At 35.1% G+C, this 144,179-nt stretch overlaps 7 protein-coding genes and 1 long non-coding RNA gene across 10 annotated transcripts in view; 5 read left to right on the top strand and 3 right to left on the bottom strand.

Annotated features, from left to right (window-relative positions):
- LOC138325363 (uncharacterized) overlaps positions 1-6,901 on the top strand; it is a 40,494-nt gene extending 33,593 nt beyond the window's left edge. Inside the window, exons 5-15 of one of the 2 annotated variants that reach the window (XM_069270958.1) lie at positions 893-1,009; positions 1,380-1,521; positions 1,648-1,898; positions 2,108-2,343; positions 2,505-2,644; positions 3,725-3,854; positions 4,190-4,333; positions 4,632-4,761; positions 5,141-5,248; positions 5,871-5,956; positions 6,359-6,901. In XM_069270958.1, the coding sequence (XP_069127059.1) occupies positions 893-1,009; positions 1,380-1,521; positions 1,648-1,898; positions 2,108-2,343; positions 2,505-2,644; positions 3,725-3,854; positions 4,190-4,333; positions 4,632-4,761; positions 5,141-5,248; positions 5,871-5,921 (1,449 nt within the window). In that variant the 3' untranslated portion in view covers positions 5,922-5,956; positions 6,359-6,901. Of the gene's footprint in view, positions 1-892; positions 1,010-1,379; positions 1,522-1,647; positions 1,899-2,107; positions 2,344-2,504; positions 2,645-3,724; positions 3,855-4,189; positions 4,334-4,631; positions 4,762-5,140; positions 5,249-5,870; positions 5,957-6,355 lie in introns of both variants that reach the window. The other variant, XM_069270957.1, reaches the window with a different exon arrangement.
- Positions 6,902-14,439: 7,538 nt separating this feature from the next.
- LOC138325362 (thiol S-methyltransferase TMT1A-like) lies at positions 14,440-18,489 on the top strand. The gene is made up of 2 exons (XM_069270955.1): positions 14,440-15,055; positions 15,848-18,489. The coding sequence occupies exons 1-2, from the start codon at positions 14,489-14,491 to the stop codon at positions 16,085-16,087; spliced, it is 807 nt and encodes a 268-aa protein (XP_069127056.1). The 5' UTR covers positions 14,440-14,488; the 3' UTR covers positions 16,088-18,489.
- Positions 18,490-29,918: 11,429 nt separating this feature from the next.
- Positions 29,919-31,765, bottom strand: LOC138325360 (transcription factor Jun-like). The gene has a single exon (XM_069270954.1). It carries the CDS (start codon positions 31,531-31,533, stop codon positions 30,667-30,669), a length of 867 nt encoding a protein of 288 aa, XP_069127055.1. The 5' UTR covers positions 31,534-31,765; the 3' UTR covers positions 29,919-30,666.
- A 240-nt stretch (positions 31,766-32,005) lies between these two features.
- LOC138325357 (mutS protein homolog 5-like) lies at positions 32,006-86,475 on the top strand. 2 transcript variants are annotated; one of them, XM_069270950.1, is made up of 28 exons: positions 32,006-32,135; positions 35,563-35,769; positions 39,313-39,436; positions 40,417-40,497; positions 41,096-41,170; positions 46,194-46,315; positions 47,290-47,399; positions 48,698-48,733; positions 50,424-50,509; positions 58,566-58,611; positions 59,274-59,412; positions 60,808-60,870; positions 62,423-62,494; positions 63,346-63,402; positions 65,071-65,143; positions 67,805-67,914; positions 68,764-68,844; positions 70,089-70,134; positions 72,124-72,165; positions 72,645-72,741; positions 75,518-75,607; positions 76,659-76,785; positions 78,228-78,377; positions 79,705-79,779; positions 80,405-80,548; positions 82,671-82,808; positions 83,294-83,367; positions 83,609-86,475. In XM_069270950.1, the coding sequence occupies exons 2-28, from the start codon at positions 35,602-35,604 to the stop codon at positions 83,712-83,714; spliced, it is 2,532 nt and encodes an 843-aa protein (XP_069127051.1). In that variant the 5' UTR covers positions 32,006-32,135; positions 35,563-35,601; the 3' UTR covers positions 83,715-86,475. The 2 variants fall into 2 exon arrangements, with proteins under 2 accessions (XP_069127051.1, XP_069127052.1); XM_069270951.1 differs by having other exon boundaries at positions 32,033-32,135; positions 35,592-35,769.
- On the top strand, positions 52,384-57,343 carry LOC138325358 (uncharacterized). Its single transcript, XM_069270952.1, has 7 exons — positions 52,384-53,648; positions 53,804-53,950; positions 54,035-54,143; positions 54,281-54,653; positions 56,063-56,309; positions 56,467-56,748; positions 57,238-57,343. Exons 1-7 carry the CDS (start codon positions 53,051-53,053, stop codon positions 57,285-57,287), a joined length of 1,806 nt encoding a protein of 601 aa, XP_069127053.1. The 5' UTR covers positions 52,384-53,050; the 3' UTR covers positions 57,288-57,343.
- Positions 55,123-56,958, bottom strand: LOC138325361 (uncharacterized). Its single transcript, XR_011208771.1, has 3 exons — positions 56,787-56,958; positions 55,932-56,030; positions 55,123-55,664 (listed from the first exon to the last, which is right to left on the bottom strand). It is a non-coding gene; the product is annotated as an uncharacterized lncRNA (long non-coding RNA).
- On the bottom strand, positions 84,746-116,791 carry LOC138325359 (cytosolic carboxypeptidase 6-like). Its single transcript, XM_069270953.1, has 12 exons — positions 116,759-116,791; positions 114,089-114,214; positions 113,760-113,884; positions 112,214-112,308; positions 111,828-112,044; positions 110,680-110,809; positions 102,081-102,195; positions 101,181-101,292; positions 100,212-100,414; positions 95,087-95,199; positions 93,986-94,154; positions 84,746-90,690 (listed from the first exon to the last, which is right to left on the bottom strand). The coding sequence occupies exons 1-12, from the start codon at positions 116,781-116,783 to the stop codon at positions 90,564-90,566; spliced, it is 1,557 nt and encodes a 518-aa protein (XP_069127054.1). The 5' UTR covers positions 116,784-116,791; the 3' UTR covers positions 84,746-90,563.
- Positions 116,792-117,235: 444 nt separating this feature from the next.
- On the top strand, positions 117,236-143,066 carry LOC138325356 (ELAV-like protein 1). Its single transcript, XM_069270949.1, has 7 exons — positions 117,236-117,552; positions 118,942-119,051; positions 120,199-120,433; positions 126,274-126,377; positions 136,167-136,320; positions 137,601-137,841; positions 138,542-143,066. Exons 2-7 carry the CDS (start codon positions 119,004-119,006, stop codon positions 138,882-138,884), a joined length of 1,125 nt encoding a protein of 374 aa, XP_069127050.1. The 5' UTR covers positions 117,236-117,552; positions 118,942-119,003; the 3' UTR covers positions 138,885-143,066.
- The last annotated feature ends 1,113 nt before the right edge of the window (positions 143,067-144,179 follow it).

Below are 144,179 nucleotides of genomic sequence, written 5' to 3'. Positions count from 1 at the left end.
GAAATACCCACCCGTCTTACTTTTTAACAATCTACACACTGCTATATTCAGGAAATATTTTTCTCCCATACTTCACAGGGATATCCCGCGGTTGCTAGGGAAAAGATATCTCTATCTTACACAGGGGAAGGGGGGGGGGGTATAAGACACTCACACGCGCTAGACAATAACGTGATGTCATCAATACATGCGGCGTAACTGCGGCGCTCATTGTAGATGACGTCATCAATTTTGACGCATAACGACGTTCCTGCGATCATGGCGCGATGAAAATGCTGGAAACCAAGTGGAATTTCATATTTTTTTTCTACTAAGTATGGTCATATACAACTCCCCCGCATACTAACGGCTAACAACTTCCGGATAGACTTATGCTTTATCCATCATTACGATGAGGTGAATTTGTTCCATAAATGACGGATTTTTCTACCTTGACCCCGACCTTTAATGTTACCTAAGAAATTTTAGCAGGTCGGAGTCATTAAAGTTTATTTACACATTGAAATAGATGTGATGTTTGAGGAGTGGTGTCATTTTCCTCAATCTATCTGAGGACTCCTATTCCAATTGATACCCTTTTTGTATCTTTTTGAATCATTACTTCATATCCCAGTAACTGTATTAACTAAGAACTTAACTTTTTATATAACTGGTGTGTTTTATTCACCGAAATTCATATAAATAAGACTTTTCCTACTACTGATAGATAGTATACAGTTTATTGTATCTGTGATTCGCGCAGATGTGATGTATGAATTCCTTTCATGCAGATGTGACGAATGAAGTCCTTTCATGCAGATGTGATTAAAGAATTCCTTTCATGAAGATATGATGAATGAATTCCTCGTCTAATATGTTTAATGACTTCATATGAAAGTTGGTCTTGTTACAGGTCGATCTACAGAAGAAGGCGAGGGGTCTAAACTATTATCAGGACCTACGGTCTGGTACCTTCCTCAGTATCTACGCACACCGCAAGGACTCTGGACAGAAACCAGAATCTTTCATTGTAAGTTAATACTAGTACTATATTTTTATGTTTTTCAAATCAAAACATAAGTTTGACTCAAAAGCGCTCCATTGCACTGAAAATGGCAAAGAGTTTCATTCAGATAAATAAAAATGTAACTGTTGCATACCAAATTGCCATTTTTGTCTGAAGAATGATATGTATATCAACACGTTTGACCTGTAGTGTCGCTAGTAAGTCATAGAAGGATCAAATAGCTGTATAATGTGTACCGAAATGGAAGCGGACAGTGAAAATTTTGTGTCTAATGCATAATTATATCAATCGTACATTGACGGGATAGATTTATGTGATGCTATCGATGAGATATATTATTCATTATTCACCTTACATCCTGTAACTTTATCAGGAAGGAGTACTGTTTGACGAGCTGATTGTAGCTGCACCAAATTCAAACAAGAGGCACAAGAGATCTGTGTTCTCGGACTCTCACACAGTGTACAGGGAAGAGGGTGGATACCATGGAGTGTTTCACGCCGACACCATGAATGGTAGGTTGATTTTGAAAAAACGCAAAATTATAAAATCCTGTGTTATCAATAAATATGCCTGTCCAATTTTGGTGTATTAACCATCGCAAATTCAATTTAATGTGATATATTGTCTGCCTCTTACAGTACCAGAAATACCAGGATTTGAACATATGCTAAAGGTGGAGTACAACTTTACAAAAGGAGAGAGTAAACCAATGAAACAGAAAACACATAGTCGAAAGAAACGACAGTACCGTCCGCCTCCATCAGAATCACGTAGTAGCTCACCCCGCATTGAACCCGAGCTGTTACTCTTCGTCGACTTTGCCCTCTACCGGGAGTTTGAGGGAGACTCGAATGAATTGTTGGAATATCTCATGCACTTCTGGCATGCGGTAAGAACTTGCATATAGGCTATATTTTTTTGTTTAACGCTTGTAGAAAGAAAGACTTCAAGTAAACAACGCCTCACAAAGAAAACATTTGGTCTACATTACAACTGCTACTTTAAGAAAGAACAGAAAAGTAAGACTTCATGTGAACAATGCCTCCTAAAGATAATATTTGGTCTATATTACAACTGTTACTTTTTTTGTTATTCAAGGTTAACTGGAAGTACCTAACAATAGCACTGTCTGGTTCCTGGCCTATAATAGACATCCGAATTCGAGAGATCGGGGTGTTCAAGGAGCCGAATGCTCAGCCTTTTATCGAGTCAAGCAGAATTCGGAGGGGAAGCAAAATGTTCTCACTATACGACGCAATGGATAGCTTACAGAAGTGGCTCATTCGTTACGAGAACGCCTTACCGGTACATGACATTGCCTTCCTACAAACTGGGTAAGTTGAAATCAAAGTATATGGTTGATTACTGTTTTATTACAAACCAACTCGATATATCATGCAGAATACTTGGATATTATGTTCATAAGCATTATATAAGATCACTCAAGCCTTTGATTATGTGTCTGTGGTATTATTCTATTCCCGTATGGTTACAGTGAGAACGCATGTCGCCGCCTGAAACACGGTCAGGAGGGCAAACTACCCTTCAATCCAGATATACTGAAGTCAATCCGTAAAGGAATCGCCTCGCAACTCGACCCCAAGGATGAGAAAGAATGTGTGACAGGCACAGCCGGTAAATATGGATACAAACATCAAATTACATACCGTATAGCCGGTTACTTCCGTGGACCTAAATTTTCGCGATTTGATCTAAAAACGAGAAAATCATATGTTCGCGATTTTTAAATTTTCGCGATAAGGATTTAAGGGTATATATCGTTCTACTATTTTTCATCATTTCGCGGATCAAATTTTTGCGATCATAGCAATGTGCCGCGAATCGCGAAAATATCATCCCCGTGAAAATACCCCCGCGAAAATATCCGGCTATACGGTATCAAATATTGCTATCATACCAATAATGTTAATACTAATTTTGAAATACAAAATTGATAACCCAAATTCAACCTAAATTGGCTGTTACCTCCAGTGTATGCACAACTATATGTTTTGTATAAGGACGATGACCCGCATTTGTTTTTAAATCTTATAATTGATGCTTTGCTTATTACATACTTCGACGATAATCGAGAAAAACGAGATGAAGATTTTGCGATAAGCGGCGTCAACATTTGCATTGAAGTCCTCTTTTGACAAAGATGATCAAGCTCGATTGAACTGAAACTAGATCAAAATACTCTTTACATCAGTCGAAACAGATTCACAAAACTTATTGAAAAATATCCAAACTGGTTCTAGTATATTTGGGTTAAATCCCCAGAATTTTGAGAAGTTTACGTTTGACCAGGTTTATCACATCCGACTGAAATAATGTGATCAAGTTGACTAAGAAGCTGAATTGAACCGGTTCTTGTATTTTTGGGGCTAAAACCGTTTTGGAGAATAATTCAAATTTGGTCAGAATATCGTTCACATCCATTAAAACACTTTAGACAATAATTGAGAAAACTGTTTTGACTGGATTCAGTACTTTTGGACTAAAATACCCAGAATTTTGGTGACTTTTGAGAATATGTGTTAATGTCTACTTTTCAACAATTTTTTTTTATCTTAGTCCGACATTATTGATACTTGGTCAAGTTCTTATTACTGTCATAGGGAGTACATGGAGTCAATCTTATGGAAAATGTCCTCGCAACATTATGTGCGGAATAGGCAAGACAAATGATAACGTGCAATTTTTGTTCTTCAGGTGTCGCGTACGTACGAGGGGCGTGCTTGTCTGCTCCTATGTTGCGGGGCAACGCATTTAACTTCGGAATAGGAGAAGCATCTAACAGTTTCAATGGCGTCATCATTGCTGCGCACGAGGTTGGCCATCTGTAAGTATGATTTACTGATATACACGAAAATATTTTGTTTTCCGTCCCATTTAGGCCTACTACTTTTTACGTTACGTTCAAGATTCCTCTGGGAAAGCTGTTGCCCAGGTCCTCTGGTCAAGAAATAGTGTATAAAATGGTATCTTTATTCTCTATCCCGAGTTACACTGGCTGGCCCTAAGACCAGACTTTAACATTTTGACAGATACCAGGCATCTATCTGGTCAAGATACTTTTCCTACCATTGATATGACATTTTAAATATCTCTAAAATCAAATCTATGAGTCAACCTTCTGGGTACCGATCCTTGAAGTATATGGCGTCTCTGTTCCAGACTAGGAGCATACCATGATGGCGAGGCTGATGCCGGCTCCTGCTCCAGTAAGTCTGGTTTCATCATGAGCTACACACGTGATGACTCGTACAAGTTCAGCAGATTCTCCGAGTGTTCCATCAGGAGCTTCCAAAACTTCCTGAGGTAGGTCCAAACACCGTCTTAACTTACCTGACATGTTTTTGTTCATGATTGAGCCAATGTCTTTAATTGTTGCAATTGCTTTTTTTAATGTGTAAAAGTTCACAATCATACTTTGTATCCAAGGTGACAAATTAAACAAATAACAGCAACGATTGACTTAAGTACTCGCAGTACATTAAAATGAAAATAATAAACAACACATTCTGATGACAAACCTACAGAAAATTAAAAATGAAATAAAATGCCATTTTAATTGTAATCGACTATCTTTCAAAATAAGATGATTATGTCTTTTTAGGATGGACCGAGCTAAATGTTTGCTCCAGCGATCGAGCAGAGACACTTTAAAATTTCCGACAACGTTTCCAGGAAAGTTCATGACCCTACGTCAACAGTGTTTACGATTTACGGGAGGACCGCCATGTGAGGTACATATAATGCTTCATGTTTAGGTATTCGACTTTTGATACATGTATTTGTCTTTTATTTTTGTCTCTTTTGGTCCATCAACTTTAAAAATCTAAATTATAGCCTTGAAAGTTTAATTTTGTCTGAACATTCGTTGGGAAATTATGTTCTGAGTGGCTTAGATGTCGCGACCAAAAGCTATCTCTCTCTGAGTGCGACTTCGAATTCCATATGGGTCAATTGCGAGGTACTGACCACAAAACAGTTAATTTTTTTCCTCGTGTTATTCATGGTTTTCCCCCACCTACTAAACCTGGAACACGTCCTTACATGACCCTAACTAAACCGTTAATGATATACGTGTAATATAATTTGTTTATTTCTATTTGCGTTGGACAGGAAGGCCCCACTCAATGTGAACACCTGTGTTGTGATGACAGGAAGGGGGAGTGGCGATACACTAGGTCAGAACCAGCTGTGGACGGAACAGAGTGTAGCAAACATAAGGTACACATAAATGAAAAATGAAAATCCAAAATTTAATAAAGTGGGCTAATTACCAACAAAGAAAGTGGAAATAAGGTATCTCGAAACATAAAGTGTCTTTTTTCGACAACATGACTTGAAAAGTCCTTAGAAAAAACAGCATAAACAGTCACACTGGAACTAGCTTCCAAAATTATATTAAAATATCTACTTTTCACAATGTTAATGCGAATTGGTAGTGTGCTCTTATTCTTTTTTAGACAATAAAGAATTCTAATAAGTTTTATTTTTAAATGAAATTTGTTTTTGAATGTAAAATGTTTAAAGATAGATAATAGCGTATCGACACCCTTCTAAACGTTTAACGTCCGCTATCCCACAATTCATTAGTGAGACATGGGGGATAACTCGCTTAAACTTATTGATGTGGTTGCGCTAAAATATTTATATGACTAGTTACTACACTCTTTCAGTTGATCGTAATAACCTCTAGGAGAAATAAAATATATGACGTAATCTCAATGCTGTTGCGCAAGCGCTAGGACAAACATATAAGTTTACAAGTTGTTTTATTATTTTAGTATGGTATAAAGTATATTTATAGAGAGAGGATGTTTCATATCTACAGTAAATTTGTCCACAGGTTTGTCTGAATGGGCAGTGCGTGCCCCTGTCCTCTATAGGGAAGAAGTAATCCCATTGGCCCCATCTCATCATCCTTATCTTATGGTAAGTGTTAGTTCATTGTTCGTCTTTTTGGATTAAATCTGGATTTTGTACGAAAATATTCATTTATTAAAAAATTGAAACAATTTGGTTGGTGATTATCAATTATAACATCAAGAATGCTTCCTGTACAATCTCGTTAACAAATTTGTTTATGGTTTCGTTACTACACCATATCTTGCTACGCTAACGCTCAAGCCAGGAACAGATAGCTTTCTGTACAAACATTATAAAAAATGTGTTGTTAAGTTTACAGTAATTTTCAACGAGATTGTCATCCGTCAACGGAATTCAATGTTGAGGAGAATAAATACCGTGCAACTATTTCTGCTATTTTTGATGAAGAAACCACGAGTAATCGTAGTAATTACGCAATATTTATCATTGCGATGCTTGTTTCAGTAGGATATGTGTCTCACGGGTGGACTTCTGGTGGACTTACCAGGACGTGGCCTAGAGGACAAACATACAGTGGAGGATACGAACGGACATCGGTCGATGCCATCCGTACAGTAATCTGGTCCTGCGTAATGCAAATAGCTGGGTTTGAGCGGAAATGCATCCAAAACGAACAAATCGCTGCAAATGATACCATAACTTATCTTCGGTATACCGACAGTGTATCACTTTTGAATATACTTTTTTTTATTCTAAAGGTTTTTTTTTGTATGTTTGCTTACTGGTGAAAGTTTGTAAATTTGCTTCGCCACCTAAACTTACAGGTGAAATGTCAAAATTGATTTTCGATATCAAAATAGAATTTCTCAAGTGGAAACGCCTCCATTGTCACGATTTGTTGTTTAAATTGGTTTTCTTTTACAAATGAATTGAAAGGAACGGTTCCTAAACTGTTTATTGCGTATACAAATTTGTTGTGAAAACATGTATTTTATGTATATAATTTGGAAACCTTACTGCAAATATAAAATAAATGTGATATTTTTATAATTATTGATTCCTTTTTTATTATTGATATTATGTCAGCTACTTCATTTAGGACAATTAAGCCTACATATTTTAATAGAGCATATTACCGGTAAACCTCCCTTTCTTTCAATTTACGCTTCGCAGAAATATGTTTTAATACGTATTACTACAGCGTTGTAACTGTTTCCTTCAAACTCCATTTGCATTTCATTTGAAGACCTAGTCAAGATATATTTCACGCTCTGCTAGAGGACAGAACTCACACCCTCCTGTCATTATGGCAGCAGCAATATTTATGCAACTCGAGTTGAGTGAATGCGTCCTTCCGAGGTCAAGGCTGTTTATGGATAGGTAAAATCCATTAGAGACTTTAAGTAAAGATGGAGTGTTCAGGCGGTTTCGATTTAGGCCAACGACTATAATTTTTATAGTGAGTTTAATAGACAATGCCATAATTTATGGCAATGGAGTCGTCAATAATGAGATTAATTCTGGATGTTACAATCCTAACATTGCAACGTCAAATACTGAAAGTCATGTACAACCATCGCACCTGTGATAGTACAATTTCGCTAGCCGGGGGCATTCAATATGATGCTATCACTGAAACCCTTTGTTAAAACTTTAGACCATATGGATACGTTACTCTCAAAATAGAGAGGAAATGTAAATAATAGATTCAAAAAGATCAACAAATTATACCAAGATGAACGTCAATTTCGAGACAAAAGGTATTATGAATAAGTCGCATACAACATGATTTTTTTTTTCAAAAGGCGCAGCCATTTTCTCCCTCCATAGATCAATGCTACGAGTTTTTTTCATTAGTAACTTATGAGATAGTGGCGCAACTGCGGGGATCAAGCAGGTGGCGAAGTGCGAGGACTTCAAATTTTACGTGAGATCCGCCAAAGGTTTCAGGGATGGTATGGTACTGTCAAATATTCTTTGCTTGCGAAGTTGGTGATAGTTATACCGCCAATGTCGACATACTACGCATTCATCCATAAATATTTTGGGTTACTCGAATGAAAATTAGGAAAACTTCTATGAATTTGTCAGCTGTGTTACATTCAATGATGTATATCTGGGTCCGACCCCTGTCAGAAAAATAGCAACATTTCCTATGAATTTAGCGGGTCCGGCAAATCCTATGTGAAACGAAAATAACCTATACTCGGAGAAGGTTTTCATAGAGAATTGTTGACCTAAAAAGATATATAAGACTCTGTCATGATGCTCGAGTCATCACCTTTCAACAAATTAAAACGTTACCTTGGCCAAACCATTAAAGACTAGCTCATTGTCCAACTGGGAAAAGATACGACACTTCGGAAATCAGTACGTGATATGGTGACACAGTTCATTGATGGATTATCTTCCTCTCTTGCATATTTCGTTACTTTCTAACTAAGATATTTTGATTTGTTGTAAAACTTTTGATCAGCACTTGAAAGATTTAAAAGAAGCTGTCACTCGTCATCGCACTGCAGACCTGAAGCCTTGAGAGAGTATCTTGTGACATAAGATTTCTAATCATCACCAAGAGGAACAGACCCCATTAGGAGAACTCATCGTTCATTATCCACTAAATTGCACAATTCCTTTGAAATGCAACCCTGCCATGATATAGATATTTCTTCAATGTTATAGTTTTGTCTTATAGACTTGAAATTGAACACAAACTGCTTACAATGTTATTTCGAGATTTATTGTTTCGCACTCAAAACATAGCAAATAAGCCGAATTTTAGTTGTAAAATTATTGAACTCATTTGGAAAAATCATATCACATATACAAAAACCGGACGGACATTCTTTTTCATAGCAGCTTCGCTTCGGCTAGGCGATTGGGTGCCGAGTAGGGCACGAGTCAATAAATTGTCATGCTTTGCTGAATTGTGTTTCTTTTTATGTACAAAAGATATATATACTTGTCAATTTTGTTTGACTTCTGTTGCCCCCAATCCCCCTTGCATATAATGAATATAGTTAATGTTCAGCATTATTTTATAAAGGTATATGTGCCGTATTTCTCATACTCATGACTCAAGAGCAGGTTTTAATATGTTATTCACCACCAAACGTTATCAACAATATAAGAGTTACAATACGTGTACCTACAATGCATATCTTTTAATTTTATAAGTACAAATAAGAGCGGAAAAAATTTGGCAGTACTGCCAAAAATCTTTACATAAACCGCGCAGTGAAATAAATACATACAGTCAGACAATGAAGCCATTTTGAGGTCTACAATTTAATGTTAATTTTGACAGTATTATTAACAAATCTGAAGGTGTACGTATGTGCTTCCATCTAAACATATAGAAGACATAAAAATTTACAATGCATGATGTCTGTTATGTTACTTAATTTTATTATGTTTGTCACTTTATTTTAATGATTTTCACAGCTTAATTCATTAAACCTGATATTTTTCAATAGATTACAGAAGAAAAAATAACATGTCAATTTTTTCGCCATATATCTTTAAAAGTAAATTTAGCGAAAATTTTGACATATTATTTTTCTTCATGATTCTATTGAAAAACCATAATATTTGATGGATTAAGCTGTAGAATTCATTCCTATGGACTGACTAACACGTATGATGCCTTGTAAACATTAGTTGCAACACAGAATTTATGCAGTCTCAAAATGTTGGTAATTTTTGTTAGTGAATAAAATATCAAAAATTCTTCTTGATTCTTAAGTATGAAAATTACGGCAAATATAACTTTAATAATAGAAAAATGGATATCAGGCGAGACAACTCTTATGTGAAAGAAACAGAAGAAACCTATTTTAACATTCTGAACTTAAGATGTCTTACTAGTCCATAAATGATTATTTTATAACAGAAACAATAAAACAACATAAAATCTTTTACCGAAATGTTCTATTTGCTTCTATTTCTTATGGATAAGTTAGTAAGTTTTGGTGTATTGTTTTGGATTTACACTGGATGCCATAATAAGAAAAATGCATGTATGTCACTAAATACATGTATATTTCTTTTTTTCTAAGAAGAGGAGAATGTATTTCAGTATAATGTCGACCAAAAAACCCATAGAATACAGAAAAAGTATGTTGCTAAAGAACAATGACTCCTAGTGACCTCCACATTGGTTTTCAAAATGGCCTCTAGAAAAGACCTTTTTCACATATCTTAAATTCTGTATCAGATAGGCCTATAATTTAGATGTCTAAACCCATATTCATGCTAATGATGACGTCACACTCTCCCGAATTTGACACAGAATGGACACACATGACTACCAAGGAACTTTTATAGACTTCGGCAGTAAATTCGTGAGTGATGCCAAAAATCTTTGGCATGCCATAAAAATGCCTGAACACCACACGAATGTTCATTTCGTGTTAAATTCGTGTGTCCAACTTGTCCTTCGTGTGGCATTCGTGAGGACATCTTGACAGTTTTTTTTTTTTTTTTTTTTTCTTTTAGTCTTTCCTTCGTGTAATCATCAGCGACAATGGACACATTTATAATCACAAACGCAATACAACGTCACATAAGTACATGTATAAAAATTCATACTCATCAAACCGTTTGTATTACGTCTGTTTTGCATTTGATTTGCGAACAATTTACGAATGCATATCAAATATGTATAAATATGACAAAAATCAGCAACATACCAATCAACTTGTCAAAGTCATTAATTGTTTAACAGAGGAGAAAAGGCTTTCTCTTATCCCCGGGCAGGAATATCAACGTTTTTACCGGTGTGAGATTTTTCTATCTCATTAGGGTAGAGACAAGCTACACGAGACCCTTGCATGTGCTCACATAGGGTAAGAGGAAATGAATAATTCACCCTGTTCGGGGTGAGACAGGATATTTTATCCTTCTTGATAAGATTTTTAAGCTATGAAATACTCGGGAAAGCCTCCTGTTTGACAACTCAAGAATCTTACCCCTCGGGATGAGACTCTCCTGTCTTTCCCAAAAGGGGTGAAAGATTCTATTAGTCTGTTAGAGACCAACGTGGAAGAGAACTTTGATGAGTTCGGTTCTTTGCATCCTGCCCAGACCTTATGCAGCAACATATACCAGGTATTAAGAACCTCCATCTGACTTGCAAATGTTAAAGAAAGGAAGGGTAGCTCTCACCTTTCCTCTTTCCATAAATAGACTTTCTTCCTGTTGATGTCCTTGAACAGGCCATGGCACTATATCTCGATCGCACGTCGTTTTCTTTCAGCCACTCAAACGCAGCGTTCTCTGGTTCTGGTGGGAAATTAAAATTAAAGTTTCTTCATCAGACTTCTCTCTGTTACTGCACCATTCTTTTTTCTTGCACCCCCTCCCTCCATTTCCCAATGGTAGAAAGTGGTGGCGGGCTATTAGTGGCATGACATCAATAGGACCAGAAACGACATCCGTTTCCCTACTCATCGGCAGCTGCTGTAAGGGGTTTTCAGGGGTGGAATGGACGATCTGACAACAACCCTGAACGGCTTTGATTCGAGTCGGCAGGAGACTGGTCATTGTCTGTATCTGGATGATAAAGGGTGGGAGATGCAGCACGTTATTCTGCATCAACACATCTACACCCCCTTCTTCGTTAACGATACCGAAAGGTCCGAGACGGTTTCTATGACCGCAATGTGCAACACAACCGTTCTTTCCACACGTTCGTTATGCCATGTATTATTAATACATTCGTTATGTTCTCATTACAATCGGAATATTTCCAATATGATTCCTTAAAGATGATCCACCGCCGACAGAGCATAAATGATATTCATCAATTGAACAATAATTTGTTTTTAATCGTGCATATATATGTCTAATTAACACATAAAATAATATAATATGATTTATTTTGCCTTTGATGTATATGCGCAATCAGTACTTCATTCCATAAAACATACATAGTGCCACAGCTTTCGGGATGCAATTAATTATTAATCCTATTTTTAACTTGAAGTAAAATTAGAAGCTCAAACTTTTTAATGGTGGTAACGGTGTAAAGTAAGAAACCTTTGTAACTGAAGAAACATACTGAATCGTCTGCTGCTGTTTTTAAAAGTGAAAAAATAGCATTTGTCAGCGGTGGAGCATCTTTGATACATACGTTATATATTCGTAATTGCCTCTTACATATCCGCAATCTTGGTCAATTTTATCAATTGTACTCCTAATGGGAGAGCATCTGTTATCATATTCGCTTTTATTCGTGACACATCCGCCTTTGTTCATCATAAATTGGCTCTACGTTATTAATATATCTGTAATGTACACTGGGAAATCTGTACGGCCGATTTTGTTGCGGATGACAACGAACGGTTGAAATTTGTAAACTAAATTTATCCGTAATTAATCCGCTCTTCACTGAATTTATGCTGATAAAAAAATAAAGGAAAAAACAGGCAACTGCATTACTTCTATTATTTCAACTTTAGGAGCAAAATGAACAACTCTTGGAGGCACAGAGCTTGTTGCAAATCCATCTCTTATTTATTATTTCGAGTTTTTGAAGATACAGATTTAATCTAAAGATCCGTAACTGACTCCAGATTACACCTACATTGAACTTATTACACTTAACATGTACTTAACATGTCAAAATATTTCTTCCGCAAAATCTTTTAATTACAATTTTATAAAAAAAAATCTATTCGGTTGATCTTTAACGATATTTTTTATATGCTATTGTTTTGTTTGCTTTTACTTTTCATGACAAAGGGCATTGTGTTGTCTTCGTAAGCGCGTCGCATAGCAATCGTAATTTTGCCTTCGCTCATCATCTGTGTGCCCTTCGTTCAGCCTTCGTATCTACATCCTCATAAAAACATATATACATAATGTATTTCATCCTCGATATTCCAGGGGTTCCGATCACTTACGATCTCTAAACCCCTGGACTATCTCATAGTAAAACTGGAGGCAACATAATAGAACAGGTAATTTAGTCATTTGATGTGCATCAAAAGAGTCGTATAACGGTACACTGTGGTTGACTGTGTGGCTTTGATGTTAGGCGTCGCTCTCTCTGTAGTCTTCAAAGGAAATCTTTGCTAGCCTGTGATTGGTCAAATGTTTTCCGCTTAGCTGCCTTCAATTTCACTATGAGATAGTCCAGGGGTGTAGAGATCGAAAGTGATCGGAACCCCTGGAGTATCGAGGATGAATGCATTTGCGTTGACTCGTGTTTGGTTCGGGTACAATCATATGGCCTTCTTTAGGCATCGTGTTTCTATCGGCTATCCCTTCGGCGAAGACGTCGGGTAAGACCACGTTCGGGGCGATTTTCGCCCGAAATTGAAAATCCCATATTCATACAGCCATCGGATATCAAAATCGGGACAGTATGACGCGGGTTTAAGGAGTACCATAGAAGTGTCAAAAGTAAAACATTATGTTAATAGATCGCCATTTTTTTTTCAAAGAAAAAAGACAGCTGCAGAGACAGCAAATTTCGATTTGTTTTTTTCAGAAGTTTTATACATAATTTAGTCTATTCTTATTTGAATTTTAAAATGGCCGCCAATCTGACATTTGCCTACAGTTATATAGAGCCCAAATGGTTATTCCTGGGACAATTCAGTCAAAGAGTACATTAAAATTTGCTCATAAATCGAAAACTAACCGGTATATAGTAATGAAAATATTGATTAGTTTTTCGGTGAAAAGCTCACTGTGGTAAAATGTGAGTGAAATGTTCAAACTCGCTCGCTGTACGCCATTACACAAATGGTCAGACGTCTTGCTTGCTAGTGGAGTAAAGCACTTTTTGCCTAGAACTACCCAAATCGCTTTTGCAGTCATGTGTTTTTACCGCAGTATTTGCATGCTCCTACAGTGGCTGGGAAAGGACGTGAAAAATAAAAAGCTATTGCGTCCACACAATAATATCTCACTGAGTAATTGACAGTTAATTTAATCAGTCAGGTTTTCTATTGCGTTCACACGCAATTATCATTACGTTCACACGCAATAATCATTACGTTCACACGCAATATCTTATTATTTTTCATGTCCTTTCTCAGCCACCGTAAAAAGAATCATAAAATTAACTTATAAAATAAAGACGGGATGACCAAATGAAAAAAAAACACCCGAAAATAGTAGGATACAGTGAAATAATTAAAGGCAGTGACGAATATATATGATTATCTTGTATGATTAATATTGCATAAGAAATTATATGAATGAATTTACCGATTAAATTGGAATTCTATTATTACAAACATTATAGTTTATCAACCCGCGTTGACTGTATATAAAATGCACATGTGCATATAAAATGGCATAAAATGTACATGTACAGATGTACATTAGATGGCCAGTTTTCGGTGTATGCTTTTTCTGCATTATATGTTGTGTCTTTTGTAGTATTGTTCTCAATTTTAGTTTTAGGGGCTAGGATATTGTATTTCTCTTTTTAATAAGACAGAGAAAATGCATAAATATTATGTAGTAAAACATTTGTATATTGTAAATTGATTTCCGGATATTTCAGTCCATATTTATTCTAAAATTACAATGAATCCGGATGAACATTAAATGATTGCATCACTTTTCCGGACTAGCCATGCATGGCCACCATCCCGGGCTGAGCTTGATCAACAAAATCACATGACATCACATTTTATAAATAGAAAAAAAGCTAGCGATCACATGACTAACAAGATGGCGGAACAGGATGTTGCTGCACAGGGTTATCTGAAAAGTACATTATATATCGGCTTAGCGATATTTGTTGGGTATTTTTGTCTTAAAAAACATATTAATCGGTTTAGATTGCGTTTATTTGCGTGGGTACTAGCTAAATTCGGATGCAAGAGTAACAAGTTATTTGGAGAGCATAAAAAGAAATTGTTCCATTCGATGAAGGAACTCAGGGCAACGATTGGGCCATTGAACGTTCTGGAGATCGGAGTTGGAGGAGGAGCTAACTTTAAATTTTATCCTCCACAAACAAAAGTCACTTGTCTTGATCCTAACCCATACTTTGAATCATACACAGAGAGCAATGCGGCCGACACGAGAGGTGTAGAGATGACAGGGTTTATACAAGCATACGCTGAAAAGATGGATGGTGTGAGGGACTGTAGTTTTGATGTAGTGGTTAGCACGCTGGTGTTGTGTTCAGTTAAAGATCAGAATCGTGTCCTGGAGGAAGTGAAACGCGTTCTCAAGCATGTAAGTAACATGTATTGCGTAAAACTACAGTTGTGTGGTGACATAGTGTATGCAGGAAGTGTGCCTGGTGTGCGAACAGTGTCTGCATGATATGCGAAAAATGTCTGTGCGATGGGGATTGTACTAACAGGATGTGTAATTGGAACGATTTTCACTGTGATAGTGATCGATCATTCATAGTCGATACATTATCAACTGTTATAAAACATACACAACTATTTTGATATCGGGGTATTTTTATGGTTTGCTTGAATGTCTTGAATGTTGAATGGGGGTTGGGGTAGCTTTAGGGGCAGTATAACTATGTCAAATATGATACATGATTTAATTCTGATTAAAATTGCTAGTAAGCATAATTGTATATATAGGAACCCTGGACCTCTGAACACTAGCCAGATGCTCTACGATTGAGCTGCTTGCAATTGGTCACTGATGATTGACCCACTTCAAGTCCACTATATTCCTCTCTCGATCCTTTCTACATGTTTATATCTTCACCCAAAAAGACAACAACTCACAAGTTCACATATCCCATGCTAAGAGCACTTCAATTTTGAAATATGGGATGGCAAGCTCACTAATTTTGTAACAGGTGTTGAAAATATGTAGCAGCCAGACCAGGACTCGAACCCTGGACCTTCAAACACAAGCCAGATGCTCTATTGATTGAGTTGCATGGTCACTGACGATCAACCCAGTTCAATACTGCTACACATAATTCTGTTACAAATAATGAAAAGTCTTGTGATATATTCTATTTCTAATTTATTTTTGCTTCATATTTTTGCACAGAATGGCAAATTCTACTTTTTGGACCACGTGTGTGCACCTAAACAAAGCATCATCTATTTCTTTCAATGCCTCATGTCGCCTTTGTGGCGTGTGATTGGAGATGGTTGTGAGCTGACAAGGGATACAGGCAGTACAGTAAAAGCAGCAGGATTTAAACTACTAGATATGCGAACATTCACAGCTCAAACAAAAATGTTCCTCATCAGACCCTGTTGTATGGGCATTGCAACAAAGGAATAATGGAAAGATTACACTGTCGGATGATTTAATTTTTCTCTCATATTTTCTTGTGTTAGAAAAACCTGTCTGTGGCTATAAATCTAGTCTTATCCTGATCTCACAATAGTCATAAGACGTTTCATGCATTGTGACCCTATTAAGATGGTGTGCTTAAAGGTTGAACCATCAAGCAGAAAATTTGATATTTTCATCAAATTATAGCTCTCATAAATGATGTGAATGATGTGATATGAGAAAATAAACCTCTTTCATATGTTGGGTATGAAGGATAGGAATATAACGCCCTCATCGTCACAAAATTAGGTATTGAGGGCTTTGATTTTACCTAATTAGTAACGTGTGGAAGTCCAAAAGTTTGTTAGTAGGATTTAAATATTATGCATTTAAGATTTTTAAATATTACTGAGTGTCTACGTGTATTTGCTTATGACAATATCACTACACCTTATTTGCGTATGTCAGCAGATGATGTCATCTTATTTTGGCCTTCTTGTGAAGGTATAATTGTGTAAGAAACAGGTCTTACAGCTCAGGGTTATTGTATAGGGAATTCATTTCAAACTCATAAGTTGTTTTTTTTAAATTACATTAAGACACTTGCTAAAACTTAAAAAGAAACGACTCGATTGTGTAAAATAACTTGTTATGTAACCTCTATATCCGTCACACCCCTATATGAAAGAGTTGGAGTATCATATGCCTTCAGAAAGAGAGACAAAGGTATCAATCTGTACATAACTAATTTTGTCTGTGATATATTTATGAATTAGCTCCCTTTACCTATATCGATGTATAGGAGAAAGTCTCTCAAAGAACTACTACAGAATTACTGTTCCCTGTGATATTTTTGAATTACCTCCCTTTATATATCTCTATCTTTAGAGTTGCAAGTTATCTCTTTCTCAAACAACTACTACTAAATTTATATTTCTGTGTGATATTTCAAAAACAATTTAATCTGCAGGTGTTTCTTTTTACTGATAGCAGTTTTATTTCAGATTTAGGCCAAATATATATTACCAGTTGTAATTAAGTATTGCAAAAAGCGAAACTATTGCTTAAGCAAGTACATCTAACTAAATAAAAAAAATGCTTATTGCTCATTTAAAGTTTACTTTTACTGTATATGTATTTGTACATTCATATGAAGAAAGAGAGAATTGCGTAGTTATATGTACATCGTCATGTACCATTTACTAGTAACATTTTATTTTTTGTATCGTCAATCATAATTTTTAATGTATTAGATGATTTTATGTATACATATTATTTTAGCAATAAAAAGTTTTAAAAACAAGTAATACATAAACCGGTATATATTGTGGTTATTGTATTATTATCATGTTTATCAAATGTACTGATCATGAGATATCCATGCATACATTACATAACAATCATGATTAATGATTTGAATCCCATTATTCAGTCTTAATAACTTTATACTTGTTTTATGTTGATACATGTGGACTTTGGATCAACTATTTATATGATTTTTGTGTGTTTTAAAGCTTTATAATACTTATAATTGTAGCTTTATTAGTATTTTAATTCATAAAAAATGTAAGTTACAAACTTAAACATATATACAAAAAGTGTATATTTATTGTGTATGTTTATAATCACTTTATATACGTTATGTTTTCTACGATCTTATATTCCGTCTTTGTATATTACAGAGTTACCTCCCTTATGATTAGGTATCCACAGTGACGTCATTATTTTCTGAGCACAACTGACGTCCTTTTCTCTGAAAAGTAGGACGTACCCTCTGAAACACCTGACATCACAATTAATACCTTCCCGCAAGGGTAGATAACCCTGTCATGCGCAAATACACAATAATAAGTTGCAAACCTAGCACATGATCTATCAAATACTGTATGCAGTTATCAATAAATGTTATCCTTTAGTTTCCAATTAAGTAAAATCAACTACATATGTGAAGTTACAAACCTGGTACATGTGTATGATTTAGCAACATAAATAACTGTTATATATGATCAAAATATACTGTATGTTGAGTATGGAATTGTAACTATGTAAAGGGTTTAAAAAAAAACCTGTTTAGGGTAACCCGACCGATCCTAATTTTTTACCCTGACCCTATTTTTTTTCTTCCACTTTTCTATGAAAAAGTAAAGATTTCAATTTCAGACTCCGGTTCCGGCCATTAGAGTGAAAGACACACAACAAAAAAAAAACGACCAAGTGACCCTATTTTTTTTGCCACTGTAACCCTAAACAGACTTTTTTTTTTGCCTGGCAGCTATTCAAATATTAATCAGTGCTGAAAGAATTTTTTTTCAGCACTGAAAGAAATTATTTTCAATACTTTTATTCAAAATGTTAGATTCATGTACAGATGTATACCATGTTTTGTGAAAATCATATGATAGCAAAAATGTAAATGATGTTGATCTGCATATATACCTAAATTTTCCTTGCTGATCTACCAAATACATATAATTTATATCTTGACTCTCTATCCTCCTATACTACCTTTACTTCCCTAACCCTTTCTAAGTGTCATATCAGAAGGAATGATTGTATACGAAGTGGGTTGTGTGTGTGTGTGTGTGTGTGGTGTATATGATGGTTTGTACATGTATGAATGTAAATGTCATTTTATTTGGTATGAATGTAACGTTTTTGTTGTTATTATATTAAACTGTTCCAGTCTGTATCATTGAACATCAAAAATGATTCAAAAATAAATTTAAAAAAAAGAAAGAACATCATAGAAATATTTATTTTTGGTCAAATACTGGTATTTATATAATGAATATAGTGTGGTTAAAATGTTATACATTGTACTGATAATTTTAGCTACCATCATCAGTCCATGATTCGTCATCTTTACTGTCCCGTAGGACCTTCTAGCTTAGTATATCAAATGTGACATAATACTGGATTTTTCAGAAAACGTTGATGGAATTTTCTCAAAATTCATATATAGGTTCCCTAGGGACCTAGTTGTGCATATTGCATTTTGGGATCAATCTGTAAACAAGATGGCCGCCTGGCAGCCATCTTGGATTTTGATAGTTCCTATTGATAACTCGAAATAATTCTATTTTAAAATCTTACTCTTTCAACGCTTGACATCCTATCCCCAGGGGCGAAAAGGTCTTTAGGGTCAAAAATGACTAAAAATTCCAATTTTTTTTCTTCTGAATTTACAGAAATGATGGAATCAAATACTCTTCATACATCGTAATGTTTTAAGGCCCTCTAGAAAAATTGTGAATTTTCCCCTGGTGATTGATCAACATAACTATAGATTATAAAGGCAAAACATACTTAGCCAAACATATCTTTTGGGGAAGGGGAACAGAGTTTGTATAAATTTTGGATATGATCCACCGGGGGCAGGAAGGGCAAGGCCCAGTAGGGGAAATGGAAGTGAATCCTTTATATCTCTACTTTTCATAGAGTTCTGCATAAATTGTAACCAAACTCGACCAAAAAATCCTTGGGGGAAGGGGAGCAGAGTTTGTATAAATTTTGACTCTGATCCCCAGGGAGCAGGAGGGGCGGGCTCAATAGGGAATAATTTACAATATATAGTAGTAAGTTTCTACTTTTGTTTTAAACAGTATTTATTGTTTTTAGGTCATCTAACCAGAAGGAACAGAATGACCTATTCATCATGCTTTGTCAGTCATGGTGCGCAGTTCATTGTGTACCATGCAGTGACCAAAAGCCCTAGGTACTCATATTAGGTCTGCAGTATGCTAGCATGAAGGACTACCAAGTATGATCAATGAATGGCCTTGACCTTCATTTAAGATCACAAGAGGGTAAAAAAGCTAAAATCTTTAAATAACATCTTGTCAATAACTAAGCCCTAGAGACCTGATATTGGGCCTGTAGCATGCTAGGATGAAGGACCTCCAAGTTTCTTCAAACTAATAACCTTGACATTCATTCAATGTCATTGGGGTCAAAATAGCTTAAAAATTTTAACAACTTCTTGTGAATAACTAGGCCTAGGGACATGATATTGAGTCTGTGACACGCTGAAATATGGGTTAAGGGATACAGGGTAGGAAGTGCAGGGTAGGGGTACAGGGTAGGGGTACATGGTAGGGGTAAGGGTAGGAGGTACAGCATAAGGGTACAGGGTAGTGGGTACAGGGTAGGGGTAGGGTAGTGGTACAGGGTAGGGATACATGGTAGGGGTACATGGTAGGGGTAAGGGTAGGTGGTACAAGGTAGGGGTACAGGGTAGTGGGTACAGGGTAGGGGTACAGGGTAGGAGGTACAGGTTAGTGGGTACAGGTTAGTGGGTACAGGTTAGTGGGTACAGGTCATGGGGGACAGGTTAGGAGGTACAGGGTAGGTGTACAGGGTAGGGGTACATGGTAGGAGGTACAGGGCAGGGGTTCAGGGTTGGGGTTCAGGGTAGTGGGTACAGGTCATGGGGTACAGGTTAGGAGGTACAGGTTAGTGGATACAGGTCATGGGTTACAGGTTAGGAGGTACAGGGTAGGGGTACATGGTAGGAGGTACATGGTAGGGGTACAGGGTAGGGGTACATGGTAGGGGTACAGGGTAGGGATACAGGGTAGGGGTACAGGGCAGGGATACAGGTTAGTGGGTACATGATCCATGGTAGGGGATACAGGATATGAAGTACAGATTAGGGGTAATGATATACAGAATATGGGTAAGGGGTACAGAGTAGGGGTACGGTGTTGGTTAGGGGTCCAGGGTATTAATGAGAGCCTACTTGCTAATGAAGATATTACAACACCTTATTTGCAAATTCTGGCCTTTTCTTGTAGAGTATTTAGTGTGGTATAAAACTGATCACACAAATTTAGGTTATTGGATATGCAAGCCAATTTATTTCACATGAGTGAGTTATTTTTTTTTAAAGTTACAAAAAGACACGAGCTTTAGCGTGTATCTTTTGTAACTTAAATAAGTTTAATATCCAATAGCCCATAGTTGTGTAACAGCTATGTATATTGTATATTCGTATATTACAAACTGGCAATAAATAGCAATTGGAGCCGTGGTTATAATATTCATTGTATAATTAGTATCCCCTTCTTAATTTTCAATCATATTATGTCACAGTATACATGTAGTTTTAAGACATTAAAACAACGCTTGGATGATGGGTCAATACTGACTGCACTAACTAATAGAAAAGTGACTTTTTGCACAACCCGATTAAAACCAGTTCTCCAATACCCTTACAGTGGCTATGATAGTACTGTAATTTGCATTGCTGACCATTTTGTGTTTAGAGGGAAAAGGGTCCATTTATATATTATACATTTGTGTACATGTATGTTATACAGTATATAACACGTGCCCATTCCACTGGGTATTTATTTTGTTTGAGACTAAATAATCTTTAAAATGAGTCGTGGGTTGAAATTCACGCAAAAGGCTAAAGGCGCTAGCACTATGGGAAAATAAAGTTAAGTTATAAAAACATGAGGAGAAAATACAATCACGTGAAAACCTCAGATGGTTTTCATTGATACGTACAGCATAATCCCCGCAGGCCTGACCAGATATCGCTGAGAGCATCTACAGAAACATATAATACCCCAAACCCGGGAAATATTCAATAAACCGATAGAAAATGTGTCAAACAAAAATGTAGATAACCTGTCACTAGATCTGTCTTAATGGATAAATCTGTCACTGGTCAGCGATTAGTGACGTAATACGGTGTCGCCGAGGGGAAAAATCACCGGCTTCCTGTAAAGTGGGCCGGAAATATAATATTAAAATCATTGTCCTTTGATCTCTACTATTTACTCATAAAACGCCTATGGTTTTATTGAAATGGTTTGTTGCAGCAGACGATGATATTTCATATCAATTTATATCCAACAAGGAGAAAATGGCTAAAATTGAAGAATTTCTCTGGTGTAATGTTTCTGTTCGCTGTACATGTATATGTACGTAAACATGGACACCGATATGATTGATCGATCAAATGCTTACAAGTGATTGACATATAATTTGACTAAATGATTTCATATATTATTATGTGTCATGATGGCGATAATATATATATGTGTCAGTACTTGTCAAGTGGCAAACGAATACTAAAGCATTTTACATATTTCAATATGCTCGAATCATCGATTTCCATACCTTTTTTTATAATTATGAACATTTTTATGTAAATCTTAACACACCTTATATATCGTTTTTAACACTATTATACATACAAAGCGTTAGTTATTAACAATTGCAGATCATTAACGTATGTTTCTACACAGAAGTAATATAATATTGTATTTTAGGTTCACAAAGACGTAACACGTTTTTAATTATCACTAAATTGTTATACGTATGTTTCCTATGCGTGTTAAATAATGTCTTCTGTCATGTATATAATTAGAACGGCTGGAAACTAACAGTTCCGGAAAGATCGCGTGTTTTAGTCATGTGACTACTTTATTTATAAGATGATGAAACTGGGATTTCGAAATACATTGTATAGGCAATGAGAGCCGTGTAACCATATATACTCCTTTTGTAACAAGTATTTCTTCATTTTATTTCGTATTTAAAGTGAGTTAGCCCTTTTTGAATAACATTTTAGAATACATGCTACAAAATCGCTTAAGATTTACACTACATGTTCGAAAACCGGCCTAATGAAATCAAATCGCATTTTACACAAACATAACATGCTATGGTACACTTTACATGTACAAAACGTAGATGGGGAACTTATTACCGTAAGCACCAAATGTTGAATGTCCAAGTGAAATTTATTTAAATGAGTTAACTTACTACTTATCTAAGTATATTTTTTAACATTACCATTTTGTTCCTGCAATTTAAAGATAATAGTTCCGCCATAAATGACCTATATATAGCTGTTGATTGGCGTAAATCTGAAACAAACTGTAATACACGTTATATACATGTAGGTGAAATATGGCCTTCCACAATCAGTGGTGTTAATTCACTCTGGCTAATCATAGATGTTAGATTTGTCAAGATTTTAAAATCTGACCCGATCTACTTTTCTCAGTGTCAGGTCACACGACTCACGAGGTTATATTGGATATGGAATTTATTTCACGCGAAATTTATTTTTGAAAGATGCAAAAACAAAAAAACAAAAAACAAAACAAAACAAAATCGCATCTTTTGTAGCTTTTAAAAACCCATACTCGACAACCACTTACATTCATGAGCCATAATTTTATAACCTTTCTGAACAAAGTAATTATTCATTCACTCGGTATATATCGAAACTAAATAATTTGTACAGGCATATTTATATATACAAATACACCACAAAACAACCCGGGAATCGTTACGTCTATAATACTTATTTTATAAGTACGCAATCTAGACTCCTAAAATGTATAAAAAAATGGTCACCAGGACAGGTTCAAAATTACTCATATTCACCCATTACCAAGTACATACCCTGCTGTGTATGCATAAAAAATAAACTGTTAAAACAGGTCATCATTTGAAAAACCTGTTATAGTTAACATGACAGCATGCAGTTTTGAAAAACGGATATTCGTGGGGTGATAATTTTTTTGATTTTGGTCAAAAAACGACATCCACGAAAAATAAATCCCCACGAAAAATAATGATTTCACAGTATGTAAGATAAACTAATTTCCGCATCGGAACATGTATATACCGGTAATACATTTGTACGTGTGACCAGGAAGTCCAAAATGATTCCCTTAGGACACCTGTGGATATATAGTATTGACCGGATACAGGTAAATGACATAGACAATCTGATCAGTAAATATTTATATACATACATGTAAACAATTTGACATGCTGAGCTCAGCATATCGCCTGTTTGCTAAGCCAGGACAGAAATCCCCATGGTCAACTATATACTCAACTTTTCATATAACCCTATGTGCAAACGGACATTTGCAGACTAAAAATAATCTGACAGCATGTCTTGGCAGTATATATAACTTCAGAGAATATTACCAAGACATATATAATAAAAAAATTATTAAAACAAAAAGCGCATGTACATGTGCACAGGGTCTTGGCATAGTACAGGTACATGTAAAGTGTTACGTTGTCAACCGTATTATGACACATTCGGTAATATATGCAATGCAAAATCGAAAATGTAAGCTAGTTTAACCTTCTTCGTTGTTAACGTAGATTTTATGTCACCATACTCTCCGTTAAAGTGAGGATTTGTTCTACTGCATGGAAACTGGACCTGATACAGTTGATCATACACATTGTCTTATTAACGTTGCTTCTAAAATCAAACAAGATGAGTATTCTTTTCAACCATTAATTCACTATAGAGAGATAAAAATAGATAGTATATAGTTTATATATATACATGTATATAGATATATCCTTATTTAACGAATTTAACAAATTTTTATATTACGGAGGCTCCACCACAGGGATCTGAGAATATATAATCATATTATATAATCATGGACCCACCAGAGTGCCCTAATACCATTTTTAGACATTTAAAAAAAACCCGATAAAAATCATTCTCTACATTGTTTTTATGGTTTTTTAATCTCTAAATTGGGTCCAAATTGATATAAACTGTTACTAATGCCCCTGTGATTGGACATGGACTTTATTCCACACGGTAAGCCGAGATGCCTCCCCTAAGTCTCGCACCAAAACAAACATTGTATTGTAAGATACTAACCATGTATTTTCTACATGCACTTATTTGCCTTACATAAATTCATCTAAACCACAATCGTGTAGCTCAATGACATAAGAATGTTGATTGATTTAATGATGCATACTTTTTGATTTCATGATCAATCATGACATAGTATATATGTTATAATGTATACATGCCAGTTAGTGCAATTCAAGTTGCAGTCTGGATATCGGCAAGATATAGGGAACGTAGGAAATTATAATTCCACATTTTCTGATCTGTGAAATCAGATTTACATTGCCACTGCACAGTACCTATATGTTGCTAATAAGCCCAATGTATGGTAATTTCCAATAACAACATTGTCATTTAGGCTCTTGCGTACTAGTTGATACCTTCATTAGAGGTCAAGAGGTCACGAAAAGACTGGTTAAAATCTGTGTGAGAATTCACTGAAAGAATATTGAAATATTCTTTTAAAATTGATAGATATGGAAATATATTCGAATTAAAATATAACATATGGGTTGAAGTGTTGAATTTTCTTTGTATATCCGCTTTATCATTAGGCCTGGCGAAACACCGGAAAACAATGCACCCCTTATTTCCCGCCAAATCTAATATATATCGCTAACGCGCACCATTCGATATGCTAGAACAACCAATGTTTGAAACACACCAATGTATGTAAAAATATGACAATCAATGCTTTTTAAAAATAGCATTTCTGACATGTCATACGTCTATATCATAAATAAAGTAAGACACCATCGCTACGTCACATGTAGTTATGGCGTCATAATCAATAAATAACGTCGTTTGATTGCCTCGGTTGACGAAATCGACACATTCGAGCCGGATTTCTATTAAAGCTTCGTGGCTTATCACAAATTATTTAACTCGTTTTAACTGATTTCTTATTATGTATCCACTCATGTAAGATCCTCTATTTCGACATGTACTATTTAATAAGACTTTTTCATACTCTTGTATGTTCTATCCTCGGGATCACAAACCCACGGCAAGATCGAGTTTTACAATATTTTGTGACCTTCCATTCACATACGAATACTTTTGTATTTTTCTCCCATGCCACGTTTCATTACAATTTTACAATTATGATTCCCCAACAAGAAAACCACAATATATTTCAACTCCATATCAATTCTCCATGTAGAATTCTACATAAAAATTGCGTGATATCTTTAACACAAATCCCATGGTTGATATTCTTTATAGATAAACCAGTCTAGTTTCGGCGAACATGAAGTTTTGCATTGCATGGGATAAACATGTAGCACAGGGACCTGACACAATATTTAGCTCTCTTGGCCCGAAGGGCCGATGAGCTTGTGTCTTGGCGCGGCGTCCGTCCGTCAACATTTCCTTTAAATCGCTACTAGTCATAGAGTTCTGCATGGATTGTAACCAAATTTGGCTAGAATCATCATCTGGGAAAGGGGAACAGAGTTTGAATAAATTTTGGCTCTGACCCTCTAGAGCAGAATGAGTGAGGCCCAATATAATAAATAAATATACATGTATTATTGGTAACAATTTCGTGTCAGGTCCCTAAGCTGTGATCCGTAGGTAGAGAAACAAACTCTTTAGTATGTGGATATGAAGGATAGGGATATTCTACTCGAAGATCACAAAATATTGTAAACCCAAGACTTACCAAGGGTAGACTATCCCAAATCGGGAAAAAAAAACACCATTTTTTGTGATCCCGAGAGTTCTCATGCATCATATCCGCATAGAGTCTTATCATATGACATTATAAATATACGAATGTTACTGATTTTTTTATCTATACTCCCTAACACGTCTGAAAATGGTCTATGTTTTTATTTTAACCTCTAAAACGTTTTAAAATGGTCTATGGGCACTATAAACTGAATTTAATATTCATGTCCCTGTGTATTCAACAACCCCTCGTTGTGTAACATGTATATATATATTACTATTTCTATTTGGCTTATTTAAATGTTTAATGCAATGGTGTGAATGTAATTATAAGTGCGCATGCATAGTTAAGTCATTTCCTTAAATGTTGCACCAAGTGTCTTCATACATAATATTGTGTGTCAGGGTCATCCAGGGACAGACCTGGATTTCTGGGTCGACACTTTGTATATATTAACCAAGTCATTTGAATGAGTCTATTATATTATTGATATGGCATTACTTCCTATAAAACCGAAGGGAAACGGTGAAAATTTTAGTTACTATCGCAATTATTACTCTGAACACTGTTAAGTGATAAAAATTTGCAGAAATTCAAACTATTCTAAGATATAATTTACTCCTTTTTCGATGATCTTGAAAGTAAGTAAGTCATTCGCATGAAAACACTTCCAGCATCCGAGCTTGCTACAGACCGAATATCACTATGCCACTAACTCTTAGTTAATTTGACCCCTGTGACCTTGTATCATGGTCAAAGCCATTTATTTGAACAAAATTTGTAGCCCATCATTCTACAGGCCCAATATCAGGTCTCTAGGCCTCTAAGTTATTAATAAGATTTTTTTAGCCTATTTGACCTTGTCACCTTGAATGCTGGTCAAGATCATTCTTTATAATCATTCATCTCAGCAAGTTACAAGTTATTTAGCCCAATATCAGGTTTCTAGGACTCTTATTTATTTCACAAGAAGTCGTTTCAAGATTTTAGCATATTCGAATGGACTCGTGACCTTGAATGAAGGTCAAGGTAATTTATTTGAATAAACTTTGTAGCCCTTCATTCCAACAGGTTACAAGCCCAATATGATGTCTAGGCCTCTTAATTATTGAAAAGAAGATTTTAGTCTATTTGACCCATGTGGTCTTGAATGGCGGTCAAGGTCATTTATTTGAACACAGTTGGTAGTTCTTCATTCCAGTATGCTATCCCTGGTACAGGCCCAATATCAGGTCTCTAGGCCTCTTAGTTATTCACAAAAAGTTGTGTAAAAAGTTTAGCCTGTTTGACCCCTTTGATCTTGATTGGCAGCCAAGGTCATTAATTTATACAAAGTATTTAGACTTTTTCTTTGCCTCTTAATTATTCACAAGAAACTGTTAAAGATTTTAGCCTATTTGACCCCTGTGACCTTGAATGAAAGTCAAAGTCAAGGAACAAACTTGTTGCAATTAATCCCATGATGTTACAGGCTTAATATCAGGTCTCAAGGCTTCTTAGTTTATTGACGAGAAGTTGTTTAAAGATTTTAGCCTATTTTACCCATGTGACCTTGAATTAAGATCAAGGTCGTTCATTTCAACAAACTTGGTAACCCTTTATACCAGCATGCCACATTGGCCTATCAGCTATTGAAAAAGGCATTTGATGACTGACGAGTATGATGACTATCAGTCCACCTGACTTTTCTGTGCACTTTTCTTTATTCATCATTGATAGCATATTCAATTAGCAAGGAATTAGTGAAATGATAACTTAAGTGGTTTGGTTTGTTTTATTTTTTTTTTACGTCCTATTAACAGCCAGGGTCATGTAAGGACGTGCCAGGTTTGTTGGTGGAGGAAAGCCGGAGTACCCGGAGAAAAACCACCGACCAGCGGTCAGTACCTGGCAACTGCCCCACATGGGATTCGAACCCGCTTCCCAGAGGTGGAGGGCTTGTGGTAATATGTCGGGACATCTTAACCACTCGGCCACCGCGGCCCCGATAACTTAAGTATTGTCAGGCTGTTCATTAAGAAAATAAACTTAATTTCGACTTGAATTTTTCAGGAGTAAAATTATAACCAGCTAATAGTAAAGTTGAATTCGGTGTTATTATTTCACAAAGTAAAGTCATGTGCGGCAATCTCTTTTTAGATGTTCAGGACATATTATGTGATGGATGACTAACCTGGCAAAATTCCTGTTACAATTGTTAGCTCACCTGATCCAACGAACCAAGTTGAGCTTCTGCGATAGCAGCGATACCGCGGTACATTGTCAATCAGTCAACTATCGTCTTCTTCTTCATAACCAGTCCACAAGTCAGAATTTAATCAAATTTGACTTATGGGTGGGGTTGGGACTTCAAATTGTACAACTGGTTGGGCTAACCATCAGAGAACTAAGGGGGGATGGGAGGGGGCGACGACTAAAAGGTCGAATTCAGTCAAACAAGTGCTCCATGATTACATGTTATAGAATCTCGTTAACATAGTGTATGAATATTTAGCGATAGAAATAACTACCGAACCCTGTGGACTTGCTAAACTGAAATGGTTTTTTGTATATTTTTCCAAATTTTACAAGCAATACATGCAAACTACGACTCGACAGTAAGTAATACCTAAGTTCAGACCTGATGCATACTCATTTTTAATCAACTAAGTATATATACCTAAGAAGTGATATTACAAATATCACTAGTTCAAACAGGGTCTAAAACCTTAATCACTGAAGGAGTTGGAAGAAATTACATGTACATTTCTGTATATTATATTAAATTATTTAAGAACACCAGTCTTATATTTCCAGCATTGTTTAGATCATGACGAGTACGGGATGTTTACTACCTTTATATATCATATGCATACTACAGTATTCAACCCGATAAGGCGCTTAGAAAATTGAAGCAAATTTTGGGGCGTTCAATAGAAACAAATTTGGATTACCGCAGTCTTTCATAAAATTACTCTACAAAGTAAGCCATGAATCAATTTGTAAAAGAAATAATTAAGGAAACTGACACAGTTTTCATATTTTCTGTCTGCATTTAATTCAATGTAAGTGAAATTGAAGTCTGTAAAAGGGAAAGGGCCCTTTTAGTGATGGCGGCACTTATTGGGTCGAATATGGTACGTCTTATTCAGTTCTGTCAACTTACAGTTTGTCATCAAGTCTGCATGTCTTTCAAAATGTTTTAAGTTTTTAATAGGCAAAATAAAGCATTTCAAACATTTTTCAAGACTTCCGATTTAGTTCAGGAAATGACAATTGTGTAAACTCATTAATTTATAGGGTATGAATTTCAAAACAGATATTTGTCTGATTTTCTTGGATTTGTAGCAGGATGGGACTGGGTCTACCATTTGTAACCAGGTAGCTAAGTGGTAAAGCATTTTTGGCTAGTGTTCAGAGGCTCCCCAGTTCGAATCTCGGTCTGGTCGCTACATTTCCTCCTCTCCTATAACAGATTATTGAGCTTACATCAATTATCATATTATAGCTAGCTAGTGTTGTTGAAAAATAAAACCAAGAAAAGATTTCTGCAAAAATATCAACATTTAATTTCATGTAAAAGGTTTTAAATTATGCAAAATAACGTACAAAGCTTTATGAAATTTGATTAAGTGAAACCTGTAATAACCTGATAATGAATTTGTAATGCATACAGATATTGTGATGTATATCTTGTGATCCACACAATACCAATGGACATATAATAGATGTGTTATTTACAAGACTGGTATGAAATAATATACATTCAATGAGGCATAAAACTCATTATGAAACAATATCACAATTTTGCAGTTGAACTTGATAATTAACAGTTATCTGTGTTGGTAATTGAATTAATTAACTTTTCTTTATCTTTGAAAAATCCCACTCCATATCTCTAGTGCAATATTAGCACTTAAATTCTATGAAAATATTACAAATGTGAAGCGTTTTAATTTATTTCAAAGTTTTAAACAAATCGGTAAACTTTAAAAAGAATCCACTTTACCCATTTTTTGTTAAACAAATTTTTTGAAGACAATGCAAACAATAATGACCTGTATCACATTCAGTTTACACACAATTGGCACTGGCAAAATTCTGTTCAAAAGTCAATATGTAATACTAATAGAATCAAGTTTTCCTTGCTAACTCTTGTATCAAATTTATAATTCACAGCATTTAATTAATACAGGGATAAATTTTAAATTCAATAGTAGAGCAAAATCTGTTAACAGTACATATCAACTTCATGAATCTTTTCGAACACAAGTCACATAATGGAAGGCACATTTAAAAGTTAAGACTGTTCGTCATCATAATTTGACAACCACTGCTAACGTGTTCAATAATTTGCTGCTTTAATTTACACACTTGGTCCCTGAGTGATGAGGCTGTCGAAGCCAAAGATGAATTTTGTCCTTTCAAATCAGACACTCTGTCTTCCAATCGTGAAATTCTTTCAAGTTTCCGCGTTCGACACTTTCTTGCTGCGACCCTGTTTCTCGCACGTTTTCGTTCTAATTTTATCCTTTCTTGACTTTCCATGTTGATTGGAGAGAGCGGAGGTGACGACCCGAAACTCGGAACTGTCTGTGGTTCTTCCTTGGTTCTAAATCTATTCGCGGCTGACCCCTGGGTAGAGGGTTTGTTTATATGTACGACACCCCCGGGGAGGGTCGTGGTGGTACTCAAAGAGGTCAATGTTGACGTTGTGGGGAGGGAGTGGGTAGCTTTACTGACCGTTGAAAGAGACGAGGTGTCAGATTCAGACCCTGAAAAATCCTCATTATCAAGATCATTTTCGTCCTCTGGATTCGTGCCATGTAGTTGAGCCAAAGCTTCAACAAATCCTCGAGCGTATGCCTCCTGTTCGTCCGTCACATATTTAGGGAAAAGGAATTGAGTTGGTGTGGGTGTGGTTGTCACCATTCCATTAGCTTGGATTATCATTTTCTCTAATTCTGGAGAAGCTAATTTCAACATGTTCAAGTCCGGGGATTGCAATAAATTCCCCATTTTCATTTGTTTTGATTTTGGCCCCGAACCGCTATCAAAATCAAGTGTCATTTTTCGTTTAAGTTGACTTACGACTTGGTTCTCCATCTTTACGCCGTTAATTCCGTGATCGTGATAGAAAGTTGTATCATGTGTTTCCATTGTTCGATAGTCCGTTGTTTTGTAAAGTTTGTTGTTTCGCACAGAACTAAAATTGTTTGGTTCAAAACACTATTCGTATTTCCCAAACTGTCAATCGATGACTAATACTTCAGAACGACCATGTGCAGAAAAATAGACACAGTGAGTCACTTCTAAACTTTCTTCTTATTTCAGCGCACCTTTTCAAACTTTTCTCTCGCAAGCAGAATGTGGTATGGCTTCCAACGGCCCTCGTCTCTTATTTATACCGAATGACTCATCCAGCTAAAAATAAAATGACATCACTAGGCTCAAATTTGATTGGTTGCCTATGAGATCATCGCTGAATTAATAAGTTTCCATTCGGACTCCTCGAATTTTTCATCATTTGTAACGATACAATCCGATGAAATCGAACAAATGCCAGCGTTTAACGATTGGCTGTTTTTTGTTGATAGTGGTTACGACAACTATTATGGGATGCAAGCACCTGCTAAAAAAAGTACAATTTGGTGACGTAGTAAATATTGCGTAGTAGTATATCCATATATGGAACAAACCATCTCACTGGGTCAGCGGTCTACAAAGAAAACATGAACTCAAAGTTTTAATTGACACCATCGGTAAATGTTTAGATGAGATGGTTACTGTTAGCTTATTATATATTTTTTACACGCCAAGATTGAGTGTGTTTTGAGGAAAGTGTGTACAACCAGCACACGTGCTTGAATGGATTCCAATATTTTGGCGCAAAACGCCACGTTGAAGGGGGAATTCCGATTTAACGATGAGTTGTCACTGGGCTGTATGTTATTTTTGTTCGATATTAGATCTAGATATTTCTACTCAATATTAAATGTATTTCTGTGCCATTATTCACGTAATTAGTTGGATAATAAAACTGTTCCCATTTTGATTAACAATTGGAAAGTTTGCCCCCACGATATTTAACAGTATCTATCCTAGCCTAATATATCATAAAGCAGAATATATAGCTTGGCCTGTCGGTATTAAAATATTATTTTATCGAGTGAATACTAATAATGTATTTAAGATATTATTTACAATATCAGAAACATACCAGATACATTTGTAGTAAATAAATATTTAAAAAACAATGTAAAAACTTAACATTTATATATAGGCCTAATTTATTTTAGTATGAAATTTGAAAAGTTAAATGATTTTTTTTATTCTATGTGCAAGGCCAATGATGAAAAATAACCAAAAAATCAGTAATTTAAAACTTTGCAGTTAGTCAAATTTATTAAACCTATATATGCTTAATTGTAGTTGTCTGTCATATTTCTTATAACATTACGGTAGTCTAGATATTATATTATACAACGTACAAATTCTTATATTTCATTATCTAAACCGAAGACATTTAAATTTTTGTCCTCAAACATATTGAATAATACGTCGAATCCAAACTTCTAGGCTAATGTATAGCCTGATATAATGCATTGTACTCAAAAATTGTGATTTACATTTGCATTTACATTTAATTACATAAATTAACATGAAATTTATACTGTAGAAGTACTATACTATAATTGTGTGAACTAGTCACACTAATATTAAATCATAACAATTGATGTAAACATTTGAATGACATTAGAGTGGCCACATCACATGCTCTGTGTATTATTGATTTGGCTCCAGTTCAACAGTATCACCTGATCTTCTATAGGAGATCTAGACTATATTAGCATTATGTGGGATTTTCCAAAGCATGAGGCAATGTTTTATTTTTAGAGTATGACTCATCCTTGGCCATGCCTCAAAAACCAAGTAGATCGAAAGTAGGGGACTGGCTTGTCAACAAATCAGACTGTATTGTGTGTATATATAATGTTTAACTCTTGTTTACTTATGTTAGCTTTCAAATAAAAAAAAAAATCTGTTTTTATGAAAAAGCTAAATAAGAAATGTATATATCTATAGCTAGCTATCTGTAGTATTGATAGAGTGTTAAAAGGGAATTATTTATATAAATATTACAAAATAAAATAAAATAGATAATAATGGACAATGACCTAAGTTGACATATCTGTTGTAATAGATATTGAAATTTAGGGAATTGAACATTATAACTTTCATTTCAACAATTTTTTACATGAAAATAAATATAAAATAAGATAAGATTTTAGGGCAATCAAGCCTTATATACATATTCTCCATAGTGGTCTAGATAATTATATTAATTAAATATAATATTTTAGTTTTATTAAGTCTGACACAGACATTCTCATTTATTCTCCTTTCATTTCAGTAGGAATTATAACTTGCATATATACTAAATGAAACTGGTCGAAATAGTGTTTATAATGGTTTATATATCTAATAATTATATACATTATATGACACTGATGTAAATACTCTAACTGTAGGTGAGAAAGCTAATTAAGATGCGGAATGTCGCTTAATTTTAAGGAATTTTACATACCTATACAACATTGTTTTGTGTGTAATAATTTATAGACATGGACTATACAGTATCTGTGGAAGGGTTAAATTATAATTTATATTAAATGTATACATACATAGGCCTATGGGTCAAGGAAGTAATATCAACGGTTGTTTTCCTTTTCCATATAACACTGGATTCTTATAAACATATGTCTATAGGATACATATCATTTTAAGTAGTAAATACTGTATAGGGCAAAGAGTGTAATGGTGTGGATTAATGTCAAATTTTCAAGGCAATCTTCCCTTTTGTCAAGACATAATAAGAGCAAATAGAATTACATATTAAGGACGGTATAAATCAATGTTCACTAAAACATACAATGAACACATATACAACATGCTGTAAGATATAGATAAACCACAGGGACTATGGCAATGCCGCCTATTGTCTGGATGATCCCTTCGGTCAATTGCTTTAATTAGTTGCAATACATACAAATATGGGTACCTTTAAGTGCAAAAGAAAGCAAAATGTTCCTGGAGTAATGGAACAAAACGAAATGGAATGAAACGAAATAGCAAGAAAATAAAACAAAACACTTTTAATGTAAAGAAAATAGTTTTTCATAGCTTTAGCCTCTCATTTTCAGCTCACCTGTCTGAAGGACAAGTGAGCTTTATGGTGTGGTGCTACGTCAACTTTTTCATTAAAAAAACTACTCTAAAAGTTGGAGACTTATCTTGAAATTTGGCATAGCCTGCTAGGATGAAGGGCTACAAAGTTTGTTTAAACGTATGACCTTGAACTAATTACTTCATTCGAGTTCACAAGGATCCAGATAAGCTAAAACCTTTAAACAACTTCTTAATAACCATGAGGTCTAGAGACCTGATATAGGGCCTGTGATATGCTGGAATGAAGGGTTACTAAGTTTGTTCAAATGAATGAATTTGACCTTCATTCAAATCACATGTGGTTTTTGTGATTAGGGTATGCCTAGAATCTATGAAATTCTTCTGAGGAAACCAGAAGGAACAGTATACCTTATTAGAGTTTACAAAAGTCATAACATTTAATGAACCATGTGAAAATCTGGTTTTGTAAATACATGTATAGTGTTTGATATAAAGAACAATTCTCTTATTTATCCTTTGAGATATACAGTTTTTATCTAATTTCACAAACAGCAAAGTTTCCATATTAATTGCGAATCAAATAATAAGAAAATCTCAGAAACGTTCAAAATTGGCTAAAAAGTTCTAAAAACTTGAGAGCATTCCTAAATGAGTGATTGCGTTTCTAGAGCACATAACATACTGTGAAGATTATTTGAGAGACCAATTTTATTAACCTGGTATGTTAGTATATGGTGTGATATTCTGAACTAAAGCCACTGAACCATAGTATTATTAGTAGACATGAAGGATATAATGTATTTTTGTTTTCATATTGGCCATTGATTTTAGTAAAAAAAAACCAATTGTAATTGTATATGCAGTTCTTGATTTCGTCCTGTTTATGTAAAGACATAATAAGAGTTGTCATTATTTCTAATATTGAAATTTGTCTCTTCCTTCAATTTATTGGATGCAAAGTGTTCATTCATTGTATGTTTTAAACATTGTCTTATATAGGTAGCTTGATCCAGTGAGGCATTATTCAGCTACAATAAAATGACCACAACTCGCACACCTAGTACTAAGACACCAGATGGATCTCTGTCTGTCAGCTCGGGACCTCACCAGATAAATGGAATTATGGACACAGAGGATGAGGACATTCAACTTGATCACGTTCAGCATATCCACCAGGATGTCCGAGACAAAATGGTCCTAGAGCAGGTACAATTATACATGTGGGCCTTTTGAACACAAATAATGAAATTAATTATTTGATAAGTAGCTGACGGCATTGTAAAAATAAGAACCATATTCAACGCAATAAGCGCCCAGGGCGTTTAAAAAATTGAAAAAAATGAAAAGGTGCTTAATAAGACGCAATTATTGTAAAGCAAAGTACAAACTTATACAGTTTTGATAGTTAGGCCTCAAAAGGGGGAGGGGCGCTAATAGGGACATGTGCGCTTACTGGGTCCAATACGGTATATGACATAAAGAAGCTAATGTGAAACTGCTGATGTGAAGAAACTAATACATGTATGAAGCAACTTATACTTAAGGAGAGGGCTTATTACTGAGTAAGGGTTATTACTGGTGACTTGGGTATAGAAAAAGATACTTGAAATGGAATTTTCAATGGTGTTTTGTTAATTGAAAAATCTAGTTTAAAAATCTTTTTCCAACAAATAATATATATGATAATTAAGGATTTCATTTGGGCTCACGAGTGAAACACTGGATATGAAGATGGAGATAGTAAATATCCTATGACAGTCAAATAGCCTTGTTATCTTGCAGTTAAGTGAACTGTGTTGAATAAAATTTTAATTTGACGATGTACATACCTCTGAGAAGTCAAAATAGGCTAAATTCTTTAAATGACACTCCTCAATAACTGAAATATTTAGGGTACTGATGTTTGTCCTGTAGCATGCTGGGATGAAGAGCTATAAAGTTCATTCAAAGATACAACGTTGACAGTCTTTTAAGGTCACAGAAGTCAACTAGGCTAAACAACTTCTTGTCAATTACTAAGAAGCCTAAAAACCTGATTTTAGGCCTGTAACATGCTGGGATGATTTGCTACCAAGTTTAATCAGAGTAAGTTGGTAAAAGTCTTCCCGCTGACAACCCTTTGGTAGGAGGGTGATTCAAAATAAATGAAATGAGGTAAATTCTGTATAGTAGGTTCCTACTAGTCATAGAGTTCTTAGTGGTGAATTATAGCCAAATCTCGCCAAAAACAATGTTGGGGAAAGGTGAACAGTGCTTTTATACATTTTGGCTCTTGGCTAGTAGGAGGAAGGCCTGGTAGAAATTAGAGGTAATTCTTAAAGATCATGAGGAAATAAACTTTTAGTCTGTACTTATAACATTACTTAGTTTAATATGCCAGATGATCAATACAGGCACTCTTGGCCTCTTGTTATCTTATTAATCCAGCTCACAGTAGCATAGATTTTCATAAGCATATACTGCCTACAATACATAGATAAAAATTCAGGGACCTCTTCTCTTACCAAGAGTTCTCCCTAGCAGAGAGGTATGTTGTGCCCAGTGTTCTGTTTACCAGAGTTAGATACCCCTCCTCTAGAACAGAATTGTCCTCTTATCCACGGGTTAACAGCAATACTTGTTGGGCATAACTGAGTATTATGCACAGCCCATGATTTTAAATAAACAATATCATTGTCTGTTTAGTAGGGATCAAGCTAAGGACTTGGCTTATTACTCTTATGCTCAACTACTTGAGCTAAAGAGAATAAGTTCTCTTTAGCCGAGAGGTTTATTTTAGCAAGTATTCATTGGAGTTACAATAAATACTTCTTAGTTATAAGATAAGATTTTATACCATATTTGTGAAACAAGGATAGTTTATAATCCTCCTACTAAAGTATTCACGCTCTTAAGAGTATTTATTATAAGCCTTACTAAACATTGTGAGCAGGAAGTAAGTCCCCAATCAGGGGAAACAGACATCCTGGTAACAATCGTGAATGTCCTCCCTGGCTCAGGGCCAGGGGAAGTAGGAAATTATCTTCATAGTACTAAGGAAGTACTATAACCATCAATAACTATATACTGAGATACTGGTAAAACCATACAAATTGTTTAAAAAGAATAACATTAGAATTTTATTGAATGCTATTGACATATTTGTTGACAAAATATCTACATAGTACAAATGCTTTATAACCTTATTCGCTGTAATTAGCGCCCAGGGTGCTTAAATAATTGTAACAAAGAGGGTGCTTATTAATGAAACAGAATGTAAGTTGTGGAGGAAAAAATTAGCCATTATTCAAATCTATCCGTACTCAAGGTACATTAATATCTAGTTCAGTAAACGTGTTGAAACAAGTCGCAATTATACAACTTCGACTCTATTTCCAGAAAAGGGGAGGGGTGCTAATTACGGTGAACATGGTATGATTCTATATTGAAGTGTATGTTTGTTTTCTTTTATTTGGGCCGCGATGGCTGAGTGATTAAGATGTCCCGACATATTACCACAAGCCCATCACCTCTGGGTTGAGAGTTTGAATCCCTTGTGAGGTAGTTGCCAGGTACTGACTGCTGGTCCTGGCAAATCCTTAAATGACCCTGCCTGTTAATAGAATGTTAAATTAATAACACTAAAACCAAAAGTTTTCCTTTTCTGGCTTCAATTTCTTTGGAATTTGATATAGGATTCATTAGCTCACCTGTTCTAAAAACGTTCAGTGTCTGTCTGTCCATTTGTCCGTCCATCATTGTTTCTTTTAAATTGCTATTGGTCATAGAGTTTTACATGGATTGTAACCAAATTTGTCCAGAAACATCTTTGGGAAGGGGAAGAATTTGTATAAATCTGGGCTCTTCCTCCCCTGGGACAGGAAGGACTTGGCTGTATATGGCTAAATAGTGGTTAATCCTTTAAAGGACATCATGGGAAGAGGAACAGAGTTTGTAGGAGGTGTGGGGACCCAATAGGGGTAATCAGTGACATTGTTAAGGGGAAATTAGAAGATGATATTAGGAAATAAAACCAGGTGAGCGATACAGGCCCTCTGAGCCTCTTGTTCTAGTTTTTTGTTTGTACATGTATCACAGTTTTCATGCTTGATTCATTGAAACAGGTATTTCAATACAGCTCTGCAAATTTGCATGCTCATTAAATTTCATTTCAAAGATATTATTATTAAACACATTTTTATCCCACCATCTGATGATTGCCTTTCTTCTGTGATCGTTCGTCGATCCAACCTTCCGTCCATTTACAACTAATTGTTACCGCTATTTCTCAGATAGCACTTAAAGGGATCTTTCAAAAATTTCATATGGTATGTATGTTTGCTAGGGCTCTAGTTGTGCATATTGCATTTTGGGACTGATTGGTCATCAACAGCCAACTTGAATTTTGATATTCAAAGGTTGGTACCGCTATTTCCCAGGAAGTACTGAAGAGCTTGTTCTCAAACCTGTTTGTATAGGCTCCACATAGGCCCTGGCTTTGCTTGATGCATTTTGGGACCAACAAGGCTACCGTCTTTGATTTTAATAGTCAAAGTTTGAAAAGCAGAAAAAATCCCTCTTTCAATTGTCAGACATAGATCATTCTAATTTCTTTGGTGGGTGCCAATATCCCACACAATAATATACCTGTGGGATCTCTTGTTAATTATCATACTTTAACTTGATGCTGTAATTTACCTGAATATACAATGTACACTAACAAGATTCAAAGCAATACAGTATTTTAAATACTTTTATGTGTGTATGCAGGTATACATGGGTGTGGTGTGGCAGACTGGAAAGTTAGGACTGGCCTACTATGATGTCGATACTACCCAGATACACATGATGCTGGACACTGTGGAAACAGATGAATTCACCATGTTGAAAAGAGGTACAATAAACATTTAGAGCTCCACAATATCTGTAACTCTTTTTAGAATTATTAGGCCTACATTGCTTTTTCTGCTTGAGGTTTTTAATAATTTCAGGCTTTTTTTCTTTGTATTGTTTTGTTAGAATATATTTTCAAATCACATTTCATCTGTCTTTTCCTCTGTTCATCTATCAATGTTTCTCAGAAAGTGATTAAAGGACCACTTCTCAAAAGTCATATCTAGGTTCCTATTGGTGCTTAGTTATAACATAGGTCACAGGGGTCAAATAGGCTAAAATCTCAAAAAAAAAAAAATTGCCAATAACTAAGAAGCTTAGATATCTGATATGGAGTCTGTAGAATGCTGGGATGAAGGGATACTAAGTTTGTTCTAACAAATGACCTTGATCTTCATTCAAGGTCACAGGGGTCAAATAGATTGAAAATCTTAAAAAGGACTTCTTGTCAGTAATTAGGCTTATTGTACTGATTTTGGGCTGGGATGAAGACAGGGGTCAATAAGGATACACTCTTTACAACTTCTTGTAAATAATTATGACCCCTTGAGACCTCATATTTCATCTGTTGAATGCTGGGATGAAGGGCTATTAAGTTTGTTCAAATGAATGACATTGGCCTTCATTCAAGGTCAAAGGGGTCAATTAAGCTAAACCTTTTAAAAACTTCCTGTCAATAACTAAGAGTCCTTTTAAAAGAGACCTGTTATTGGACTTGTACCATGCAGGGATGAAGGGCTACCAAGATTGTGCAAATGAATGACATAAACTTTCATTCAAGGTCATGTAGAAGTAAAAAAGACTACAATATTCTGTATTTCATTTCCTTTATATATTGTATTAGTCAGATGACCTTTAAGCCTCTTGTATAAATTCCGGACGTTTTGTAAAAAAAAAGAAAAAAAAGTGCACTCTTGTCTCATAGTATGTCATGTTTCAGTCATAAAAAAATATATATATACCTCTTATGTTATATTTCAGTATTAAAACAGATCCCTCCTGTGTGTGTAGTTGTTGGTACCAAACAGGATGAACGTTTAATCAAAACTTTGAGGACACTATGTAAGTACTATCAGTGGTATAGATACTTTAAACCAACTTTCTCTTACGGCTATTAAATTTCTCAATTTCCATTTCAAAACAAGTTCACGAAGATTAATATTAGCTGATTTAACAATTGAATGATAATTCCTATCAATATAGATTGATACTTAAACTTCTGTGAATAACTAAGAGGCCTAGAGCCTTGATATTGGGCCTGTGACATGCTGCGATTCAGGGATACCAAGTGTGTTCAAATGAATGACTTTGACTGCCTTTCAAGGTCATATGTGTCAAATAATGTGTTTAAATCATCTATGTGAAATTTGGTGAGATAAAAAAAGAGAAAATCTGGATCTAACAACATTTGTCTCATCCAATATACATGTATTTGATTCCAGCGTGTACTACACAAGCGTGCTTTACTGTGTTTCAAGTTTTAATTATAAATATTGTAATATACATATGTTACAGTAACAATAAAATCACCTTCAAACTTCATTTCAGCTAGGAAGAATTTCACTTTAATTTAGTCGTCAAGTTGTAATTAAAACCAGTAAGCTGAGGGTTGTGAGCTTGATTCTGATTTGCTTTTCTGTTAAATAATTTGTTGTTACAGTGGTACTCCAGCCAGACACAGACCGGGTGGATCAGGGGTCAGATGTTGTGAAGATGCTGCCCAGTGCTGATTTCAGTAAGTGATCAGTGAAAGAGTTACAGGACTTTAAAATCTTCAAAACAGATAAATCCATGGTTTCTGCTCGATAACTTAAATATTTATTGTCCAATTTCAACCAAATTTGGTATATTGCTTGATATTAATGAGGTCTCGGAGTGGTTTGATACTGGTCAAAATCCATCAATATTTGCAATTGTTACGGGACTTGATAACTTCACCTAATTATTAAAGTGAATAGTCGGGCAAAGAAAACCAGTCTAAATGCGTTCACTGGCCTTCCAAAAGTGCTCACATATTAATACGACGGTCAAGTTCTGCTTAGTTTCCCAGTTCTGACCATTAAAGTAAAGAAAAGTTGAAAGCATTGAAAGCGAGGCTGTGTGGAAATATAACCACGGACATAGTGAGCTGGGAGGACGTTTTAGAATTCCCATACTTTAAATTAATTTCTTCGTACGCAGACAGATTTTGACGAGAGATTTTATTTTTCCATTTCATAAGAAATTATACTGGATACATTCACACCATTTTTACCGACTTTAGCCATCCTTGCCCAACTGTTCACTTTAACATTATTTTCAATTGTAAATAACTATTTTTTATGATGGTGTGCAGGCGACACACATCCACTTTCATGGAATTCTTGTTTATTTAATTTATTTTTTATTAATTTTTTTTTCATTAATATACACTACACAACATGTATACAAAAGAACATGAAATACAAATACAATGGATGTTACATTTGAAGAATTATTTTAAATCACAAATTTCATTGTACTTACAAGTATCTCACTAACATATATATTGAACAGATCCATCAGAGTTATTTCCCTTCATAGAAATGTAGTGACAAAGTGAAGTAGGGGAGACCACTCTTGGTAAAACCTAGGATAGAGCTCTTTCAAGAACTTTTAAATATTACAGTTTATATATTTAACCAATTTTGTAATAAATGTTTGTGGTTTACGCTTTAAATTTACTATTAGATACATGTGCATTATAATCTTGTGATATTTAAGTTCTAATTGAATATTATTTTTTGAGACTGTTTAAGTAGAGTTCTTTTTCATGACATTTACATTTTTAGCTACCTGGCCCGAGTATCAGATTTATTCAAATCGCCTTTCGTCCGTGGTCCGTCGTCCGTCCGTCCGTCCTTCCGTCCTTCCGTCCGTTAACAATTCTTGTTACCGCTATTTCTCAGAAAGTACTGAAGGAATCTTTCTCAAATTTTACATGTAGGTTCCCCTAGGGGTCTAGTTTTGCATATTGCATTTTGGGACCAATCGGTCAACAAGATGGCCGACAGGACGCCATCTTGGATTTTGACAATTGAAGTTTGTTACCACTATTTCTCAAAAAGTACTGAAGGGATCTGTCTCAAATTTCATGTGCATGGTCCCTTAGGTCCCTGTTTATGCATATTGCATTTTGGTACCGATCGGTTAACAAGATGGCCGACAGGAAGCCATCTTGGATTTTGACAATGAAGTTTGTTACCGCTATTTCTCAGAAAGTACTGAAGGGATCTCTCTCAAATTTTACATGTAGGTTCCCCTAGGGGTCTAGTTGTGCATATTGCATTTTGGGACCAATCGATCAACAAAATGGCCACCAGGCAGCCATCTTGGATTTTGATAGTTAAAGTTTGTTACCGCTATTTCTCAGAAAGTACTGAAGGGATCTCTCTCAAATTTTACACTTAGGTTCCCCTAGGAGTCTTGTTGTGCATATTGCATTTTGGGACCAATCAGTCAACAAGATGGCCGACAGGACGCCATCTTGGATTTTGACAATTGAAGTTTGTTACCACTATTTCTCAGAAAGTACTGAAGGGATCTGTCTCAAATTTCAAGTGCATGGTCCCCTAGGTCCCTGGTTATGCATGTTGCATTTTGGTACCGATCGGTTAACAAGATGGCCAACAGGAAGCCATCTTGGATTTTGACAATGAAGTTTGTTACCGCTATTTCTCAGAAAGGACTGAAGGGATCTGTCTCATATTGCATGTACAGGTTCCCCTGCGGGTCTAGTTGTGCATATCGCATTTTCAGACTGATCGATGAACAAGATGGCTGACAGGCCGACATATTGGATTTTGATAGTTGAAGCTTATTACCACTATTTCTCAGAAAGTACTGAAGGGATCGCTCTCAAATTTTACATGTAGGTTCCCCTAGGAGTCTTGTTGTGCATATTGCATTTTGGGACCGATCAGTGAACAAGATGGCCGACAGGACTCCATGTTGGATTTTGACAATTGAAGTTTGTTACCGCTATTTCTCATAAAGTACTGAAGGGATCTGTCTCAAATTGCATTTGCAGGTTCCCCTAGGGGTCTAGTTGTGCATATTGTATTTTGGGACCGATTGATGAACAAGATGGCCGATAGGCCGCCATGTTGGATTTTGATAGTTGAAACTTGTTACCACTTTTGCTCAGAAAGTACTGAAGTGATCTGTCTCAAATTTTATATGTAAGTTCCCCTAGGACCTTATTTGTGCATATTGCATTTTCGGACTGATCAGTCAAAAAGATGGCCGACAGGTAGCCATCTTGGAATTTGATAATAAAGTTTGTTTCTCAGAAAGTACTAGAAGGATCTTTCTCAAATTTCATATGTAGTAATATGTACAGCTGTACGAAAAGCAGAGAAAAGATCCCTCTTTTGTTTGTCAGACATAGATCATTCTTTGGTGGGCGCCAAGATCCTCTCTGGGATCTCTTGTTTTTACTAGAATGAGTATCAGATTTTCAATATGAAAATTGGCATGTGTACTATCTTGTTTGCTGAAAATAAACTCCTGTTTTTCAAATCTAAGACTTTGAAATTATTAGCAATTATATTATAGTTGTTCAATCAAATTTAATAGATTATCACAGTCCTAAAATATATGGGTGATTGTTTCTGGATAAGTTGGACAAAATGGATAGATCGCTGTTGGATCAATATGAACATTTTTAGTACACAGGGTACATTTTATGCTAGGGGGTATGTTTAATTGTGTTAGGAGTATAAAAAGAATGCAGATACTTTTTTATGCAGAATAAGTATCGGGATACTATACTTATGCAGGATCAAGGTACATTTTTAGGTCATCTGACCGAAGGTCAGGATGACCTATTGTCATCGTGTTTCGTCCGTCGTCGTGCGCCGTCCGCCGTCCACCGTCCGCCGTGCGTCGTGCGTAAAACTATTTATACAAAAGCCTACTCCTCCTAAACCCTTGAGTGAATTACATCCATATTTGGTATGAAACATCCTTGGGGAAGGACAATCATATTTTATATAAATGAGATAGGTCCGACCCCTAGGGGCAGAGGGGCGGGGCCCCAAAAGGGCAAATTTTCTTAATTTTAGCTTTAAAATCCTACTCCTCCTTCATCCTTGGATGGATTTCATCCATATTTGGTGTGAAACATCATTGGGGACAGACAATCATATTTTATATAAATGAGCCTGGTCCGACCCCTAGGGGCTGAGGTATGGGGCCCCAAAAGGGCAAATTTTCTTAATTTTAGCTTTAAAATCCTACTCCTCCTTCATCCTTGAATAGATTTCATCTGTATTTGGTGTGAAACATCATTGGAGAAGGACAATCATATTTTAGATAAATGAGCCTGGTCGGACTCATAGGGGCTGAGGGGTGGGGTCCCAAATGGGGAAATTTTCTTAATTTTAGCTTTAAAATCCTACTCCTCCTTCATCCTTAGATGGATTTCTTCCATATTTGGTGTGAAACATCATTGGGGACGGACAATCATATTTTATATAAATGAGCCTGGTCCGACCCCTAGGGGCTGAGGGGTGGGGCCCCAAAAGGGCAAATTTTCTTAATTTAGCTTTAAAATCCTACTCCTCCTTCATCCTTAGATGGATTTCTTCCATATTGGTGTGAAACATCATTGGGGAAGGACAATCATATTTTATTAAATGAGTGGTCCGACCCCTAGGGGCTGAGGGGTGGGGCCCCAAAAGGGCAAATTTTTTAGCTTAATTTTATGAATTTCTGGCCCAATAATATTTTATGTAAATGAGTCTTGTCCTAGGGGCTGAGGTTCCCAAAAGGGCAAATTTTGGTAATTTTAGCTGGCCCACTTCCTGTTTTATTTTGGTCTCCGATCAATCAAAATTGGTCTATAGGGGTTTTAATTGATGCCGAACAACATGCAGACATTTTCGTAAAGAAGATTTGTATTCCAAGATGGCTGCTGGCCCACTTCCTGTTTTCAGGTTTCAGTCTCCGATCTCAATGAAAATTGATCTATAGGGGTTTTAATTGATTCAGAAGGGGGAACTTTAGGTGAGGACAATCATATTTTATAAAGAACCGAGCTAAGACCCATTGGGATAGTACGGCGGAGGTTCAAAATGGGAGCTTTGCTGAAATTTGGCTTTAAAATCTGACTCCTCCTTATATTAATCCTTGAATGGGTTACAACTATAAATGGATGAAGGGCTACCAAGTTTGTTCAACAAATGACATTTACCTATTTCAGAAACTTACATATTCAACTAAGGAGTTCCTTGTATTGTTTATATTAATCGTTAACCAATACTTTATACTGTGACTTTGTTGTTTTGTACCATGAGTCAGATGACCGTTAAGGCCCATGGGCCTCTTTTTATGCATGTCACCACGAGCATGCATTGCATGCAACCACAGTCAATAGGGATACGTTTTTCAACTGGTCCATGGTTGTAGCTATAAACACAAATTTAAAAGATATTCCAAATACAACAGAACATTAATTTCAATGAACATGATCAAATTTATAATTTCATCCCTGAAATATATAATTTCATCCAAGAAAAATATTGACACAAATTGTTCTTTCAAATTCTAGCGTTAAAACACAACTAAAATACCATCTATCATTGATTTAAGGTTAATATTCAGGCCAATGTATTTGAAAACTTTGAAGATGGGGTAAGTATGTAAAAATTTTCAACAATCAATCAGCGCTACGTACATTCTTACCAGGTAATCAATTTCAGATGCCTGTCTGTAGTAACTGTCTTGTGATTTTGCAGATTTGGACATTTGTAAGAGAAGGCTGCTGAATCTGGACCTGCCCTCTATCCCCAAACACTTTACTGAGACTGAAAAGACTCTCTACCTGTCTTCCCTGGTCCCATTTGACAATGTTGCTATGGTTGGTAACAACAGATGTTTCTTTATTTGCCATACTCAGCTTATGGGATAAATGACTTCGAAAGTAAAACAGAATTGAAATTTATATGCCTCCTTTGAAAATAAGCCTGGGATTCCTTACCAAAATTGAAAATGTGTAGTGGCTTATTATGGAGATTTTATCGTGTTGAAATATTTCTATCACTTTAAGATGTAAATTGTGTTATTTCACTCTCTGGTGATTGTATAAATGCACGTGGTGCAATATTCGAATGACATCAAACTGTTGTACTCTGTACTCTTGAAACCGGATATGTGACAGAGTCAGAGTCCTTCCTGCTTTCACATTCGTAACGTGTACCATCCACTGAAATTCATAAATGATAGTTGCATTTAGGTCAATGTTATATCTTGCCATATAAGGATCCTTCCAGTGATTTTTGCAGAATTAACACACCTAGGACTGGCTTATATACTGGTTACAATGGTTACTATGGTTGCAATGGTTACAATTGTTTGATGATTATTGGGCGGCAAGTAGATGTTTCTTTCCCGTAAACAATTGCTTGCATGTAGTTTGACGTCAAAAAGTTTATTGTTTTAGTACCTTTAGAAATCTAGATTCAAAATGTTCAGTAAGAATGCATAATTAAAATGATATGTTAGTAATACATTCTTTATGCAATTAAGAGTTTGAATATTAATGAGTACCTATTTTTTTATGAAGATATCACTACTCCTTGTTTGCATATGTCAGTAAATAACGTTTATCTTTGTGTGGCCTTCTTGAAGATGATTTAATTGTGGTAAAAACAGGTCAAATAATGCAGGGTTATTAGATATGGAATTTATTTCACTCTTGTAATTAATTTTTTTAAAGTTACAAAATGGAATCAATAAACTTTGTGTCTTTTGTAACTTTCAAAAAATAAATAAATTCATATTCATCAACCACCTGTTGTATAACCTCTATGTATAAAACCATTGACATTATAGGTGAGAGCCACTGGAGGATTACTGAAGTATCTGGAGAAGATGAGGATTGGCGTGGAGTTAGAAGACCGTGTTATTGGAGTACCTGTTTTAGATCTGAGGTGTTTCTCACTGTAAGTTCTCACCTGTCTTAGATCTTGGGTATTTATCACTGTAATTTCTCACCTGTCTTAGATCTGAGGTATTTATCACTGTAAGTTCACACCTGTCTTAGATCTGAGGTATTTCTTCTTACTTCAAGTTCTCACCTGTCTTAGATCTGAGGTGTTCTCACCTGTCTAAGATCTTAGGTATTTCTCACTATTCTTAAATCTGAGGTGTTCTCACTGTAAGTTCTCACCTGTCTTAGATCTGAGGTGTTCTCACCTGTCTAAGATCTTAGGTATTTCTCACTATTCTTAAATCTGAGGTGTTCTCACTGTAAGTTCTCACCTGTCTTAGATCTGAGGTGTTTCTCACTGTAAGTTCTCACCTGTCTTAGATCTGAGGTGTTTCTCACTGTAAGTTCTCACCTGTCTTAGATCTGAGGTGTTTCTCACTGTAAGTTCTCACCTGTCTTAGATCTGAGGTGTTTCTCCCTGTAAGTTCTCACCTGTCTTAGATCTGAGGTGTTTCTCACTGTAAGTTCTCACCTGTCTTAGATCTGAGGTGTTTCTCCCTGTAAGTTCTCACCTGTCTTAGATCTGAGGTGTTTCTCACTGTAAGTTCTCACCTGTCTTAGATCTGAGGTGTTTCTCCCTGTAAGTTCTCACCTGTCTTAGATCTGAGGTGTTTCTCACTGTAAGTTCTCACCTGTCTTAGATCTGAGGTGTTTCTCACTGTAAGTTCTCACCTGTCTTAGATCTGAGGTGTTTCTCACTGTAAGTTCTCACCTGTCTTAGATCTGAGGTGTTTCTCACTGTAAGTTCTCACCTGTCTTAGATCTGAGGTGTTTCTCACTGTAAGTTCTCATCTTTTTTAGATCTGAGGTGTTTCTCACTGACAGCCATCTTGAATTTTGGTAAAGTTTGTTACTGCTATTTCTTCGAAAGTATCTGTATCCTCGTAGGTTCCCCATGTTATCCATATTGCATTTTTGGACCAATTAATCAACATGATGGCAGACATATTGGATTTTGGTAATCGAAAATTTAAAAAGCAAAGAAAAGATTCCTCTTTCCATTGTCAGACATAGATCATTCTTTGGTAGGCGCCACTCTGGTATCTCTTGTACTTTACTGTTATCAGTCATTTTCAAGTCATATCTTCAACTGTACATTCATTGTCAAGATATTTACTTTCATAATCGTAAGGCACAATGAACGGGGCGTTTTCTGACATGTCGGCTTACTTGTTGCACATGTTTAACCAGTGAAATTATAACTACTAATATGTTTGTGAATTTTTCATATTTTTTTACTCTGATTTACAGTGGTGATCAGATGGTATTGGACGACACAGCCTATAGGTAAGTCTTTTTAAAGAATAGAGTCGAGATCACAAACCACCCTCTGTAATATATTACAGACCAATGGCCCAGTGGTCAAGGTGTCTGCTATCCTTCCACTAGCCCTATACATCTAGGTTCCGGGTTTGAAACAAATTTGGGGCACTTACCTAGTCATATTTTGATGATTATTTGCTAGGTACCCTGGCTTTTCTTTACTACCAGAATCTAGTTCATGTCTGGGTTGGCCATTTGTATAATTGGTTAGGCTGACCGCTCCAGGGGCTGAGAGGTTGAATTATGAATATAAACATCTTAATTTATGAATGAAATCACTCATATTTTGAAGAAGCATCCTTAAGGGTTGGGGATTCAAAATTGTACAAATTGTTAGGCTGACTTCCAGGGGCCTGTTATGAATGGATATCATAATATTTATGTATATAACTTGATATGCTGTCATTGAATATGAAAGTGTCATGTAAATGTAATCCATAACTGCAATGCATGCATACAGTGCTGTGTGAGATTCTAATCAAACCAGACAAACGTTTATTTTTGAATTTAACAAGGTGAGCGATATAGGCCCACTGGGCCTCTAGTTCGCTTTAAATTTCTACTTCTGTCCATGGGGGACAGACTGGTATAACTCAATCTAATTAAAATTAGACTTGTAATTCTGCTCCACTGCGATACTCTACGTTACACTCCAATACATGATCTAACGATGCCCCGTTCGAGGTCACCTTAGCATGACCTCTGGCCTGGAATCGGAACATCTTGGGACGCACTATTATCCGTTTACACTTCCGAATGAATCAACCACACCGAAGATTCCGTAGGCCACACGCTGATTGGCTAACCATAGGGGTCATGCTGAGGTGACCCCAAAGGGGGCATCGTTAGATCTTGTATTGGAGCGTAATGTAGAGTATCGTAGTGGAGCGGAATTACAAGTCTAATTTTGATTAGATTGGGTATAACTTTGCTGAAATTTTGCTATATGTAATGCTGTAAGTTGTCATCCTTTGTGAAATATATTGTGTCAGGTGACAGTTAAGGCTCCTGGCCTCTTGTTGCTTTCAAAATAAATTTATTTCAGTATTCGTATAATTGTAATTAGCTCGCCTCTCGAAGAGAAGGGAAGATTATGGAATCACTTTGGCTTCAGCAATGGTTAAGGTTTTGGTGCAATTGTTGTATTATTGCTATTTGTCACAACGGACATTGATTTCTTTAATGATTTTGGATTATAATTGTTGTGATTGGGGTGTACAATCATTCACAAACAGCCATATGCTAGATTTTGAGAATTTCAAGAGGCCCAATGGGCCGAAATAGCCAGGTTAAAGTTTTGGTGCAAGTGTTGTAATACTGTTATCCGTCACAAATGACGTTGATTTCAACAATGTTTTATAATTATAATTGTTGTGATGGGTATGAACAATTATTTAAGGTGCCAAATGCTAGATTTTGAGAATTTCCAGAGGCCCAATTAGCTAAAAATAGCCAGGTTAAGGTTTTGGACAATCATTTAAAGGAGCCAAATGCTGTGTTTTTTAATCCAAGTAGCACAAGGGACTTGACTGTACATGCACTTATATTTATGTACTGAGGTGGTGAATAACATCTTACTGACTGTCAGGAAACTAACAAATACTGGTTGAGGAAACTAACAAGGAAACTAACAAATATTGGTTGATATTATTAGCTCTTTACAGATATTTCAGCGAGAGTCACATCCTTCTGCATACAAAGCAGGGTCACGCAATGCAAAGGAAGGCCTCAGCCTCTTTGGTAAGTTAATCAAAGTTATTAAAGACTTTGTCTTATATAATTATATATAATTATACCCCATGTAACAAAGTTAAGGGGGGTATACTGGAATCGGTTTGTCCCTCTGTCTGCCGTCTGTCTGCAGACATAACATTGTACGACGAATTCCTCCAAAACTACTTGACAGATTTTGATGAAATTTGTTGGTACACAGAACCTTGACATAAAGTATTTAGGTTCCCCTATTAATGAAGTAACTACTAATTTAAAAGGCCTAATTAGCCCTAGCGATAGGTATTAGTCGCCCACTCTGGTGGCAGTTCTAGATGTTCCTGTTTTAATCTGAATAGGATTGCTATGAATTATTTCATGTGGATTAGGATGAGATATGTCTAAGATAGGTCATGTCTATTTACATGTATACTGGGGGTACATTACAATGCACCACAATGTAAATAGATGTGACCTATACTTATCTCATCATTACTAACGAGGCCCTGTGGGTTGTGGCTACCTTCAAAAGTCGTGCACTATTAGAGCGCAGCTTAGATTTGGATCTGTAATGAGAGTAAACTCTCAGAAACTCGCCGTTATCATGACGTCACAATAGAAATATTGACATTTTCTATTGATACCTTGGGAAATCAGTGGAATCGTATCTGTAACTGTATTTCATTTTATCAAGTTGTCTGTAAAATAATGCGGATTCACAAAGGTTGCTAACAAAATTTCTTTCATACCCTGATGAAATTAAAATATAGTGACATCAGTGCTTAATAACTGCGGTGCATGTTAACCCTACCGATTCGCGGCGGAAGTCTACCGCTTTTGAGGCTGATATTCCGCCTACCGCTTTAATATCCAAATATTCCGATTTCTGCAAAAACATCGTCTTCATTTTTTTTTCTTCCGATTTCTGAATTTTTCATAGTCGGTTGGGGCTGCCATGGTGGCTTCAAATTGCATACCAGACTGAGTAGGGGGACTGGCTTCATAATTAAGTAAACAAAGGAGGTGTGAACACTCCCTGTCCAACACCCACTGGTGCTAATTAGCAGCCTGGGGCTAGTTCCACCTTGGCTTGGTGGTGTCACTTGCTTAACATAGCCTATTTCACGTGTCTGAGTGTAACGATGAGTATTACAGGTTGGGGAAATCTGCCATATTCAGCTATATAGCTGATATCAGCTACTCTAGCTCATAACAGCTACTATCAATAGCTCATTTCAGCTATTCGGAAACAATATGTTTGTCGACGTGTCAAATACACAAAGTCGCACGTGCGCCACAAAATTATCGGGTACCCACATGCATCAAACTCTGTATATAAACAAGTTTCGCGAATGTTACCACGTCATTTTTCCTGCAGCGGTTGAAGAAATACACAACTATCATAGAAAGTGACCACCATGCTCACCTGCATTCCAATTTGAAGTAAGTTAACTTAATATCTGCACATATATCTGCCATCTCCACCTTCCATGACACCCAAACATTTCTCTCTGCTGCAAGTACCCGGATGCGGAAGTAGTCTAAGCTGAAAAACGACCCAGATTAGGAATCCGAATCGGGTCAATGATGTAAAAATACGGATGCACGTAAATGCAAACCGTAATATTAAAATATCATTGGTGATTGAATTAGTCATTAAAAAGTCAACAAAATCACTACAATTTTACGTTTTATTACAAAATATTGTGCGATTAAAGTTAATCAATGCGTATTTACAAGTGAATAACATATATTTATCATAATATGCGACATAATCTTTACTATATTTTTGTGTTCTTTTTTTTTAGACTAAAAATGCCAGAATGCAGCTGTAACAAGCATGGTGATTTCTGCACTGATCAACAAAATTTTAAAATCTATAAGATCTCTTCAAAAAAGTATAAAGTTGCAGTTGTAAATAGATTGAAAGAACTTGATTATTTAGGACAAAGAGCCAATTATTTATGTACTCAATGCGCAATTTACTGTGAACAGAATTTTTTAAACAACAAATCAACACTCGTCAACGAGGTCATTACGGCAATACAGAACAATGAAATTTGTAAAAATGATTTATTGAGGCTGTCTACTGCATTGGGTAAATGTCAATTTAATGAACTCACTGACGATACAAAAAACATTTCTCATGATTATATGTCCGAAAACTTTGCTGAATGTTTTAGCCACGAATGGTTAAGGAAAAGGAACCAGATATTGATCAACTTTCTTTGTGCCCTTTGTAATGTAGATTTCTTTGGAGCATCAGGAAAAACATTGTCTCGATTTTTGATTGTTGTGGAAAGTGTGTATGCACTTCGTTGCAAAACTCTGGTGTTGCCATTGTCTTTTTGCAAAAACCTCCTTACATATTTCATAACCGGAAGCAAGAATGCCTGTCTATTGAACTCTGTATTAGGTCCCTGTGGTAGTTACCAAACCATTCTAAAATGGATTAATGCTAATTCTGCTCAGCCAATCCGTGTACCGGACAATTGTGATATAATTACCTAATTTGATAATAATCAAGTTTTGGGACGTAACTGGCGCCTCCGTCACGATGCGAAAGCTCTTATGAGCATAACAACTACAGTGGTCCATTTTATTCCATCTCCTACATCACACCTTCAAAACAATCTTAATCTTTCTCCAAGAACATGGCTGTACAATGCAAGTAACAAAGATGCAGTGTCCAAAATTTTGCTCTTAGGCCAAACATGCGACTCCATTTTTAGGAATTTGCGCGCTCAATTCCTCCAACAACGGATTCAACATGTGTTAGGCCAACAGGAAAACAACGATGGCGAATTTTGTGATTGTATTGATGTTGAAATAAAAAAACGTAAGCGACTTAAGAAAGACCCCGGCGTTAGTCGAGAGAAGTCCAAACACAATATAGATGTGTACAATATCGTTAACCATTCACACAATGAACCACCAACTGTTATGATGGGGGATCCCATTGGCGTCAATCCTTGTTCTCTAGATGCGATCAAAGAAGTCCTTTTGCAGCTAAAACAAACGGCAATAGCACATGATCGGCATTGGACCATAATTGGTTGTGACGGCCTGCCATACCATCTTGCATCGAAGGTCATAGACGCAAATGAAGAGCTTCACGACATCCTTCTACAGCCCGGACTTGGTCATTACGAAATAAACTTGACGAAAGGTAGGCTAATTGGTTATTTGCTTCATTTGCTTCATTTTCACCCAAGAATTATTTTGAAATTTGTTGCAGTAGTGTGACTCTATTTTTCACTTATGGCTTTTTAAAATCCATGTTCAAAGTTTTAATAGTTTCATATTTTCTCTTCTATGTTTCAGCTTTCATCAAATTGACATGGGACGTTGTTGGGGAGGACCTTGCCAAAATGCTGGGTTTCCGGACTCCAAAAGCCCTCAACGCTTGTAAACAGGCAAACGACCACCATAAGGCCTGGCAAATGATCGAGATTTTGCTGTATGGATTAGGTATGATGAAATACACGAACATTGTAATAATTTATGTTCTGGTTCAATATAACTCCAATTTTACTGTTTTAATCTTGTTTTCAGGTGACGAACTTCTCTTACCATACGTAAGAACATGTTTGGACAGCGGAACTGAACCTAGTGCCGATGGTTTCTTCTCCTGGAGTCAAGATGCTGTGAATCCAAATTACAGGTAATCACCAGTCACGATAACCTTTACTGTATTGTTCTTGTCGTTTCTGAAGTGAAATTACCATGTTTGTTAATTTCATATCCTCCTTGTTATATGCTGTGTGAAATGCATCTCCGCTTTTATTTATCATTATTTAGGTTTCTGTTGGAGTGTATCTTCACATATGGTGTGGCACTCCATTACTTTCGTGCTGGTGTCCGACGCAACAACAGCAGGGTCATGTTGGCTTCAAGGATGAAGTTGTCGCCTCTCTTCTATGGATTGCATAAAATCAATTACCAGCGCATTGATTTCCTAGACCTGAAGTCCCGCGTATTAGCACCGCCAGAAATTGCTAATTACATCAACGACCATGAGTCTTTCACAGTGTCCGGTCATCCAAGCAAAGGAGAGGGGTGCGATTTCATCCTAGAGGCAAACAATCGGGCATCGAAGATGTGGCTGCCACCCGGATCCCCGTCACAGGACCACTGGCTAAGAGTATGCCGTAATCTTGACCGCCTGAAAAAGGTACCCTGTCCCTGGCTCATTGTGTAATCCAACTTTTAGAACTACTCAAATCGCTCTCAATACTAATCTCTTGTCGCTTGGCTGAGAGGTTGAAAAACAAACCATCTTCGTTCTTTCCATAACTTTTTTGTTCACCTCCTTTTTGGAGAGCTCCGCACAAGGGGAGAGAACACATAACATTCAGTGAGACAAAACAAACATTTGTAATTTCAACGGTATCAATCAAAATACTTAACAATGGCGTGGAATTTGTCAATATTTCATGTTATATGTTTCGTATGAAATGTAGAACAATACATTTATGCTATATTTTACTTCTTTGCTGTGTAAAAGAATTAGCCTGAGTGAATTGTCCCTTTGATAATAATTAATAATTCAATAATTGAATTGAAATCCAGTCGTCATCTTTCTGAAATAAAACCATATAAACCATACAACTCAGAATTACAAGTTGTTCACATCATTTATTTTTTCATTACATGTAAGAGTATATTATCGGTGAAATGGACACAAATATTTAACATTTTTAAACTGTGTTTTATTTTTAAAGAAAAACCCACAACACTGATCATGGCACCAGTAATCACATAATCGGTGGTCACACCCAATCCAATAACCACGTTCTGTCGGTGAAAGGCATATGTTGCACACCTCTGGCGTTTTAGTTAGGATTCTGTCTGTTTGTGAGAGTTTGTTTCTGTAGATAAGCTGTGTAGTTGTTTGGGTTTTTTTTTGAGAAGGGGAAAAACGGATCGGTTTGGGAGAGGGAAAATAATTTTTACAGAGAGAGGGTGGTGGGCATGGACTGCGCGTTGGAGAAAGTGAGTGATCTGCGGTGTGTGATGGAGAAATTCTGTCAGTGTCGGTGTGATCAGGTGATGGGGAAATTCTCTGGGTGTCGGTGTTATCAGGTGATGGTACCGTCAGCACGTCGGTATCCATCGGCTCAATGACATCAGTCTGTTGTAATAGGTCTGGCTCCTTCATCTGCTCAGTGATGGTGTTAGTGTTCTGTGAAATTAATTAAAACGCATCTGTAATTAATAGGCTATATATGTAATAGAAATACCTACAGTGAATGTGTAAAAAGTATAAGTTATATAATAGGGGAGATAAATGGATGGTTTACTTTCTTGGAAACTTTGACAGAAGATGCATAACAACATATTTACTTCATAAATTATATATGAAAAATATTGAAGTACGGGAAAATTTTGCAGAATGTGAGACTACCACATTAAGTGAATTTTGATAATCATTTATATGTATATTTATTACCTGCTCGAAAAATGGTGTATTATAATGGAAGGTCTTTCCATTTGGCGTCCGTACGATAATCATTACTTCGCATCCCGTCATCTCGTGGAGTTCTTTGCCCTACAAAACCAAATTTGTTTGAATATTTACAGATTGAGATTGATTTCAACCAAACACTTGGTGTCAAGGAAAGCAAGGATTCAATATATCATTGTAATTCCAACGTAGAGATTACAGAGTGGCGGAAACATATAAGAGAGTCTGAGTATCTACTCGCACCGTGCCAAGCTCGAAATCACCAATCTCTGAGTGGTATAGCACTGGATGCTGATCTCGCAGATTTTTCCGCCAAGTGTAAAGGCAATCGGTTAAGTTATCTGGCCGAAATTGAAGCCACAAGTAAGTTCATCATTGTTGATTATATTGACGACATTTTGCGAAATGTACTGTAAATCATCTGTATTATATTGTTTTTTAATGGTGTAGAGATTCATAAAATACTGTACTCAACCGTTATAAGACGTAAACAAATATTATCTTTCTTTTATTTACTTAGATGAGCTAAAAACGGCAACTAACCTAGAGCCAGTCTTCATATTGGCTAATGACAAAGTATCATACCAAAAAATTGACAACAAAACCAAGGCTGAGATCGGGAGCATGATAAGAGGCATACTTCAGCAGATCCAAGACGCCGATACAGATCTTGACATGTACGAGTCTCTGCATAAGAAATGGGAGAGGGAAATTAAGAATGCTACCAAGCCTGTACTTATAAGTTTTTATAAGGAGGCCTGCATGGCGTTGGAATCTTTTGATGTGGCATCTGTGGATGAAGGTATATTTGAATTAATATGAAATACATTTAATATTTACTTTGCTCAAAACGGTGATGCGACGGCTGTATATAGCATCGTTCCTTTTCTTTGCATCATGTATAAAATCAGTTGATCTTTTCCCTTTCACCACTGTTCCCCTCTTTTTCTGGCCCTTTGTGTTTTTACCGGGATTTGATTTTCTGGCTTGTTTTCCACAAAAGCGAATGCTGTCCTGAATTATATAAAAGAAAATTATTGTTTTTAATGTACCGCGCATTAATATATGTATCAAGTTTTTTTTTATTTAAAAATATATCGATTTCAAACATATTTACCTTTTAATTATTAATTATTTATTTCCAATGTTTTAAAATATTTATCCATCTACTGGCGTTTCTTGTCACAATGAAAATAATTTGATAAGTTTGGTAAGAATTATGACAAAGGCAACAAAATAATATTTGTACGAAAATAATTTTCATTTTTGTTTCGTGTTTGGGCCACCGTAGATATAACACTGGAAGATGCGGATTTCCCATCGTCCGTCTCCCGTAATTAGACAGCGAACTGCAGCTTCCGGTATACCATGCATGGTGAAGCAGTGACATGTCAGGTAATCAGTTGTTTTGGTTTTGACAATATATTATGTACATATTTAACACAAAATTAGTTTATGTCGAGGTACCTTACCATTTTCTCGTCTTTCAGGGTACTTCTCCGTCTTCTACGTTAAAAATGACGTGGTAACATTCGCGAAACTTGTTTATATACGGAGTTTGATGCATGTGGGTACCCGATAATTTTGTGGCGCACGTGCGACTTTGTGTATTTGACACGTCGACAAACATATTGTTTCCGAATAGCTGAAATGAGCTATTGATAGTAGCTGTTATGAGCTAGAGTAGCTGATATCAGCTATATAGCTGAATATGGCAGATTTCCCCAACCTGTATTACGTAGGCCTACCGTAAGGAAACAATCATCTGGCCTTTCAATAAATTTTTGTGCTTAAAACTAGTCAGCATCATTTCAAAAACAAACACTACTTATAATTGAAATGATTTACTCACGTTTTTTAATGTGAAATAGGCATACAGTGTCTGCTGAAAATCATAAACTTTGCAATCGTAATGGCCGCCATTTTGGAATGAGGTGATTCTAATAAAGGAGCCGGATTTTGGTATATTTTTTCAGGATATCACTAAAAAAATTTTTTTTTTTTTTCAGGGTGATTATTTCTCTAGAATATTGGTGTAAATTTTAGAAACAAATATTTGTATTTTTTCTTCCATAAATCAAAAGAAAATGAGTCCAGTATGTTTTACAAAAAAAAAAAAAAAAAAAAAAAGTGAAGAAAAAACAAAACAAATAGACAAAATGTATAATTAAAAAAGGTGATAAATAGCATTGAAATAAAATTATACAATGTATTTTTTGGCATTTTTCATCTTCTAAATTTAATATAAGCCTTAATTAACATTTAAGAAATACAAAATGAGCCACCAATGCATGGCCTATGGTGATAATTAAAGTTAAATCATAATTTGTTAACAAAATATGTTTTTGTAATTATTTTGCATATTATTGATATTGATATCTCTGACGCGTCGCGAAAAAATGCCGTGTGTAATGCTACCGCTTTTGAGTCAAAAATCTACCTCTTTTTGCTCACCAAAGGTTAACATGGGTGCATCCGTCAAAATAGGTTATGTTTGAATAACAAATAACTGGCTAATTCTACTTTTGGTTAGGTAAAGTAAAGTTATAGTCAATTGTTTGTTATTCTGAATAATTAATAACAAATAACTGTTTAGCTTTACATTTGTTGCCTTTATAGGTATTCTGAATCGCTGTCGGTCCCAAGTAGGCAGCAGAAAGCTGAGGTAAGAATAATACTAATTAGTTTTTAATTTAACTCCTCTATTGGTATTGAATGACATTGTGCATGTGTGTACGGTATATATATGTGTTTAGGTGGGTGATTTGGGAAAGGTAGGAACTATGTCCCAAACACAATCTCTAAATTCATTAAATAATTTAAAAAAATTATTCATTCTAATATTTATTAACTATATTTGGAATTTCAAATTTCAAGATAAGTGCGAATAGCCAATACTTTTTTCAGTCATATATATGACAAGAGCACATTGTTGATGTAAGTTGGGTGGTGGTGGTGGAGAGGTCCAACGTCATGAAGGTTCTTGTCTGTAAACATATAAAATATATTCAACAGCGCTCCATAGATGATTATCTATAGATAAATAACAGATAAGTTGCATACTTATTAAAATTGTCAATAGTTTATGATATTCTTCAAAATGATGAACAAGTCAACAAGAAGAATTTTTTCTGCCATCCTAAATAACCTTCGAATCAATATCCAAATTGTAATAATTTCATGTGGCATAATGCAAAAAATTCACGTAGGCAAATAGGCAGATTGTGTTATAAATGATTTAATATTTAAGCTTAGCTCCATCATATTTTGAGTTTGTGGTTACTTTTGACACATTGTGAAATTTTGCTGTATCCCATTTTGTCACAGAATGTGGTGCCTTCAACCCCTTCGTGACCTAGATGTTTTAAGTCAGAGACAAAATGCCATTGCATTCTTCGTGAATCCATGTAACATTGAAATGTTAACAACATTGACTGATTGCCTCAAATACATCAAAAACGTCTCGGTGAGTTAAATCTGACTGCCAATGGTTAGTTCATGTGTCATAGTCAGCAAAAATACCAATGTGTCTCCTTATACTTTAATCTTGCCACCTGTATACTGTTGGTCGTATGTTTTGTGATGCGTTAATAGTTACACTAAAGTTTGAGTGACAATTGCTTAATTTCTTTTAACAGTGAAAAACTATTCTGTCTTATAACATATTACTACTGAATTAGCTCTATTGCGGTTAGGTATCAATTGTTACGTCATTTTTTTTTTGAGCGCAATTCATATATCCTATTCTCAGAAAAATATGACGTTACACTCGCAAACCCATGATGTCAGAATCAATTCCTACCTGCATGGGCGGTTTCACTAAAGGGTATTTTCTCTCATACCTCGATGCTATTGTTAAAGTATCCCACTATTTTTATTTTTTATGGTAATGTGCTATACCTGCATGCAAATCAATTTACTGTGAAATCATTAATTTTCGTCGGGGTTTAATTTTCGTGGATTTCGTTTTTTGACCAAAATCAACGAATTTACATCCCCACGAAAATATATATATACCTATACCAGAAACATATATACATATATATATGTATATATGTTTCTGCCTTTACCAATGTCATGTAAGTTTATGCGTTCATACAATGTAGGATAATTATTACCTCACTACATAAGGTCTATTTCAGGGACAAGCATGACAAGTTCAAAGTTGGAAAATATTGTTCAAACAAAGATAGTTTTCAGAATTTCATAGACTTCATCTACATGTACCAAAACACTGGCTGAGTACCGACTCTAGCTTGTGATTGTAACTGTGTTGTGTGGTAGAGCTTAGTTCCGCTTGAAAGATCAAACAATACAGGTGACAGTGTCGACTGTGTATTTTAACGGTAATGTGTATTAAGGTCTTCTCCACGAATTAAAGTGCCAACGAAATTGTAAAATTTTAGAATCCACGAAAATTGAGCCCAACGAAAATAAATGATTTCACAGTAATCAATTTATCAAACATTAAAATATATTTTCATTGAAGTCCCACTATATAACCTCACCAAGCACAGTTTGCATTCATATTGTCTATGAACTACAGCCGTTGATTATGACATCATTATCATTGTAACGTCACAATATTGTTGTGCCAGCAATTTTGGAAAATGGCTGTTCAAATAGCTGTTCCATCCTTTGTGAATCAGCCTTTGTGTTGACGCCGTGATGTCATGAATTGCATGGGTAGCCATGTGTGATATAGTCCCAGCTGAGTAATTGTATATGGAATAAACTAGTATTACACCTGTGTAGGTATGAGAGAAAATATATCAGTCACAGTAAAGTACACTTCTGCATTTAACTTTTGAAAATGAGTGAAACAGCAAATGGAGAAATTACTGTTTTTTCCTCAAATTAGAGAGTTGTAGCCAGGATGATCAATACTCAAGCATCGGTGGGAGACTGGCAAGCATTGTATAAGGTATTTTATTTTGAATATACAAGTTAAGTTAGAACACTGGTCCTGCCAATTAACGATGTTTAACTGTTTATTAGCCCACCATCATCGGATGGTGGGCTATTCAAATCGCTTTTCGTCCGTCGTCATTCCTTCTGTCCGTCCGTTAACATTTCTTGTTAACGCTATTTCTAAAAAAGTACTCAAGGGATCTTTCTCAAGTTTCATATGTAGGTTCCCCTAGGGACCTTGTTGTGCATATTGCATTTTTGGACAAATCGGTGAACAAGATGGTTGCCTGGTGACCATCTTGGATTTTGATAGTCGAAGTTTGTTACCACTATTTCTCAGAAAGCCCTGATGGGATCTGTCTCAAAATTCTCATGTGGGTTCCCCCTGGGCCCTAGTTATGCATATTGCATTTTGGGATCGATCGGTCAACAAGATGGCCAACAGGCTGCCATCTTGGATTGAAGGTTTTTACCGCTATTTCACAGAAAGTACTCAAGGGATCTTTCTCAAGTTTCATATGTAGGTTCCCCTAGGGACCTTGTTGTGCATATTGCATTTTTGGACAAATCGGTGAACAAGATGGTCGCCTGGTGACCATCTTGGATTTTGATAGTCGAAGTTTGTTACCACTATTTGTCAGAAAGCCCTGATGGGATCTGTCTCAAAATTCTCATGTGGGTTCCACCTGGGCCCTAGTTATGCATATTGCATTTTGGGACCGATCGGTCAACAAGATGGCCAACAGGCCGCCATCTTGGATTTTGACAATTGAAGGTTTTTACCGCTATTTCACAGAAAGTACTAAAGGGATCTGTCTCAAATTTCACAAGTAGGTTTCCCTAGGGCCATAGTTGTGCATATTGCATTTTTGGACCGATCGGTGAACAAGATGGCTGACAGGCGGCCATCTTGGATTTTGACAATTAAAGTTTGTTACCGCTATTTTTCAGAAGGTACAGAAGGGATTCTTCTCAAATTTCATAGGTAGGTTCCCCTTGGGATCCAATTATGCATATTGCATTTTCAGACCATTCGGTGAACAAGGTGACCGATAGCCGCCATCTTGGATTTTGATAGTTGAAGTTTGTTACAGCTATTTCTCAGGAAGTACTGAAGCAATCTGTCTTAAATTGTAGATGTAGGTTCCCCTAGGGTCCTAGTTGTGCATATTACATTTTGGGACTGAAGGCATTTCTTTGGTGGGCGCCACTCTGGGATCTCTTGTTTATAAAGCAGGAATAAAACTTGATACTGATGCAACAATCATCACATCTACCAATATTTTTTCTCTCTTTCAACTTCTTTTCATTCCCTATATTCCTCAGAAAACTGAAAACATTACAGAAATACTACAGAGAAAGGCATAAAAATTGTACAAAAGATTGTATGTATTATCAAAAGTAATGAATTTATATAAGTAACAGGTTATATATTGTAACAGCCAAAAGGAAACATTCACTCATTCACTACCAAGTATATTTTATTTTACTGGCTTTATAGGGTTTTACTTTGTCTATCACAAACTTCCAAACATTAATCTATCTACTAAACATTTTCTTCACAGACAGTCTACCATGCCATATATATAGGAGATGTATGTAGAGCTCAGAAGCAAGGAATAGACATCTTCAAAAAGGTGAGATCTCGACCAGCAAAATAGGAAATGCGTAAACTTTTCATTGACACCAACTTCTTCTCAATAACCGAAAAGTACAGGATACTCATATTGGCTGCAGCATGCTAGCATGAAGGGCTACCAGGTTCGTTCAAATGAATGATCTTGACCTTTATTCAAGCTAACGGGGGTCAAATAGACTAAAAATTGTTGAACAACTTCTTATCAATTACTAATTTAGCCGTATAGACCTGATGCTGGGTCTGTAGCATGTTGAGATGAAGGGCTACCAAATCTGTTCAAATGAATAACCTTGATCTTCATTCAAGTTCACAGGGTTCAAAAAGGCTAAAAGGCTAAGATTTCTAGTTAATAACTGAGAAACCTAGATATTAGATGGTAAGCCTATACCATGCTGGGATGAAGTGCTACCAAGTTTTTTTCACATAAATGACCTTGACCTTCATGCAAGGTAACTGGGGTGAAAAAGGTTAAAATCTTTAAATGACATCTTGTCAATAACTACGAAACCTGGAGACCTGATTTTAAGTCTATAGCATGGTAGAATGAAGGGCTACCAAATTTGTTAAAATGAATGACCTTTACATTCATTCAAAGTCACACGGATCAAAAAGGCTAAAATCATTAAATGTGCAATTTACTGTGTATTTCAGTTCTAATATATATTGCATTAATGGTCAGATGGCCGTTAAGGCCCATCCATGGGGCCTCTTGTATAATGTTGTATAGTTCTCTGCAGTTTTTGCTTGATGCAGTAAATTGTTAACTCTATGTTAAATTCTTGTGTATAAATTAGCTGAGTAAAACACACTAGCCCCTTCCTAAAGACTTTTGCTTCATCTTTATTACAGATAGCCACTTGCTTTACAGATGATTTACATCGCATTGCTACTCTTGTCAGTAAAATTGTAAGTATAGTCAAACTGAACTTTTTATGCCATCTGACCCGAAGCGTCATCATGTTTCGTCCGTCGTAGTTTTCCGTGGACCATGTGTAATGTTTTCACATTTTTAACTTCCTTCTCCAGTTCTACCAATGTGATTTAGCTGAAACTTGCCTGAATGTATTGGTCCTGACAAAGAGTTGTTATTTTTTGGGTCGATCCCAAATCTAAGATGGTCACCACAACTTCTTCTTAAGTTATCAATGAGATTTGGCTGAAACTTGCCTGAAATGATCCTGACGTGGTCCCTACCAAGTGTCATTATTTTTTGGGTAGTTCTAAATATCAAGATGGCTACCACAGCCGCCATCTTGAAAACACATTTGAACTTCTTTTCATTCTACTTGTGGGATTTGGCTGAAACTTGTCTGAAATTATCCTGGTGTGATCCTGACCATGTGTTATTATTTTAGGGGTTGTTCCTAAATCCAAGATAGCCACCATGACACCATTTCTAATTAATTTCCGATATGACTGTTGCCAAGGTGATGACCGTTAATGCCTTTTATTCCAAAAAATTGCCATTCTATAACTAGCATGCCATTATCAAAAAAAATTATTAAAAAAATAGCTGTGTGATGACTTTGTTACCTAGACTCACAGAATAACAGTCAAACATGAATAATATTTTTAGTGCGAGTGTACTCATACTATTATTTTCCTTGTCGGGTGTAGCGTCTGTGTACATCCGCTATGCGCAGATTCCAACTGCGCAAGCGATACCGGAAATCAGTGTCTTTTAGCGTTTAGTAGATTTTGCCATGATTTAGTGACACCAAACTTTCAAGAACATATATTAAGATATACTTGTCAGCGTTAATCTACTATGAATTAACAACAGTGACATTTCACAATGCTAAACGCATTTGTTTTGTGTAAACTTCAAGCGGTGTATCATACAAACTCTTGCATCGGTCAAGATATTCTACGCATCTCATTGACTTTAATTTGGAAACTTCTGGAACAATACAATGCAATTCAGGTTTACATAGTCAATAAAAGAAAGTGATGAAATGGATAACTTTTAGTACCGGCCACATATTAAATTTATTTCACATTGTCCTAGGTCCTAGGTGTACGTTGTACTATCGCTCACTAAACCCTGTGACCATAGACCGCATTTGCTGCAGTTCTAATTAATATATTTATAAAATTACACAGCTTTTGGTGAGAGAAACAGAATAAAAAACACATTATAAAATGTCAGTCTGAGTGTCTGAGCTCTAGATCTAATGTACCCCAGAAAGGCGTTCAAGCATGACACAGGTAAGTCACCACGTGCACAGAGACTGGACGGTGTTCTAGCGGACGACTATTTTGAACAACGAAACAAGTTTATCGTATCAATATCATTATGATAATAAACACATTTTTATGTAACAAAGAACTTCAAAGTAATTTCACATTTCAAGTTCTGATGAAGTAAAGGAAAGTATTTATTACAATGCACCAAGGGCGTAAACCATCTCCTTGCAATAGTCCCAAGGATAATGAGTGAAAGTGCTACGTACACCTGTTGCAGAGGATGATTTCATAGCAGAAATTAAGGTTAGGAAGTATTTAGTGAGCACTTAATGTCTAACAGATATATTTCTAGTTAATTAATTAATTTACTGCTATTTGCGGTTTCAGGTTGATTTTGAGGAGAGTAGCAGTCAAGGACGATTTGTGGTGAAGGCTGGAGTGGACTCAGGACTGGATGAGCGTAGGTCTTATTATTTACACACTATTGTTATTGTACAGGAACACACAAATGTTAGAATTCTGACCTATTAGATATACAAATGTCAAATGTGTTATTGTGGAAGTCGACCTGTGATATAGGACAGTGCTTTTCCCTTTATATTCCCCTAGAGGTAGAATGATGCATTAAACCTGTAGGATAGGGGGCTGTGGAAGGGGCTGAAAGGCGTAAAATTGACAAAAATTTAAAAAATCTTCTTCTAATTAAAAAAAATCTTCTTCTTTGCTCGCAGATGTGGTAGAATTAAATACTCTTCACAGATAGAAAGGTCTTAAGACCCTTGACAAAAGTTGTGGATTTCATGGCCTTGGGGTCTCAGACTTTGATATTGAAAACTAAAGTTTGTTATCACGGTTTCCGAAAAAGTATCTAAAAAAGATCTCCCTGAAAGTATTATATTCCCGGATATATGTTCCGCTTTGGCCTTGTTGTGCATATTGAAACTGGACTAATTATGACCATATTGGATTTTGCCAATTGAAATGTCTAGCTGCCAATTCTTTAAAACATACCATTTGCTCTGGCTGTATAAAAAATTAAAATAGGAAGAAGGGAAAAATGCTCTTAAGTGCTTCCTGTGACTTACATACCTTGTTCGACCCAATAAGTGCCCAGGATGTGAAAAGGTGCTTAATATGACAACATCATTGCAAACCTATACAGTTTTGTTCTTTATTCAAGCCCAGGCAATTGAAATGGAGGCCTCAAAAGAGGAGGGGTACTTATAGGGATATGTGAGCTTACAAGGATAAATACAGTAGATCATTGGGATAGGGCGCTTATTGGGTCGAATACAATAGATCATTGGAATAGGACGCTTATCGGATCAATATACGAAAGATCAGTGGGATAGGGTGCTTATTGGGTCAAATACGGTAGATCATTGGGATAGGGTGCTTATTGGGTCAAATACGGTAGATCATTGGGATAGGGTGCTTATTGGGTCGAATACGGTAGATCATTGGGTTAGGGCGGTTATTGGGTGGAATACGGTAGATCATTGGGTTAGGGGCACTTATTGGGTCAAATACGGTAGATCATTGGGATAGGGCGCTTATTGGGTCTAATATGGTGGATCATTGGGATAGGGTGCTTATTGGGTCAAATACGGTAGATCATTGGGATAGGGTGCTTATTGGGTCAAATACGGTAGATCATTGGGATAGGGTGCTTATTGGGTCCGAAATACGGTAGATCATTGGGATAGGGTGCTTATTGGGTCGGTAATACGGTAGATCATTGGGGATAGGGCGCTTATTGGGTCTAAGCTATGGTAGATCATTGGGAATAGGGCTATTGCTTATTGGGATCTAAATACCGGTAGATCATTGGGATAGGGTGCTTCTATTGGGTCAAAATACGGTAGATCATTGGTGATAGGGCGCTTATTGGGTAAAATACGGTAGATCATTGGGATAGGGTGCCTATTGGGTCAAATACGATAGATCATTGGGATAGGGGTGCTTATTGGGTCGAATATGGTAGATCATTGGGATAGGGTGCTTATTGGGTCGAATATGGTAAGATCAACTGGGATAGGGTGCTTATTGGGTCGAAATATGGTAGATCACTGGGATAGGATGCTTATTGGGTCGAATATGGTGGATCATTGGGATTAGGGTGCTTATTGGGTTTCGAATCATGGTGGACATCATTGTCAAATGGGAATAGGGCATGCTTATTGGGTTCGAATATGGTGGATCATTGGGATAGGGTGCTTATTGGGTCAAATACGGTAGATCATTGGGTTAGGACACTTAATTTGGGATTGAATATGGTAGATCATTGGGTTAGGACACTTATTGGGTCAAATATGGTAGATCATTGGGTTAGGACACTTATTGGGTCAAATACGGTAGATCATTGGGTTAGGACACTTATTGGGTCTAATATGGTAGATCATTGGGTTAGGGCGCTTATTGGGTTGAATACGGTAGATCATCGGGATAGGGTGCTTATTGGGTCTAATATGGTAGATCATTGGGTTAGGACACTTATTGGGTCAAATACGGTAGATCATTGGGTTAGGGCACTTATTGGGTCGAATACGGTAGATCATTGGGTTAGGGCACTTATTGGGTCTAATACGGTAGATCATTGGGTTAGGACACTTATTGGGTCAAATACGGTAGATCATTGGGTTAGGACACTTATTGGGTCAAATACGGTAGATCATTGGGTTAGGACACTTATTGGGTCAAATACGGTAGATCATTGGGTTAGGACACTTATTGGGTCAAATACGGTAGATCATTGGGTTAGGGCACTTATTGGGTCAAATACGGTAGATCATTGGGTTAGGACACTTATTGGGTCAAATATGGTAGATCATTGGGTTAGGACACTTATTGGGTCAAATACGGTAGATCATTGGGTTAGGGCACTTATTGGGTCAAATACGGTAGATCATTGGGTTAGGGCACTTATTGGGTCGAATACGGTAGATCATTGGGATAGGGCGCTTATTGGGTCGAATACGGTAGATCATTGGGTTAGGACACTTATTGGGTCTAATATGGTAGATCATTGGGATAGGGCGCTTATTGGGTCGAATACGGTAGATCATTCAATGGTGGGTGCTAAGATCCCTCTGACAAATCTTGTTATTACATATTGTGATAGGAAAGAGGACATACAGTGGTCTTCCCGATTTCATGACCAAAGTAGCCAAAGAGGAGCTTGACAGACTCAGTGACGAAATCACAGAATGTAATGTCATCTACCTTCCCCAGGTGAGAATACTTATATATTTACAGCTGTAAGTAAGTGTGCCACTAGTCTTAAGGTGACAATTGGTCTACATTGTAGATTGGTATAGTGGAAGAATACTGTAAACCAACTTAAATTAATTCATGATAAAAAGTTTCAAGTTTTCGGGGGCCATGTTGAAACCGAGTGTTCAAGATCTGTCAACATATTATCACATTTAAGCCCTTCATTTCTGGGTTGCGAGTTTGAATGCCCTGTCTGTCATCGTGTGCTGTGCTGTGTGTGTAAACTTTTCATTCAAATAACTTCTTATCAATAACCAAAAGGCCCAGGGTACTCATATTGGGCCTACAGCATGCTGGCATGAAGGGCTACCAAGTTTGTTCAAATGAATGCCCTTGACTTTCATGGAAAGTCAGAAGGGTCAAATAGCCTAAAATCTTTAAACAAACAACTTACTGTGTATTTTAGTTCTACTATAAATAGTATTAACACTCAGATGATCGTTAAGGCCCATGGGCCTTTTGTATGGTTTGATATGGTATGAAATTGTAGTGTGTTATATCACATGTGAGTATGCATAATAATGCAAGTTTATTTCAAAGTAAATCTTTAGTCTCAGAATAATTGAAAAAAAAAATGATGAAAATATTTAGCATTAAACTTTCTTTTTATGAAATCTATAATGTCTTTATGAAATGTCAAAGCTTTGCAGACAACCTTCATAATGTGCTCTGGTAAATGCAGATAAGTGAACTGGCCACTAGGGATGTATATGGGTTAAGTTGGTAAAGACTTACCATTCCCTTCCATTTTTGACATCCTTGAGGTGTCGCTCCACTTGTATGAATCAGATCTGTATATATCTACAGCTGGGCTACCTGTTGGCCATCCCAAAGATGGAACGTATGGAATCTGAAGCAGACTATGCTATTCCTGGACTGGAGTTTATGGTGAGTTACTGTTATATCATTATCAGTAATTAAATCACCATATAAGTGAAAGGGAGTGAGCGGAGAATCACCTATAGCTATTATGCTTCATCCGCCGTCATGCTTTCAAGTCGCTAGCTTTCATTCGTCGTCTGTGATCCATGCATCCATCTGTTAACAATTCTTTTTACAGCTATTTCTCAGAAAGTACGCTTAAAAAAGGAATCTTTCTCGTTTTAAGGTCATCTAACCTGAAGAGTCCGGATGACCTATAGTCATCATGCTTCGTCCGTCTTTGTCCGCAGTGGGCCGTCCTCTGTTTGTAAACTTGTCATTCAGAAGACTTCTCAATAATCAAAAGGTCCAGGGTACTGATATTTGGCCTATAGCATGCTGGACTGCAAAGTTTTTTCAAATGAATAACCTTGACCGTCGTTCAAGGTCACAGGGGTCAAATAGGCTAAAATCTTTAAAAGATTTCTTGTGAATAACTAACGGATCTAGAGACCTGATATTATGCCTGTGACATGCTGGGACAAAGGGCTACCAAATTTGTTCAAATGAATGACCTTGACCTTAATTCTATGTCATGGGGTTGAATAGGAAAAAATCTTTTACAACTTCTTGTTTATAGCTAAGAGGCCTAGATACATTGATATTGGACAAGGGCTATCTTGTATATGAATAGGAAAAAATCTTTTAACAACTTCTTGTTTATAGCTAAGAGGCCTAGATACATTGATATTGGACAAGGGCTATCTTGTATATGAATAGGAAAAAATCTTTTAACAACTTCTTGTTTATAGCTAAGAGGCCTAGATAAATTGATATTGGACAAGTGCTATCTTGTATATTAAAATCACCGCAATGACCTTGACCTTCATTCAAGGTCAAAATCATCAATTATATTAGAAATTAAACTTCTTTTATTAAAGATTGCTTGGTATTGCCTTGGGATCTTGTGTAAAGATTAAATGTTAAAATCACCATCTTTAGAAATACTGTATATTTGATTCTTTTCCTATTTAACTATATTGTGCCATAGATGTTATATGACCATTAAGGCCATTTGTATCCAAGCTCACATCAATCTCCAGACTTCATTGTGAATTAAAAATAAATCTGTTAAAAAAGCATCATATTGATCTGACACACAGTGCAAGGGAGATAAATTGGTGTAAAGTAAATTGTAAACTTTGAAATCGTTTTTTTTGTTGTGTATAACAGCAGTTGAAGGTAACTCAATGTCACTTTTTTACTCCCAGTTTTTATCCAACAGTATGCTTCACTATAAAAGTGCTAGCACCAGAGGTATGACGTTCAGAGTTCTTTTTAGCCAACCATTATCAGATCGCTTTTCGTTCGTGGTCCGTTGTTCGTCCTTCAATCCGTCAGTTAACAACTGTTGTTTTCACTGTTTCTCAGAAATTACTAAAGAAGTTTTTCTTAAATTTCACATGTAGGTTCCCATAGGTCCCCAGTTGTACATATTGCATTTAGGACTGAGCGGTCAACAAGATGGCTAACTGGCAACCATCTTGGGTTTTGATAATTGAAGTTCCTATCACCATTTCTCAGAAAGTACTAGAGATGTCTTTCTCAAATTTCACATGTAATTTCCCCTAGGGCTTTAGTTGTGCATATTGCATTTTGGAACTGATCAGCCAACAAGATGGCCGAATGGCAGCCATCTTGAATTTTGATAGTTGAAGTTTGTTACCGCGATAGTCGACCCAATAAACGCCCATGTCCCTATAAGCGCCCCTCCTCCTTTTTGAGGCATCAATTTCAATTGTCTGGGTATAAATAAAGACCAAAACTACACAAAACTGTATAGGTTTGCAATCATTTCGTCTTATTGAGCACCTTTTCATTTTATCAATTTTTTAGCTCGCCTATTCGAAGAATAGGGGGAGCTAATGTTGTCACCCCGGCGTCTGCGTCGGCGTCAGCGTTGGCGTCCCATTTCACGTTAAAGTTTTTGAGCAAGTTTCTGTTTCGTCAATTGTTTAAGCTTATGTCATCATAAATGTTTATGATTTTATTTTCCTTATGTGTATGGATGCTGAACGTGATAATACAACCAATTTGGGGCCCTTTATGGGTTTTTTGAGTCTGTTAATTTGTCATATTTCCGCGTTCAAGTTTTTGAGCAAGTTTCTATTTTGTCTATTGTTTAAGCTTAAGTCACCATAAATGTTTATGATTTTATTTTCCTAATGTGTATGGATGCTGAACGTGATAATACAACCAATTTGGGGCCCTTTAGGGGGTTTTTGAGTCTGTTAATTTGTCATATTTCCATGTTTAAATAGTAAATACTTGAACATCAACTTCTTCTGAATAGGCGAGCTTTGCTGTTCTCCAACAGCTCTTGTTAAATGTCCTGTGTGCTTATTGGGTCGAAAACGATATGTAGGTTCCCCTGGGACCCTAGTTGTGCATGTTGCTTTTTGGACTGATCAGTCAACAAGTTCACCAACAGACAGCCATCTTGGATTTTGGTAGTTTAAAAAGTAGAGAAAATATTTCACTTTCTATTGTCAGACATAAATCATTCTATGGTGGGCGCTAAGATCCTGCTGGGATCTCTTGTTTATAGTTAATATTTATGTTTTGTTAAATGCACTCTTAGAATAGTTATTGACAATAAACCATTTTGAATTACAAATGTAAATGTATATACATGTATGTGTCCATCCAGTTTTCATATTATCCATATATAAAAAATAAATAAAATATTGACCCTGCATTGTACATATATGTATACATATTATATTTCTTTGATATTAAATACACATTAGTGAACAAATCTGAATGAAATGTCTGCAAAATGGGGATAGATTGCCATATAAATTTATAGCAGATATTGTATTATTACCCAATTTCTAATACCTTTATCAAAATTTAAGAAAATTAAGTACATTATCAATAAAACTCCAACTAACTGAGTCGACTGCCTTTTCCTAATCAGCAATTAAAGCATTATCTGGAATGTAATCAAAATAAAATTACTTACTCTATACAGAGTTTGCATTATTATTTTTTCACTATTTTACCAAATTATAAGATCATACTAAGCCATCTTATTGCCATTTATTTACATGCTCACATTAATCTATAAAGAGGCTGCAGGTGCTTGGGGCCAAAAAATGTTAACACAATTCTTTAATTATGACATTCTGTATCTAAACTTTGGCAAATTTTGTGAAAAATGCTTCAAAAAAATATTTTCATTATGGGTACACATTACACCATTTTAGAAATATTTTTATGTTAATTTGTCATATTGTCATTCAGAGTTGGATACCCTTCTGGGTGATACACAGTGTGAAATAACAGGTAGGCCTAAATGCTATCCTAATTAATAATTGACAGATAATTTTCGATGTTTAATCAAGACATTGTCTCACTAAACTTTTATGAATCTCATAAACTATTGTTTTTTTGGGCTGAAGAAGGCCCTATCGTGGCTGAATATATATTCCATAGAAATGATTTTTGATTTTACTTTGAATTTATTTTGGATTAGTAATATACTTGCTTTATACCATTTTCACCTCATCATAAACTATTGATTTTTGAAAGTATTTAAACCAATCAAGCAAACAAAAATTAGATAATTGATCGAATAAAAGGAGTACACTCATGACTGATCTGCTAAAATATGATTTTTCAAATTTAGTTGAATGCTGTTCGGGACAAAAGTCTTTATTTTATGTATACCTAAATGGTTTTAATATGAAGAACAAAAAAAACCAGCAGGCTTTTGCCTTGATTTAGCGTAAAATTTGAGCCAAACACTTCACATTTATTTGCAGATCAGGAAAACAGCATTATGCATAAGTTGCAAAACACCATCCTTGAGCATTCCAGGGTACTTATCGATGTGATGGACCTGTGCGCTGAACTGGACTGGTATTATTTTACAATTATAGCTCAATTAATATGGGTTTTTTGTAATTCTCAAAACAACTTAGGTAAAGTACAATTTACCGTCGATTAGTCTCACCTTCCGGTGATTATTAACTCACAAAAAATTCATGTGAAATGATGATGTCATAATTCACGGATGGTGGGACTAATCGACGGTAAATTGTACTTCACCCACATCGTTTTAGGATCTCGAAACCTCTGTATTACACCTTGTTAGAAATGAATCAAAGTGCCAAGGCCACTCATAGATGCTGTGAATGAAGGACTCAAACAAAGGAATTAATAAAGAAATTGGTTATTCATTTAAATATAGAATTTAGTAAACTATACATAAGTGTGCAGTGTTGAATTTCGGAATTTAACAAAAAATATTTACGATATACCCTATTTATTTTATGATATATGAAGTTTTTCAAGAACAATAAGTCGAATAACTTATTATCCTGAAAAAAACTGTAATATTTTATTTTTTAAATTATTTTTGAAATAACGATTTCAACACCAATGAAACCAGAAACACAAATACATATATGTATATATGTTTCTAATAAAACTGTTCAGAATCTGAGTATCATTTTTTATAATTCTTTATTAATTACTAAATTATCAATTTCATCAATGTTTCTTCAAAGACAAAAAAATAATAAGTGAACATTTTCGTATCTTGATATCCACTTAACATTGAAGAATATTTTCGGAAATATATAACATTAGAAATATCACCATTTCCGGATATGTTTTGGTTTCCTTTTTAGAAAACTAACATGGGTTGCTTTGACGACTTTTGACTAATAAATCATAGCCAGATACTTTTGCCAAATAAAAGGTACACTATTTCATTACGTATATCACTCAGATTTCTTTTTAAATTCACAAGAACGCTAGCCGTTAACATCAAGAAAACTTCATGTAATGTATCGGACTTTAGCAAGTCTTCGTAAGCCTAACAGTAACTGGTTGGCGAGATATTATCGTGCAGAACTTTATCGTGTGTCAAGTAAAGGGTACATTATTCGGTTACTTATAACAGTCAAATTTCTTTTGAATCCATAAGAACGCTAACATCATGAAAACTCCCTGCAATACATCGGACTTTAGCAAGTCTTCATAAGGCTACCGTACATAATATAGATCTATTTATGTTAATACATTTATTAAGGACAGTCATATTAGCTTGAAGCTATCATCAAGACTGGAAAAACAGTGCGAACAGTGCGAACAGTACATTACACGGCAATATAAGTTTATTTAGTCACTTTTAAGTTGCCCGTACATAAATAGATCTATATTATCATTATATTTTGTAATTTTATGTTGATAGATTTGGTACTTTTCCCCTTTCAATATACCGCAGTTGTCGATAAACAAAAGACAGAACTCCCAGTGACAGATCAAGGGAGGAAAACGTACGTACTAAAAACTATTAACTTTTACTGCGCAATAATATCTCAGATATAGTTCGTCAATACAACCAACACAAAAAACTTTATAAGCGTTATAAGAACTTTCTTTTGCAGTTACCTTCCTAACATTTGATTACAATAATCGATCATTAGCATGAATTACGTAAAATTTAAATAAACATACACAATCCAAAATCCATCGAAAGTCTGTCGCGGAGGAAGACAGCGAAGAAGGCGTTGTTCGTGATTTTCGGGAGACCAGTGTTCTCGGAGTAATACAAATATCATAGAGTCCCAACTGAATACTTAAAACACTCCATTCATGGTGTATACATATGTACAAATTCTATGTCTGTGGTTTTGAATATTGGGGTTTTATTTTTTCATACTATCAAGTATTATGTGAAATGAACAAAACAACTTTTAAATTTCATCGCGGAGTGGTTTCATTGTTTTGATGTGCACAGGCTCGCCGAGCGTACCTAAGAATGCTGTTTCACAGCATTAGAAATTAAAAAAAAAAAAAACGTGACTCCTTTAGTAAATGAGATATGAAACTGAATTTTGATAACGAAGAGATGGACCAACTGTGCTGCCCTGTATTGTGTTGTGTTTATTTAGAAAATATATATAGCTTTTTTGGTCACTTGAACAATCCTCTTTTGTGCTACCTAAATCTGATTTTAATCCAAATGGCTGATGTCTAATTCTTTACTTCATTTAATGTTATACATGTACTTTGCTAAATATGAACTTGTAAGACCTAGACTTTACTAAAAAAAAATGTAGATTCATAAAAAGGTAAGGCGCATATCGGCTTAATTCGACCTTAAGATAACCGTTATCAGAATCCAAAAATAAATATCAAAATATGATATTTCGGTTACATATGCATTACATGCATATAACCATGGATATGTCAGTAAATGATCTTATTTTTTTGGCTTACAATGGGCTGAACAACAGGGAGTTGGTCCCAGGTCAATATCAGTTAAGGAGGTAGTAGATTTTCTAGAATTGGTTTTTACAGAAAAAAAAATATTTGAAAATTTTGTTCTATTTAGGTAACTATTTCCATTTTTCATCCCATTCAAATAAGGTTGGGAATGATCAATCCACAAACACAAAAGAGTTCACGATGCATGTGTCCAAAACCTGGAGTGATTTATCCTTCTCATCTACGTCCCTAGTTTAACGCACAAATTTTACTGTAAAATTATTACAAAAACATGGATTACAATGTGGTTACTTTTGCACTTGACAATAATGTTTGTTAGGAGTACAATACTTTGATTCCACAGTGAAGTTTCCATTTAAAGCCATCAGTAGTCACAGGTGTATATGTTAATGTTTAGTCTAGTCACCCTGGCCCAGTGTGCGCGGGATTATAACTATGTGAGACCAAAGCTAGTCCAGGAGACTATCATCAACGTCAAACAAGGCAGGTCAGTCCATTTTCTTTTCTTGATAAAACATTTTCAATTAAATTTGTATTGATAAATATTCAATACCGTATTTGACCCAAAGAGGGCACCTTCCCTAATCAGGGTGACCATAAAATGTTTCTGCATTTGTCATGACGTTGACGTTTGTAACTTTTCAAAACAAAACGTGATAAGATACTGAAACGTTGATACAAGTATTACTTGCTGGTTCACCATTGTCATACATGATGATTGTCCAATAAAATATGAGTTTAGAAAAAAAGTTATATAAGTCGAAAATTGTAACCATTAATAATAGTACGTAATACATTGGCTTGAAAAATTGCAGACTCTAATTTACTGTTATTTTCAGTGATAGCGTTGACTAGAAGAATGCTATAAAACTATTAATTAAGGTCGATAAAATATAGATATAACTGAGTAAAGTTGGTGATAAAATATGAAATGTATACATGATTTAAAGGTATTAAGTATTTATACTTGCCTATATGTGGTGGTCATCAGGTGCATTTTCTGCGATTTTGTCGAGCGAATTGGCCGTATTTCGAAGGCAATATTCGGTAATATAGATTCAGCTAATTACAAAGACGACTTTCAGTTTTGACAAAATGCTGATTTTAAAATGGTTACACAGTTGAAAAACTTAATTTATCGATTCCTTTGAACTGTAGGATACTTGACTTCAAAAGTATAGTCTGTTTCATAAAACTTATTAGGTCTAATATGATATATACATGTATACATGTATATGGTATTCCATTTCATCAGAAAACTTTTGGCTCATATGTGAAATTTTAACTTAGGTCTTATATGGTATTCCATATTTTCTAAAAAAAAAAATGACTCAGTAGTGAAATTTTAACAAATGACTTTAGAATAGCTTAAATTCATACATTAATGGTCTATTCTTTGACATTGTAGGAGCTTTTGATTAGCAATAATTAATACTGATTTACTTAGAGATCAAGCTTTAACCTGAAGAGGAAATCTCTACATGTAGTTTGTCATGGATTAGATTATGAGATTAGAAATATTAAATATGTTGTTGCAGACATCCTCTCCAGGAGCTGTGTTGCAGTCCTTTTGTGCCTAACGACATCTTGAGTAGTTATGAAAATGGCAAGATCAAAATCCTGACTGGTCCTAATGCTTCTGGGAAAAGTGTCTACCTTAGACAGGTACGTGAATATATTGAAATGATATATTTCACGGAAAAATGGCGACCAACCATGCCATTTCGGGCGTATTTTCCTCATAGGACATCTTATGTTGTCATTCAGTCCGTATAATGTATAGCCTAAAACCATCTGTGTAATGGTATTTATTTAACTGGGTACTCTCTTCTACGAAATCATAGCAGTTTTGGAGAACATTCTGTAGAAAGATAATGCAATCGACAATTTCGGTTTGTTTCACGGACAGAGGAATATGTACTTAAATTAACATTTCCTCTACATAATTTCACATATATTACACAATGTGTTTTTGAGGTTTATCATTTCATTTTCAAATATAGTAGTTGTACATTATAAAAGTGCAAATTAAATCTAAATGATGCACATGATATTGTGATATATTTTGAATGGTAATTTAAGCAGTCCTACTTGGGAAATATGTCCAAAATGGCTTGGTTTGTTGCCATTTTTCCATGAAACATATCATTTCCAGTCACATGCTCTCCACACTGTTAATTTTCTCTGGAAATATTTGAAAATTCTTCATTTGTTTCACTGCTCTTCCTACAAGTGTTTGTACAAGTTCAGAACGTACTCTTGTATGCAGTGATTAATGATGTCATCAAAATCTTCGGTACTCTCTGGGCAATAACTGCATTTAAAGTTATCAGCTGTCTGGCCTGCGTAAATTTTTTATTCAAACAATTTCTTCTCAATAACCGAAAAGCCCAGAAGGCTACTGATATTTGGCCTGTAGCATATGCTACCAAGTTTGTTCAAATGAATGAGACCTTGACCGCCATTCAAGGTCACACGGGTCAGATAGGCTAAATCTTTAAACGACTTAAATAAATAGTTTTTCTGGTCCGGGGAATTCCCAAGTGAAAATTCCATTATATCCTAAAATAAAACACTAGAAACATTTGAAGATGAAAGGGGTAGGCGGATGGCAGTATGCTAGGGTGGCAGAATTAATGGGTGAATACATGGATTCAGGTTCCCAAAACGACGTGGGTAATGTACAATTTACTGTCGATTAGTCCCACCTGCCAGTGATGATGAAGTCACAAAAATCAGGTTAAATGATGATGTCATAATCACCAGATGGTGGGACTAATCGGCTGTAAATTGTACATATTACCCACGTCGTTTTCGGATCTCAAAACCCCCGTATTAAAGAGTGCAGATATCCACTCTAAGGGACAAGCTGGCAGTATATGAGGGTGGCGGCAATATCAAGAGGCAATAGGTCAAGGGTTAACTGTATGCTTATAAGGAAGTACCCAGAGGTTCATTATAACAGTATTTTACTATACGTGTACATCAAAAGCAAAACACAACAATGGCTAAGTAAGGCTAAATCAGAATTAACTGTCTAGCAGGAAAATGCCTCATGCTGCCTAGTGCCTGATGAAAAGTGATTATCATGTAACTTTTGGTTTTAGGTCGGTCTGATTGTATACCTCGCCCACATTGGCAGTTTTGTGCCCGCAGAACAAGCAACCATTGGAATGTTTGACAGGATCTTCACACGCATACATTCTCTAGAGAGTGTCTCAGTCGGACTCTCCACTTTTATGATCGACATCAATCAGGTGAAGAATAGCTATTAGGGGTGCCACAATATGGTAAAATGCTATTGCGATATATTGCAATATTGTGTTGATTTATTGCAATATGTATAGCAATATATTGACCCCCATGCACGTAGAACTTGGATCAAAACTTTACTGTGAACCAAATTATTTTTTCAATATGAATTTATACAAAATCTTGACTTTTGTATGTTTTCATGATTCATTTGAAGCAACACAATCTACAGTTAACACAAATGGTTCATTTATTATCATTGTATTTTTAAACTTGAATGAAAGGTTGATAAACAAAATCAATAACAACCAGAAAAACATGACATATCTTGTCATCTAAAATATATAAAATAAATCAAAAATGAAACAACTATCTACTATCATGATTTTGAATTATTACCAATTGTAATGAATATTGAATGTGTTGAATGAGAAAGATTAGAATGTAATCAATGTATTCAAAAAACATAAAGATTAAAGACATTTTCTCATTTTCATCAAGACACACGGCATCATTTGTTTTAAAAGATTCCAGTCCATGACTCATGATAAATTTTGTTAACCGTGTTTTGTTTTGCCATGCTGTTTTGAATCAATGTTAGTTCGATGTTTGTTTGCGTGTGGCAATGGCACGTCGGCTTACAAACACCCAAGTGATGCAGACTTTGATCAGTCAGTCAAAATTTCCAAGAAACGTGAAAATGAAAGCAGGCAACATATAATAACCAAATACTTCGCATGACGAACGGTAATAACATTAAACACAAGTCTTGTATGTATCGTTGAAAAAGCGGTACATAGCATTATACATATTATTACATAACATATTTTATCGTTTTCCAATGTATTGCAATATAACGATATACTGGTAAACTGCAGCACCATTATATAGCTAATAACTTTGTAATTGGTGATGCAAGAAAAGCAACTCATATTTTTAGCGCACCTGCAGGTGAGCTTATGCCATGGTGCGGTGTCCTTCGTCCAGCAGTGAGTCAGCTTTTCTATTTAAACAACATCTTCCCTAAAAGTTGGAGACCTAGAGTCCTGATATTTGGCTTATAGCTTGCTTGGATGAAGGGCTACAAAATTCATTCTTAAATGAATGACCTTGACCTTAATTCAAAGTCACAGGAGTCAAATAGGTTGAAATCTTTAAACAACTTTCTATCAAGAAACAAGAGCCTAAACACCTTATATTACCTGGTTCATACATAGAAAGTCCTAATGACTCGTTACCAGATAGCAGGTGAGCAGTTCAGGCCCATTGGGCCCTTGTTTAAAGAGTGTAAAGGATGAATTATAATGTAGAATTTCAATGTAATTTTTTCAGATCACTGAGAGTTTGAGAAATGCTACAGATAAATCATTGGTTCTTGTGGATGAGTTTGGCAAAGGCACATCAATGGTAAATAGATCACTCTAAAGATTCATGCTTGATATTATCCATATGGCTTAGGATATTATAAAAAAAAATCCAACAAATCTAACCCTATAATATATATCAATGTACTTTGTCTATATAATCTCTCTTTAATTTTGGATATAATCTTAACATTTTGTTGTAACTAGATTTACTGAATCGTATAATAGTCTCTCTGATAAGGTTACACTTAACAAAATCCTCAACAGTGGTGTGAATGCACAACTGTACACGCTGTATGATGTGGGTGGTATGGACCTTCAATACCGATCGTCGTTGTTCTATAATAAGAAACCAATGCATTATCGTCTAAATCAAAACATACAAAGTGATTTTGATATGTCTTTCACATATATATGTTAATCTTATACTTTGTGTAATGATACATGCATTAATCACTGGAAATGGAAATAAATTCTAAGATATATTAAAAACAATCATTTAAACAGAATATTAGAGGATTTTTTATCATTTGCTTGAACATTGTTGTAGACACCCAAACATGTACAGATCTGTTGTCGATCTCGAACAATATATATTCCAATGAAAACAATATTTTTTGTGTCTACAATTTAAGAAACTTACAAAACCTCAGTACATCTATTTCCAGACAGATGGACTGTCTCTGCTGTGCTCCAGCATTTCGTACTGGGATGATATGAAGAGGGCGTGTCCCCATGTGGTCGTATCAACTCACTTTCACAGCATGATCCATCAACATCTACTGCCTTTGTCAGCAAACATCAAGTACCTGGTAAGACATGTCTGATGGAATATGTTAAATTTTCAAAGTCTACAAGAAATTCTCATTGGACAATTTGACAGGCTTTTTACCGACAGACAAGGAATTAGGTCAAGGTCATTCATATAGATAAAAATATTCATGATAACCCTTTAACTCAGGATGTAACATGTCCAATATATGGTCTCTAGGCCTTTTAGAACTTGACAAAAAGTAGTGTAAAGGTTTAAGGTTATTTGGCCCATGTGACCTTGAATGAAGATCATAGTCATATTAATAAACTTGATAGCCCTTTATCTCAGCATACTATAGATCCAATACTAGGTCTATAGGCCGCGATTTGCTTTCGTTTTTGAATGTCATAATAGTTGCAGGATAAACAGAATACATGGTTAGTATCTTACAATACAAGGTTTATTTTGGTGCGAGATTTAGAAAAGCCGATATGACTCAGCAAAGCCTTGTCATCTCAGCTTTCGTGACGAGGCTTTGCCAAGTCATCTCGGCTTTCCTAAGTCTCGCACCAAAATAAACCTTGTATTGTAAGATACTAACCATGTATTCTCTATAAGTTTTAAACCGGAAGTTAGGTAATTGCCACCATATTGGATTTTTGACCACCATAAGAATGCTGCTGTCACACCTTCAACTTATGTCATACACCATGGTGACACGTTCATTTGTGTGTCTCTTACCATTTTGGACATCCTTTGTATACAACTTCGGATGCAGAAGAATGATAAAAACAGAACTAAAACAATAGGTCAATAATGGTGAAAAGCATTAATCATTTCGTTAAATTTAAAAGGATTATGACTGCAGAAAGCCTACATAAGGTACATCTCAAAAGTTTATACTTGCAATAAAAAACAGATTAACGGGCAAATTTTAAGTAACCTTGACAACAATTTGCAGTAACGAGCTTATGTCATGGTGCAGAGTTCATCGTCTGTCCGTCAACAGTGCATGATAACCTGTGTATACATGTGTTTGTTTTAGACCATGGACACCTTACATGATAACCTGTGTATACATGTGTTTGTTTTAGACCATGGACACCTTACATGATAACCTGTGTATACATGTGTTTGTTTTAGACCATGGACACCTTACATGATAACCTGTGTATACATGTGTTTGTTTTAGACCATGGACACCTTACATGATAACCTGTGTATACATGTGTTTGTTTTAGACCATGGACACCATACATGATAACCTGTGTATACATGTGTTTGTTTTAGACCATGGACACCATACATGATAACCTGTGTATACATGTGTTTGTTTTAGACCATGGACACCATACATGATAACCTGTATATACATGTGTTTGTTTTAGACCATGGACACCATACATGATAACCTGTGTATACATGTGTTTGTTTTAGACCATGGACACCATACATGATAACCTGTATATACATGTGTTTGTTTTAGACCATGGACACCATACATGATAACCTGTGTATACATGTGTTTGTTTTAGACCATGGACACCATACATGATAACCTGTGTATACATGTGTTTGTTTTAGACCATGGACACCATACATGATAACCTGTGTATACATGTGTTTGTTTTAGACCATGGACACCATACATGATAACCTGTGTATACATGTGTTTGTTTTAGACCATGGACACCATACATGATAACCTGTATATACATGTGTTTGTTTTAGACCATGGACACCATACATGATAACCTGTGTATACATGTGTTTGTTTTAGACCATGGACACCATACATGATAACCTGTGTATACATGTGTTTGTTTTAGACCATGGACACCATACATGATAACCTGTGTATACATGTGTTTGTTTTAGACCATGGACACCATACATGATAAATGTGTAACTTGTGTATACATGTGTTTGTTTTAGACCATGGACACCATACATGATAACCTGTGTATACATGTGTTTGTTTTAGACCATGGACACCTTACATGATAACCTGTGTATACATGTGTTTGTTTTAGACCATGGACACCTTACATGATAACCTGTGTATACATGTGTTTGTTTTAGACCATGGACACCTTACATGATAACCTGTGTATACATGTGTTTGTTTTAGACCATGGACACCTTACATGATAACCTGTGTATACATGTGTTTGTTTTAGACCATGGACACCATACATGATAATGAGGAGTTACTTTTCTTGTATCAACTCAAAGAGGGTCACACCAGCTCAAGCTACGCCAGCAACATTGCAGGCAAATCAGGCCTGCCCGATGAAATTGTCAAACGAAGTATTGAAGTAAGTAGTCAAACAAAATATACAATGTAAAGTAAGATTATCAAATGATGAAAGACATGGTATAGTCTATGCCCCAAAGGGAAATATGTAGACAAAATTTATCTTAAAGTGCATCATCTTTTTAACATCTTGAGCCATGTATGCAGGTGAGATGTTTTAACGTTATTTTTAAATACACTACATGGTCTATTTTACACATTTTTGTCACAATGTCTTACCTATAATTATGAATATTATTGATATTTTCCATACATTTATTTTTGTAAGTAGATTACAAAATCACAGTGGTTTACAAGCCATTAACATGAAAATATATATAAAATATCTGAAATTACGTTACTCTTGTTTGGAGATGTTGCGAAAGTGCGAAAATCAGCCCACCATGAATTGTTACTAAGAAGGCCCCCCACAACAAAGGGAGTATACTAGAATCAGAAGATTTTTCAGTTGTATAACATAATCCAAGTCTGCCTAAATCTCTGCAGGTGTGTGAACTCATAAAAGAAAACAAACCTGTGTACAGAGTGGACAGTCCTGGTGTTGATGTCCAGTTCAAACGGTCAGTGGAATGAAATATGTTTTAAATATGGGTTATGTCTATCATAAAAAAAAAATGTTTTCATGCAATTAGATTTGGAGGAAAAACACAAAAAAGTGTATAAATATTTCATGAAATAAAATTGAAATTTGTCCCCCATTTGTTAAGATATCCAGAACAAGACCTTTGTAATGTCTTATCAATTTGTAAAGAACGTGTAACTATATGAGTTGCCTGACTATTTTTTTACCCTTTGTTACAGATGTGAAGACATAGTGAATAGGTTCCTTGAGCTTGATCTTGATAAAGATGACCTCCAGGTATTTCTCCATGATGTTGTACTTCCAGCATCTCAGGGACTCCTCTAGCTGTTTTTTACTGTGTACCATGAAATCATTTCAGACATTCAGACACAGAACATGTTAAGAGGTTTAATTTGTGGAACAATGTGTATACATTTGATACTGTATTTATTGTTTTAGGCCAATAAGAGGTACAGTAAAACACGGTTATAAAGAACCTCTGGGTACCAACAAATTATCTTTGTTATAAGCGTAGTTCATTCTACACCTATTACAGACATATTATGACAACTTTGACAGAGAATGAAAAGTACAACATTATAACCACGATTTCATTGTGACGGTGTTCGTTATAGACATGTTTTACTGTATAACTGCCATATTTCTAAACTGCCAAACTTCTAATGCTCTTGTACATCTGGTTTTATTACAATAACTGTTTCTGCGTAAAGGATAAAATCACCACAAAATTGTGTAGTTTGGAGTCCAAAGTAAGTGAATATATTATAGAAATAATTAAATGTACAGAAGATTATACATATCTTCTAAAGTGCATTCAAATCACCATTTGGTCTATAGATAAGTGGCTCCTATGATTTAGTTGTATTCAGTGCATCCATAGGACATGGTTTCACATGATTTTTGTAATTGTTTGTAAATGATACTTGTCGAAAAAGATACCAGGAATAAAAATTAATATTGAAGTGATACATTTTAAACCAGTATTGATTTTTGTTTATAATTGATTATAATAAAACTTGTATCTGGTGTGCTTTAATGGAGAGAACCTTCAGCAGATTGTTATAGACATCCTCATTTTCTATTTACAAAAGAAATTGCTCTTCATTTAACGTAGTTATGAATATCAATAAAAATGCAATTTGCCATCATAAAATGATGAGTTAATTGAAGTTTGTTACGGCTATTTCTCAGAGAGTACGGAAGAGATCTGTCTCAAGCTTTATATGCAGTTTTCTCTAGGGCTCTAGTTAGTATCCCCCCCAAAGCTACATCAAAGGCTGCACTGGCTGATATCAAAGGAAAATCAGTCGTCGCCGTCGCGGTGCAAAACACAAAAACGCTTGAATGATTAGACATCAATTGAATGCAATATTCTTCAAAATATCTTTTATTTGTGAGACTGACAAAAATAAGTTATACAATATACAGTTCAAATCATATGTACATGTAATGCTGGAAAATACCAAGTATTAGAAATATCACATTTATTATCACAAATATAGTGTCTAGTAAAAACTTTGATCATATATATGTCCCTCAAACAAAAAGGGTGACATTGTTTTCATCTTTTTCTTATCATAAGTTAAGTTCAATAATGATTGTAATGTATACAGCTTAATTAAGTGTATTTAGGATATTAGTACCTCTATTTCCTGCTATTAGATCAGCCCCTCAGATATTATAACAATATCCCTATGTAAAGGACTCCATGCTTAAACTGGAGATTAATGGTTTGTAAGAAAATCTAGTAAATTCTCATATTTTTTTAAGACAGATAATGTTATCTAATAGCTGGAAATATATACAGTCTGTACATATCTTTTCTTTTTTACACTGATTTCTTATATCATATTCGTTATGATTTAAATACAGTAATATTTAAGAGTTACCTCCCTTACAACACTGGCATTTGTGTCCTGTTGAGATATTGACCGACTATTTTCTGGCCATGTGACACAAGCGTAAGTTCACCATGTCTGTGTTATTTTCATTCATCATAATGAAAATGAATTGTGGTGCCAAAAACAAAGATTAGACTCACTCTATGTATATGTGTTAAATTGTTTCCGGTGGTGCATAATGACCTAGTGACCTGCCTAAAATATGCCTCTGAGTATATATATTGTAGACATTTTTACGGGAGCTGTTTTTCCTCACAACTCTTAAAGATGCTCCACCGCTGACAGAGCATAAACAATAATCATCATTTGAACAATAATTGGTGTTTGATTGTGTATATATATGTCTAATTAACACAAAAAATTATATAAAATAATTTGTTTTGCTTCTGCTGCATGTGCAATCCTTACCAGCTGTACTCTATTCTATATTTGACAGAGTGCCACAGATTTTTTTCGGGATGCAATTAATTATTTCTAATATTATTATCTTCAAGTAAAATTGGAAGCTCAAACTTTTCAATGGTGGTAATGGTGTAATGTAAGTAACTTTTGTAACTGAAGAAAAATACTAATTTTTTGATAGAGAAAAAATACCATTTGTCAGCGGTGGAGCATCTTTAATTTGGAAGCTAAGATAACTTCTATAACTGCATCAAGGATAATTGGCTATATAATTTTATCAGAGTTTTATGTGATTGCAAATAGAAATACTGCGTAAGTTGGGATATTTGCACGTACTTACAGAGGATAGAAACTGAAGATTGTCAGCTATGACAGATCTTGTCAAATGCGGTCAATAATATATAAGTATCAAAAACGATATCAACATACCAAAGTCCAATCATTAGTGATTAAAACATTAATGGATAAGAAGTTGATGAATGGAAAGACGCCAGACTCCACAGAATGACATAAAAAAAATTGAATATCTCAAGTAAAGCTAAAATAAATTGAATATCACATCAAAAATAATTCTCTATCACAAACAATTGGACGGAAGTAAGTGTAAATATAACAATTAGCATGCCATATCATATATACATCAGCTATTTTACAGCAATAGAATTATAGAATCATCAGATATATCTATTATCTACATAAATCCAGTTTATATTTCAAAAAGAAATACAATTCAGCTTACAATACCAAGTGTTACTATAAGCAGGAGTTGTTGGGTTTTTTTTTTTAAATAAAATACATTATGTATGTCCTTGAACTTTCATGTGTAAATGAAAGTGCATACTAGGTAATAATTTGAGTAATTTTCAAACTTCAGCAATGATATGCTAGCATCAGTATCTTCTTCCTAATAATGATTCTGTAGGAAAGTTGTTTGCTGTGTATCATTGAATCAGGGACATTTAAAACCAATGTACCCGTAACTGAAAACTAAAGCCAGATCACCACACACTTACACAATAGACAGGTTTCAATATTTTATGCAGAATTTCTCAGTTATTCAAAATTTCCACACTTCTCTCTTCATAACTAAGGACAAGATTCAATGGATTAGTGAGACTTAACAATTATTCATGAACAAGAGGCCAATAGGCCTTAATGGTCACCCAAGTTCAGACACAGAGTAAAACAAAAAATGTATCAACAATATTTATATAGGCCCACCAGGCTCTTAGGTCAATGATTTTTTTTCCAATTTGACCTTTAAATCTTTGAATAGTGTTTCATTCCGTTACATCTGTGAATATAATTTACTTTTTGATTGGCCTTATGCCACAGAAGGTTTGTGCAAAAATATGAATTGCTTACAGACATACGACGATGGACAAAAGGGGATTAGATAAAGTCTCAAGTGACCTTAAAATTTATATCAATAACTGGAGATCATCCAAACAAAATGTATAGTACCTTACATGAATATGATCTAAATGAAATACTTATTACAATGAATGAATATATATGTTGTACATTAATTTTATTAAAAATTCTTAAGTTAAATAACATGTTCAAAATTTACAAAATAAAAAATAAAACCAAGCAGGATTTTTACCAAATGGAGAACTATCACAGTCAATATTTAAAATAATTTGGAATGTACAACACAGAGATGATAAAGGAATTTCATGAAATGAGATTTTATGAAACGAGACTAAAAAGTTTTTTGCGAGCCTTGGTGGATTCAATCCATGGTGCTTTTGATCTCAAATATATATATATGGTTACCTAACACAACCAATAAAATCATTTCCCATAACGTTTTGATAACAACACTGTTATATTCGTCGGACATAAATGAACAGTATAATGTGTTTACACTGAGGAGGCACATAGGTGTTCTCACCAACCTGAATGAATACATTTCAAAGAATCTCAACATCAAAAATCAAGGACGCTGCTATTTTCATTTTTTTCGATAAACATTTCCAAGAAAACCTTGACTGTAATTAATTCTACAAACAGCAAAATTGAACAATATTTTCAATGCAAGTCTCAGTGGTTACATCCTTCCCAATTATATTAGTCTTGTTTTCTGAAATTGGTGTGAAATTTCATGAGAAATTTATGTTTTTGTTGATGTCGTGACATCACGAGGATATATTGCAGGTGGGTATACGTAGACATGTAATATAACCTCAGAAAACATGAGTGTATTGCATGGGACAATCCAGTGATTTTTTCTCACACCTACAGGCATAGACTGAGGCTGTATTACATGGCTAACAATGCAATACAACCTCATGACATCATTGTGTATAATTACTATTAACTTAATAAAATTTGAACTTCATTTTTAGAAAACAGACTGGATTTATTTACTGAAATGGAAGTAAATAGTAAGATTTGCGATAAAAATATCAAACAATTTTCAAGTATAAAGAATTGACATACAATCAAGGTGCATGTATGTATGGGGATATTACATCCACATGGAAGTCTTATTATTAGGACAGTATTGCTCCTTTCTTATCATTAAGGACAAACAATATAATTTTACGATACATAATTACAGTATTTTGTGGATAAAGTTTAAGACTTTGTGTAGATCATGTACACATTCAGTTACTACTTCAGTATATACATACATATAACGTACCATACATCTTGTACAAAACAAAGGGGCAATAACTAGATTCACAGTGGGGAAACGACGTACCTCACACCATTGACCATTCGCCAGCTGTAAATCAAAGACCTCAAGCACTGCATGTGAATTTGCATTAACATTTTGCTCTGACATTGAATGGATACAGGGGCATGTGCCAGTACAAGGCATGACTACATAACACTTGGCGAATGGTACACTAGAGAACAAACAAAATCTTCATAAAATTCTGAACATTAAAGGATGTAATGATTTCATAACATTACAAAAATAAACATCATCATTGTTCAAATACTGGAATATTTTTGTGCTTTTATTTAAAGCAACAATAACAAAGTGATCAGCACACACTAATTATGTGACAAACTGTTTTCCTTCCATACCTACAACAGCTGTATATCAATCACATGTCACCATCAAACCTTCATCATCCCATCCTAGTGCATCATGTATTTAAAGCTACTATGAAACCACACCATAGCATTAATGTCTACGCCAAACGCATCAAAAACACACTTGACAACAGAGGCAAATGTATAGGATGGCCAGAATTAATAGACATCAGTAAATATTAGAATCTTTTTACTTGTAATAATAATACTTTATTTATTGAGGGTGGCATATTTAGCATGGAGCTAATCTTCTATATGGCCTTCATATATAAACACAAACAAATTGACATGAATCAATAAAATACATCACAAGTACATTTGTATATGATAACAAGTTATAAGATATAATGGACACAAGTGATATGGAATGAAACACATTACAGGTTACTGTTTCATATATATTGTACAGTACATTCCTTTGGGTATCAAAAACAAAATGATGTTATATATAAAGACCAGGGTAAATACTGTTCTGATACAGAAAGTACTATGTAAGTTGAAGTTTGATAGTACATAATTTGTTAACTAAAGTACTATGTAAGTTGAAGTTTGATAGTACATAATTTGTTAACTAATGTACTATGTAAGTTGAAGTTTGATAGTACATAATTTGTTAACTAATGTACTATGTAAGTTGAAGTTTGATAGTACATAATTTGTTAACTAATGTACTATGTAAGTTGAAGTTTGATAGTACATTTGTTAACTAAAGTACTATGTAAGTTGAAGTTTGATAGTACATTTGTTAACTAAAGTACTATGTAAGTTGAAGTTTGATAGTACATAATTTGTTAACCCGTTTAAAACTTACAAAGGATGTTTGTTACATCAGATGGAATATTATTCCAGGACACAAAACGCACTGGTAGAACAAAATTCTAATTGTGTTTTAAAGATGGTGGCTGTGGTGGCCATCTTGGATTTCCAATCGACCCGAAAAATAACAACACTTTCTCATAACCACGTCAAGATAATTGCAGGCAAGTTTCAGCAAAATCGCACCAGTAGTACTTGAGAAGAAGTTCAAAATGTGTTTTCAAGATGGCAACTGTATATAGCAGCCATCTTGGATTTCAAAAAGACCCAAAAAATAACAACACTTTGTTGGGACCATGTCTGGATCATTTCAGGCAATTTTCATCTAAATTACACTGTAGAACTGGAGAAGAAGTTCAAAATATCAAAAGTTTACATATGGCGGACGACAACGGACAAAGCATGATACCTATGTTTACTTTCCTAACTGTTTGGAGAGCAAGGTATCATTATACTTCATTTAGCTGGTATAAAACATTTGATAATTTGATACATAGAAGATATTACTTCGCTTGGAACTATAGTTGACAGACATGGCATGCTACAATCATTTCGGTTCAGTTTTCATTGGTTAGCTGAACCTGACCACATCCAATCATTTCGGTTCAGTTTTCATTGGTTAGCTGAACCTGACCACATCTAGTTAGAATTAGAAAGTAGAAACTTCCTTTATGAAATGAGAAATCCGCCAAGGGTTTACCCCTGGCTAGCGAAGTTGCCTTCCACCTTGAGTAACAATTCCCTAGGTTTTCCCTGTTATCTTAGGTCAAAGATTTGACTTTTCCATCAGTACCAATGCAATGAAACAATTTTATATTATTGAAAAGAACGCAGTTGGCACATTATAAGGAATGGGGGGAAAAAAGCATGAAAACAATAATTTTGAAGAGTTTGTCCTCAAGTATCAAGGTACTCTGATCTGGGACGTCAATAATCGTCTCAGACTAAGGTTAACCTTGATTATCATGTCCTAAACATCTACATACTACAGCTGGCTAGCACATCAATATTTCCTCATATCCCTGTCCCTTAGCTGCAGACGTATAGAGGTGGGTGGGTCACCAAATCCATTACAACTGTTGATACCAAAATCACCATGTCTGTTGTAAGTTCTTCTCCTGTCCTCATATCTGTAATCAAATTAATGTAAAATCAGTCTTTATTCAAAGGACATTTATTGCCAATTCATGTGTTTCATGTTTCACCTCTATAATACTTTCCATTTACATGAAATTGAAAGTTGCACACCAAGTTAACAAAACAACCATAAATTATATCCCTAATACTCTGAAATACCAGATTTAGCCTTCATTATGCTACAGGTCTGATATTTAGTCCAGTAAACATACCGTGTTACCCCAAAATAATTGCAACAGAATTTTTTCTTTGTTTTTCATACAGATGTGACTGTTTTATACAAGAAAAAAAGTCGCCACAAATAAAAGTTTGGGAAAGTGTTTTTCTTGACCCCCAAAACTTCCAAAAAATAGGGATATTTGCATAATTTGCTTACATTGAAGCCAAATATAAACTTACATGGTTATCATGAGAAACTAGAAAATTACTGTATGGCAAGAACGTTATAAGGATAGTACGAATTGCCAAAAATATAAGTTGAATCAACAAAGGAAAAAAATATGACAACATGAAAATTGCATAATTCCTTGTAACAGCCAAATATGCTTTGTTATTACAGTATAAATATTTTATTCCCTCAGCTGTATATGATGTGTATATACATTTTTTTGCATTGCAACAAATATATATACACATCAGTGTTTTGGTGAGAGCTGCCAGGGTTGGGGTGTCCTGGGGTCAACTTCCCGAACAGTATTGTCCTCACACAGGGGGGCTCTCCCACTGCATGCAACAAATTCAAAAGGTTTTGAGCCGTTTTCATTCTTCTTTATTTCTTGGATTGACTGAAATTATTGTATCATTTCAACTTATTTGTACTAATCTAAAGCTTGTCTTACTATATACCCGATTTCATATTTCAAGTATTGTAAAAATAGCAGATATTGTACTTTAAAAGTGGTCAAAAGTGTGATTTCTTTATATTTTCTTATTTTTCGGGTGTTGAAAAAACGACCTTCTGAACATATGATTTTTGGAGACCTTTTTCATGGTAAAATACTAAGATCCTCTAATCCAAAAAGCAGAAAATAAATTCTGTTGCAATTAGTTGGAGGTTAGGCTCTATTTTTTGTATTTTTACTGGACTAATTAGGTCTCTAGGCCTTTAGAAGAAGATTGTATACATGGTAATGATTTTTTCGAAAATTGCTTTTTTGAACTTTGACCCTTATTTCCAACCGTTTTACAGAAAAGTGTTTCTTTACTTATTTGCTCCTTTTTTATTCTACATAAAATATCCAAAACAGAAAGAAAATCGTCAAGCCGTTAATAAGATATTGACATAAGTTTAAAACCGGAAGCGAGGTCCTAAAGGCCATATTAGATTTTTGACCAACACAAAAATGCTGCTGCCACACCTTCAAACCATGCCCTACATAATGTCATGTCATGCAATGACATAAGCTCCCTTTGATCTCACCATTGTATGCTCATGCTATTTTTAGACGGCAGACATATACAGCTTATCAACAAAACAGGCCTCATCTGATAATGGGTCTGACTAGCAATTCAATCATATAATCCACTAATATATCAGGAGAAACATATATTCAAATGTCATCTGTCAGTACAATTGTCAGTTTACAAGCTGTTTTTAATCAATACCTAATATTCATTTAAAATGCTTGATTCTGTCATGGTTATGATCAGATATGGTAGGCCTACGAAAAACAATCATTTACAAGAGGCCCATGGGCCTTAATGGTCATCTGACTATCAGTACAATACAACATACTCGTTTAAAGATTTTAGCCTATTTGACCCCTGTGACCTTGATTGAAGATCAAGGTTATTCATTTGAAAAAACTTGGTAGCCTTTCATCCAAGCATGTCACAGGCCCAATATCAAGTGTCTAGGCCTCTTAATTATTCACAAGAAGTTATTTAAAGATTTTAGCCATTTTGACCCCTGTGACCTTGAATGAAGTTTAAGGTCCTTCATGTGAACAAACTTGGTAGCCCTTCATCCCAGCATGCTGCAGGCCCAATATGAGTATCCTGGGCCTTTTGGTTCTTGAGAAGAAGTTGTTTAAAGATTTTAGCCTTGACCTTGAATAAAGGTCAAAGTCATTATCTGAAAAAACTTGGTAGCCCTTCATCCAAGCATGCTGCAGGCCCAATATGAGTTCCTGGGCCTTTTGGTTCTTGAGAAGAAGTTGTTTAAAGATTTTAGCCTATTTAAGCCCGGTGACCTTGAATGAAGGTCAAGGTCATTCATTTGAACAAACTTGTTAGCCCTTCATTCCAGTATGCTATATGCCTAATAATATCAGTACCCTGGGGCTAATGGTTCTTGAGAAGTGATTTAAAAGATTTTAGCCTTTTTGACTCCCATGACCTTGAATGAAGATCAAGGTCATTTATTTGAACAAACTTGATAGCCCTTCATCCAAGCATGTCATGGGCCCAAAATCAGGTCTCTTAGTTATTCAAAAGAAGTTGTTTAAAGGATTTTAGCATATTTGACCCCCTGTGACCTTGAATGACGGTCAAGGTCCTTCATTTGAACAAACTTGTTAGCCCTTCATGCTGCAGGCCCAATATAAGTACCTTGGGCCTTCTGGTACTTGAGAAGAAGTCGTTTAAAGATTTAAGCCTATTTCACCCCTGTGACCTTGAATGAAGGTCAAGGTCATTCATTTGAACAAACTTGATAGCCCTTCATCAAAGCATGCTACATGCCCGATATCAGTACCCTGGGCCTTAAAATAAAATCTTGATGCAGGTTTTAAATAATTCATCAAATTATTTTCTAAGTAAGTTCAACTCATTGCACTAACCTTAGCATATTTGTTTAAATTAAATGAATAGCACACAGCAACTGGACATTTTCTCAAAAACATGCAGGGGCGAGACTATAAAATAACAACTTTTGATACAAATTCCGAAAAGAATACAAAGTACGGAAAGAGTTATTATCTATAACAAGTAAAATACAACTAACTTGCGATTATAAGCGTGTTGGTAGGTAAAAGTTGTCATGTTTACATTCGTTCCTTCTTTAGAGCAATAATCGCCCCCTTACATATCTCATCTCTTACAAAAGAGGCCAAAATAATCAGAATATCCTATCAAAATGTATCATTAATTTAACATGAACATGGGGAGTAACTCTTTCTGGTCAGATAAGTTAAGATAATGTTATCCAGACAGTTTGAGCTAGGATTGAAGGTGTTCAGTTTATTAAGATCTACTGCATACAGAAATTAATGCAATTAAGACATAAGAGTGTAACATTAATTACAAATGGATCTGCCTGGAACATTGAAATGACAGATGTTTACTCACGATTCTACTGTCGGGTCAGTTTGTGATCGTTCATGTTGGCGGTCCCTGACCCCTGACCTGTAGGCGCCAGGTTTAGGTACAATACTGCTGCTGGGCTTGGCTGTGATAAAGTTGACAAGTTTGTAATAGTCGAGGAATGTCCGGGCCAAATTCCGGCCTAATTTCATGTCTGATGCAGGTTAAGGATTAATCTGTATACACTTCCTTATTTTCACACATATAAATACTTGATACAGATTATCAGCGCAGGCCAGGTGAGCAAATAATCAAAGCATAATTATGTAAGTTGATGACTTGATTGTCCATAGCAAAGCACTTTCTTACATATTGCAATCTAACAATCAAATGAAAGTTTTGGGCATAAATTGTTGTATAAAACTGCGTAAAGTGTACACCTCTCCTGTGGAGCAGCATCCTCCGTTCCATGCAGATGTACATCACACTATCACTTACTCATCCCTTGAACCATGGGCCGCATTTGCCATGGTTATTGAATAGTTCATTACCCATATCCTGGTAATTCGATTGGCTCTGCTTAAAACCAAGCGGATGCAATAAACATTCGTGTCGGGTATAATTTGGTACACTTTGTTCATATATTTCAAGGCCATAGATGATATATACAAAATATGTACATTCTTGATATTTTGTTATGAATTTAATACAACTGGCTGACTTTCTTGTGTCATGCTTGAGTGCATATCCAGACTGATATCCTATAGTTTTTCATTTTGTTTCACTCACACAAGGGTGCCGATAACTTAAACATGCTTGTTCATTGGTGGGCAGTTTTATGAATTGAATTAGATCCACAGCAAATGCAGCCTATGTTCCCAGGGGATAGTAAGCAATAGTGTGTCGTACACCCTGAAAAGAGGATGGTGGAGCAGGAATTTGGCAGAAATTTCAAGTCAATTTTGAAATAATATGTACCAATTGCTAATACTGAATTTACATGGATCCATCATTCAAGTTAAAAAAAGGCTTAATTATCATTGGAGTTGTATCCCTTGATTTGGAGGACTGTACTGGTCCGGGAGTCTAAATTAACAAATGTTATTTCCCATTTAGGTATCTAGTATAATTAGTAGTAAAGGATACATCCCTCTTCTGTGTATGGCAGTGAACTGCTGGAAGCACTGGTCTGGTAGCTGAAAAAGGACACCTCCAGGGTGTAGCAGTGGGAATTATCATCTAAGCAGCCCCCTAGGGTCCTGTGAAAGAAAGGATAGAGTTAATAACTATCAGAGTAAAAATATGTCACTGCAATCACTTACATGGTTTGTTATCCAAAGTAATATGTTCTGAATACGGGTTCATTGTTTCTTTTCTGAAAGATTTTAAAGAATTACCTATTATTTCCCTATTTGACTCATTCTTTCTGATCCAGGAGGTCAGAGTCAAGATTTATACAAATGCTGTCCCCTTCCTCAGAGGGTGTTTTTGGTCAAATATAGTTACAGTCCATGCAGAAGTCTATGAGTAGTAGTGATTTAAAGAGTTTAAATCTGTTTATCACTATTGGACCGACACCCCTCCTGTCCCAGAGGGATCAGAGCCAAGATTTATACAAACTCTGTTCCCCTTCCCCCGCGGATGTTTCTTGCTAAATTTTGTTACAATCCATGTGAAACTATCACTAGTAATGATTTACAAAATTTATACAATCTGTTCCCCAATCCTAAGGATGTTTCTGGGCAAATTTGGTTACAATCCATGTAAAACTTTATGACTAAAAGTGATTTAAAGGATTTACCTCTATTTCCCCTAATGGGTCATTAAAGCAATTTAAAAGAAATGTTGACGGATGTATGGACAACGGACGCCACAACATGACAAAGGTCGCTCACCCCTTGGGCCAGGTGAGCTCAAAAAACATTTGAATGAAAAGTTTATGGGGGACGGAAGCAGAATTCTTCAGGTCAGATAGCCTAGACATATACACTGTACAAATTGAAATACCCTTACTCCCTTATACAAACCTGGGCTAATGTTGACCGCTTTCTTCAAACGTGCAAATATTTTGGAAATAAAGCAAGATATCACATATGTCTCTGGGTAGTTTCATATGAAAGGAAATCTTTATTAAAGTCAACAGGGTATTTTTGCACTTAACTAATCTACTTTTATTGCCTGTTGGTTCTTTAGAAATTCTGTGTTTACCCATGATTCAGAATATCTGTTCTGGCATTACTTTAATACACTGCCTGGTTGTCTGTCAAAACCTTTTTTTATTTTTCCATGTGTTTAGTTTTGATTATTTTATGGAATATTACGTTTCATGATGATTTACTTTCTTTTGAAATGCCTGATCTTTTTCAGAAATTCCATATTCCTTCTGAAATGTTTTGATATTTGAACCATGGATTAAAATAAAAGTTCTTCTTCTTTTTGGTACTTTTCCATTAACAAACCAACGCCTACTTAAACATTGTGATTGGCCCTGTCTAGGGGTCAGAGGTCAGGAAAAGAAAACCATCTATTTCCAATCCGAGCCAACCATCTTACATTATACCTCGTCGCCAATAACCATTTAAATACAAAAATGGTTTTTTCACACTTTGGGAGATGGTTTGATAGATGCCGAGCCTCGACCTTTCCCAGGAGACCATATTACGTAGGGTCTCCAGCGCCAGGAATTCTCTGTGAATCCTGCTTGCGTGTTCCTTAGTGATGTGGCGCTACACAAGCACTTCTCTATTAGATCAATACAGCTAAACATGTCTGATGTGCTGGCATTTCTACTACCATTTCCATCTACTGTCATGACCTGCTTCCACATCAAAACACCAAACTTCTCCCTCCTGAATAACAATTGAATCTAAAGCCAACATCACAATAGCCCTTCTAAACATAATTATAACAGAGGCCAAAAACTTCCCAATGTACCTGAATTGTGAATGTAGACGAAAATGCTTTTAGCTTTCAGCAGATGTGATGAGACACCATTTTGGTTTGGGCCAAATCGATACAAAAAGAGTTAGAGGGATAATAGTGTGCCATTAAAATCAATACTGCATTGGAACTTAGTGTGAATGTTGTACAGTAAGATCTCTGCTTGCCAATTTGTCAGATTCATGATTTCTTTATGTTCTCCACCAAACAACTTGTTTTGTTTGCCAAATCACTTTCAACAACTTATGTCTATGAATTATTTAACTCCGAAATCATTCCCAACACCATGCACCAAACATAAACCTTGCAAATGAATCCTCACTGATCCTAACGTATCCTGGAGCAGCAATTGACACAGTTAGATATTTAGGAAAGGTATATCAGTCATTGATAGGTTACACATACTCTGGTAGGTCTCATTCATTGAACAGTATCAGGGAGTGCTTAAATAATTTGATCTGAACTAGAAAAACCACCACTTATCTGAAAGTTAAAATCCATCATTTAAGGAAAGCAAATCTTGAGTAATGGAATTAAACTTTAAAATCAGTGAAACAAACCATGAGAAAATTAGTATGGTAGGGAATTGACAATGGTGTTGAAATGTTCTTTAAATGTTGAGATTGTATTGAACCAGTCCTGGTATGATGTGAGGAATCACTAAGCTACACTGACGGGAACACTTCTATTGGTACCATCAATACTAATGTAGGCCTGTTAACAGTTACTTAAGTACACATGCTGAAAACCAAGAAATTGGCCACCTAAGCTGAGATAGAGAGCATCAAACTCTTGTAGATAATAATGTCGGATAAAATGAATGTGAAGTTATCGGTTGTCCAGGATTAGAAAGCACTCCAGACTAAATCAATGATATCATCTCATCTTCACTACACCCTGCTTTGATATAGTAAGATTAATTTTGTGAAAGTATAGCAAGAAGAATTGTGTCCATATACGTATACACACATGGTTCATTTGTTTTACCCCGAGATATATACACATTCAGACATTTTTAATCAATACTGAAATAGTGTAATCCCCGATTTCTCCATCATTACATACTTTGTCTGTCACTCTAACCACTTCAGTCTTTCCATCCATCACTCTCCCTTCCTAATTGATTTGTTATTAAAGCATCCTTAGATGAAGGGGAACACATCTTACCAAATGCATTTGGTCTACAGTAGCACTATATAAGTGTGATCTATGTTAGAGGTAAAATGATATGGCCATCAGCTTCTCCTATTGTGAGCTCCTCTAACGTCATAAGAAAACTTTTAGTGAGCTAACTACCAAATACTTTTTCTCTGTCTGTATCTTAACGTCTGATAAATGGTCAATATGAATCATGTATCAAATACAAAATAATAAAAACAAGGACATAGTCATTCAGATCCCCCGCCAATGGAGATATCAAAGCTGAAGTAAGTTTGATTGTGGAGACTTATGTGTATGAAAAAAAACAGAAAAAAGGAAGTTCAGCTAAAGAAAGATGGAGTATAATTCAAGTAGAGCGAGGCTGCAATTGTTGAATCAGGTATACAGCCTTGACATTTATATTAGACTATATACACAAAGATGGGTGGAGTTTTGCAAAGTAACATTTACCATTTACCATGATATTTTCAGCAATGTTTCCATGGTAACGGAAAAAGTGCAAAAAAATGAAAACCTAAAAATAGCAAAAGGTACTACTAGACCATAAAAAGAATGTGTCTATGAAGTTTCATGGAAATATCTCTGCTGGTTTTAGAGTTGTGCTCCGGAAACAATTCTTACACAAAAATCTGCCATTTTCAGCAATGTTTCCATGGTTACAGAAAAAAGTACAAAAAGTGAAAACCTTAAAATAGCAAAAGGCACTACTAGACCATAAGACTAATGTGCCTATGGAGTTCCGTGCATATATCTCAACCGGTTTTCCAGTTATGCTGCGGAAACGAACCTGCTAAAAAAATATGATATTTTCAGCAATGTTTCCATGGTTATGGAAAAAATGCAAAAAATGAAAACCTAAAAATAGCAAAAGGCACTACTAGACCATAAGACCAATGTGTGTATGAAGTTTCGTGGAAATATCTCTACTGGTTTTAGAGTTATGCTCCGGAAACCATTCGTACGGACGAACGGACGGACGGAACCCATTTGTATATCCCCCGCCAACTTCGTTGGGCGGGGCATAATAATACACCTCATTCTGTGTAATGGTACTATTATACACAAACGGACAACACCATTGCCTTTGTACAGTCCACGTCGGGCTATGGGACCATTAACGTGTGATAAAATTATAGTGGGGTTCAATATGCAGGACAGCAGACTTTTTTAAAATCCTTAACCTGCCAATTGAATAAAAGTCACTGATCTCTGCATATTTTGATAAGTCTTGCTTGGTAAATAAATAGCACCTGTGCTTTGAATAAGGACCCAAGACTACAAATTGGTGCCTCTTTTGAAATACTTGAACCTTGATCTTAAATATATCACTGTTTATTGCTTTGTATGGTATTATACCAATCTCTGATGAGGGAAAATCAGGTGATCACCTTTGAACACACTGGCATTACAACATTATGAAGGCATGGCACATCCAGGTTGTCCTGGATGATCATTCGTAGTGATATTGCGTCTCATCCTTGAATGTGTTTAAAGGTATCAAAATCCATTGAAATTTGATTGTACTATTTAAACAATCAAGGAGAAATAAGAGTTCACTGTACTATTTAAACAATCAAGGAGAAATAAGAGTTCACTTACCGGTAAGTATTTTATATCAATAGCAAATATGGTATTATTGTCTGTCCATTTTATGAAAAAAAAAAAAAATAGCAAAATTGACCCCATGATTTGTTTAATATTGAATCCTCACTATATAATAATACTATCAATACCATATGACTATGAGTGTTATTCAATACTAAAATTCAGAATAGAAATTGATTTTATGGAAAAAGCCAAATTGACACTTTTCACCCCTCAGGCCGCCTGGGAGTTCAGCCACATGATTTGTATAATTTTTAATCCCTACCCTATAAGGATGCTACCATGGCAATATGAGTGCAATCCCATGTTTCAGAGAAAAAGTGGTAGGCCTAGTAACCAAATTGACGCTTTTGGCCCCGACCTTCAGGCCCCGTTTGGGCTAAATTGTTAATTCATTCATGTAATTATATAAGCAAACATACCTAGCTAAATTGTTAAGGTATGACAGGGCTCTATACAGCAAGGTAGTGAAATTCACAAATCATTAATCGATCAATCAAGGATATTGATACAGTGAAAATAATGTTAATTAGTGAAAGAGCAAATAATCTAAAAATATATTTACCTGCGTCCAGTACCAGCCTTTACTGCATCTTTGTTAAAGTTTGTATTTGCCAGCGAGAAATCCTCGGCATTAGCGCCTAACAGTTTCGGAAAGACAGACTGTCGCTCATATCGTTCAATGTCATCATAAGTGTTACCATACATGAAGCCATTCATTAAAGTAGAGTGAGCATGGATGTCAATGTAGAAATCAACAATGACTTTCTGAAATATGTAAAGCAACATTCATAAATATACATACATAAATACAAATTGAAGAAAACTAGAAAGACTATAATAAAATCTGTGTTCTTCATTTCAATTGAGCTCCATACAGATGTTTCATGGCAACGCTAAACTAAAACTTCTGTGTTTATTTTCATTGTGCTCATACTTGCCAACTTTCACGTTAATTTTGGGGCAGCTCCAGATTTCAGACTCTCTATCCTATTTCCCAATCATATTGTTAAAAAAAATACGTCATTCATTTGAACAAACTTGGTAGGCCTTTATCCCAGTAATTCACAACCCAATATCATGTCTCCAGACCTCTTAGAATCCGTTTAAAAGATTTTAGCCTATTTGACCCCTGTGACCTTGAATGAAAGTCAAGGGCATTCATTTCAACAAACATGGGAGCCCTTCATCCCAGCATGTCAGAGACTTAATATCCGGTCTCTTAATAAGACCTCTTGGTAATTAAAAAGATGTTGTTTAAATTTTTTAGCTTTTTTGGCTCCTGTGACTTTGAATGAAGGTCAAGGTGATTCATTTGAACAACTTTTGTAGTCCTTCATCCCAGCATGCTAAGCCAAATTTCAGGAATCAAGGTCTCCAACTTTTGAAGAAAAAGTTGTTTAAGTGTTGACGCCGAACATGTGATTTAATGTTAGATATTTCTGAAAGATTATGGACAAAAATTCGAAGCTCATTTCATCTTCAATTTGAGTTTTAGTGAAAACCTTTATTGAGAGATTATAATAAAACATACCTCATTTCTATCAAGCTCCATAAGAATATTTTTGGTAGCATACAAGGTGGGATGGGCCCAGGGTGAGGGTTCTAGCCAGTGTCGGTTCAGATCAAACCCCATCAACGAGCACCTGTACAAAGTGTAATACACAAATTAACAAAACGTGTTACAAAAGGCCCAGAGAGCCTGAATTGCTCACCTGGTTAATTCAGTAATTGCAACAAAAACTCATTTCATATAATAAACACTTATCTGGCTTATAATCTGACACAACAGTATCATGTTAGTTCAATTAACAAGAAGCTGTCCATCCCTTTGTTTTTTAAAGCAAATAAAGTTGAAATACATACCAAAGAGATATAATTTATGTAACTGGAGTAAAATCTATTTATAACTAAATATTTAAATTATAAGTGTTATATAAGTGTGACGAAAATGACAGGATTATTAGCATTGAAATAGAAATACATAACGTAACACATATGCTCAATAATAACATTCCCCTTCACCCAAGGAAGCTTCAGACCAAATAAGAACAAAATCCCTTCATTCCTATAGAAGAAGTAAGATTTCAAAGAAATTGCTATAAACAATGGTAACAAACTAACAAACTTCAAATATCAAAATCCAAGACGGTTGCCTGTTTGGTACATTTAAATTTACAGTGAACATTTGTAATCAAGGATGGGATTCATTGATGTGATACAAATCACATGAATTCAGTTAACTAGAGAAATTAATAATTTTTGAATATTGATTTCTGTAATATCACTACCATTACAAGATTACTTTCTTCTTCAATGTCATGTTGGAAATGAAGACCTTATGATAAACATTTCAAATGAATCTGTACAAGTAATTGTGATTCTAATCAATAAGGTGATTCTCTCTGGGGAACATGTGATTTATCATACCAACCTGTAATTTCCTAGATACACACCATCTGGGTTCAACATAGGGACGATTTTAAACACGATGTGTTCCCTTAGGACCTTCGCTATTGGATGATTGCTAATTAAAAAGTCAATCAAGCCTAAAAGAAAAACAAGTTGGCCAGGGGTTAATTAGTTTCTGAAATTAAAAGTTTCAGCTGAAGATTATGTGATTAAACCAAGAGCTCCAGATAAGATGCGTAAGCGCGTAATTATCCATTAATAATGCAGAATAAATGCACTGGAAATAATTTCAATGGTAACAATCAATCTGAAAAATAACAGCACTTGGTCGGGACCATGGCGGTTATATGCATATAACAGAAACCTCAGAGGGATCTTGGCGCCCACCAAAGAATAATCTATGTCTGACATATGACAGAGGGATCTCTTCTCTGCTTTTCAAACTTTAACAATCAAATTCAACGATGGCGGCCCATCGGCCATCTTGTTTACTAATTAGTCCAAAAAACCATTATGAACACCTAGAGCTAAAGGGGAACTTCGTATGGAATTTGAGGCAGATCCCTTCAGTACTTTCTGAGAAATAGCGGTAACAAACTTCACCAAAATCTAAGATGATGGCAAGTCGGCCATCTTGTCGACCGATCATTTCTGAAATACATTGTACAATATGCACAACAAGGGGCCTAGGAGAACATACATATGAAATTATATGAAATTATATGAAATTTGAGACAGTTCCCTTCAAAACTTTCTGAGAAATAGCAGTAACAAACCATCAAAATCCAAGATGGCTGCCTGGCAGCAATATTGTTGACCGATCATTTCCAATATTGCAATATGTACAATAAGGGCCCTACGGGAACCTACATGTGAAATTTGAGAAAAATCCCTTAAGTTCTTTCTGAGAAATGGCGGTAACAAACTTTACTGTCGTGTCGGTCTAACAGTTGACGATGACAGTGATGTACTTGCCGCGCAACTTGCACAATACTATTGCATACTGGGTTACAATATAATGCTAAACGCGAGTTGATTGGTTGGTGGGCGTGGCTTATATAGTGTGATATGTGTGACCCTCGTGTGATAGATCTATCCTGAACTCATCGGGTATTACCGTACTCATAAGAACTAGATCTATCCTGAACTCATCGGGTATTATCGTATCCAAAAGAACTGCAGGATGTGTCCATACTTTCTATAAGGCCTACCTGCAGTTTTTACAACAGACGTTTCTTCAAAGAAATCTCTGGCATTAAATGCGATAACGCGGTTTTCAAGAGCTACTGTCCGTGTTTCAGCCGGGATAGACTGGATAACTTTTTGCGTCATCGCTAGCATAATTCACGGTAGGGAATGTGCATCACAAACGTTAGCTAACCTGTTAGGCTACTTCGAGAACAACGTAATGGCTGCCGTGAGGCCCGCCTCGCGGTAAGTTTACCTCTGTTTGTTTCTTTATCAATCAACTTCTTAAATATCAAAGTACTTTTAATTCTCTACGGATTTTATTTATTCTATAAACTTAAGACTTCCTTGGTAATTTTGCTTGGGTTCCGATAAACAGGTAGCTGGGTTAAATGTCCCGCGTGCAGTCACATTCTTTATAATCTTGTGACAACCACCTCTCGTACGTAACATCAGTTGTTTTTTTTTTACTAATCTCATGAAAAAGATAATCCTTTAGTTTATAATGAAGATCAAGTAATTCATTACGAAGTTTACCGTCCGTCAGTACCCCGTTAGCATAAGGTCTTCCACACACGTTTTTTTATCAGGCGCACTCATATTGCCTTTCAAACTCTAGAACATTGTCAGATAAACTCTGCCTACTCGCTCTATCGCCTGACGTCGGGTAGGCTATCTAAACTCCGCCCCTCCAGACAATTGACAGAACCACTCGACCAGTTGATAACACTGTCGCTCAACAAACCGAGGTAATACATCATTGATTTTGTCAACGGTTAGACCGACACGACAGTACGTATCATATTCCAAGATGGCGGCCTTGGTGGCCATCTTGTTGACCAATGTGTCCCAAAACGCAATATGCACAACTAGGACCTTAGGGGAACCTACATGAGAAAGGAGGTGTTGCATATAGGATGAAAATCAGCCCACAATAAATTTTTGATTTTTGATTTTATATTAGTTAAAGATGCTCCACCGCTGACAAATGGTATTTTTTCACTATCAAAAACACGAGCAGACGATTTAGTATTTTTCTTCAGTTACAAAAGTTACTTACTTTACACCATTACCACCATTGAAAAGTTTGAGCTTCTAATTTTACTTCAAGTTGAAGTTACAAAAAATAATTAATTGCATCCCGAAAAAATTCCGTGGCACTATATCCTATATGGAATTAAGTACTGATTACGCATGTACTAAGGGCAAAATAAATTATTTTATATTATTTTTGTGTTAATTAAACATATATTTACACGATTAAACACCAATTATTGTTCATGTGATTAATATCATTTATGCTCTGTCGGCGGTGGAGCATCTTTAATTGCATTAATACACATATATCTATAAATACTTAAAACCAGATTGGACCATTATTATGACTACATCGCCCCCTGCATTAACACTGTTAAATTTAAAGCCCATTGGGCCTTTTACCTGGCATAAGTCATAGTAAAAAACACTTGAATAGCGCTTTTATTGTGATTGAAAATACCACATAAAAATGCCTTTTTAACGACACATCACACTTGGCTGTATACAATATCATTATATCACAAATTGAATGTAAATATCAAATATGACAGAAAATAAGACTTTTTGAAGTTTTTTATTTTTCGTTCGAGCGACAGAATAAGTAAGGCACTATTTGAGTACCCTAAAATTTTGATGTTTAAAATTATATTCAGATTATCATCGTTTCACCATAAACAGCTCAAGTTGATGAATCACTGGATATGCCACGTTTTTTTAGATTAATTTCGCCTACCCCCTGTTTTTTCCATAATATCAAAGTACTGTGAGTACACTGTCAAATATTACCGACTTTACTGTAAGAGTAGAATGTGATGATGAGGTGCGTATTTCGACCAAACCTTGAAATTATCATCATAAACTGATGTTTATAATATTTTTTGGAAAATCTACTTATCTGTTTTGAAAGAGTGGGACACATAATCCCGACAGTTGTGATTTAACATATCACAATGCCACGTTGCATTCCAGAAACTGTATAAGCATTAAGGAAATAAAGATAAAAAATGACAGTATGTGTCCTTTGCCCATTGTTAAAGGGAACAACCAATGTTGCCATCGTCTCAGGAAGGGCGTTAGAATTGCACCTGCTATACCAATTGCATGATCGTAAAAAGCGACTAAATTTGGTACCTTTTTTTGCTGGCTTCAATCAGACATCAGTCGAGGCGATATGTCTCATTTTACCTTTAGTAACATATGGGTATTGCAAAATAATAACGACGAAAAGTTTACCAGGTACTGATTACATAAGTAAAAGCTTTTTCTCATCCAACACCCTTCATGAAAGTGCATCCTTCAATGGCAATTGCTTTCTAGCAGCTCCAGTTTGCTAGATATTTTCTCCTAACTTCTTGAAACAAAAGGAGACCGAAATACGTATATCAATTAGTTTAAATTATAATTTGTCGGTCAATGTTTATATTACTATTTTCAACAACAAAAAAATACTATTGTTACTAAATTAATTCTGGGAAAAAAACTCTTGGTTCTGTCCTTTGGTGGGGCAACATCGTAGAATATATGAAATGACATACACGGAATGCCGTCCTGCATTCTCGACTCTATAAAATCGTTTTTATATCTTGTTTGATTAAATCAACGTCCTATTAACAGCTAGGGTCATGTAAGGACAGCATCCTATGTATGCAGTGTCCTGCATGTATGAAGTGTATGAAGTGCATGGTATGTGATATGGGAGACTGAGGTATACTCATGCTGTGTATTCTTCTATAGTGTAACTCTTGCCCTTTTCATAGTGCTATATCACTGAAACATGCCAAGCAACACATCCCATCCAGTCACCTTATACTGACAACACGCGAACCAGCCGTCCTACTTGCTTAATGCTGAGCGCTAAGCAGGATGTATTTCAGCCAGGTGACAGAGCCCAGAGCCTACCTCACAGGGATGAGCTCTCAATCGAAGGTCAAACGTGAGGTGGTGTCAAGGGAGACGTCAAGAAGTATAAAGTAAGTTAGGAAGAAGAGATAAGATACAATTCTAAATTTGGTCGCCGTTTACAATCATGCAATAAGGACAGTGGGTACAATTCTAACGCCCATTAGTTCATTTCAATGTCATTAGGTCATCTAACCCGAAGAGTCAGGTTGACCTATATAGTCACCATGCTTCGTCCTTTGTCGTGCTCTGTTCGCATTTCGTCGTTCGTAAACTTGTCATTCAATCGACTTCTTCTCAATATCCGAAAGGCCCAAGAAACTGATATTAGGCATGTAGAATGATGCAAAGATGGACTACCAAGTTTGTGGAAATGAATTACCTTGACCTTCATTCAAGGTCACAGAAGTCAAAAAGGCTAAATCTTTAAACGATTTCTTGTGAATAACTAAGCCGATAGAGACCTTGTATTGTACATGTAGCGTGTTGGGATGAATGGCAAATGTTCTTAAATAATCCTTCCCCATAGGTCAGGGTGACCTATAGTGATTGTACTTTGTGCGCCGTCCGTCATGCTTAAACTTTTCATTCAAACAACTTCTTCTCAATGACTGAAAGGCATCAAAACATGATGTAAGACCTAACGTATTCTTGAATAAAGGGCTACAAAGCTGTTTGTCAAATGAATGACCTTAATGTTAATTCAAGGTCACAGGGTTCAAATTGGCAAACATAAACGACTTCTTGACAATAACTATGACGCCTTGCAGTATGCTGGAATAAAGGGCTTCAGACAGGTCAAATGTATGAAAATCTTCAAACAGCTTTAATACGTGAAATGCCTAAAGAACTCAGATAGTGGGTCTGTGTACGTACTATTCTGTATAATTTGTTTACTTGACCTACTTTTATGGTAACATTTTTTAAATATATCAGACATCAAGAACATCTATTGAAGAGCTCCTAGCATGCAATATCTAATTTGTTGCCCAAAAAGTTACGCAATTTCAGTCCACTGGATTCTTTTCCATTACTGTATAGTTTGACCATGTTTTATTGTTTGAATAATAGTCAGACATGGGGTGTTTGACTTAAGAATGAAATCCTAGTTATTTATGACATGTTTATGACATCAAAACATCAGTACACGTATATTCTTTTGAGAAATATCTAAGGTCAACATAAAAGTGCTGTAACTTTTATAAAAATTTACAGCGATATACGTTTTGCTAAATGGTACATTTGTTTATTAAGAAGTAAAAATAAGTATGATGACACCAGTAGGAAATATATGTGATATTGACCTTATTTTGCTTGATGACACAACATATTGTCTAGTTCAATATATGACCCTAAAATTAACATTTTGTGAAAAGTACTATATGATATATAGGCAAAACTAGTTTTTAAAAGCGCAGCTCTCTGCGCGGCCAAAGGTCGCATAGAGCGAAGCTCTACTAACCATAACACGCGTGTGAGCATATAGAATCCAATACATTCTAGTACCCCTTGGAATTTGAAATTGTGTCCCGCGAGAAAAGTCTCCTTAAGTACTTTGATATTGGGTAGGAAATAAAGGGGGTAGACGTAAAAGAGTGCTAAAAAGTCGGCATATCCAGTGATTCAACCACACAATATTTTCATCAGTCAATAAATGATATATGAAGATATTTTTGATTGCTAAAATTTTAGGGTACTCGGGGTTTGTCATTGTTATATAAGGAATTAATTAACAAGAGATCCCAGAGGGATCTTGGCCCCCACCAAAGAATGATCTATGTCTGACAATGGAAAGAGGGATCTTTTCCCTGCTTTTCAAACTTTTTCAAACACACTACATATAAAATTTGAGACAGATCGCTATCGTACTTTCTAAAAAATAGTGGTAACAAACTTCAACAATGAAATCCAAGATGGCGGCCGTTCAGCCATCTTGTTGACCGATCAGTTACAAAATGCAATATGCACAACTAGGGCCCTAGGGAAGCCTACATATAAAATTTGAGAGAGATCCCTTCAGCACATTTTGAGAAATAGCGATAACAAACTTTATCAAAATCGAAGATGGCTGCCATGCGGCTATTTTGTTGACCATTTGGTCCCAAGGCACAATATACACAACTAGGGCCCTAGAGGGACCTACATATGAAATTTGAGAAAGATCCCTTAAGTACTTTCCGAGAAATAGCGGTAACAAACTTTAACTGTCAAAATCCAAGATGGCCGCCTGTCGGCCATCTTGTTGACCGATTACTCCCAAAATGCAACATGCACAACTAGGGCCCTAGGGGAACCTACATATGAAATTTGAGAAAGATCTCTTCAGTACTTTCTGGGAAATAGCGGTAACAATCTTTAAATAGCAGAATCCAAGATGGCCGTCTGTCGGCCATCTTGTTGACCGATCAGTCCCAAAATGCAAAATGCACAACTAGGGTCCTAGGGGAACCTACATATGAAATTTGAGAAAGATTCCTTCAGTATTTTCCGCGGAATAGCGGTAACAAACTTTAACTGTCAAAATCCAAGATGGCCGCCTGTCGGTCATCTTGTCGACTGATCGGTCCCAAAATGCAATATGCACAACTAGGGTCCTAGGGGAACCTACATATGAAATTTGAGAAAGATCCCTTCAGTACTTTCTGGGAAATAGCGGTAACAATCTTTAACTATCAAAATCAAAGATGGCCACCTGTCGGCCATCTTGTTGACCGATCGGTCCCAAAATGCAATATGCACAACTAGGGTCCTAGGGGAACCTACATATGAAACTTAAGAAAGATTCCTTCAGTACTTTCCGCGGATTAGCGGTAACAATCTTTAACTATCAAAATCCAAGATGGCGTTGACTGATTGGTCCCAAAATGCAATATGCATAACTAGACCTCTAGAGGAACCTACATATATAATTTGAGAAAGATCCCTTGAGTACTTTCTGAGAAATAGGGGTAACAAACTTTAACTGTCAAAATCCAAGATGGCCGCCTGTCTTGTTGAACGATTGGTCCCAAAATGCAATATGCACAACTAGGGTCCTAGGGGAACCTACATATGAAATTTGAGAAAGATCCCTTCAGTACTTTCTGAGAAATAGCGGTAACAATCTTTAACTATCAAAATCCAAGATGGCCGCCTGTCGGCCATCTTGTTGACTGATCGGTCCCAAAATGCAATATGCACAACTAGGGTCCTAGGGGAACCTACATATGAAATTTGAGAAAATCCCATCAGTACTTATTGGGAAATAGCGGTAACAAACTTTAACTATTTAATTCCATGGTGGCCGCCTGGCGCCAAAACTCAATTTGTTTTATTGCAAAAGTAAGTTAAATCACTTAATCCAGTGAGGCTAATTCTGTTACATAACCAAGAAGCAAACTATGATATAAATGTATTATTTAGCATTCCTTATGAAACATTTAACAAGAAATATTGACAAAGGATTTCTCGACATTGTTAAGTATTTTGATTGATACCATTGAATTTCCAAATCGTTGATCAATATGATTAAGCAGGTACAACATGTACTCTGTGTTCATAGTATGATACCCGAGCCAAAGTCATGCATGTTCAACAAATGCAATGCATAACAACTAAGGAGTTTATGAAAATTATTTTTAGACAAGAAGATGCATCTAATAAGGTAAACATACTACTGTAAGAGAGATTTGAGTACATATGTAGTTCTAGACAAAAAAATTCTTTACTACACAGGCAAGGACCAGGGTTCGGCATACAAGACAGCCGACCACTAAGTGTAATGGCGGACAGTAAGCGAGTTTGAATATTTCACATACATTTTCACTACAGTGGCATATCACAATAAATGATATAATTTCTATTAGAAGTGGTTTGTTTCCGAAATAAGTCCAAATTTTAATGTACTCTTGGACTGAATTGTCTCTTTAAATATTACTCTGATCCAGGTCATATTGTAAACGAATGTAGTGAATTTTGTATTTTTAGGGATGTTACAAAATTATATTTCTGGCTAAGCTATTACAACTATGTGTATACATTTTGCATATATATTTTATAATAATATTTGTGCTGCCAGAAAATTTTTGTTTCAACCCATTTTTGGAAGTTTACTGTGCCGTAGGATTTGCAAAATTTTGAAAATATGTAATTTTCATTTTTTCCTTGGTGACATACAGCAGTCTTAAGCCATATGCACAACTAGGGCCCAAGGAAACCTATATATAAAATGATGGTGGGCTAAGAAGCTTAGGACCACAGGGACCTGGCATGAATTTTTAACCAGCAGTATATCAAGCACTCATTGGAAAGACAAATCATTTCTTTTTCAGGCAATCTATGCGTCACTGATATATGGAGCCTGTTTAAAAGAAAAATCTTGGATTAAAAAAAGTCCGCTTTTCTCTACAATAAAGTTCATACCCTTGATATCATAATATATATATATATGCTGTTGGTAAAAAATCCGTGCCAGGTCCATGTGCTTAGGACAGCAGAAATCTAGGCTCTCTACATACCTTGACAAACAAAAGAAGACGGTGTCTCCCCTGGGTGAACTCTGGCAGTAATGAATACTGTATGTCGAACCTCGTCCATATCCAGGTTATCAGGGTGTGTGATCGTTATCATGTCCAAACGGCGCTGTTGCTGTAACATATTCCAAACAGTTCACATGACATAAACTCGCACTTTCAAATTTAAAGATAAATTACAGTCAAACCTGTATGATTCGAACTCCAGTGAATCAAATTTCTCGCTGTATAGAACTTTTTGCTTGGTATCGAATTTCTTCACTATATAACATTACTAACAAACCCATATGTAAGTTGGAGTTTTATGAATGAAAGTTTTTAATGTATCAAACTTTATTCATGGACCATTTGTTGTAGAATCACCTGTAAATAACACTCGATAATTTGACTAAAAAAATATACCTGTACAGATCACTAACGGGTGTTCAGAGATGCCCTGCGGCATGCTGTCATACCTGTCTCGCAATGGCATTTCGTCAGACAATATTTCTAGCTCTTTATCTTAGCATGTTACAGGCCTAATATCATATATCAAAACCTATTCGTTATTGACAAAATTTTGTTTATTTAGTCTATTTGACCCCTGTGATCTTGAATGAGAGTAAAGGTCATTCATTTGAACAATAGGGTAGTCCTTCATCCATGCATCCTACAGACCCAATATCAATTCTCTAGGGTTTTTAGTTATTGACATGAAATTGTTAACCTTTTTTACCGGGCATGTAACCTTGAATGAAATTAAAGGTTATTCATTTGAACAAAGTTGAGAGCCCTTTATCCCAACATAGTGAAGGCCTGATATCAAGAGACTAGTTTCCTTAGTTTTTAACAAGAAGTTGTTTAAAGATTTAAGCCTAATAATTGACCCTGTGACCTTGAACGAAGATCAATGTCATTTATTTGAACAAACTTAATAGCCCTTTCTCCCAGTATGCTAGAGACTATATATTGTGTCTTTATGCCTCTTAGTTATTTACATTAAGTCATTTAAAGATTTCAGCCTATTTGACCCGTGACCTTGAATGAAAGTAAACATCATTCATTTGAAGAAATTTGGTAGCCCTTAAGCTTCATCTCAATATCCTACAGACCTAACATCTGCGCAAATTTTTAGAACTTTACACATCACTTACCACAGTAAGACACAGAAGTTCTCTGGAGAAGAAGTCCATGTTCTTCTTTTCCAAGTTGTCCAGGTAATTCTGTAGTCGTGTGTAGGAGTAAGGGTAGCAGTAAGCAAACTGATAAACATCATCCTCACGGTCAAAACAGAAGGAGAAGGACATCACGTAGTTTTTCCTATGATCTGGACAGCGGTAATAGTACACATGCTTTGCTGGTATTCTCACCCTTTAATCAAAGCAATGCATTTCAGTACAACAAAGTTGGGTGTAATTCTGTGTGGAGACAAACTCTGACTAAACTCTCAAACTATGATGGTTATAGATCATCCTAACCCTTCAGGACAAGTTGGACAGTAACATTAACCGTGCAGATGTATACTTTGCCAATAACTTACCATTTTGGACGACTGGTCGACTTTACCATGGGTGACATACCATCTCTATAGAGGGACTTTGTTTTACTAAAGTTGACAATATTAAAGATGACTCGCTAAAAGATAAGAATGTTATATTATAATAGTACATAATTATGAAAATTCAGTGTTACCCAAATCATTACTTGGTTTACCCATTATACTATACAATTTATGTTAAAAAATATAGTTCCCTTATAACACTCTGAATGTACTTTTTTTCTTAATTTGAAAATTTTAGTGATGTGAATTAGATTTTGTGTATATCATCGCTGGAAATAAGAGGCCCAGGGTGCTTGTATCACTCACCTACTTTGCTATGCCAAGTATAATGTTCTGAATACAGGTTCATTGTCTTTTTACTCAAGAATTTTAAAAATTTGTTATTTTCCCTGCTGGGCCCCACACTTCATGACATGTACAGGGGGTCATAGCCAAGATTTATACAAACTTGACTTCTCCAAAGAATGCTTCTGACCAAAGTTGATATTCCATGTAAAACATTATGACTTGCTAATAAACAACTAGTGACCACTATAGCGAATGGGTAAACATTGTTTACACTTATCACATAATCCACCTGATATCCAGTAAGTTTATCCATGTAGATATTTTTACATGTGTTGTTAGTGTAATAGTGGAGCAATTTTCATTGGCTGTGCTGAACAGAAAATCCAAAATGACTGCCTCTGCTGGTTATTTGCAGCATATTTGGATGATGAAATTTTCCAAACAAGAGGCCCAAGAGTCTAAACGGTCATTTAACAACCTTGGCAGCTAATGAATAGGAAATACATTACATATAGTGTCATGGTGGCCATCTTGGATATTGTATCGACCCAAAAAATAGCAGCACTTGGACGGGACCATATCAGGATAATTTCAGGCAGGTTTCAGCTAAATTGCATTTATAGAACTTGAGAAGAAGTTCAAAATGTGTTTTCAACATTTGGGCTTTGGTAGCCATCTTAGATTTTGGAATGACCCAAAATATAACAACACTTGGTCGGAATCATATCAATATCATTTCAGGCATGTGTCAGTTAAATTGCATTAATAAAACTTTAAAAAGTTCAAAATGTGTTTTCAAGACAACAATGGCAGGCATCTTGCATTTTGGATTATAATAAGACTTGGTCAGATCATTTCACAATCATTTTAGGCAAGTTTTAGCTAAATCACACAGGCAGAACTTGAAAAGATTTTCAAAAAGAAGACTTTAATCTGAACAATGTATTCTTTTGTGTGTACATTTCATTTGAGGTTATGTATAACTTCACAAAAAGTTTGAAGATTTTTTCATAAAATCTCATGAAATGAACACTCATTTAAGATCCTATATATGTATGGTGTTTGGAATGTCTGATATGTGAGTGTGTATATATAGGCGAGAGACGGGCCCCTGTGTGGGAACTTTGTTTGTTCCACATTTTATGGGCTGACCTTAAGGCACATCTAACCTTGGTAGCTTTTTGATGTTACATGCCAGGGGATCAAAATGTTGTTTTTTCTATAAAAAAATACTTACCTGATCTGACTTGACATTTTCTACAGTAAAATTGAACCACACTCTGAATCTTGGATTACAAGTATCTGGTCGAATGAATAAATCATATTCATATTCTGTGATGTAGTCAACTCTTCCAAGGTTACCTGAAAAAAATTATTAAGAATGAAAAAATATGATAATATCAAGATTTATGGGAAACAACACTTTCAAACTTCAGTTACTCCCATAACATGTAAGTCTAATTGTTAAATAAAACCCAGGCCTCAGGCACGTAAATGATTTGGATAGTAATTACCCGAGATATGATTAAAGGCTTATAAAGAATGCATGGTACTATATGACTTTACCACACTCAAAGCATGCGTCAAATATCAGGTGTCCCTTCTTTGGTCGACCACTGTAACCAGGCGGTACAACTGCAAATTTGTTGACATTTCCAACGACTGGTTCTTCTGTGCTGTCCGACTCGCTCCCTGTAAGGGAAAAAAAGTGTATTGTGTATGATAGATCAAAGACTTAAAACATTTTATCAATAATTTACATCAGGGCAAGTTTATTTACCCCATATCACTGCATATAATTATATAAAACTCAACATATTCTTTTAACGTTTTAATGTTTTCGCAGTCTCAAGATGGCTCCTCTAGACATGCTCAAAATATTACAAAAATGTGTCAAGTTTTATTTACATTACGATGATTACGTACATATTTTTGTTATGTTTTTTACCCCCGAAAAAATTCATTGCCCATGTCCATTACAACATATATAATCCTAAGCTCCTATTACAAGGCAGAAACAAATGTCAATTATTAAGTAAAGTGCAACAAAGTACTTTGGCATCTTGAAATTCTCAAAATTATTATTTTTCATTAAAATATTTGTCCATATCAAAAGCAAATCTTATAAAACAATCTATGCATGTAAGTTGTGTCAGTTGTTAGATATATATAATATATTATATATTTCATTCAATTGATTACAATTTGTAATTATGTAGAAAAAGTTATTTATTCTTAATGATATCATACACAGCACAATGATAATGGATTAAATGATTGTTAAAATATAGTTCATAACGAATTAATTTATCACTGAATTCATACCCCACTGTTCTATGCTATCAGAAAATTCTATAGTTATAGATCCACAATCTAAGAGCCTTCAAGATACTTTTGCACACTGCTACTAACTACCTATACTACTATAACATAATCATGCAACTTCTCTGGTGTGGGGCCTCATTGAAAATTATTGGGAGGCATCTTGGTAGTGGTGGTGTATGTCTGTGTGGCATAATTGGACTGGGTCAATCATCGCTGACCAGGTAGCGCATTTGGCTAGTGTTCGGAGGTCCCAGGTTCAAATCCCAGTCTGTCCACTACATTTTCTCCTCTGCTTTTACAATACTGGAGAGCTTGCCAACCAGTTTCAAGTATTGAGAGTATGCTTAGCAAGGGATATATGAACTTGTGACTTGTGTTTTATGGAACAAAGACTTGGGAGAAAAGAGGGAGGAATGTAGCCGTGACCAGGTACATAGATCAGTCGATAGAGCATTCGGCTATAGTGCTGAGAAGTCCCGGGTTTGAATACTGGTCTGGTCACTATATTTACTCGTCTCCTGTTACATCTGTACTGATTGTGCAGGTGAACATGCAGTTCTCACCAAGTACCCAATTCTCACCATTGCATGTGTATTTTTATGATCACACACAAATTTTCAGATAACTTTTTGTGGAAATCTTGGACAAGGTAGGGTCTTCTGTTACCCGTTACCTATCCTGAAGATGGTTTTGAAATACAAGGATGACACCTCCCTCCTCTTCAGGTTCTGGTTGGTAGTTTGCACAGAATTTTTTTCTTCTTTTTTCCAGAGATTACCTTTATTTTATCTTATTCCAAAGATTATTGAATCATAATTTGAACTTTGTATTAAACGCTATCACATCCTCAGCCAGATTGTTCCAAGTGTCATTTGTTCTTTAAGAAATAAAAATTTCCGGATATTTAGCCTACTGTAGTCCTTGGTGAGTTTTATAGAATGACCCGATCTAATTCTTGATTGTGTTTTAAAGCTGATTAGATTGTTGTTGTCACATATTGGTCATTTTTTTATAATTCTGAAGATTTCACTCATATATCATTGTTGGTATTTTAACAGGAGAGGAGAAAATGTAGCGGACAGACTGGGATTCGAACCTGGGACCCTCCGAACACTAGCCGAGTGCTCTACCGACTGATCTACCTGGTCATTGATGATCAACCAAGTCCAATCCCGCTACACTAGCTCCTCCCTCCTTTCTCGAAGTCTTCGCCCTCGAAGACATACAGGACCCTTCCAAACACCACCATCGTGGGTTATTTTTATTTTTATTAGTTGGGCACCAATTCTGTAACAGCAGAGGAGAAAAAGTAGCGGTCAGACCAGGATTCGAACGCGGGACCCTAATGCTCCACCGACTGAGCTACCTGGGCACCGATTATCGACCCAGTCCAATCCTGCTACAGTAGGCCCGATTCAATAAGTCTTTCAACATAAGTGTTTTTCTTTAATAGCCTTCACTATCAGAAGATTGGTTTGTTGACGTAAATTTGCATGGTAATCGTAGATTCATATGCGATGGCAAGACTTGGCGAGTAGTGATTACCGAGTACAGATCGAGTTTGTTTGGGGATTTTTTTGTTTCACTCTTACACAGACTTTTTGAGTCCCGGTTGCTTTATATCAAAAGGACACTAAAAGACCATTGTTTACATGTATATCTGTAAGTTTGTCAATAGCGAGATGTGAACGTGCATGTGCAACACAACAATTTTTGTCTTAATATAACGTTAATATTCGGTAAGCCTACCCAAGATTTGAAAGCTTTGAATATGCCATCGGTAATTGTATTATAAAGACACCTATAATTAAAATCATCATACACTGTTTAAAGTGATAGCAAGAAGAAACAATACATTATATTCATATGATAATAACGTGACATTTCGGTTCTAAGCAACTGTAAACAAACCCGAGTCTACTTTCTTGTCGGCCATGTTTGATATCCCACAATTCCTCAAATAACAAATCGTGACGTCACGGCTGAGCTAAGTACCTGCCAGCCTCCCAAGTGAATGTATTTATCGAGCTATTGTATTTTCTGCTTTGTTTAATCAAAGAGATCTGGAAGCACCTAAAATTAATTAGATATTGCTTCAATGTTACATATTATCAATGCACAAACAGAGCGAAATAATAATTGTTCAATATTTTTGACAATCCTTCCCGCCACATGTTCCATACATTATGTAAATTATTCATACGCGACAAGAAATAATTCCACTTTTGCATTATGTTTTGAGATAATAAGTATGCGCATTGATTTGATAGGCTTCACAGTTGCATAGGCTTATGCTTTTTTCGCATCCGTAAGACGAGGCATGCGCTTTAATTCTGTCTTTATGATAATTAGGTCATGACGTCGTTTTTAATTAAGTTTGATATATTCTTGCGTTTATTTTCGTTCTGCCACTGATGGTTGAGGATTAGGTTTGTGTTGTAGCGTCGGATATTTTCTGTTTATGATTTTATTGGGTTCTTGTGGATTTTTTAATCAATTGGAACAATAGATTTGCTAATACCCTAAGAAATCTTAACTCGGATTTGTTCATGAAGCGGATAGAGAGTTTATGAAAGGATATTATCGCCATCATCGGATTCTCTTCATTCAGAAGCTGAGAAACTCCGATTTTTAAACTTAGTTCTTGTTTAATGTTCAAGGAAAAACGGTAGTGTCGGGGCATACCATTTAAAAGGGTTGAAAAGGTGAGTAATATATAGTAATTTTGCCTTATGAACATCGATTATTCCACTCTGTCTGAAGAAGCCGGTCGATAACATGGTAGATATTGAAATGGCAGTGCTCATCTTTCCCGTCCCTCCCCTGTAGCTCAACGCACTGAACAAATACGAGTCTCGATCGTTTCGCGTCTATGCCTATTAAGATGTATTTTGTGTGGCTTTATTGTACCAACTCCCAATAGGACTATTTGCATCGGGGAAAAAAATCGTGAATTTCATAGTTTCTAACTAAATTGGTGGGATTTTATACGTTCTGATTTTCTCGTGTCTAGCAGCCGACGTTTTATGAATGAATGTCAGTTGGTCACTCGATCCCACATCGCGACATGGGCCACGCGCTACGGTCTACTGGCACGTGGCAAATATAATGGATGAATTAAAAAAAGTCATATCGAGTGAAGGAGTTTGGGCTTTTTTTTTAGCTGTCAATAAATTGCACAAGTTTTATTTGATCTATCGTCTAGCTTAAATTATGAACTTAGTCTAGAAATGTCATTAATACAAACCAAGGATTTATAAGTCTCATAGGCCTATGTATACGTCCTTGATATAAACCAAGTTACACACATGTATGTTGTAAAATGTTTGTCATTGATTGGTAAAAATAAAATATTTTCAACAAGACTACCCGTTGGCCTACCTGTGAACGCGCTAACCAAATTATCTATGCGTTACCGAGGGGACCATCAACTGGTCTATTATGTTTAAACTCGGAATCCAGCCATCTGTCGCGATCGTTTTCAATAGAAAATTGGGCCTTATATACGATGTTTTGTTTGTCTGATGGGCAATTGTCCTGTACCGTTTGGGGTCCTACAGCAAACTGTAGTAAATTTACCGAAGGGGTGGTTTCGTGGTTTAATGGCTGGTACAACAAACCCATCTTACAGCCGCTGCTTTCTTTGATAATGGTACATATTTCAATGAATAGATGACCCAAGATAATCAAATATTTACAGCTTCTGTTCTCATGTAGGACTATGGGTAGTCTCCGGCTCGTGCCGTTAGAGCAGGGCACTCGCTGATTGGTTGAAAGGAACATCTGGAGGTGGTGTCCTGCCGCAGAATATTTATCGAGGTCATGTGCTACTTGTCACATATGCGTTGCTGAGATCGGGGCAGACAGTCTGTTGAATCAGTCAGTGTAGTAGATCACATTCTTTTGTTTAGTTTTTCATTAGGTTTTCCTTTTTTTTTCAGTTTTTTGGCAGATCTTACACAAATGCAGGTATGTTTTAACAATTTTTTATTGTTTATTTTCAGGATTTTTTTTGTAGTTAGTTATGATCAAATGTATATTGTACATGTAGTGTATCAGGAGTATTCACTTTGTATTCTTTTTGTTTGTTATAGATTTTCTTGAATACGGCATAAACCAGACTACAAAAATTGACGACCAACAAAGAAAAAGCATTATGATATCCTTCAACAATATGATGGCCCTGCAGCAGCAGCAGAAACTTGTTAGTATTTCTTTCTATATTTTTTTTTAGTAAATTCTTTGTTAATAGCATATAACAAAGAGCAGTTTGCCAGCTAATTATCAAAAGATTTCTGGGGAAAAAAATTAAAAAAGATTATAAATTGTTGTTTTTTTGCTTAGCAATTCAGAATCATCTTGTATAATTACACAATAATGTTACATATAAGTAGTTAGTAAATCAATGTATTTTCAAACTATTTAATTTATTACTTATGGGGGAAATAATTATAAGAGTGAAATAATACAAAACAAACATATAGTTTCTACCCTGTGCATAAGTTTTGTCATTTTATAGGATTATTTTTTTATTTTAATGGATGTTGCAGTGAAGTTTTATGATAATATTTAAGCACAATATGTAAAGGATGATGACTGTTGAGGATCCATAGTATTGGATATTTTGCCAGGATTTCAGTTCTTAACACAAGGATCTAATTCTTGGAAGATTTCAAAAGCAGCTTATACTAAGTGCATTCACAAAAAGTTGGATATCTTCAATGGTTTTTTGCTTTTGGCTTTCAATTAATTAAAAATGCAATTTGGAAATTGTGCTACAGATCCAGAACCTTGTGTTAATATGTTTTGGAAGGAATTCTTTTGGACACATATGATGATGTTGAAATTGGAGTGAATCAAAAACTCAAATGTATTTGCTCAGCGCAGGCCTACAAATTTTGTCTTTCTGTATATGCTATTAAAGCTTCACCAAAAACTGTAATATGTGTCGATAAAGACCCAAGAGACTATATAATATATATGCTAAGTAGATTTAGCAATATTTACTTGGGTCGGGAAAGGGATTTCATCTCTGTGCCCCAGATTACTAGTTAATTGCCTGTGTTTAACTAGTCTCTAATCTTGATCATAGAAGTTCCTGATGTGAATTTTTGTCTTTTCAAGAGGAGGGAATACAGAAATATAGAAAAATTGTGTGATCATGATCATGATGGCTTTGATATAAAATGTAATATATATACTTAAACAGTAAACACTCATCATTCCTTTCATTAGTTCATAAATAATTTACTGTGCTAGGTACATGTGCTATTACTTATATTGAAGAAAACAAAACAGGAAAAAAAATGGAAATTGTGTGAGGAAAATGAAAGTGACTTGTGTTTTTACAGATAACGCAGGCCTGTGAGATGAGTATGGACAACAATGCAGCTAACATCCAGATTCATCAAAATGGAGGAACCATTTCTCCATCTTCCACAGGGTCCCAGATGGACGACAACATTAGCAAGACAAACCTTATAGTCAACTATTTGCCTCAGACAATGACTCAGGAAGAAATAAGGGCGTTATTTTCCAGTATTGGAGAAGTTGAAAGTTGCAAGTTGATTCGAGACAAGCCCACAGGTTAGTGTACTCTTAATTACTTCACAACCATATGATCCAATTTTGTGTGAAATGTAGATTCAAGGTATTTATGTTTCTATAAATAGATTTATTACATAATGCTACACATAAAGACCTTAATAATTGATTGATTTATTTCTACAAACAAGAATTGCATTCAAATGTTATTCAATAACATATTAACCCTGTGGATGGTCATCACAAATCTTTTATTCTTTTCTCTGATGACAAACTTCATTAATTGAAAGGTTATGGAAAATAATAAATTAGTTCCAAACTCAAATAGGTTTTCTTTTCTCTCTTATTATTTAAAGTTAATTTAGTAAGTTATTGACAGTTACACAATTTACCTAGTCTGCATCATTGCACCATAGAAAAACAAGCTTACGTCTGGAGTAGTTCCAACGGTGTCATTGGTACACCATCACCCATTATATGTTTACCAGCTTATGACAGAAAATGAGGAAGACAAGCTCCCAGAATGTTTGTAATGCTTCATGTAGTATTAGCACACAAGTGTAGTAGGCCTCTAGGCCACATGCGGGGCTGTTGTGTTATGGCAAGAATTCTGTACTAATTGCAACAGATGTGTTGACATCTTACATGGGTCATTCACTGACATTCAGCATTTTCTGCTGTATGCCACTGTGGCTCTGGTAGTTTGTTATGTGTTTTAATTGTGTACCCACAGCAAAGCCACAGTAACAAATAAATAATGTCTGATAGATTGACATCGTCGAACATAATGCCCTGATATTACATTATAAACAGCTGTAATTGCAAATAAAAGAGCTAAGTGCTGCTTGATGACTATCTAAATAAATTAATAGGTGTATTAATCATAATTTCAGAATTTTTCTTTGATGATGCCTGCATAATCACAATACTGATTATGTGCACTATATATAATTATATATCATACAGAGTAACTTCCCAGATCACCTGTTGAAACCTAATGCGGATGTGATGTACAGAATGAATTCCTCTTTAATTTATTAACTGTAATTAAAACTTCCCATTACCAATCCCTCTCAATTCCAAATACCAAATCTATTTTGAGATCGTAATGGTCAAACAAAATATTAAAAAAAAAAAAAAACAATACTCAAAACCAGCCCTACCCATGCATGAGATCTGATCGGAATCAATCGACTGTGAAATATGCACCTATTTTACACAGGGGGCCAACTCAATGAAAATGGATGTTGTCATACATTTTTTTGTATTTGGTGGATAGACTGATGAGTATATATGACAGTCATGTTGTTATTTTTTCCAAAAATACGAGATTTGAAAATTATTTTTTAAAAATCGCGATATTTTCTATAGAACAGAGAAAGGGACGACATTCACCATATTAAAATTTTTACCCCCACCTCGAATAAAGTTAATTTTTACGCAATAGTTTACCTTTTTTCTTAGAGTCATAGTCACACATCAGTCCTCCGATAATCCATAATCACACACATACCATGCAAAAGCATATAAACGATGTCTATAAAGTTGAATGCAATATTTTAATTCAAAATTACCGGCGCTTTCTGACTTGTGACATGGAAAGCAACGTCCTGGTGGAGAGCGATTAGAGTGACTTCCCCTGCTGTGTAATTCAATCAGAGATATTCCGATACGTTTGTTTTCACAGAAAATTTGAATATTAAAGGTAGGTTTCGCCCAATGAAATATAAAGACTACGAAATTGAAATTTATCCTATACATAGATATAATCTTCAGATCATTTTCAATGCATACAGCGAACAATATGGGTGGTCAGTTGCCTAGCTTGACCAGGAAAATACTCCTCTAAAAATAGAGCGAAGTCAAGCTTTACATAGAACATGACGTATTTTTTCCAAAACGAGGCCGTAGCAACATACGGAAGCGTGCAACAAAATGTCAGATAGAAGTGACAGTCTTGCCACGGCATGTTTAGTTAAAAAACAACAACAACAAATCGAGGGACTGTTTATACATATCATATAATCTAAAACACTCCATGTTACTTACATACGCTCGCTAACTTTGTACACCAAATATACATGTAGTTAGTCTGCGGCTGTTTGTGCGCTGGCATATGTGTTGAAATTTAACTCACCACGTGCAATGCCGTTACACGAGTCCCAACAGATCCCGGCAAGTTCCGCTTGAGATGTGGCTTCTGTTTCTTCTATTGCTACATGCCATCTCTGAATTTAATTCCCTATAGATATCCTAGGGTGCTACCGAATCCATTATAATTTCCTCCACTTTGTTGCCGATTCAGATATATTTTTTTCATCGCACACACTTTCGTTCAGCCATTTTGTTTACTTTTAGTGCGTGACAATGCGCATGCGCCAAACTTCGACAACACAATCCATCGCAGCTTCATTTGCATATTATTATGTCTGACGGACACCGTAATAAATCAAGGATTTCCTTCAATTTTGTATTCAAGACACATTTGTTCAATCTCAAACACATAAAGAAATTAAATTGAGATATTTTGATATGTTTTTTCATCTTTTCTTCCGCTTATCGCGTTTCACAAAAAAATATTTATTTGGTTGGGCGAAACCTACCTTTAAAACCTATAATAATATATATGTAATAATTGTATATGCTGTTAAGGGGATTTTGAAGTTGAAATTAGGCCTACTAGCAAATATCTAGTTAGCGATCTACTTGTAGGTCAAGAGGTACAGTGCAGGATATAACAGAGAAATTTCCCAATTCACTGCTCATAAATAGTTTAAGACACTGTTTAAACTGGTGATATTTTGTATGCCTTTGTATCACTTCTAAGGTATACTTAAACTTAACTAAGGAAGATAAAAAATGTGTATTAGCCTAATCTTAGATATTACTCTTGAGTCATAGGTTGTGTTGTTTGTAAATTTTAGCAACAGTGCCATATTTAAGGGGTACACTATATTTGCATATTTTCTCCATGTGTATTCTTTGATAGAAAAGTAACATAGATTTCGCCAAAGAAAAACAAACAATTAAAAACAGCGTTAGATATATATATATCTTTGTTTGATTTATTTTTAACAATATTGCTGCTTCTTAAATTTGTCTGCAAGTAAATATGAACAGACGACGGTACATGGTATGTCAATTTTTTTCATTTGAAAATCATGTTCTCAATATGCATAAAGTCCATCTTACATTGCAATTAATTTATAAATTCATTTTGAAAAGCAATTTTCAAAATATCTTTTATAGATCTACAGATTTCTCACCCTACCAGTTCGTGAATATGCCGATCCTAAAAGGCATGACTTAGATAAAACATGTCGCTGGTAAAATGTATCGCTGTCTTATAGCCGATTTCTGTCACAAACAATTTTCTTGTTCAAAGAATCATGTGGATTTGAAGTTGTTTGTAAATTTTAGCAAAATATGCCAAAAAAAAAAAGTTTAAACCCACATTGTATGGACTTTGGTATATATTTCTGTCACCAAATTGTCATGCCATTAAGTTTAAAAGTGTCGTAATGAAATACGGAGCCTTACAAGTATACAACTTCTGCATCCAATCGATAGAATGTTATTTAAATGGATTTTCTAAAATAATGGTATACCAATAAAATTATGAACCATTGTTGGTCATGTTGGTAAGTGTTGCTGAATTACCAAAAGGCTTGACACAACACCTGTATGAACCCAGACTAATCTACTCCTTCGGTCAGTGCAGTCATGTGTGACACAATTCCATATGATTTGGTCGTTTTTTTTCCGATTGAATAAGCAATTTTTTTGAATATGATATAAAAATTTGCCTTGATATGGTCACTTCAAACACTTTACAAAAAAAGACACAAAAAAGGGGGGTTAAAAAGAATCACCAAATTAATCGTAACATTTGTCAGAAACACATGTACATTTTCTGGTAGAATTTCATTTACCGTATTTCCGGATTATAAGTCACAAATTCTTCTCCTCAAAATCAGAAGTGCGACTATACGTCGAAGAAAACCATAATCAGACAATGTTGCATTATTAAGTCATGATACACAATAGTGACATGTGAAAATCCTAAGTTTTACTTGCCAGTTCAGTAAAGTTATACTTCTGGATGTTTATTGGAACAACTACTGGTATATGTTGTATTTTCATTTACTGAAGAACTATAACATGCTTGAATGTTGATTTGAAACAAAGCTATATAAAAGAAATTGAAAAGATGAATTATATGAGTTTTATTTGGGTTTGTTCAAGGAAAAAATACATTGAAAACAAATGTATTTATCTGAATATGTGCAACAAATTTACAATAACATATTAAGAATCTATTTTAATAGAAATTTTAGAAATCATCTTTTTCCTATATGTAAAATTGATAATCAAATTGTTTTCGGGTCAGAGGAGATCTAATTGATATATCCAATTAAGGGTACACCACAAGTGATGATCAATATTGAGATCATTTCTCAAAATGGAACCCTCTCTTAACGAGCGGAAATTCTATGTACCAATATATCATGATTGGTCTGGGAAATTTACAATGTACATACATGCTGTGCAGTTTCTAGTGAACTGACTGTTTGCAAAGAATTACCATGGACATTTGATATTGAACCTCTAGATAGGCTGATCGAATCTGAAAATTTTGAAAGTTGATAAGATATATACAAGCTAGGCATAAATAAATATTCATTGTACTTGCACCATAAGCAATAAGCATATATAATGTCGACTATAAAGCTTTGTTAATACTGACTGTTAAAATACTGATTGACCATGCTGTAGGTTTGCCGTGTGATGTACAGACAATAATGAGTATTGATCACAAAATGGCTCTATGCTTTACAGAGCATTGATACGTTAACTTCTAAACAAGAGTTGCTACGGTGACTGTAAACACCACCTCGAATCTATTATTGGGAAACATTCATACCAGAATATTTAATATTGATGATTAGAGTACACAGTCGAGTTATGTCTGGCCCGATTCTAGTGTTACACTGTTTTGGGCTATGTGGTTGTTGTATATTTTTAACAAAATCAAAATGCCAGTGTTTTTTCTTAAATGTTTTGGAACTGTTTCAAAATTAGATTTTTGGAAAGTTTTAATGCAATTACAACTTTGCTAATGTGACATCTTTACCCCCTGCTTAATGGTCGTCTAGAATACAAGTATTAAAAACATAATATTAACATTTTATAAGGGAACTTAAAAGTGATCATGCCTCAGAAGAATTAATCAGTTTTCAATTGGAAATTTTAATTTTATGCAGTAATAATAAAACTGATTGGGAGCATATTGGACCCTAGTGTATACTGTATAGGCAGGAAAACACTGAATATAGTGGTGTCTTACAGATTACAAGTACTGTGCTGAATCAGTACTCTAAAAAAACTTTTATCGACAGCACAATTACAGATTATTCTGCAGATATACTAGCTATAGATTTACTTGTTAGCAAATAGTTACAAGTTGCTTATGTTGCCTGCTATTTAAAAACAATAACTGTAATGTCATATAAAAGAGGCTCGAGGTATCAAACAATCATGCTGACATAATATTCTGTGCATGGGGTCAACAGATGGCCAGTCCGTGAGCTGTTGACAGATCTAGAGGTGAATGTTGGGACCACAATGAACCCGAGAAGATATTGGCTTTCACCAATTATATAACAAAGCGTTTGCTGCACCAATTAGAATTATTACAAATTAGAAATTATGTTGAACAGACAGGAAAAGAAAGAAATCAGGACTAGATGAAATCAAGGTCAACTAATTTTTAACCACTTAAACCAGTCTTTTTTTAAATTTTACAATAATTCCTAATTACAGTGTCTTTCCTCTAAATTACACTGCACTCGTTATAAAACATTATATTATCTTTTCCACAGGGCAAAGTTTAGGATATGGCTTTGTAAACTACAAGAATATCCAAGATGCTGATAAAGCTATTAACACGCTCAATGGCTTGAGGCTGCAGAACAAGACTATTAAGGTAAGTTTAGTGGCCTACTAGCTTAGCCTTTGGGTAATGGTTCTTTTCATTTTTTACACATCTTTGTTTAATTTCTGACATGCTAACCTTTGGAATGCAAGTCAGTACTGTATACAGGGATCCTCTTTTTGGCATAATCAACATCTGTTACTCATTTTGGCTTAAGAGAAAGGAGCTACTGTAAAAAAAATATTCTGTTTGTATAGTTACTTTGTAATAAGCCGGTGTTGGTATTGAGCAATCCTTTAAAAATATGTTGGATTTTTGTGTTGTAGAAATCATCTTTTTCTTTTGTCCTATATGTTAAAATAACCTGATTTATTTATCAATACCACAACTTCTTTAATATGTTTTAACTCTTGATACATGCGGAAATTCTAGTGTACCAATCATATCATGATTTGGTCTGCGGAAAGTTACAATGCTACTTTACATGCTGTGCTGAGCTTCTAGTGAACTGAGTGTTTGCAAAGAATTACCATGGGCATTTGAGTATTGACACCTCTAGATAGGCTGATCCGAATCTGAAAATTTCTGTGAAAGGTTGATAAGATATATACAAGTCAGGCATTAAATGTAAATATTCATTGTACTTGCACCGAGGATAAGCAATAAGCATATAATATAATGTGGACCTATAAAGTCCTTTGTTAATACTGGACTGTTTTTTAAATACCTAGATTGCGGACCATGCTGTTAGGTTCTTTGCCGTTTTCGGAGTCCAGATGTAATGTACAGACTAAATAATGAGTATTGGATCACAAAATGGCTCTATGCTTTACAGAGCATTGATACGTTAACTTCTAAACAAGAGTTGCTACGGTGACTGTAAACACCACCTCGAATCTATTATTGGGAAACATTCATACCAGAATATTGATGATTAGAGTACACAGTCGAGTTATGTCTGGCCCGATTCTAGTGTTACACTGTTTTGGGCTATGTGGTTGTGGTATATATTTTAACAAAATCAAAATGCACAGTGTTTTTTCTTAAAAATGTTTTGGAACTGTTTCAAAATTAGATTTTTGGAAAGTTTTAATGCAATTACAACTTTGCTAATGTGACATCTTTACCCCCTGCTTAATGGTCGTCTAGAATACAAGTATTAAAAACATAATATTAAACATTTTATAAGGGAACTTAAAAACGTGATCATGCCTCAGAAGAATTAATCAGTTTTCAATTGGAAATTTTTAATTTTATGCAGTAATAATAAAACTGATTGGGAGCATATTGGACTCTAGTGTATTACTGTATAGGCAGGAAAACACTGAATATAGTGGTGTCTTACAGATTACAAGTACTGTGCTGAATCAGTACTCTAAAAAAACTTTTATCGACAGCACAATTACAGATTATTCTGCAGATATACTAGCTATAGATTTACTTGTTAGCAAATAGTTACAAGTTGCTTATGTTGTCTGCTATTTAAAAACAATAACTGTAATGTCATATAAAAGAGGCTCGAGGTATCAAACAATCATGCTGACATAATATTCTGTGCATGGGGTCAACAGATGGCCAGTCCGTGAGCTGTTGACAGATCTAGAGGTGAATGTTGGGACCACAATGAACCCGAGAAGATATTGGCTTTCACCAATTATATAACAAAGCGTTTGCTGCACCAATTAGAATTATTACAAATTAGAAATTATGTTGAACAGACAGGAAAAGAGAAAGAAATCAGGACTAGATGAAATCAAGGTCAACTAATTTTTAACCACTTAAACCAGTCTTTTTTTAAATTTTACAATAATTCCTAATTACAGTGTCTTTTCCTCTAAATTACACTGCACTCGTTTATAAAAACATTATATTATCTTTTCCACAGGGCAAAGTTTAGGATATGGCTTTGTAAACTACAAGAATATCCAAGATGCTGATAAAGCTATTAACACGCTCAATGGCTTGAGGCTGCAGAACAAGACTATTAAGGTAAGTTTAGTGGCCTACTAGCTTAGCCTTTGGGTAATGGTTCTTTTCATTTTTTACACATCTTTGTTTAATTTCTGACATGCTAACCTTTGGAATGCAAGTCAGTACTGTATACAGGGATCCTCTTTTTGGCATAATCAACAATCTGTTACTCATTTTGGCTTAAGAGAAAGAGGAGCTACTGTAAAAAAAAATATTCTGTTTGTATAGTTACTTTGTAATAAGCCGGTGTTGGTATTGAGCAATCCTTTAAAAAATATGTTGGATTTTTGTGTTATAACCTGATTTATTTAACAATACCACAACTTCTTTAATATGTTTTAACTCTTGATACAGTCAATAAGAGGACATGCATTTGCAAAAAAAAAAAAAAAAAAAAAAAAAAAATAAGTGATACCAGGTATCCATTGTTACAGATTTCTTTGTTCTTCTTTGTATGAATTGGTAATTATGTATAAAGCATAATTATATATCATGTATACAGGAAATAACAATTTGCTTTCGGTACTCAATACTCTTATTGACTTGTAACCATCTTCTAAGTATGTAGATATACTGATTTTCATATGTACAAGAAACGGTGCATTATAGTTTTGTTTACTCAGCCCCCTGCATCTAATTTTCCCTTTGATGATTGTTATTACAATGCCCTGCAGACTTTGTTCTGTGGAATACAAGTCCAATTCACTACAAATAGTAGATCTGAATGTTCACTTGTACTTGTGCTTTTTCTCCCTTCCAAAACGTTTGCTTCACATGACCCCTACGCACCTAATATTTTGTTTGTATAGATTAACTCCCTATTTGTTTAACCATGTCTATGCTGCAACAACTGTTCATGTTTGAACAATCTAACAAATTGGATGATGCATGTGAACAAATGAAAGGGATGAGATGACTAAAGTTTGTCAAGGGAGATGTTACTGGATAAATTCTTGATTGATTGCAAGGAATTTGTCATTTAGCCTATTGAAATAACAATTTAATGATTGGCATGTTGAGTTAAATGCATCTTGATGAGGTTACTGGGCTTTTTGTATCCAAGGCTTGGTTATGAGGCTGTTGTACCAACTAACGAGGCAGATTTAGACTTGACAAATGTCTCCATGTAATGAATGGTTAAAGGGTGTGCATCATGGCATAAACTTTTTTTTTTTTTTTTTTTTCATAATAAATTGGGATTGTTATAATATTGCTTTCATTTACCAATTTCATTTTCAGATTTTGTTTATTTTTTCTTATAAATTAAAAAAAAATGCCTAAGAACACAAAAATAAATGGCAAAGCAGATACAATTACATGGCTTTTAGAAGAACGAAATGTCTTGAATAGTGATGGTAGTGATAGGGGGTTGGAGGGGTCATTAATCCCTGTAATATATATATTTACATTAGTATAAGAGTTGCTCTGTGTTTTATTTCTATCTCCCTTGGAGGAATTGATGGAATCCAAAAACCATACTGCATATACTTTGATGAGTTTTTAATCATACAGTATGTATTATCAAGAATTATGCCTGATCATTGGAAACAACATACAAGGGCTAACGACGCATATACCAGACCACTTCATTAGATTCTTAGGCAGACAACTCAAGAATCAAACTTAAACTGTAAGAAGAAGAAAAAGGGCATGAAACAAACAAAACCGCGAAGATATACCATATAGAAAAACCCAAAAAAAGAGTCAACAAATTTGAATGGTGAAAAACAGATTTAATGACAGACCATACCAATAAAGTAACAAATGAAATAGAACACCATAAAAAAGTACTACAGGAGATCAGATAGCTAAACTGAAATGCGTTATGAACCAATCCCTCACAGAAGTCCCTTACTTAATCCACCCCAACATAGTGGATAGATTGTATTCTCCCCCTCTCAATGCAGGAAGAATGTAATTAGACACCTATGTTGACCATAAAGCCTGTAAATTAACCAAAGGAAAGAAGGAAGGAGCATTCACCAACAAGCATATCTGTTTAAAAACTATTAGGTTTGGACATGTTATCGGATGTCCTATAGGGCATAAACCGACCTCAGAAATTGACTGACTGGAAAAACAGTGGTGTCATACGACTGTGAGACTGGATTTACCTCCAGTGATCAGTTCTAGATTATTAACATAATATACCATAAACCCTAGAAAGGCTACTATAAAATTCATTGAAAGCCGGTAAAACTTAGTGGAACAGGTTTTTCCCGATAAATGATAACCTGTTTAACATTGACATTTTAGATAACACCAGTAATAGCAGTGAGCTAAATAAGTCTAGTGGTATGGTCACATGCAGAGCCAGACAAATTCACAAATATGAAAACTAAAGCCCTTACCTCACGCTGCTCAATTTGGCTCTAATAAAATGGACTATACAAAAACACTAATTATAAAGAATCTTTTGAAATGGTTCTTGTAGGATATTCATCTAGAATTACCATTACTAAAGATGAAACTAATTAGGGGAATACCAAAGTGTGGCAGTCCAAATCAAACTGAATTCCAATATGGCAGCCAGCTGTTGGTTAGATTAATCACCTTGGGTTGACGTTCCAGCTACTATCTTGCCCATACATTAAATCTGAAAATGCCTATTCAGGATACACACTAGTCCTTGAATGATACATCTAGGAATTACCCCAGGTATGATCTAAATTATTGATTGTAAAAACAACTTTGATATTATGTATCATATTATTATTAATTTAAATTTATTTCTATATTACTTTTATTTTAATGCAATGTTTCTTTATATAATTGTGAAAAATTTGACATCGATGAACGTGTTTTCCTTTTCCTTTCACAATTTTCTGCACTTGCTAGGCAATTTTGGACTTCTGATATAACCTTAAGTAAATTAACTTGAATTAAATCATCAAAACAGTCATTGATTTTGATCTTTTAAGTGTGTATTTTAGGCTAAATGCAAAACGTTAATGAATGAAAATGCAAAACTGGAAATTTTGTTTCCATAATAAAACTGAAAAACGTACCTGACGCAAAATAATGGTTATATATGTTTGGAACCCATCTTTTCTGTTGCTTTTTCTGATGTAGTTCAACCATAGCCCACTTTTGGACAAGTAAATCATATTTTGGTTTGAACAGAAATTCTTGGTCACCTAGAATTACATTGAATAAAATACTTTACCCTGTATAGGTTATTTTGGGTCCAAAAAACTTTGACGTTATTTGGGGTTGGGTTTTTTTTTATTATTATTATTATGTGGATAATTGAAAGAAAATATTAATTGTTTTGATGTTAGAATGTGTTGAAGTGGGACAAACAGATTGGAATTTTGATGGGAAATTTCATGAAATTCACATCTTACTCTGAGACAATCGTCAAGGTAGGTCTTGTACTATCTATACCTGTAGGATTAATATATGGAGTAATATTTGTCTGGTTTATCTTCTACAGTATTAAACGATTCCTACAGTCTTGTTACGAAAATTCCACAGTTGACTCTACTGAAATTATATCTTACTTTAAATACAGGGAATCCTTCTTATTTGCATAAGGTGTTATCCAGAAGAAAATATGCAAATTATGCAAATTTACTAAGTTTTGCAGGTTACTGTAATCAAAAGATATCTCAATTAATTCAAATATTGCATTCTGAATAAAAAGTATATTGAATTTATCAATATCGCAAACTCAGTAATTATTTCATGGAGGATATTTTAGCGACCATCTGGATGTTTCCAAAACATTGCCAAAATATCATCCTAGATGAAAAATAGCTGGATTTTCTCAATGTCTAACATACAAATATATACAGTACATGTATGTTTGACTTTCTTGTTACTGTAGAATTAGAATGTCGGGACATCAGTAAAGTTTCATATACAATGTATCTATGGAATACAGTTGTATATGACATAATTAATTAGATACATGCATATTTACATGTGTACTGTTACAATTACATGTATCATCCTATAGAATTGAACAGTTTCTTGTGATATATTCTCTATATAGCTACATAAGTACACATGCCAACATTACAAGCATTATTGTCTTGATTGGGTTCACATAATAACGACAGATGTAAAAGTTTTCATGATTTTAACTAATTCTTGAAATTGAAACAGTTGCTAAAAACAATTTGCTCTTCTTATGACACTTCCCCTAAAACTTGGATGCAATTTTGTTCTTTATTCTTATCTCAATGTTGAAATTTACAAAGATGTAATATAAAATATGATGCAAAATTTTCTGTCAAAATGCATTAAATATACTGTACTGTATATATTGATATCTCTCTATTTCCCCACTTTTGACAAACTATAGGTAGCTCAGGTAAAAGAATACAGGTAAGCATAGGTAAAAATTATTATGAAACTGACTATAATTGGTTTTCCATTGTTCTCCTATACCAACACTTTTCTTTGTTCTCTAAAAAGTGGGCAAATGGAGAACACACCCCTGAAATACTTTACCCTGTTGTGTTATTTTGGGGCCAAAAACTTTGACGTTTTTGGGTTGGGTTTTTTTTATTATTATTATTATGTGAATAATTGAAGAAAATATTAATTGGTTTTAGAATGTTTGAAGTGGGAAAAAAGATCTGAATTTGATGGAAATTTCTTGAAATCACATCTTACTGAGACTTCGTCAAGGTCTTGCTACTATCTATACATGAGGATTAATCATATGGAGAAATATTTGTCCTGTTTATCTTCTACAGTATTAAAACAGATCATACAGCTCTTGTTACGAAATTCCACAGTTGATCTCTACTGAAATTATATCTTACTTAAATACAGAGGAATCTTCTTATTTGCATAAGGTGTTATCCAGAAGAAAATATGCGAATAACTGAAGTATTGGTATATATGGAGATTTTGCATCTTCTTTTACCCCTACATACATGTGAATAGTCAAATAGTCATTGTTTCATTCGCTTGATGTATACGTAGATGATTAATGCTATAAACGAACAACAAGTAATAATTTTCATTGTATTTAAATAGTTTTGAATCCTGTTGATAAGTAGCAAAAAATGTTCCAATGAGAAGTTTTTGTTTATATATACAGATAATCAGCACCTAATGCAATAAATATATATAAAAACAATTGTGTCAGCAAATATTTACATATCAATTTTGAACCTTAATTAATAATGAACAATTTATGTACATTTGTACCGGAAAAAGAGCTTACGATTGTGATTAAACTTCAGATATGCATTGTTTTGTCGACACCTGTAGGAATTTGAAAATGGTGGCGATGATGAAGCCATGTGACATTGTTCTCTGGGCCTAAATGTGTTTTGAGAATTTTTCCGGGATTGTTGATCGATGCAGTGAATAAGCTTGATAATATTTCATAAAGGTTTATACGGAAGCGTATTAGGCTCGCGTAAGAAAATATTTTTTAGGATAGCGAAAATGTTTTATTTGGCGGCCGCCAGATAATTATCTGGCGGCCGCCACTTAATTTATCTGGTGGCCGCCAGATAATATATGGCGGCTGCCAAATAATTATATGGCGGCCGCCACTTAAATTTCTGGCATATACTTATCTGGCAGCCGCAGATAAATTAAGTGGCAGCCGCCAGATAAATTAAGTGGCGGCCGCCAATAAAACATTTTCGTTATCCTGAAAAATATTGTCGTACGTGAGCCTAATACACTTCCGTAGGTTTAACTGCATTGAAATAGAGTAGCAAGTGTTTTTTGCATCCATGTTAAATACAAAACTTGGGGCTAGTCATTGCACACAGGGTTCGCACATTTGCCTCCATATCACTTTATTTATACACACTGGTGTAGTCAACAAGGATCATTGGGCGATCATAACCATAAGTGGCATTTGTTGTACGTGGTTTCTCCCAACCAATCGTGAACCAAAGGTACATTACACTAACAAATAAACATATTTGAAAATGTTAATGCCTTAATTAAATGTTTTAGACAATAATGATACTGATAAAATAATCTAAACCTGCTGATGCAAATCTTTAACTGACTTCAAGGGCCTGATCATGGGCCAATATCATAGTGTTTATATTTCTGTTTAATTCTGTCTCCGAACTCGGGTGATATACTCCCTGCAACAAAGCTAAAGGGGGTTGCCATTGTACTGGAGTCTTTATCTGTCTGTAGACACGATTTTGTCTGGAGAACTTCTCTCCTTAACTACTTAACAGATTTTGATAAAATGTGGTACACAGAACTGTGACATAAAGAGGAGTTGTGTATTAAAACTTTTAAGGTTCTGCAAGTCCCCCTAATGGAGTTATTATTAATTGAAAGGCCTAATTAGCCTGAGCATGGGGCATTAGTCTGCCACTCTGGGGACAGTTCTAGTAAAATAGGTGCGTGTTTGACCCATCTCCGGTATAAGGTGTGCATCAACTGACTTCGGCTATGGATAGTTCGCAAGATAGATAAAAGATAACCATGGCACCAATATGTTCATACTATCATAATCATTATTGGATATTTTTGCAGTGGTCGATATGTGGCTTCAGATGATGACCTAGTTTAGGTGGCTCACAGTAGATTTGCAGTAAAATTTATGAAAATGAGGCACATGCTTTAGTGGGGCCCCATGTGGAGTATTCAACACATGGGTTTTGTCAGTAACAGTGGATCTGTAGGATAGATTGTCTAAGAAATAGATAAGATATCATATGAAATACTCAGTCTATCTGTCACCTTCATGCTGTTTCCTCACCAGCTATAAAATGTGTATAAACTTGTATTTCACTGAAAGTATATGGCGACATAATTAGTCATTGTTTTACAGAATCCTGGTCATCGTCTGATTTCAGTTTTTGTCCACATGTTGTATACCGTATATAGGTTTATATGGTAACTACAGCAAAATCCTTGAAAATTGCAAGATATTGTGAAAATATTTGCAGAAAATTTGTTTAGTAACTTGTCCGGCATACAAGTACACTTCAAAGATGCAGTGTCCAATTTCAGCACTTTTAAAATGAAGTAATTAGATTTTGCTGTTGCAGGGGCTTTTAATGTCATACTGACATAATTCTAGTTTATTCAAATAACTGGATGTTAGGTAAAAATTGATCAAATACACGGAGTTGAAATACATAGATAAAGACGGAAAAAATCAGAACCGCAGAATGCTATGCAAAATAATCAAGTAATTTGAATAATTGTTTTGTGAATAGCTGGAGTCCTGTAATACTGCTAGGTATGGTGTGTGTAGAATAGTGTTTGGCAACACTGCTATACAAACTAAAATCTTTACTCACTCCAGTTTCAAACGGGCATATTTTGAATAAATGGAATAATTGGAATGTCGCGTGATAATCATATAGATATTTGTAGTCAGAACTAACCTATTTTTCCCTGAAGCTGTGAAGTTGATGTACATCTTCACTGCTTTGTAAGACAACAATTCCAGATGTAAAAGAAGTGAAAAACTTTGTATGAGATGGGAGGAATGACAATGTTTTGAATACCTCTGGTCATATTGCAGATGCATTTTCAACTTGGTCCAACAATTATGTATTGGAAAAACCGTAGTTCCCACAAAGAGAATCTATGTAACCTTCCCTTGGCTTTTAGTTTTTTTTTGTTTGACTCTCACTCCATTTTTGTGCTATAGTGCAAGCAGTGCTCCTGGAACATCAACCTTAAAGTCATCCATCCCTGGTTTTTTTTTTTTTTTTTTTTTTTCATTATTATTATTTCACTTCCATCCAGTTTCCTGAACAAATGTTACACAACTTCACTGTTAGCAAGAACATTGAAGGGTTGTACAACAAATGACCAGACATTTTGATCTTTTGTTTTGACTTTATTTGATTTGTGTTTTTCCTTCTTTTTGTTTTGTTAATTTATTTCTATTTCAAATTTATTTATTAATTTCAGGTTTCATTAGCTCGGCCCAGCAGTGAAAGTATTAAAGGGGCTAACTTGTACATAAGTGGTTTGCCAAAGTCATTGACTCAGTTGGACTTGGAGAAACTATTTTCTGACTGTGGACAAATCATAACTTCAAGAATTCTTTATGACCAAAATACAGGTATTAAGAACTTACTAGTGCTCATAAAGTAGTAGGTCTGAAGGGTGATGTTTTAGTGAGGGAATTAGATATGAATATCTTAATGTAATGAAGCAATCAAACTGTTAGTCACCATCACTAACCTCAAACTCTACATGTGTTTTTATGTAGGTGTCTCTGGCACGGCCAAGTAGTGAAAGCATAAAGGGCGCAAACTTGTATATATGTGGGTTACCCAAGTCTATGACTCAACAGGATTTGGAGTTGTTCTTTTCACAGTGTGGAAGGATCATAACCTCTAGAATCCTGTATGATAACAACACAGGTTAGATCATATACAATGATACAAAAGTGTTGTTCGTTTGCATGTCCATATAGCAAGTTCAAAAATTTCCTATGCAGGGCTGATTTTGTATTTTTCAGTTTAATTTGTAGAGTTTTTCAATCTTTGTTTAATTATATTAACCTTGGCATTTATACTTTGCTTCATTTCTAATTCTCTACCATGATAACAATTCTCGTTTATTTTCTAAGCTTACATAAGAACAATGCATTCATTGATGCATGCCTTGCTTTCAAACAGGAAGAGCAATTTATGCATTTTACAGTGTTTTCCAGTTCATGTATGACTACATTTTTTTATGACAAAATATTTTTTATCTTAATTATTTGCATATTATAAGTATAGAACAAAATCAACTACATGCTGTTAAGGACATGAACATACATTTCAACCACTTTTGGTAAAGATATCGCTTACAAATTGTTTAGGAAGCTGAGTGTGGGGATTTGACATTTTTTGGTTTTTCAGTGAAAGTTTATTCAGGAAATATATAAATGTTAACTGTAAAACATTATTTTATATAACTATGGTTTGGAAAAATAAAGGTATGATGGAATATTTTGTATTGGTCAAGGCATTATTTAACTAGTGCTGGTCATCCTGGAATGTATGTACACCATTCTAGACAGCAAATTGTGATTCAGAACCTGCTTCTGTTTGAAAATTTGCACAGTGTTTGATGGCTGTTGTAGGGTTTTCATTACTTGCTGTACACAAATTTTATATATATATATGTTACAAATTAGAATAACAAATCAATGATTTTCTATCTATAGTATCTAGATATCTTATATATTTTGATAATTGGTCGGTCATTAGGTTTGATCAATCTTATTTCCTGCATCATTATCAAAAATGAAATCTGTTTTCGATGATACAGACCTTTTTCATTATTCAAATGATTTTTTATAACCGTTAAGGCAGATAACCTGAACAAATTCCTTTCTTTTTTGAGCAGGTCTTTCCAAAGGGGTAGGGTTCATTAGGTTTGATCAGCGAATAGAGGCAGAAAGAGCAATACAGAAACTCAATGGGTCAATTCCTGATGGAGCAGCAGAGCCTATCACAGTTAAATTTGCCAACTCTCCAAGTTCAAACAAAACAGCTGCACTAGCTCCCATTACCCTGGCACCATATCTACCCCAGACACGGAGACTACCAGTTTTAGGACCAATCCACCACCCAGCCAGCAGAATTAGGTATTTATCTAACATTTGGTTATCAAAACTGAACTTTGTAGAATCCTACCAACTTAACATAAGCAATCAGTAGTTTTCAGTCATAGTAACAGGTTACACATCATAATTTTTTTGACCTATTGAAAGTTTTTTTTTAGTTATACCATTACATTTCTAAGAAGCATGTAGGTTTCATTATGTTGATACATCCAATCTGTTTGATAAGGCAGTAGAATGGAATTATTTTGATAAAATCTGAAGAATCTTCATTTTTTGTAAATATGCTGAATTTTTAGGTGAAATAATGCCATGACACATGTACAGTGTATGTCTTCCATCAACATTTCCTTTAAATCACTACTAGTCATAGTTTTGTATGGATTGTAACCAAATTTTGATAGAAACCTCCTTGGGGAAGGGGAACCAAGTTTATATATATATATCTTGCCTTGAACCTCACTGGTGCAGGTAGAGTGGGCCCAGTTATATTTTAAATCATTATTTGTTTTGTTTTAAAACAAACAAACACTGAACCTGTATTCAGAACATTACTTTTAATATAAAAAAAACCAAGTAAGCAATATAGGCCCTCTTTTTTGATATGTAGATTTTGAATTCAAATTGCCAGTATAGTAAACATGACTTTGTCTTTTAGATTGTGTATAACAAATTCAACAAATTATATAACAAAAATAAATAATATATTGTTGTCCATTACCAGGTACTCTCCTCTAGATAGCCTGATTCCATCAGCGGCTGCCACTACAGTTTCCACGGCTGCAGCAGGAAATGCTCTCAGTGGGGCAGGTTGGTGTATATTTGTGTACAACTTAGCACCAGAAACCGAGGACAGTACATTGTGGCAATTATTTGGGCCATTTGGAGCAGTACAGAATGTGAAGGTCATTCGTGACTTTCAAACACAAAAATGCAAGGGGTTTGGATTTGTTACGATGACACAGTATGAAGAGGCACTCATTGCCATTCAGAGTTTAAACGGGTTTGCATTGGGCAATCGTATTCTTCAAGTCTCATTCAAAACCAACAGCAAAGGGAAGCCATAAGGCTACTTGGGTGACATTGAAGCTAGGAACAATCTAGTCATTTCTTACCAAGTGCACTGCCATACTGTTTTAAAGTATTGGTAGACAGTTCAAATTATACAAAGATGCCAAATCCAATATTGTATGTCTTTGTTATGGTTTTCATTGGGAAACTTTTGAATCTCTGTTAACCAAAAATGAAAATTCAGTTTTCATTCTCTTTTGATTGAAATCCAAATGTCTTCAAATGGAGCAGAATGTATTTTTTTTTTTTTTTTTTTTTTCATAATTATCGGTTAAGATGATTTTATTTAGAGTATATTTATCATAAATTATCAATCCTTTTTCTTGTTTTATTGCATCAAGACTATTTGTATTTTATTGTCTGTTTTAACTTAAATATTTGTGAAGTTTTGTCTCATTAATATTATTTATTATTGTCTTGTATTATGCTTATTTTAGAATTAGTTTGGCCCTAGGCCTTTTCACATAAAACCAATGTTGATATATTTTAATGTTCCTGTGAATGTATATGGTGTTTTTCATATTTATTTGATCCATTATATTTGGGTCATTTTATTGTGTTCCTGTATTAGCGTTTGTTTCGTTGCTTTTTCTGTTTGCTCATTGGAGTGTTACTGTGGTCATGGTGTATAGCTGCTTGTAATTATTTCACTCTATTTGTAGTTCTTTTCAGTTTGAATTCTCTTGTTTATTATTTTCTGCGAAATTTCTCTACACTCTTGTCAGATAGACAATAAATTTAATTGGCACTGTGGCCATTATCTTGTTAAGAACTAGAATACTATACGACACTTTGACCGAAAGGCTGGAGCATAATGAATAAGAGCATAATAAGATATTCTTTTTTGTCTTTTTGACAATAGGAACAAAAACACATGATTTTAATGTGTTGTTTTAATAAAATACTTAAATTATTAGTATTTTAATTTACAATTTAGATATTAAAGAAATATTCCTCCTCAACGTTAGATCAAAGATCCTTGTACATGTGTATAATGCACAAACTGTCAAAGTCCTTAAAAAAAAAAAATTAAAAAAAGAAGACATTTTCGAATTTCAACCTAGTTGAAATAATTTGTCACTTGTGGACATGTATTCTTTACTTTATTAATATCAGCTTGAGTGTACAGAGATTCGGGATTCTGAATCAATCATTCATAACTTTTGTTTGTCTTCTGTTACTTGGGAGTATTTATGATTTGATCGTTTGATTCTTGATTTCTGTTTCATTTTATTTTCACACCACAAGTAAATAACAGGTAGGTTTGGTTATTTTTTATGGATTACAATGATAAACACAACATCATTTTACTGACTTATAATTTTATTTAATCAAACATTTGCTTCATTTGATAGCAACTTTTTGTAAATTGTTAACAACCATATTTGAATGATATCTGCTGAGAGCCAAAACATGGCTTCACTCAAAATCAGAAAACCATGCATTGATGCCAAATTGATCTTCCAATTATTTTATAAAGCACACAGCAGGGAGGGTTTTGTCATGGTCACAATAATAATATATATGTACATACTGTTAGTGTTGGTGATGAATATACAGATAGAATACAGTGGAAGTTTTCATTAGGCCACATGTATTCTATCTCTATATATGTAACTTTATCAAGCAGGATGATGTGTCTTCATCCTCAAATCATGTGATATTATTGATTAAACATTGATACAGTTCGATACATTCCCACTACAATTATGACTGAAATTTCATAAACATTGAGAATTCCTTGACCAATAATCCACTGGCTCAACTACCCCTGGTGTATATATTAAAACCTGTTGGGGCTTTTAGATAAAACTGTTTTAACACATTTGTATAAGGGAACAATGCTTTTGATTATAGCAAGACATGTCGCATTTTGTGATGACTGGAGTTTCAGATTTGTAAGGCTTTTTTATATCTTAAAAAGTTGACATTTAGATATATGTTTGGAGAATTTATAACTCTTTTATTGGGAGAGTACAGATTTTTGGCTGTTTGTTTGTATGTCCGAGGTTCTTTATATAGTGATGTAAGGTGATAGTATATCTTTTATATAACTTTCAAGACAAAAATGCCATTGTGTATTACTGACGGACTTCCAAAACTTGTATTCAAGCAATTGAATGTTTACTGAAATATGCAAATTTATACATCGGCTCTCTTTCTTATACAGTCTTTGTCTAGAAATTGTGGTGTCCAAGAATCTTGTTTATATTGCATTTTAATCTAGCAATATAAAGTTCTGTTGAGAATTGTTTTATACATGTGTGCTGCAACATGCAGTCCAGTTGTGGTAATCTTGTGCCAAGCACAGTGTTGGATGGAAAACAGGAATGAGATACGTAATACTCCCATTTGTATATCTGTTGCAATAATGACTTGTTTTTTGACAACAAAAGTTATGTATGCTTGACATTTAAAACATTATGAATATTATATCCCACCTCCAGAGTAATTGTCTTATTTCGTGAACTTTTTTTCTTCTCAATTTTTACATTTAAGTGTTTCACATTTCTTATCTTTGACATTGAATTGAGATTTCTTGTTCATGCGTTTCTTGTTTGAAAATCAATTCTTCTTTAACAAGTTATTGAATTATGATTCATTCCATTTTTGGGGTCAGCCTTTTGGTAGTGTCACTGTTAACGATGTTCATGTTACACTCATGTTACTTTTTGTACTCTCTGCCAATTGATAATGGAAATGATAAGCAATCCTGAAAGTTTCATTTGATTTTAGATTTACCAGGGTAGATGTTTTCATTTAGGTTTATTTAATCAGAAAGGACTGCTGAAATTATTGCATTTCAAATATTTTTATCATGCCACAGTTTCTTATCATTTACTTTGTTCTCTTTTTTCTTTTGATGAATATGCATGTTATAAATTTTTATTAATCTGGAAAATTGTATAAAAAAAAAACATTAGTGCTAACCTTATGAAGGGATGATTTTTTTTCTATATCCAATTGTCAAAACAAATGAAATTTTCTATGTTTAAATTATTGCATAGTACCAGCTTTTCTTGGTATTTATAGCAAATTACAATGAAATAGTTCAAAGAAACAAATAATGTTTATATATGTTCATTCAAGCAATGTATACCCATATTGATATTTTTGTCCCTTGATGGAGATGTAGGCAGTCATTCCTGTCAATTGTAAATGGCAGATTCATTACAAATGTTCATTGAAAATTCTTCTATGGTAACCTCAGTCAGGTTGTTGTTAAATTACTGCCTGTCATTTTGAGGCATGACAGTACTAGCATTAAATGCTAACAGCCATAATTTTAAAACAAAATCCTTCAGGTATTTATATAAAGAAGATTAATGTTCTATCTCATCAAATGAGAGGTTGAATTGAATTCAGTTTTTAATAAGATTTTTTTTTTATTATTTATCGATACCTTTTTAATTTAAAACTTTAATAATATAGTTTTAGCTCTTTCATCTTCAAGCCATCAACATTTGATAGTTGATGAGGTTGTTTTTGTTCTTGCTTGGTATTGAGCAAAGAAATAGATAGAAATTCAGCATGTTGTTTAGTGGAAGGACCAAGTTGGGGTTAAGACCAGGCCTCAATATTCTGAAAAACTGAAATCTCTAAGTGTTGACTTAGCCCATCACTCATGACGGTATTAAAAGAGCTAAGCAAAAACTTATGACTGACAGTTTCATGACCTGGAGCTAGGGCTTCAGAAGCAAGTGTTTTGTACTGCCTGCAAGTTGGGCCCAACTTAAGTTATTAACACATTATTTTACCACTGCTGAAGCTGTCTTTCAAGTCCTCACACAAACACTCATTATAAAAAATTCCATTGTTTTACAGCTGTCAAATATCAACAGAGGGCATATTTTGACCACCATTTTTTTCTTCAGTTTAAATTTCAAACTCCAAATTGGCTGACCCATTAATTGCAATATTTTAACTCATTAAATACTAGTTATGATTACATTGCTTACGAGTGTGCTTATTAAACATACTGCTTTTGTATTGGTTAGTCTTGTCTTTATGTTAATTATTATGAGAATCAAATTGTAGTAAATATTATACAATTCGCCATTGTGATCGCCCACAGCAGGCTGGCTGTCCATGTTAATTGTAGTTTTGGTTGTAACAGCAGTAACAAGTATTTGTACTTTTTATTACATGTGAAAACTAATAAAATCTGTTGCATATTAGTAGTAATCTTTTCTTCTCAAAACTCCACTGAAAATGTGTTTAATATCATTAATGCATATTGATGTGAATTGGTTGGATATTGGATTATTTTCTTCGTGGAAGTCCATGAAGATGCTATATTAGACAAATACCATTAAGTAAATTAACCAGTCTTGTGTATGGTGGGGAACATATGGTACATATAATAGAAACAGATGAGGAAACACCTGTTGAGACATTGTTATTGTCATATACTGGCAAGGTTACCTCTAATACTGGTATTGTCCCATCATACAATAACAGCATGGCAAACTTGTGGAATTGTTCTTTTGTCATAAAGATTTATAGTTTCCAAAAGGCTCTAAATTCTTTCCAGAAAAACTAGTATTCTGCAACTATTGCATTGTTTACAACAAGATTGACACTATTCATAACTTATGGCTTTGAGTCATTCCAAATACTGTATCTTTCACACTTAAAACAGGAGAAATGACTGCATCACGAGTTCTTCAGACCACCAAGAGCACCCCAAATTTTGTAACACGATACAGTGATAGCCTATCTCATGGCTTTTTAGCTCACCTGGTTCTAATGACCAAGGTGAGTTTATACATGCATAGCATCTCTCCGTCAACAATATACAAAATCAACATTCATTACTTCTGGTTGAAATTTTATCATATTTGAGATGGCAGTATTCTTATGAGGTGGAAATTTAAAATTTTACAATGCTGTATTGATATAAACAACTTTTCTGAAACTAGTGAAAGGTATTTCTGATATTCGACTTGTAACATCCCTATGGGAAAGGGATTTATACTTGTACATATAATTAGACTGAACCACCCCCCAAACGGGCTAAAATATTTTAAACATCTTCTTGTCAATAACAACGAAGTAGGTATTGGGCTTTTATGAAGCTGGGATGAAGGGCTTTTGTTCAATTTAATTACCTTGACTTTCATTCAAGGTCATTGGAGTCAAATAGGAAAACTTCTTCAAACAATTTATCAGTAACTAAGACAATCTTCATTTCCAGTCGAATATATACCAACTATAACAAAAAATATCGATAGCTTACATTTTGACAAAAAAAACACCCAGAGAACCTAGTATTTGGCCAAATAGCATGC

Source organism: Argopecten irradians, chromosome 6 (genome assembly GCF_041381155.1).
Source record: "Argopecten irradians isolate NY chromosome 6, Ai_NY, whole genome shotgun sequence".
NCBI classification, from domain to species: domain Eukaryota; kingdom Metazoa; phylum Mollusca; class Bivalvia; order Pectinida; family Pectinidae; genus Argopecten; species Argopecten irradians.
Note: the sequence above shows the minus strand (reverse complement) of the source record. Positions and strands in the feature narration are given on the sequence as shown.

What these genes read in the sequence shown, in the direction of transcription:
- LOC138325362 (XM_069270955.1), top strand. Translation starts at nt 14,489, where the DNA reads ATGACATCACATTTTATAAATAGAAAAAAAGCTAGCGATCACATGACT. An exon ending in TGAAACGCGTTCTCAAGCAT is followed by an intron (nt 15,056 to 15,847) that starts GTAAGTAACATG and finishes ATTTTTGCACAG; the next exon opens with AATGGCAAATTCTACTTTTT.
- LOC138325360 (XM_069270954.1), bottom strand. Translation starts at nt 31,533, where the DNA reads ATGGAAACACATGATACAACTTTCTATCACGATCACGGAATTAACGGC.
- LOC138325357 (XM_069270950.1), top strand. Translation starts at nt 35,602, where the DNA reads ATGACCACAACTCGCACACCTAGTACTAAGACACCAGATGGATCTCTG. An exon ending in GAATAGACATCTTCAAAAAG is followed by an intron (nt 62,495 to 63,345) that starts GTGAGATCTCGA and finishes TCTTTATTACAG; the next exon opens with ATAGCCACTTGCTTTACAGA. An exon ending in ATCAACGTCAAACAAGGCAG is followed by an intron (nt 75,608 to 76,658) that starts GTCAGTCCATTT and finishes ATGTTGTTGCAG; the next exon opens with ACATCCTCTCCAGGAGCTGT.
- LOC138325358 (XM_069270952.1), top strand. Translation starts at nt 53,051, where the DNA reads ATGAGCATAACAACTACAGTGGTCCATTTTATTCCATCTCCTACATCA. An exon ending in ATCTTGACCGCCTGAAAAAG is followed by an intron (nt 54,654 to 56,062) that starts GTACCCTGTCCC and finishes GAATATTTACAG; the next exon opens with ATTGAGATTGATTTCAACCA. An exon ending in TGTGGCATCTGTGGATGAAG is followed by an intron (nt 56,749 to 57,237) that starts GTATATTTGAAT and finishes GGGCCACCGTAG; the next exon opens with ATATAACACTGGAAGATGCG.
- LOC138325359 (XM_069270953.1), bottom strand. Translation starts at nt 116,783, where the DNA reads ATGGCCGACAAGAAAGTAGACTCGG. An exon ending in AAAATGTCAAGTCAGATCAG is followed by an intron (nt 112,309 to 113,759) that starts GTAAGTATTTTT and finishes CTTATCTTTTAG; the next exon opens with CGAGTCATCTTTAATATTGT. An exon ending in GTGTATCTAGGAAATTACAG is followed by an intron (nt 101,293 to 102,080) that starts GTTGGTATGATA and finishes CACTTTGTACAG; the next exon opens with GTGCTCGTTGATGGGGTTTG.
- LOC138325356 (XM_069270949.1), top strand. Translation starts at nt 119,004, where the DNA reads ATGATATCCTTCAACAATATGATGGCCCTGCAGCAGCAGCAGAAACTT. An exon ending in TGCAGAACAAGACTATTAAG is followed by an intron (nt 126,378 to 136,166) that starts GTAAGTTTAGTG and finishes TATTAATTTCAG; the next exon opens with GTTTCATTAGCTCGGCCCAG. An exon ending in TCTTTATGACCAAAATACAG is followed by an intron (nt 136,321 to 137,600) that starts GTATTAAGAACT and finishes TTTTTTGAGCAG; the next exon opens with GTCTTTCCAAAGGGGTAGGG.